This window comes from Oncorhynchus tshawytscha, linkage group LG18, assembly GCF_018296145.1.
Source record: "Oncorhynchus tshawytscha isolate Ot180627B linkage group LG18, Otsh_v2.0, whole genome shotgun sequence".
NCBI classification, from domain to species: Eukaryota; Metazoa; Chordata; class Actinopteri; order Salmoniformes; family Salmonidae; genus Oncorhynchus; species Oncorhynchus tshawytscha.
In genome coordinates this window covers 6,858,446-6,983,534 of record NC_056446.1, presented here as the reverse complement: position 1 = coordinate 6,983,534, position 125,089 = coordinate 6,858,446, and the positions used below count along the sequence as shown (strand labels likewise).

General features: G+C 41.8%; 3 protein-coding genes across 12 annotated transcripts; all 3 read left to right on the top strand.

Moving 5' to 3' along the window:
- The first annotated feature begins 36,503 nt into the window (after window positions 1-36,503).
- Window positions 36,504-56,547, top strand: lpar3 (lysophosphatidic acid receptor 3). Of its 2 annotated transcripts, none has more exons than XM_024377696.2 (3): window positions 36,504-36,930; window positions 37,786-38,543; window positions 55,109-56,547. In XM_024377696.2, the coding sequence occupies exons 2-3, from the start codon at window positions 37,802-37,804 to the stop codon at window positions 55,447-55,449; spliced, it is 1,083 nt and encodes a 360-aa protein (XP_024233464.1). In that variant the 5' UTR covers window positions 36,504-36,930; window positions 37,786-37,801; the 3' UTR covers window positions 55,450-56,547. The 2 variants fall into 2 exon arrangements, with proteins under 2 accessions (XP_024233464.1, XP_024233463.1); XM_024377695.2 differs by having other exon boundaries at window positions 36,506-36,930; window positions 37,789-38,543.
- A 3,785-nt stretch (window positions 56,548-60,332) lies between these two features.
- LOC112217310 (atrial natriuretic peptide receptor 2-like) lies at window positions 60,333-84,413 on the top strand. 2 transcript variants are annotated; one of them, XM_042300606.1, is made up of 23 exons: window positions 60,340-60,550; window positions 61,329-61,419; window positions 61,814-61,946; window positions 62,415-62,538; window positions 63,985-64,089; window positions 64,359-64,461; window positions 64,965-65,110; window positions 65,280-65,352; window positions 67,184-67,328; window positions 67,687-67,773; window positions 69,317-69,460; window positions 69,695-69,816; window positions 75,622-75,766; window positions 76,209-76,257; window positions 76,357-76,464; window positions 76,596-76,715; window positions 79,102-79,195; window positions 80,500-80,587; window positions 80,847-80,986; window positions 81,160-81,312; window positions 82,039-82,137; window positions 82,707-82,798; window positions 83,661-84,413. In XM_042300606.1, the coding sequence occupies exons 1-23, from the start codon at window positions 60,512-60,514 to the stop codon at window positions 83,769-83,771; spliced, it is 2,511 nt and encodes an 836-aa protein (XP_042156540.1). In that variant the 5' UTR covers window positions 60,340-60,511; the 3' UTR covers window positions 83,772-84,413. The 2 variants fall into 2 exon arrangements, with proteins under 2 accessions (XP_042156541.1, XP_042156540.1); XM_042300607.1 differs by lacking the exon at window positions 83,661-84,413 and having other exon boundaries at window positions 60,333-60,550; window positions 82,247-82,792.
- A 919-nt stretch (window positions 84,414-85,332) lies between these two features.
- LOC112217417 (afadin- and alpha-actinin-binding protein-like) lies at window positions 85,333-114,814 on the top strand. 8 transcript variants are annotated; one of them, XM_042300602.1, is made up of 15 exons: window positions 91,659-91,792; window positions 99,460-100,616; window positions 100,722-101,284; window positions 101,624-101,796; window positions 101,957-102,160; window positions 102,381-102,491; window positions 102,609-102,744; window positions 102,865-102,940; window positions 106,247-106,427; window positions 109,164-109,308; window positions 109,810-109,940; window positions 112,760-112,933; window positions 113,048-113,165; window positions 113,396-113,546; window positions 113,837-114,814. In XM_042300602.1, the coding sequence occupies exons 3-15, from the start codon at window positions 101,179-101,181 to the stop codon at window positions 113,970-113,972; spliced, it is 1,842 nt and encodes a 613-aa protein (XP_042156536.1). In that variant the 5' UTR covers window positions 91,659-91,792; window positions 99,460-100,616; window positions 100,722-101,178; the 3' UTR covers window positions 113,973-114,814. The 8 variants fall into 8 exon arrangements, with proteins under 8 accessions (XP_024233462.1, XP_042156536.1, XP_024233457.1 ...); XM_024377689.1 differs by lacking the exon at window positions 91,659-91,792 and adding an exon at window positions 95,374-96,005; XM_042300605.1 differs by lacking the exon at window positions 91,659-91,792 and having other exon boundaries at window positions 99,115-99,660; window positions 100,233-100,616.
- The last annotated feature ends 10,275 nt before the right edge of the window (window positions 114,815-125,089 follow it).

Here is a 125,089-nt window from a genome sequence, read left to right as displayed (position 1 = left end):
AACTGCATTCAAGGATAATGAAAAGGCATGCAGTATTTAGTCTTCTTAATAGAAGCATTATTACAATAACAGTGTAGTGTCATGGCTGTAATCAAAAGTGCTAGTGAATGGTAGCGATTAGTCACGGGATTTCCCCCCCCAAAAAAAAAAATCTCCAAGAAATGTGCCTGCAATTCTGTTATGATATATTGTTGTGACATGAAATATCAGTTAGCAAACAATAAAATTGTATCTATTTTAAATGCTTGATCTAATATAGCATACGCCGTTGCATTCCCATTGTTTTGGTACATTTCCATTGAGTAAGGTAACTCAAAAATGCAGCTGTTTCAGCCTCTCCTTTCTGTGGTGGAGAGGCAGACAGATAAATTAGTGTAGGCATTCATTAATCTTCTCTGGTTTTGCGTGTTTGGCTCAGGGTGCTGCCACTCATAGGGACACTAGGTCGCCAGCAAAAGCCCATCTTCAGTGCTCAATTGATTTACAGTAGAAGCAAACAGAGACCAGATCTTGTCGTTTCCAAGGGGAGCAAATTAATTATAGTGGGTAGAACAAGCAAGGAGGTGGGCAGAGCCAAGCATGAGCTAGTGAGATTCTATTTATTTGCACATTTCCGTGGTGCCAAGACAACAACCTCTCCCTCAATGTGTTCAAGAGTTGATTGTGGACTACAGGAAAAGGCGGACCGAACACTCCCCCATTCTCATCGACGGGGTTGTAGTGGAGCTGGTTGAGCGCTTCAAGTTCCTTGGTGTTCACATCACCAACAAACTAACATGGTCCAAACACACCAAGACAGTCGTGACGAGGGCACGACAAAACCGATTCCCCCTCAGGAGACTGAAAAGATTTGGCATGGGTCCTCAGATCCTCAAAAGGTTCAACAGCTGCACCATCGAAAGAGCATCAATGCCTGGTATGGCAACTGCTCGCCCACCGACCGCAAACGAACTAGAGAGGGTTGTGTGTCCGGCCCAGTACATCACTGGGGCCAAGGTTCCTGCCATCCAGGACCTCTATACCAGGTGGTGTCAGAGGAAGGCCCTAAAAATTGTCAAACTCCAGCCACCCTTGCAGGCAAGCGGTACCGGAGCGCCAAGTCTAGGTCCAAGAGGCCTCTAAAACAGCTTCTACCCCTAAGCCATAGGACTCCTGCACATCCAATCAAATGGCTACCCAAACTATTTGCATTAACCCCCCACCCCGCACATTGGCTCTGTACCGGTCCCTCTGTTATATAGTCTCGGTGGTATTTTACTGCTGCTCTTAACTCTTGAAACTAGGGGGCACTATTTTCATTTTTGGAAAAATAACATTCCCAAAGTAAACGGGCTATTTTTCAGGACAAGATGCTAGAATATGCATACAATTGACAGCTTAGGATAGAAAACACTCAAGTTTCCAAAACTGTAAAAATATTGTCAGAACTGATATTGCAGGCGAAAGCCTGAGAAAAATCCAATCAGGAAGTGACTCATGTTTTGAAAGCTCTGCATTCCGATGCGTCCCTATTGAGCAGTGAATGGGCTATCAAACAGATTCCTTTTTCTACGTATTCCCCAAGGTGTCTACAGCATTTTGATGTAGTTTCACACCTTTATGTTGAAGAATGAGCGTAAACGACTACATTGCGTACGTGTCCGGCTGAGGGCTCTCAGAGTAATTCTTGCGTAATAGACAGAGGTAGCTATTTTCCCTCCCGGTCTTACTGAAAATGCAGCTGTCCCGGTTGATATATTATGGAATAGATATTTGAAAAACACCTTGAGGGTTGATTATAAACAACGTTTGCCATGTTTCTGTCGATATTATGGAGCTAATTTGGAATATTTTTCGGAGTTGTCGTGACCAATTTCCGGTCCAATTCTCAACCAAACGTGAAGAACTAATGGAGTTATTTCGGCTACAAAAATCATATATTTGCTATCTAACTGGGAGTCTCGTGAGAGAAAACATCCGAAGCTCATCAAAGGTAAACGATTTAATTTGATTGCTTTTCTGATTTTCGTGACCAGGTTGCCTGCTGCTAGCTAGGCATAATGCTATGCTAGGCTATCGATAAACTTACACATGCAGGTCTTGCTTTGGCTGTAAAGCATAATTTCAAAATTTGAGATGACAGGGTGATTAACAAAAGGCTAAGCTGTGTTTCAATATATTTCACTTGTGATTTCATGAATATGAATATTTTCGAGTAATATTTTTGGTGCGTTGCGTTATGCTAATTAGTGTCAGTTGATGACAATTCTCCCGGATCCAGGAGAGGGATTTCCAAGAGGAACTCCTTGTTACTTTTATTTCTTATTCATATTTTTTAAACTGCATTGTTTGTTAGGGGCTTGAAAGTAAGTATTTCACTGTAAGGTGAAACCTGTTGTGTATGGCGCATGTGACTAATACAATTCTGAAGTGCATGTGTACAATAATTACATTTGCCCCTTGCACACCTTCTAAACTGTAAAGGCTTCTAGGAGTAGTGGGTGGAGGAGTCAGGCGCAGAGAACAGGGTAGTTCAAAACGTGGATCTTTATTCCAAGAACAGAGTAACGGTCACGCCACACACAAGGGTGCATAAATACCCAGTCCAACAAACAGGACGAAACTGTCCGGAAAAACGGAATCCACAATAATCCACACACCATGAACAGAAAAACAAGCCCGCACAAAAGCCAGCGGGCCTACCGGGTTTAAAAAGCCCAAAACAAAACCCAAACAAGAAACAGGTGAAACTAATCAGACAAAACTAACTGAAACAGAAAAGGGGATAGGTGTCAGCTAGTAGGTAGGCGACGATGACCGCCGAGCGCCGCCCAAACAGGAAGAGGCACCATCTTCGGCGGGATTCGTGACATAAACAACGTAATTTTTGGAAACTTTGGCAAATACAGACCACACTGTTTTGTTACAGATTCTAGTTTTGGAAACAAAACTGTATGGCGATCAAATGTTTCATCGATGAGAAAATGAGCAGAGATCCATCTTCACTGCTGACAACTGGGCTTCCTCTCATCACCATATTTGGTAGTGAGTGGAAACACTAACTGGATGCTTCACATTTATACATCCGGTAAAATATCTGGCTCATTGTTCTATCTATGGTAGAAGTGGCCTCCCAAGAAGGCTCATTGTCATTGGCTACGGATAAGTCAACCTCTTATGCCAGGTAACTTTGATTGGACTGATGGGATAACTTCATAACTAGGTTTACCACGCACAGTTACCACGTCTTCAAGCTAGGTAGCTTAACTAGATGAAACGTTTCGACGAATTAGACTATCCACTAGCAAATCATTTTCTAACTTAATGTTATGAAGGACATGTAGAGAGAACGTCTCGGTGCTCATTAGCCACCTAAACTTTAAATATCCATCCATTAAAATGAAGCATGCTGGAAAAGACTATTCAAGTCAAGTGGTTGGTGGTGGATCATGTTTTTAAGTAGGCTAGCTATAATATACTATCCACCTCATTTTTGAATGTTGCTATAGGCACAGCCAAACAACGGAAGTGATGGATTCGACGCCCTCTTTATTTCCCTACTGCAGTACACCGGTGGCAAACTTGCCAGGGTAAATTATTTGAAAGAGTCAATTTAGAGAGTATAAAATTCAAGTAAACAAGTGTAAGTGTAATTTTATATTTCTTTAATTCAGGTTCGCTAATGTTAAGTAGCTAGACATACGTTAGTTGTGTTGTGGCAGAGTTAAGGACCATCCACCAAGCCTATAACAATAGATATAATGATAAACTATAGGCTACTTAACTACAAAATGTTTAGAGCATCCACACTAGAGGAAAGTTTATCATTCTGCAGTCCTGCACCAGTCAATCTACTGATCACCGCATCCCACTGCACGCTGCTTATTAAAAACCCTTTCCTGCCCACAAATTACCAAATCAACCACTTGTGGAATGTTAATGTTTCAGAATGAATAAACATGTTTTTTACCTGTTGAAAATGTGGTATTTCTATGCCAAACGGTTTTGTTATATTTCAGTCTTCGTGATGTATACTGAACAAAAATATAAACGCAACATGCAACAATTTCAAAGATTTGAAGTAAATTCATTAGGCCCTAGTATATGGATTTCACATGACTGGAAATACACATGCATTTGTTAGTCACAGACACCTTAAGGTAGGGCATGGATCAGAAAACCAGTAAGTATCTAGTGTGACCACCATCATGCAGTGCGACACATCACCTTCACATAGTTTATCAGGCTGCTGAATAAGTTCGAAGCATATGCATATTAGCCCATAATTCATAAACTCAATGTTAGGCTTATTACTGCAGTGAATGTATCAAGTCAATTTACACAGTGAAAGGAAAAAATAGTTTAATCAGACAAAGAAATCATAGGTAGCCTACACTGAGTGTGCTCCCTCCCAGTCCCCCGGTACCAGCTTGAACAGCTACCCTATTGATTCTGTTTTTTTAGGGACAAGAAATGTATCCTACCAAGGCTACAACAACACAATTTAATGAAGACTGCCATTATTGTTTTCAAGTGAGTACAAATGTATCGGCAAACAGAAACATGCTAATGCAGGGTTTTCTAGTGGTGCGCAAATGAATTGTAATAATGCATGAGAGTAGAAGAAGTTGTATCCATAGTTTCCGTGTTTCAAAGTGTTCGAAAATGAGGTGCATAGGATACCTGTCTTATTGTTGACGTTTGATGGTTGACTGTAATACCCATGGAACCACATGTAGAAGAAGGGTTAGTTATATTTGATGTAAGCGAGAGAATAATCTTATAAAAATTGCATATTGTTAACGGGCCCCTTTTTAAAAGACGGGTAGACCCATGCAGGCAGTATCGCAATATTTCAGACCGATTACTAGCTAGCTTGTTTACTCTACAAGTATGCTTGACTTCCATGCAATAAGAGCTAAAGATATGGGAAGTACAGTAGCCATAAACTGATAACCCAAATGTTATGACGTTTGTGTGTGTGTGGCTCAAAACTGTACTGGTACTGGTTTTGTTGCATGTCATCAGCTTTGTTGAGTTTGCCGCACCAATATTTTCATGTTAAAATCGCAACTGTTACTGAATATGCCAAAAGGCCAAACCAAGTTTTGAAACTTATGCTGATATATAGCCTGCGCTAGCTCTATTTCCCCATTGGCCGGTATAGGCCCTTTACATTCTTCTTTTTCTCCTTCTCACCGAGGTCAATGGTGCATGAAGTTCCCTATAGAGTTATCCTCAGGGCCCAATTGTATCTAAAGTTATCTATCTGGATTTCACTTAGCCTATTGGATAGGATTAAATGCATAGAAATAGAATGGACAAATCATTAATTTAATCCTATCCGATAGCTGAAATAGATCACTTCTGAAAAACTGGGCCCAAGGTACATTTTACGGATCAAATCGCTTAGTTGAAGATCATAACTCTTCCGTAACTCATTAACAGCTAACTGACAGGTTCATTTTCTTGTCATCTTCTCAGATCCGCAGGAAATAAAACAATATAGAGGTAAAATGGGGTGTAGCACTTTCATATTTTGAAATTCCAGGTAATTTTTGAAGATTTCTCACAACAAGCATATCTCTGTGAAATGTCAACAGAGCACTGAGCATATACCAACCTTTTTATTTTCAGCCTTTTACATTTTACTCGTGTCAACATAATTATATTGATGCGAGCTGTGAAAACAACTTTGAAGAAGACTACCAAAAAAGGTAAAATCCTCAAGTTATTATGAGAAACCTGCACTGCTATGTCAACAGAGCTCTGTGCTTATTATTGGATGTATTAGGTTACGAAATCCGACTTTTTGATGTAATGTAGGGATGCAAATGTCTGTAAATTTTCCTGCCGACTAACCGACTCTCATTAACCGCTCACCAACTGTAAATGTTTTCCAAACAGTACAATGATGTGCATAGGAGAGAATGTCATAATTACTCATAGATCGATAGAGCTAGAGACATATTTTATGACTAACAATTTATATACAGTTGAAGTCGGAAGTTTACATACGCCTTAGCCAAATACATTTAACTCTGACATTTAATCCCCACTTTATTTTAAGAATGTGAAATGTCAGAATAATCGTAGAGTGACTTATTTCAGCTTTCATTTCTTTCATCACATTCCCAGTGGGTCAGAGGTTTACATACACCCAGTTAGTATTTGGTAGCATTGCCTTTAAATTGTTTAACTTGGGTCAAATGTTTTGGGTAGCCTTCCACAAGCTTCCGACAACAAGTTGGGTAAATTTTGGCCCTTTCCTCCTGACAGAGCTGGTTTAACTGAGTCTGGTTTGTAGGCCTCCTTGCTCGCAGATGCTTTTTCAGTGCACTTTTCGCACCAAAGCATGTTCATCTCTAGGAGACAGAGTGTGTCTCCTTCCTGAGCTGTATGATGGCTGCGCGGTCCCATGGTGTTTATACTTGCGTACTATTGTTTGTACAGATGAACGTGGTACCTTCACGTGGTACCTTTCAATTTTCTTTCTGAGGTCTTGGCGGATTTCTTTGGATTTTCCCATGATGTCAAGGAAAGAGGCACTGAGTTTGAAGGTAGGCCTTGAAATACATCCACAGGTACACCACCAATTCACTCAAATTATGTCAATTAGCCTATCAGAAGCTTCTAAAGCCATGACATAATTTTCTGAAATTTTCCAAGCTGTTTCAAGGCACAGTCAACTCGGTGTATGTATACTTCTGACCCACTGGAATTGTGATACAGTGAATAATAAGTGAAATAATCTGTCTGTAAACAGTTGTTGGATAAATTACTTTTCATGCACAAAGTAGATGACCTAACCAACTTGCCAAAACTATAGTTGGTCAACAAGAAATTTGTGGAGTGGTTGAAAAACGAGTTTTAATGATTCCAACCTAAGTGCATGTACATTTCCGACTTCAACTGCATGTACATATTCTCATTCACCCCTTTAGATTTGTGTGTATTAGGTTGTTGTTGGGTAATTGTTATAGTTCGATTTTACTGCACTGTCAGGACTAGAATCACAAGCATTTCACATCACTCGCATTAACATCTGCTAACCATGTGTATGTGAGCAATAAAATTTGATGAATGACAGGACACAAGATTGTTGGACGAAAACGAGCAAGGGACACAAAGGTTAATATCAAAATTACAACAGTAATGACACAACCAACTCATTCTTCTCTCTACAGATTCTTAAATACAATACAAAAGACACATCATAAATAATCCCCTGTCATGGGCTACTATTGACAAGAATGATCTGTCAAAGAGATGATGAAGGGGTTTTCGGTTGTGCTTAGAGACAGTAAATATATTGTTGCGTTTGAGAATGGGGAGAAATTGCACCTTTTCAATTGATCTCCCATACACAACAATACATACTGCTCTCCTTAGAGTTTTCACACCTTCAAAAGCAGCTCCCAATTTCCCTTCCTAAATGTGAATCTCAAATTGGTCTTATGTAGCAACACTTGAAAGTGTTTTTTTTAAATATTGGATAAAAGTAGAATCTCAGAGCTACAAAATGGTATATCATACAATGGATTTTTTAGGAACAATGGGAAAGTAATTCTGCTTTGAAAGTTGATTAACTCACTTTTGAAAAAATGGCCTTTGAATTATTTGGTACCTACAGGAGAGCTCTCCTTTGTCTACACCCATTCAGCATTGTTCACACCCTCTTAAGCCAGCTCCATCCATCTCTTTAAGGATTCACCTATGAGGTCATGTGCTAAACAGTGAGTAGTGTAGTAAAGATTAAGACCAAAAGTGGTTAATGGAGTAACCTACAATAAGGAAAAATTCCAGGTAAACGAAATGTCCAGATAAAAATATTTATAAATATTAGATGACGCTTACCCAGACATACTTGTCTAAATTGATGGGTCATGTGAAAGAAATGCTATAAAACACAAAAAAGTACCAAATGTCATACTTGAGTAAAAGTAAAGATACCTTAATAGAAAATGCCTTAAGTAAAGTCACCCAGTAAACTACTACTTGAGTATAAGTCAAAGTATTTGGTTTTAAAAATACGTAAGTATCAAAAGTAAATGGAATTGCTAAAATGTACTTAAGTATCAAAATATAAATCATTTCAAATACCTTTTTTTATCGATGGATTTACAAATGAAGCATTTGTGTTTAGTGAGTCGGCCAGATCAGATGCAGTAGGGATGAGAGGAGATGTTCTGATAAGTGTGTGAATTTTACAATTTTCCTGTCAAAATATAACGAGTAGTTTTGGGTGTCATTAACAAGAACATTATTTTCACAGCTTGCTAGGTCTCTACAGAAGGTGTAAACGGTACAGCCAAATGGTTACTTGCATAGTAGCAATATCAGAAATAGTGTCCAAATAAATACAATAATATACAGTATGTACAAAAACAACATCAGGAACGATAGTGATAGACGAGGTAGTTAAATGCATTAGAGGTCGACCGATTATGATTTTTCAACGCCGATACCAATTTATTGGAGAACCAAATGTCACGACTTCTGCCGAAGTCGTTGCCTCTCCTTGTTCGGGCGGTGCTCGGCGTTCGACGTCACCGGTCTTCTAGCCATCATTGATCCTTTTTTCATTTTCCATTGGTTTTGTCTTGTCTTCCCACACACCTGTTTTCAATCCCATTCATTACCTGTTGTGTATTTAACCCTCTGTTTCCCCTCATGTCTTTGTCAGAGATTGTTTTATTGTCAGTGTAGTGTGATTGTTGTATAGGTGCGCGTCGGGTCCTCGTACCCATGTTTGTGTGTTTATGTACATTTAGTGTTATGGAGCATACTCCGTGGACTTTATTAAAAGACTCCATTTTACACTGCATTTGACTCTCCTGAGCCTGACTTCCCTGCCACCTATTACACCTACAGTGCCTTGCGAAAGTATTCGGCCACCTTGAACTTTGCGACCTTTTGCCACATTTCAGGCTTCAAACATAAAGATATAAAACTGTATTTTTTGTGAAGAATCAACAACAAGTGGGACACAATCATGAAGTGGAACGACATTTATTGGATATTTCAAACTTTTTTAACAAATCAAAAACTGAAAAATTGGGCGTGCAAGATTATTCAGCCCCCTTAAGTTAATACTTTGTAGCGCCACCTTTTGCTGCGATTACAGCTGAAAGTCGCTTGGGGTATGTCTCTATCAGTTTTGCACATCGAGAGACTGACATTTTTTTCCCATTCCTCCTTGCAAAACAGCTCGAGCTCAGTGAGGTTGGATGGAGAGCATTTGTGAACAGCAGTTTTCAGTTCTTTGCACAGATTCTTGATTGGATTCAGGTCTGGACTTTGACTTGGCCATTCTAACACCTGGATATGTTTATTTTTGAACCATTCCATTGTAGATTTTACTTCATGTTTTGGATCATTGTCTTGTTGGAAGACAAATCTCCGTCCCAGTCTTAGGTCTTTTGCAGACTCCATCAGGTTTTCTTCCAGAATGGTCCTGTATTTGGCTCCATCCATCTTCCCATCAATTTTAACCATCTTCCCTGTCCCTGCTGAAGAAAAGCAGGCCCAAACCATGATGCTGCCACCACCATGTTTGACAGTGGGGATGGTGTGTTCAGGGTGATGAGCTGTGTTGCTTTTACGCCAAACATAACGTTTTGCATTGTTGCCAAAAAGTTCAATTTTGGTTTCATCTGACCAGAGCACCTTCTTCCACATGTTTGGTGTGTCTCCCAGGTGGCTTGTGGCAAACTTTAAACAACACTTTTTATGGATATCTTTAAGAAATGTCTTTCTTCTTGCCACTCTTCCATAAAGGCCAGATTTGTGCAATATACGACTGATTGTTGTCCTATGGACAGAGTCTCTCACCTCAGCTGTAGATCTCTGCAGTTCATCCAGAGTGATCATGGGCCTCTTGGCTGCATCTCTGATCAGTCTTCTCCTTGTATGAGCTGAAAGTTTTGAGGGACGGCCAGGTCTTGGTAGATTTGCAGTGGTCTGATACTCCTTCCATTTCAATATCATCGCTTGCACAGTGGTCCTTGGGATGTTTAAAGCTTGGGAAATCTTTTTGTATCCAAATCCGGCTTTAAACTTCTTCACAACAGTATCTCGGACCTGCCTGGTGTGTTCCTTGTTCTTCATGATGCTCTCTGCGCTTTTAACGGACCTCTGAGACTATCACAGTGCAGGTGCATTTATACGGAGACTTGATTACACACAGGTAGATTGTATTTATCATCATTAGTCATTTAGGTCAACATTGGATCATTCAGAGATCCTCACTGAACTTCTGGAGAGAGTTTGCTGCACTGAAAGTAAAGGGGCTGAATAATTTTGCACGCCCAATTTTTCAGTTTTTGATTTGTTAAAAAAGTTTGAAATATCCAATAAATGTCGTTCCACTTCATGATTGTGTCCCACTTGTTGTTGATTCTTCACAAAAAAATACAGTTTTATATCTTTATGTTTGAAGCCTGAAATGTGACAAAAGGTCGCAAAGTTCAAGGGGGCCGAATACTTTCGCAAGGCACTGTATGCATGACAGAATCTCTGACCAATATATGAAGTCAGCAGGAGAGGACACTATGCCCATGGAACTGGAGGAACGCGTTCAGGAACAAGCGAGGGAGCTTGACGTTATCAGCTCCATCATGGATCACATTGTCATGAAAATGGATCGCTGGGAGAGACAGGGAATTTCTCCAGCGCCACCACCACCACAACCGGAATCTCCCGTGAACGTTTTTTTCCTCTCCGGAATCGAGGATCCATTTATCCCTACCTACGGGATACAACGGAGATACTGCCGGCTGCCAGGGTTTCCTCCTTAAACTGAACTTGTATCTAGCCACGGCCTCCCCAGTACCATCTGACCGTGAGAAGAGTTACGCCCTCATCTCATGCCTCACCGGGAAAGCCCTGGAATGGGCCAGCGCTGTGTAGTAGGGAGGATGCGGCGCTGGACCATTTTGAGGAGTTCACCCGCCAATTCCGGATAGTATTCGATCACCCACCTGAAGGCAAAGCAGCGGGTGAGCTTCTCTATCATCTGAGGCAGGAGATGAGGAGTGCACAGGATTTTGCTTTGGAATTTAGGACCTTGGCTGCCGGCGCTGGATGGAGCGACAGGGCCCTGATCGACCATTACCGTTGTAGTCTACGCGAGGATGTCTGTCGGGAGCTGGCCTGTAGAGACACCACCCTCACCTTCGACCAGCTGGTGGACATGTCCATCAAGCTGGACAACATGCTGGCTACTCGTGGACGTCTAGATCGGGGTCTGGTTGTTCCATCCTCCCGCACCCTCTCTCCCGAACCTATGGAATTGGGAGGGATGGTGCGCAGGGAGACCGGAGGGAGTTCCTGCTCGAGCACCATTCAAGGCCGCAGAGAGCACACTGCTGGTCGGTGCCGGGTTGGTTCCTCTGAGAATAGAGAGGGCAGGCAGGGCATTCTGGCATCACCCCAGGTGAGTAGGCACCATTCTCATCCAGAGCCCTCTGCTGCACTAATGTTTGTCTCTGTCTCTTTTCCTGATTTTTCACTGCATTCCCAGTATAAATAAGGCGCTAGTAGATTCGGGTGCGGCTGGGAATTTCATTAATAAAAGTCTAGCTCATAGTTTAGGGATCCCTATTGTTCCTGTGGATATGCCTTTCCCTATTCATGCCTTAGATAGTCGACCATTAGGGTCAGGGTTTATCAGGGAGGTAACCGCACCTTTGTGTATGATAATGCAGGAGGGTCACAAGGAGAAGATTAGACTTTTCCTTATTGATTCTCCTGCATTTTCTGTGGTGCTAGGCCTATCCTGGTTAGTTTGTCATAACCCCACTGTTTCTTGGCCACAGTGGGCTCTCACGGGGTGGTTGCGAGAATGCTCAGGTAGGTGTTTAGGGGTTTCCGTTGGTGCTACTACGGTGGAAAGTCCAGACCAGGTCTCCACCGTGCGCATTCCCCCCGAATATGCCGATTTGGCTCTCACCTTCTGTAAAAAGAAGGCGACTCAATTACCACCCCATCAACGGGGGGATTGTGCGATAGATCTCCTGGTAGACGCTGCATAACCCAAGAGTCACGTGTATCCCCTGTCGCAAGCGGAGACGGAGGCTATGGAGACATAGGTCTCTGAATCCCTGCATCAGAGGTTCATTCAGCCATCCATTTCACCCCTCTCTTCGAGTTTCTTTTTTGTGAAAGAAAAGGATGGCGGTTTACGCCCGTGCGTTGATTATCGAGGTCTTTATAAAATCACAGTGAAATATAGTTACCCGCTACCTCTGATCAATACGATTATTGAGTTAATGCACGGGGCACGTTTTTTCACAAAATTGGATCTCAGGAGTGCGTGCAATCTGGTGCGTATTAAGAAGGGTGATGAGTGGAAGACGGCATTTAGCACCACCTCAGGTCATTATGAGTACCTGGTCATGCCATATGGGTTGATGAATGCTCCATCAGTTTTCCAATCATTTGTTGATGAGATCTTCAGGGACCTGCACGGGCAGGGTGTAGTGGTGTATATCGATGATATATCGATGCTACACGCGCCGAGCATGTGTCCCTGGTGCGCAGGGTGCTTGGTCGCCTGTTGGAGCATGATCTATATGTCAAGTCTGAGAAATGCTTGTTTTTCCAACAATCCATCTCCTTCCTAGGGCATCGGATTTCCACTTCAGGAGTGGAGATGGAGAGCAACCGCATTACAGCCGTGCGTAATTGGCCGACTCCAACCACGGTAAAGGAGTTGTAGCGTTTTTTGGGGTTTTCCAATTACTACCGGAGGTTTATCTGGGGTTTTGGTCAGGTGGCAGCTCCCATTACCTCACTGCTAAAGGGGGGCCCGGTGCGCTTGCAGTGGTCGGCTGAGGCGAACAGGGCTTTTGAGCACCTGAAGACTCTGTTTACCTCGGTGCCTGTGCTGGCTCATCCGGATCCCTCTTTGCCATTCATAGTGGAGGTGGACGCATCCGAAGCTGGGATAGGAGCAGTGCTCTCTCAGCGTTCGGGTACGCCACTGAAGCTTCGCCTCTGTGCTTTCTTTTCAAAGAAGCTCAGCCCGGCGGAGCGAAACTATGATGTGGGGAACCGAGAGCTGTTAGCTGTCGTAGAAGCTTTGAAGGTGTGGAGGCATTAGCTTGAGGGGGCTAAACACCCTTTTCTCATCTGGACTGACCACCGCAATCTGGAGTATATCCGGCAGGCGAAGAGATTGAATCCTCGCCAGGCAAGGTGGGCCATGTTTTTCACTCGTTTTGTGTTTACTCTTTCTTACAGACCAGGCTCCCAGAACGTTAAGGCAGATGCATTGTCTCAGCTGTATGACACAGAGGAGCGGTCCATGGATCCCACTCCCATACTCCCAGCTTCGTGTTTGGTGGCGCCAGTAGTGTGGGAGCTGGACGCGGACATTGAGCGGGCGTCACGTGAAGAGCCTTCTCCCCCTGAGTGTCCAGCTGGTCGTCTGTACGTTCCGTCTGCTGTCCGCGACCGATTGATATATTGGGCTCACACGTCACCCTCCTCTGGTCATCCTGGGATAGGTCGGACGATGCGCTGTCTTGACGGGAGATACTGCTGGCCCACTTTAGCTAAGGACGTGAGGATTTATGTTTCTTCCTGCTCGGTGTGCGCCCAGTGCAAGGCTCCTAGACACCTGCCCAGAGGTAAGCTACAACCTCTACCCGTTCCTCAACGGCCGTGGTCGCACCTGTCGGTGGATTTTTTGACTGATCTTCCACCTTCACAGGGTTACACCACGATCCTGGTCGTTGTGGATCGGTTTTCTAAGTCCTGTCGTCTCCTCCCTTTGCCCGGTCTCCCTACGGCCTTACAAACTGCAGAGGCCCTGTTTACACACGTTTTCCGGCACTATGGGGTGCCTGAGGATATAGTGTCTGATCGGGGTCCCCAGTTCACATCAAGGGTCTGGAAGGCGTTCATGGAGCGTCTGGGGATCTCGGTTAGTCTTACCTCAGGTTTTCACCCCGAGAGTAATGGGCAGGTGGAGAGAGTTATCCAGGATGTGGGTAGGTTTCTGCGCTCTAATTGCCAGGATCGGCCGGGGGAGTGGGCGAAGTTCGTGCCCTGGGCAGAGATGGCTCAGAACTCGCTACGTCACTCCTCCACTAACCTTACCCTAATACACATTGAAAGGGAGTATCAGCTTGGCATCAGTCTTGGCATCAGAGCCAGACCGAGGCCCCTGCGGTGGACAATTGGTTTCGGCACGCTGAGGAGACCTGGGAGGCAGCCCACGTCCACCTTCAGCGCGCCGTAAGGCGCCAGAAAATTGGCGCAGACCGTCGCCGCAGTGAGGCCCCAGTGTTCGCACCAGGGGACAGGGTCTGGCTCTCGACCCGAAACCTGCCCCTTCGCCTGCTCTGCCGGAAGCTGGGTCCGCGTTTTGTGGGGCCGTTTAAAGTCCTGAGGAGAGTGAACGAGGTATGTTATAGGTTACAACTACCCACTCATTACCGTATTAACCCCTCGTTCCATGTGTCTCTCCTCAGGCCGATGGTGGCTGGCCCGCTCCAGGAGGCTGAAGTGCGTAATGTTCCTCCGCCTCCTCTAGACATCGAGGGGGTTCCGGCGTACTCTGTTCAATCCATTTTGGATTCGAGACGTCGGGCGAGGGGCATTCAGTACCTCGTGGACTGGGAGGGGTACGGGCCGGAGGAGAGATGCTGGGTTCCAGTGGAAGACGTGTTAGATCCTTCCCAGATATTTTAACTTAATATAATACATCAATAAAAATCAATTTAGCCTCAAATAAATAATGAAACATAGTTTAAATAATGCCAAAACAAAGTTTTGGAGAAGTAAAAGGGCAATATGTGCCATGTAAAAAAGCTAATGTATGAGTTCCTTGCTCAGAACATGAGAACATATGAAAGTTGGTGGTTCCTTTTAACATGATACTTCAATATTCCAAGGTAAGAGGTTTTAGGTTGTAGTTAATATAGTATTTATAGGACTATTTCTCTATACCATTTGTATTTCATATACCTTTTGACTATTGGATGTTCTTATAGGCACTTTAGTATTGCCAGTGTAAAAGTATAGCTTCTGTCCCTCTCCTCGCCTCTACCTGGGCTTGAAACAGGAACACATCGACAACAGCCACCCGAGAAGCATCGTTACCAATCGCTCCACAAAAGCTGCTGCCCTTGCAGAGCAAGGGGAATTACTACTCCAAGTCTCAGAGCGAGTGATGTTTGAAATGCTATTAGCGCGCACCCCGCTAACTAGCTAGCCATTTCAGATCGGTTACACCAGCCATTAGGATGATAGGCATGAAGTCATAAACAGCGCTGCGCTGCTGGTAAAACACACAAAAGTGCTGTTTGAATGAATGCTTACGAGCCTGCTGCTGCCTACCATCGCTCAGTCAGACTGCTCTATCAAATATCAAATCATAGACTTAATTATAACATAATAACACACAGAAATACGAGCCTTTGGTCATTGAAATGGTCGAATCCGGAAACTATAATTTCAAAAACAAAACCTTTATTATTATTTCAGTGAAATAAGGAACCGTTCGGTATTTTATCTAACGGGTGGCAGTCTAAATATTCCTGTTACATTGTAAAACCTTCAATGTTATGTCATAATTACGAAAAATTCTGGCAAATTAGTTCACAATGAGCCAGGCTGCCCAAACTGTTGCATATGCCAGTATCGGACTGTCTCTCCACTACAACGCCGGATTCCTGCCGTAATCCCTGGACCATTACTGCTGATCTTCACAGCTAGCTAGCACCCACCGAGTTACCCAGTACCAAAGCTATCCCTGAGGCCCACCTCCTGGCCTACTCATTTGTTCACCAGGACTCCACCTAAACATGGCTAGAACCCACTACTCCACCGGATCCTTGCCGTAAACTCTGGACCTTGGCACCAGATCACCACTACTACCGAGTGGATATAGTGGCTAATGCCCCTGCCCCGAAGCTAGCACCAGTTAGCCGTGAGCCAGGTGCAGCTCCCGGCACTATTGTTTTCACTATATATTTTACCTCTTGGGGATATTATTCGAAAACATAATGTTAACTTTCACTGCTATGCGGATGACACACAGCTGTACATTTCAATGAAACATGGTGAAGCCCCAAAATTGCCCTTGCTAGAAGCATGTGTTTCAGACATAAGGAAGTGGATGGCTGCAAACATCCTACTTTTAAACTCGGACAAAAAACAGAGATGCTTGTTCTAGGTCCCAAGAAACAAAGAGATCTTCTGTTGAATCTGACAATTAATCTTAATGGTTGTACAGTCGTCTCAAATAAAACTGTGAAGGACCTCGGCATTACTCTGGACCCTGATCTCTCTTTTGAAGAACATATCAAGACCATTTCAAGGACAGCTTTTTTTCCATCTACGTAACATTGCAAAAATCAGAAACTTTCTGTCCAAAAATGATGCAGAAAAATTAATCCATGCTTTTGTCACTTCTAGGTTAGACTACTGCAATGCTCTACTTTCCGGCTACCCGGATAAAGCACTAAATAAACTTCAGTTGGTGCTAAATACGGCTGCTAGAATCCTTACTAGAACCAAAAAATTGGATCATATTACTCCAGTGCTAGCCTCTCTACACTGGCTTCCTGTCAAACCTACAAAGCATTACATGGGCTTGCTCCTACCTATCTCTCTGATTTGGTCCTGCCGTACATACCTACACGTACGCTACGGTCACAAGACGCAGGCCTCCTAATTGTCCTTAGAATTTCTAAGCAAACAGCTGGAGGCAGGGCTTTCTCCTATAGAGCTCCATTTTTATGGAACGGTCTGCCTACCCATGTCAGAGACGCAAACTCGGTCTCAACCTTTAAGTCCTTACTGAAGACTTATCTCTTCAGTGGGTCATATGATTGAGTGTAGTCTGGCCCAGGAGTGGGAAGGTGAACGGAAAGGCTATTGAACAACGAACCGCCCTTGCTGTCTCTGCCTGGCCGGTTCCCCTCTTTCCACTGGGATTCTCTGCCTCTAACCCTATTACAGGGGCTGAGTCACCGGCTTACTGGGGCTCTCTCATGCCGTCCCTGGAAGGGGTGCGTCACCTGAGTGGGTTGATTCACTGATGTGGTCAACCTGTCTGGGTTGGCGCCCCCCTTTGGGTTGTGCCATGGCGGAGATCTTTGTGGGCTATACTCGGCTCTGTCTCAGGATGGTAAGTTGGTGGTTGAAGATATCCCTCTAGTGGTGTGGGGGCTGTGCTTTGGCAAAGTGGGTGGGGTTATATCCTTCCTGTTTGGCCCTGTCCGGGGGTGTCCTCGGATGGGTCCACAGTGTCTCCTGACCCCTCCTGTCTCAGCCTCCAGTATTTATGCTGCAGTAGTTTATGTGTCGGGGGGCTAGGGTCAGTTTGTTATATCTGGAGTACTTCTCCTGTCCTATTCGGTGTCCTGTGTGAATCTAAGTGTGCGTTCTCTAATTCTCTCCTTCTCTCTCTTGGAGGACCTGAGCCCTAGGACCATGCCCCAGGACTACTTGACATGATGACTCCTTGCTGTCCCCAGTCCATCTGACCATGCTGCTGCTCCAGTTTCAACTGTTCTGCCTTATTATTATACGACCATGCTGGTCATTTATGAACATTTGAACATCTTGGCCATGTTCTGTTATAATCTCCACCCGGCACAGCCAGAAGAGGACTGGCCACCCCACATAGCCTGGTTCCCCTCTAGGTTTCTTCCTAGGTTTTGGCCTTTCTAGGGAGTTTTTCCTAGCCACCGTGCTTCTACACCTGCATTGCTTGCTGTTTGTGGTTTTAGGCTGGGTTTCTGTACAGCACTTTGAGATATCAGCTGATGTACGAAGGGCTATATAAATACATTTGATTTGATTTGATTTTGGCTAGCAAACTAAATCACTACAACTACAATACCTCTTTCGCCATCTGGCTTGGATCCCTAGTTGACACGGTGCCCCACCGCACCACCACGACTGGTCTGCCGACGAATACTCAATCCGCTATGCCTTCAACCGGCCTCCGTCGGACGTCGGAGCAGACGCTTCTACTAGCCCAGGGCTACTAACTTTAAATGCTGTGTCGCCCGCGTGCTAGCGTAGTAGCGACTACCCCGCATCTTCCCTGTTCCATCTATTGCTGCCCCCTGGACCCTATGATCAGTTGACTACATAGCTGATGCCTGTTGGATTGTCTATTAATCACGGTACTCCATTTTGTTTATTTTTTGTTTATCTGTCGGCCCCAGACGCGAACTCAGACTCTGTGTAGTTAACCGACCTTCCCTGCCCATTCAGCCCCATTTTACCTGTTGTTGTTGTTTTAGCTGATTAGCTGTTGTTGTCTTAGCTAGCTCTCCCAATCAACACCTGTGATTAATTTATGCCTCACTGTATGTCTCTCTCAAATGTCAATATGCCTTGTATAAATGTTATTTAGGTTAGTTATTGTTTTACTTTACAATGGAGCCCCTCTGATGCCTCCTTTGTCCCACCTCCCACAAATCCGGTGACCTCCCCCATTATAACCAGCATGTCCAGAGATACAATCTCTCCTATCATCTGTGACGACCCTCCCACTCTGTCTGCCGAATTCTCTCTTTGTTGTTTCCTTATTAGGATGTCGGTGGGCGGAGTTGGGAGGGTCGTCAGCTACATGGGAAACACCTGGGCCCGGTGTCTCCCAGGATAAATACACCACTTCCCCATTCATGGATGAGACTCTCTCCATGCAGACACCTTTATGGATTTTGTTGTGTTTCTTGGTGGTTTTTGAGTTGTTTGCTTTAGCATCTTTTCAACACCCTGCATTATCACATTCATGCATGCAAAACACTCACTTACACTACTGATTACTGATTACACACACCATTGTATATTTTCCTTAGTTGCTTTAGTTAATAAATATATCTTTTGTTACGCCTTATCTCCACGTTGTCTCCCTTTTGTTACGGGCTTTGAGCCGGTTCGTGACACATCACTCAGTGCCTGGCCTTACCTCCGCTGTACCCACACCCCACCATACCCCTGTCTGCACATTATGCCCTGAATCTATTCTACCACGCCCAGAAATCTGCTCCTTTTATTCTTTGTCCCCAATGCTCTAGGTGACCAGTTTTGATAGCCTTTAGCCATACCCTCATCCTACTCCTCCTCTGTTCCTTGGGTGATGTGGAGGTAAACCCAGGCCCTACGTGTCCCCAGCTACCCTCATTTGTTGACTTCTGTGATCTAAAAAGCCGTGGTTTCATGCATGTTAACATCAGAAGCCTCCTCCCTAACTTTGTTTTACTCACTGCTTTAGCACACTCCGCCAACCCTGATGTCCTTGCCGTGTCTGAATCCTGGCTTAGGAAGGCCACCAAAAATTCTGAGATTTCCATACCTAACTACAACATTTTCCATCAAGATGGAACTACCAAAGGGGGAGGAGTTGCACTCTACCGCAGAGATAGCCTGCAAAGTTCTGTCATACTTTCCAGGTCTATACCCAAACAGTTCAAACGTCTTATTTTAAAAATGAATCTCTCCAGAAATAAGCCTCTCACTGTTGCCACATGCTATCGACCCCCCCCCCCTCCGCTCCCAGCTGTGCCCTGGACACCATTTGTGATTTGATCGCCCCCATCTAGCTTCAAAGGTCGTTCTGTTAGGTGACCTAAACTGGGATATGCTTAACACCCCAGCAGTCCTACAATATAAGCTAGATGCCCTCAATCTCACACAAATCATCAAGGATCCTACCAGGTACAACCCTAAATCTGTAAACATGGGCACCCTCATAGACATTATCCTGACCAACTTGCCCTCCAAATACACCTCCGTTGTTTTCAATCAGGATCTCAGCGATCACTGCCTCATTGCCTGTATCCGCTATGGGTCCGCGGTCAAACGACCACCCCTCATCACTATCAAATGCTCCCTAAAACACTTCTGCGAGCAGGCCTTTCTAATCGAACTGGCCCGGGTATCCTGGAAGGATACTGACCTCATCCCGTCAGTCGAGGATGCCTGGTCATTCTTTAAAAGTAATTTCCTCACCATCTTAGATAAGCATGCCTCGTTCAAAAAATGCAGAACTAAGAACAGATATAGCCCTTGGTTCACTCCAGACCTGACTGCCCTTGACCAGCACAAAAACATCTTGTGGCGGACATCTTGTGCAATAGCATCGAATAGTCCCCACGAAATAAACTGTTCAGGGAAGTCAGGAACCAATACTTTAAAAAAGCTATCTTTTTCAAGCAGAAATTTGCATCCTGTAGCTCGATCTCCAAAAAGTTTTGTAAAAAAGTTTTGTAAAGTCCATGGAGAACAAGAGCACCTCCTTCCAGCTGCCCACTGCACTGAGGCTAGGTAACACGGTCACCACGATAAATCCATGATAATCGAACATTTCAATAAGATTTCTCAACGGCTGGCCATGCCTTCCTCCTGGCTACTCCAACCCCGGCCAACAGCTCCGCTCCCCCCGCAGCTACTCGCCCAAGCCTCCCCAGCTTCTCCTTCACCCAAATCCAGATAGCAGATGTTCTGAAAAAGCTGCAAAACCTTGACCCGTACAAATCAGCCATTGTTGCAACCCCTATTACCAGCCTGTTCAACCTCTCTTTCATATCGTCCGAGATCCCTAAAGATTGAAAAGCTGCCGCGGTCATCCCCCTCTTCAAAGGGGGTTACACCCTAGATCCAAACTGTTACAGACGTATATCCATCCTGCCCTGCCTATCTAAAGTCTTCAAAGCAAAGGTAATAAACAGATCACTGACCATTTCGAATCCCACCGTACCTTCTCCACTGTGCAATCCGGTTACCGAGCCGGTCACGGGTGCACCTCAGCCACGCTCAAGGTACTGAAGGATATCATAACCGCCATCGATAAAAGACAGTACTGTGCAGCCATCTTCATCGACCTGGCCAAGGCTTTCGAATTTGTCAATCACCGTATTCTTATCGGCAGTCTCAATAGCCTTGCTTTTTCTAATGACTGCCTCGCCTGGTTCACCAACTACTTTGCAGACAGAGTTCAGTGTGTCAAATTGGAGGGCATGTTGTCCGGACCTCTGGCAGTCTCTATGGGGGTACCACAGGGTTCAATTTTCGGTTCTGACCTTGAATATGTGGACAACTATAAATACCTAGGTGTCTGGTTAGACTGTAAACTCTCCTTTCAGACTCATATTAAACATCTCCAATCCAAAATCAAATCTAAAATCGTCTTTCGTTTTCGCAACAAAGCCTCCTTCACTCACGCCACCAAACATACCCTCGTTAAACTGATCAATACTCTACTCAGCAAACTGTATGCAGTCTATCACAGTGCCATCCATTTTTTACCAAATCACCTTTTACCACCCACCACTGCGACCTGTATGCTCTAGTCAGCTGGCCCTCGCTACATATTCGTTGCCAGACCCACCGGATCCAGGTCATCTATAAGTCTAAGCTAGGTAAAGCTCCGCCTTATCTCAGTTCACTGTTCACGATAACAACACCCACCCATAGCACACGTTCCAGCACACGTTCCAGCAGGTATATCTCACTGATCATCCCCAAAGCCAACACCTCATTTGGCCGCCTTTCCTTCCAGTTCTCTGCTGCCAGTGACTGGAACGAATTGCAAAAATCGCTGAAGTTGGAAACTTATTTCCCTCACCAACTTTAAACATCAGGTATCTGAGCAGCTAACCGATCGCTGCAGCTGTACATAGTCCATCTATAAATAGCTCACCCAATCTACATACCTCATCCCCATATTGTTTGTATTTACTTTTCTGCTCTTTTGCACACCAGTATCTCTACTTGCACATCATCATCTGCTCATTTATCACTCCAGTGTTAATCTGCTAAATTTTAATTATTCGCTCCTATGGCCTATTTATTGCCTACCTCCTCATGCCTTTTGCACCCACTGTATATAGACTTTCTTCTTTTTCTACTGTCATTGACTTGTTTATTGTGTAATTGGCTTGTTTATTGTTTATTCCACGTGTAACCCTGTGATGTTGTCTGTGTCACAATGCTTTGCTTTATCTTGGCTAGGTCGCATTTGGAAATGGGAACTTGTTCTCAGCTAGCCTACCTGGTTACATGAAGGTGAAATAAAAATACAAATAAAATAAAAATGGCCAGGTTGTCCTGAGGCATGGGCCTAGGGCTCACGTCCTCCAAGAGAGAGAAAGAAAGACAGGGAGAGGGAGAGGGAGAGAGAAAGTGAAAGAATTAGAGAGAGCATACTTAAATTCACACAGGACACTGGATACGATAGGAGAAATACTCCAGATATAACAGACTGACCCTAGCCCCCCGACACATAAACTACTGCAGCAGAAATACTGGAAGCTGAGACAGGAGGGGTCAGGAGATACTGTGGCCCCGTCCTACGATACCTCGGACAGGGCCAAACAGGCAGCATATAACCCCACCCACTTTGCCAAAGCACAACCCCATACCACTAGAAGGATATCTTCAACCACCAACTTACCATAGGACCTACTAAAGAGATGAGTCTTCAATAAAGACTTAAAGGCGACCGAGTTGGCATGTCTAACATGGATAGGCAGACCATTCCATAAAAATGGAGCTCTATAGGAGAAAGCCCTGCCACCAGCTGTTTGCTTAGAAATTCTAGGGACAGTAAGGAGGCCTGCGTCTTGTGACCGTAGCGTGGACCAAATCGGAAAGATAGGTAGGAGCAAGCCCATGTAATGCTTTGTAGGTTAGCAGTAAAATCTTGAAATCAGCTCTTGCCTCAACAGGAAGCCAGTGTAGAGAGGCTAGCACTGGAGTAATATGATCAAATGTTTTGGTTCTAGTCAGGATTTTAGCAGCTGTGTTTAGCACTAACTGAAGTTTATTTAGTGCTATATCCAGGTAGAAAGTACAGTCGTGGCCAAAAGTTTTGAGAATGACACAAATATTAATTTTCACAAAGTCTGCTGCCTCAGTTTGTATGATGATGTATGATTTGCATATACTCCAGAATGTTATGAAGAGTGATCAGATGAATTGCAATTAATTGCAAAGTCCCTCTTTGCCATGCAAATGAACTGAATCCCCCAAAAACATTTGCACTGCATTTCTGCAGAACGCTTCAGGGCGCCCAAGAAAGTCCAGCAAGCGCCAGGACCGTCTCCTAAAGTTGATTCAGCTGCGGGATTGGGGCACCAACAGTACAGAGCTTGCTCAGGAATGGCAGCAGGCAGGTGTGAGTGTATCTGGATGCATAGCGAGGCGAAGACTTTTGGAGGATGGACTGGTGTCAAGAAGGGCAGCATAGAAGCCACTTCTCTCCAGCGAAAACATCAGGGACAGACTGTTATTATGGTACAGGGTTTGGACTGATGAGGACTGGGGTATAGTCATTTTCTCTGATGAATCCCCTTTCTGATTGTTTGGGCCATCTGGAAAAAAGCTTGTCTGGAGAAGACAAGGTGAGCGCTATCATCAGTCCTGTGTCATGCCAACAGTAAAGCATCCTGAGACCAATCATGTGTGGGGTTGCTTCTCAGCCAAAGAAGTGGGCTCACTCACAATTTTGCCTAAGAACACAGCCATGAATGAAGAATAGTACCAACACATCCTACGAGGGCAACTTTTCCCAACCATCCAGGAACAGTTGGGTGACAAACAATGCCTTTTCCAGCATGATGGAGCACCTTGCCATAAGGCAAAAGTGATAACTAAGTGGCCCAGGGAACAAAACATTGATATTTTGGGTCCATGGCCAGGAAACTCCCTAGACCTTAATCCCATTGAGAACTTGTGGTCAATCCTTAACCTGTTTGGGATAGGGGGCAGCATTTTCACGTTCAGATGAAAAGCGTGCCCAGAGTAAACCGCCTGCTACTCAGGCCCAGAAGCTAATATATGCATATTAGCTAGGATATGGATATAATTAGTATATTTGGATAGAAAACACTCTGAAGTTTCTAAAACCGTTTGAATGATGTCTGTGAGTATAACAGAACTCATATGGCAGACAAAAACCTGAGAAAATTCCAACCAGGAAGTGGGAAATCTGAGGTTTGTAGTTTTTCAAGTCATTGCTTATGGGGTCATATTGCACTTCCTAAGGCTTCCACTAGATGTCAACATTCTTTAGAACCTTGTTGCAGGCTTCTACTATGAAGGGGGAGCGAATAAGAGCTGTTTGACTAAGGATCTGGCAGAATGCCATGAGCTAAGTCTCGCACGTGGCCGTGAGCGCGAGCTGTGTTCCTTTTCATTTCTAAAGACAAAGGAATTGTCCGGTTGAAACATTATTGAAGATTTATGATAAAAACAACCTAAAGATTGATTCTATACATCATTTGACATGTTTCTACGAACTGTAATATAACTTTTTTGACTTTTCGTCTGGACTTTCGTCTGGACTTGACCGCACCTTGTGACTTTCAATTGGTGCACTAAACGCGCTAACAAAAAGGAGTTATTTGGACATAAAGATTAACTTTATCGAACAAAAATAACATTTATTGTGGAACTGGGATTCCTGGAAGTGCATTCTGATCAAGATCATCAAAGGTAAGTGAATATTTATAACGCTATGTCTGACTTTTACTGACACCACAACATGGCGAGTATCTGTATGGCTTGTTATTGTGGTTTAGCGCTGTACTCAGATTATTGCATGGTGTGCTTTTCCCGTAAAGCTTTCTTGAAATCTGACACAGCGGTTGCATTAAGGAGAAGTATATCTTTAATTATATGCATAACACTGGTATCTTATATCAAAGTTTATGATGACTATTTTGGTTCTCTGCAAATTCGCCGGTTGTTTTCATGGCACATTACTGAACAACGCGTCAATGTAAACTGAGATTTTTGGATATAAATATGAACTTTATCGAATAAAACCAACATGTATTGTGTAACATGAAGTCCTACAAGTGCCATCTGATGAAGATCATCAAAGGTTAGTGATTAATTCTATCTCTATTTCTGCTTTTTGTGACTCCTCTCTTTGGCTGGAAAATGGCTGCATGTTTTTCTGTGACGAGGCGCTGACCTAACATAATCGAATGGTGTGCTATTGCTTGAAAACCTTTTCGAAATCGGAGATGATGGCTAGATTAACAAGAAGTTAAGCTTTAATTTGGGTATTGCACTTGTGAATGTATGAAAGTTAAATATTTCAAAAAATATTTTTAGAATTTCACGCTCTGCCATTTCAGCGGATGTTGTCGACGGCGGGTGGACAAACAAAAACCCACAAATTCTGACAAACTCCAAGCATTGATTATGCATGAATGGGCTGCCATCAGTCAGGATGTGGCTCAGAAGTTTTTATTTTTTATTTTATTTTTTTATTTGACCTTTATTTAACCAGGTAGGCAAGTTGAGAACAAGTTCTCATTTACAATTGCGACCTGGCCAAGATAAAGCAAAGCAGTTCGACAGATACAACGACACAGAGTTACACATGGAGTAAAACAAACATACAGTCAATAATACAGTATAAACAAGTCTATATACAATGTGAGCAAATGAGGTGAGAAGGGAGGTAAAGGCAAAAAAGGCCATGGTGGCAAAGTAAATACAATATAGCAAGTAAAACACTGGAATGGTAGTTTTGCAATGGAAGAATGTGCAAAGTAGAAATAAAAATAATGGGGTGCAAAGGAGCAAAATAAATAAATAAATTAAAATTAAATACAGTTGGGAAAGAGGAAGTTAATTGACAGCATGCCAGGGGGGATTGCAGAGGTCTTGCAAAAGAAGGGTCAACACTGCAAATAATCAACTTCATGTAATTGCCAATAAAAGCCTTTGACACATATGAAATGCTTGTAATTATACTTCAGTATTCCATAGTAACATCTGACAGAAATATCTACAGACACTGAAGCAGCAAACTTTGTGAAAATTAATATTTGGGTCCAGAATAATGTCGAGGTCCTTCACAGTTTTATTTGAGATGACTAATTGTCAGATTCAACAGAGGATCTTTTGTTTCTTGGGACCTAGAACAAGCGTCTCTGTTTTGTCTCAGTTTAAATGTAGAATATTTCTTGCCATCCACCACCTTATGCCTGAAAAAGGCTTCCAAGGAGGGCAATTTTGGGGCTTCACCATGTATCATCGAAATGTACAGCTGTGTCATCAGCATAGCAGTGAAAGTTAACATTATGTTTCCGAATTACATCATAAAGATGTAAAATATATAGTGTAAATAATAGTGGTCCTAAAATGGAGCCTTGAGGAACACCGAAATGTACAGTTGATTTGTCAGAGGACAAACCATCAATAGAGACAAACTGATATCTTTCTAACAGATAAGATCTTAACCAGGCCAGAACTTGTTTGTGTAGACCAATTTGGGTTTCCAACCTCTCCAAAAGAATGTCGTTATCGATGGTATCAAAAGCAGCACAAAGGTCTAGGAGCATGAGGACTGCTTCAAGGTTTGGCTTTTTCACGAGAGGCTTTATTTACTGCCACTTTTAGTGAGTTTGGTACACATCCGGTGGATAGAGAGCCGTTTATTATGTTCAACATAGGAGGGCCAAGCACAGGAAGCAGCTCTTTCAGTAGTTTAGTTGGAATAGGGTCCAGTATGCAGCTTGTAGGTTTAGAAGCCATGATTATTTTCATCAATGTGTCAAGAGATATAGTACTGAAACACTTGAGTATCTCCCTTGATCCTAGGTCCTGGCAGAGTTGTGCAGACTCAGGACAACTGAGCTTTGGAGGAATACGCAGATTTAAAGAGGAGTCCGTCATTTCTTTCTAATGATCATGATCTTTTACTCAGTTTCATGAATTTATCACTGCTGAAGTGAAAGCCATCCTCTCTTGGGGAATGCTGCTTTTCAGTTAGCTTTGCGACAGTATCAAAAACAAATTATTTTCCTAAATTAAGTTGGAAAAATAGGATGATCGAGCAGCAGTGAGGGATCTTCGATACTGCACACAACTGTCTTTTCAAGCTAGTCGGAAAACTTCCAGTTTAGTGTGGCACCATTTCCGTTCCAATTTTCTGGAAACTTGCTTCAGAGTTCTGGTATTTTCTGTATACCAGGGAGCTAGTTTCTTATGACAAATGTTTTTCGTTTTTAGGGGTGCGACTGCATCTAGGGTATTGTGCGAGGTTAAATTGAGTTCCTCAGTTAGGTGGTTAACTGATTTTTGTACCCTGACGTCCTTGGGTAGGCGGAGAGAGTCTGGAAGGGCATCTAGGAATCTTTGTGTTGTCTGAGAATTTATAGCACGACTTTTGATGATCCTTGGTTGGGGTTTGAGCAGATTATTTGTTGTGATTGCAAATGTAATAAAATGGTGGAGGATTATGAGGAAAAACATTAAGATCCACAACATTTTATTTCAAGGAACAAAACTAGGTCCAGTGTATGACTGTGGCAGTGAGTAGGTCCGGAGACATGTTAGACAAGACCCACTGAGTCAATGATGGCTCCGAAAGCCTTTTGGAGTGGGTCTATGGACTTTTCCAGGTGAATATTAAAGTCACCAAAAATTTGAATATTATCTGCCATGACTACAAGGTCTGATAGGAATTCAGGGAAGTCAGTGAGGAATGTTGTATATGGCCCAGGAGGCCTGTAAACAGTAGATATAAAAGTGATTGAGTAGGCTGCATAGATTTCATGACTAGAATCTCAAAAAACAAAATCTAGTTTTTTTAATGTAAATTGAATGTCATAAATGTTATGTGACACAGTCTCAATGAGGATAGCAGAGCTGACTACACTCACTGTGCTCGTGGCAGACTATCTCATTGTGGAGCTAGAGGAGTTAGAGCCCTGTCTATGTTCTTAGATAAGATGAGAGCACCCCTCCAGCTAGGATGGAGTCCGTCACTCCTCAACAGACCAGACTTGGTCCTGTTTGTGGGTGAGTCCCAGAACGAGGGCCAATTATCTACAAATTCTATCTTTTGGGAGGGGCAGAAAACAGTTTTCAACCAGCGATTGAGTTGTGAGACTGCTGTAGAGCTCATCACTCCCCCTAACTGGGAGGGAGCCAGAGACAATTACTCGATGCTGAAACATCTTTCTAGCTTATTTACACGCTGAAGCTATGTTGTGGTTGGTGACCTCTGACTGTTTCATCCTAACAAAATGGAAAGAACGTTGTGATGATTCTGTCTCTTAATTTCTCTTGTTGTTAAAGTTTGGTCATGTGCAAAAAATACAATGTATACTACCGTTCAAAGGTTTTAGAACACTCATTCAAGGATTTTTCTAAATGTTTTACTATTTTCTACATGGTAGAATAAGAGTGAAGACATCGAAACTATGAAATAACACATATGGAATCATGTAGTAACCAAGAAAGGGTTGAACAATTCAAAATATATTTTATATTTGAGATACTTCAAATAGCCCCCCTTGACTTTGATGACAGCTTTGCACACTGTTGGCATTCTCTCAACCAGCTTCATGAGGTAGTCACATATAATGCATTTCAATTAACAGGTGTGCTTCTAAAGGTCATTTGTGCTATTTCTTTCCTTAATATGGCTAGGTGTTCCGCTAGGTGTTCCGACAACATCCGGTGAAATTGCAGGGCGCGCAATTGAAATAAATATTTGTAATATTAAACATTCATGAACATACAAGTGTCTTATATCATTTAAAAGCTTACCTTCTTGTTATTCCAACTGCACTGTCACTGTCAAACGCTCCCTGAAACACTTCAGCGAGCAGGCCTTTCTAATCGACCTTGCCCGGGTATCCTGGAAGGATATTCATCTCATCCCGTCAGTAGAGGATGCCTGGTTATTTAAAAAAAAAAGCCTTCCTCACCATCTTAAATAAGCATGCCCCATTCAAGAAATGTAGATCCAGGAACAGGTATAGCCCTTGGTTCTCTCCAGACCTGACTGCCCTTAACCAACACAAAAACATTCTATGGCGTTCTACATTAGCACCGAACAGCCCACGTGATATGCAACTTTTCAGGGAAGTTAGAAGCCAATATACACAGGCAGTTACAAAAGCCAAGGCTAGCTTTTTCAAGCAGAAATTTGCATCCTGCAACACAAACTCAAAAAAATTTTGGGACACCGTAAAGTCCATGGAGAATAAGAACACCTCCTCCCAGCTGCCCACTGCACTGAGGATTGGAAACTCTGCCACCACCGATAAATCCACTATAATTGAGAATTTCAATAAGCATTTTTCTACGGCTGGCCATGCTTTCCACCTGGCTACCACTACCCCGGTCAACAGCACTGTACCCTCCACAGCAACTCGCCCAAGCGTTCCCCATTTCTCCTTCTCCCAAATACAGTCAGGTGATGTATTGAAAGAGCTGCAAAATCTGGACCCCTACAAATCAGTCGGGCTAGACAATCTGGACCCTTTCTTTCTAAAACGATCTGCCAAAATTGTTGCAAGTCCTATTACTAGCCTGTTCAACCCCTCTTTCGTGTCGTCTGCGATTCCCAAAGATTGGAAAGCAGCTGCGGTCATCCCCCTCTTCAAAGGGGGGTACACTCTTGACCCAAACTGCTACAGAACTATATCTATTCTACCCTGCCTTTCTAAGGTGTTCAAAATCCAAGTCAACAAACAGATTACCAACCATTTCGAATCCCACCGCACCTTCTCCGCTATGCAATCTGGTTTCAGAGCTGGTCATGGGTGCACCTCAGCCACGCTCAAGGTCCTAAATGATATCTTAACTGCCATCGATAACAAACAATACTGTGCAACCGTATTCATTGACCTGGCCAAGGCTTTTGACTCTGTCCATCACCACATCCTCATCGGTAGACTCGATAGCCTTGGTTTCTCAAATGATTGCCTTGCCTGGTTCACCAACTAATTATCTCATAAGAGTTCAGTGTGTCAAATCGGAGGGCCTGTTTTCCGGGCCTCTGGCAGTCTCTATGGGGATGCCACAGGGTTCAATTCTTGGGCCGACTCTCTTCTCTGTATACATCAATGATGTCGCTCTTGCTGCTGGTGAGTCTCTGATCCACCTCTACGCAGATGACACCATTCTGTATACTTCTGGCCCTTCTTTGGACACTGTGTTAACTTAACTCCAGATGAGCTTCAATGCCATACAACTCTCCTTCCGTGGCCTCCAACTGCTCTTAAATACAAGTAAAACCAAATGCATCGCTGCCTGCACCTGCCCACACGTCCAGCATCACTACTCTGGACGGTTCTGTCTTAGAATATGTGGACAACTACAAATACCTAGGTGTCTGGTTAGACTGTAAACTCTCCTTCCAGACTCACATCAAACATCTCCAATCCAAAGTTAAATCTAGAATGGCTTCCTATTCCGTAACAAAGCATCCTTCACTCATGCTGCCAAACATACCCTTGTAAAACTGACCATCCAACGATCCTCGACTTCGGCGACGTCATTTACAAAATAGCCTCCAATACCCTACTCAATAAATTGTATTATTGACTGCATGTTTGTTTTACTCCATGTGTAACTCTGTTGTATGAGTCGAACTGCTTTGCTTTATCTTGGCCAGGTCGCAATTGTAAATGAGAACTTGTTCTCAACTTGCCTATCTGGTTAAATAAAGGTGAAATAAAATAAAAAATAAATACAAATTGTCAGATTTCAAAAAGGATTTACAGTGAAAGCATACCATGCGATTATCTGAGGTCAGCTCCCCTCATCAACATGTTTTGAACCAGCTCAGGCTTCACAAAATCACAAATAGCGATTAAATAAATCACTTACCTTTTGAAGATCTTCCTCTGTTTGCAATCCCAAGGGTCCCAGCTACAACATGAATGGTCATTTTGTTCAATGAAATCCTTCTTTATATCCTAAAAAGTCTGTTTAGTTGGCGCCATTGATTTCAGTAATCCACTCGTTCAACATGCAGACAAAGGAGTCCAAAAAGCTACTGGTAGACGTTGTCCAAACAAGTCAAACCACATTTCTATTTAATCCTCAGGGTAAACTATAATATTTCACATGGAAAGTACTATGTTCAATAGGAAAGGAAAATTTGTAAGCATGCGCCTTCTCCCTTGCGCGCCAAAAGACTGATTTGATTCAGGTGGTCCTATTACAAAAACTCTAAATACTTGTTTGTTTTTCAAAAAAGAAGTCTGAAACCTTGAATAAAGGCTGTTGACATCTAGTGGAAGCCATAGGAATTGCAATTTCGGTGACAGACATATATAGAAGCAATAGATTTCCATAATAAGCCTGGGAGCTGAAGAAAAAACAATTCTGGTCAGATTTTCTGTGGATTGATAAATGCTTCACAAAGTTTAAGTAACAGACGCATCTCAACATCAACTGTTCAGAGGAGAATGTGTGAATCAGGCCTTCGTGGTCGAATTGCTGCAAAGAAACCACTACTAAAGGACACCAATAAGAAGAAGAGACTTGCTTGGGCCAAGAAACACAAGCAATGGACATTTGATCTGTGGACATTTGTCTTTTGGTCTGATGAGTCCAAATTTGAGATTTTTGGTTCCAACCACCATGTCTTTGTGACACGGTGTGGATGAACGGATAATCTCTGCATGTGTATTTCCCACTGTAAAGCATGGTGTTATGGTGTGGGCTGCTTTTCTGGTGCCGCCGTCTGTGATTTATTTAGAATTCAAGGCACACTTAACCAGCATGGCTACCGCAGCATTCTGCAGCGATACGCAATCCCATCTGGTTTGCGCTTAGTGGGACTATAATTGTTTTTCAACAGGACAATGACCCAAAACACACCTCCAGGCTATGTAAGGGCTATTTTACCAAGAAGGAGAGTGCTGCATCAGATCACCTGGCCTTCACAATCCCCCGACTTCAACTAAATTGAGATGGTTTGGGATGAGTTGGCTCGCAGACTGAGGGAAAAGCAGCCAACAAGTGCTCAGCATATGTGGGAACTCTTTCAAGGCTGTTGGAGAAGCATACCAGGTGAAGCTTGTTGAAAGAATGCCAAGAGTGTGCAAAGCTGTCATTAAGGCAAAGGGTGGCTTTTTGAAGAGTCTCAAATATAAAATATATTTTGATTGGTTTAAAACCTGTTGGGGCAAGTTCCCCTCAGGGAACTCCACCCCCCCGTTCAGCTGAAAAGGTGGCGCAGGGAATTCAAAAATATTCTTTAGAAATATTTAACTTTCACACATTAACAAGTCCAATACCTCAAATCAAAGATAGACACCTTGTTCATCTACCCATCATGTCAGATTTTTTAAATGTTTTACAGCGAAAACACAACATATATTTGTTAGACCACCACCAAACCAAAGAAAGAACGCAGCCATTTTTTCCAGCCAAAGATAAAATCACAAAAGCAGGATAAGAAATAAAATGAATCACTAACCTCTTGAAAATCTTCATCAGATGACAGTCATATGACATGTTACACAGTACATTTATGTTTTGTTTGATAATATGCATTTTATATCCACAAATCTTGGTTTACATTGACGCCGTGTTCAGAAATTCCTCCAAAATATCCGGAGGAATTATAGAAAGCTACGCCAGATAACAGAAATACTCATCATAAACTTTGACTAAAGATACATGTTCTACATATAATTAAAGATACACTGGTTCTTAATGCAACCGATGTGTCAGATTTTTTAAAAACGTTACGGGAAAAGCCTAACAATAATTGCAATAATCTGAGACGGCGCTCAGACGTAACCGCCATGTTGGAGTCAACAGAAATACAAAATTACAACATAAATATTCCCTTACCTTTGATGATCTTTCATCAGAATGTAGTGCAAGGAGTCCTAGTTCCACAATAAATCGTTGTTTTGTTCCATAATGTCCAATACTAGTGTCAAAGTAGCTGCATTTACTATCACTTTTAGCTCACGTGCCCAAAAACTGACTGCTGGTCCAAGATAACTCGCACGAAAACTTCCAAAAGATATATTCCAGGTCGAATAAACTGGTCAAACTAAGTAGAGAATCAATCTTCAGGATGTTATTATCATATATATCCAATAAAGTTCCAACCGGATCATACGTTTTCATCTGGGGCCGATTGGAACAGCAGTAGCACCCACAGAGAAATGCGCCACAGCAAAATGGCATTCTGTTGCGACACTGACTATTTTCCCTCCCATTAGGTCAAAGTTCACAGCAAATGCTCCATTACACTTTCTACTGAATGAGGACATCAAGTGGAAGGCGTAGGAAGTGCTTCCAGATCTATATCTTGTTGGGAAAGGAGGGGGCGATGACGTCAAAGTTGCCCCAACTTTCAGAATTTCACTCCTTGTTTGAAAGATTGCCTGCCCTATGAGTTCTGTTATACTCACAGGCATAATTCAAACAGTTTTAGAAACTTCAGAGTGTTTTCTATCCAATAGTAATAATAATATGCATATATTAGCAATCTAGGACAGAGTTCGATGCAGTTCACTATGGGCACGCAATTCATCCAAAGTGAAAATACTGCCCCCTATCCTCAACAAGTTTTAACACCTTTTTTGGTTACTAGATGATTCCATATGTGTTATTTCATAGTATTGATGTCGTCATTTTTATTCTACAATGTAGAAAATAGTAAAAATAAAGAAAAATCCTTGAATGAGTAGGTGTTCTAAAACTTTTGACCTGTAGTGTACCTAAGTCTTAAAATAGTGAGATAGCTACCATTGTTAACTAAATGTTTTATATGTTTTAAATACATTTTGTAACGTTTATTGACCGAGTTGGAAAATGTATTGACATTGCCTTCATTAGTCAATATGGGGGAAAAGATAGCTATAGCTTTACCACCCTGTTTTATTGTATGTTTTACTCACTCAAATAGTTATTTCTATTATTTCTAATTACTTCTATATGCATCTGTGTTAAATCTGGTCAAGAAAAGTCTAACTGAAAAATGTCAATAGTAAGATTCTTCGGCGATGTGCTAGCTATTGTCACGACTTCTGCCGAAGTCGTTGCCTCTCCTTGTTCGGGCGGTGCTCGGCGTTCGACGTCACCGGTCTTCTAGCCATCATTGATCCATTTTTCATTTTCCATTGGTTTTGTCTTGTCTTCCCACACACCTGTTTTCAATCCCATTCATTACCTGTTGTGTATTTAACCCTCTGTTTCCCCTCATGTCTTTGTCAGAGATTGTTTATTGTCAGCGTAGTGTTTTTGTTGTATAGGTGCGCGACGGGTCTTCGTACCCATATTTGTTTGTTATTTTTCCTGTTTAGTGTTATGGAGCATGTTACTATGACATTATTAAAAGACTCCATTTTACACTCCGATTGACTCTCCTGCGCCTGACTTCCCTGCCACCTATACACATATGCCTGACAGCTATATCTGGAAAATGTAAATAAAATGTTCATATCTCCATTAAAATGCTGTGTCATGTTGTTTTTGATAAGTGAGGCATGTTTATAAATACTTTAAGTGTTTTATGAATGGGAAAATAGAAATCACATTACATTGACTGCATAGAATTAAAACATTGACCTTTAATGTTGGTGTTATAGATAATAGTTGCAAACTGTAGAGTTAATTGCCATGAAGTGCTTAGCTATTAATGCTTTTTGAATGGGAAAATTGATTACTTTACTTTGACTGCATAGAATTTATGCATATACATTTCATGTGTACATTGTAGACCAGTATGACCAACTTATTTATGATGTAGAGGAGGGCTGTTAAAACCTCTCTCGCCAACAGACAGTGAAATTGCAGGGCACAAAATTCAAAACAACAGAAATCTCATCATTAAAATTCCTCAAACATACAAGTATTATACACCATTTTAAAGACAAACTTCTCGTTAATCCAGCCACAGTGTCAGATTTCAAAAAGGCTTTATGGCGAAAGCACACCTTGCGATTATGTTTGGTCAGCGCCAAGTCACAGAAAAACATACAGCCATTTTCCAAATAAGGAGAGGTGTCACAACTCAGAAATAGCATTATTTACTTACCTTTGATGATCTTCATCGGAATGCACACCCAGGAATCCCAGTTCCACAATAAATGTTTGTTTTGTTCGATAAAGTCCATCATTTATGTCCAAATACCTCCTTTTTGTTCACGCGTTTAGCCCAGTAATCCAAATGCACAATGTGCGAGCAATTAGTTCAGATGAAAAGTCAAAAAGGTCTATTACAGTTTGTACAAACATGTCAAACGATGTATAGAATCAATCTTTAGGATGTTTTTATCATAAATCATAAATCTTCAATAATGTTTCAACCGGACAATTCCTTTGTCTTTAGAAATGAAAAGGAACGCAGCTCGCTCTCGCTGCTTCACAGTAGAAGCCTGAAACAAGGTTCTAAAGACTGTTGAGTGGAAGCCTTAGGAAGTGCAATATGACCCCATAGACACTGTATATTGGATAGGCAAAGACTTGAAAACCTACAAACCTCAGATTTCCCACTTCATGGTTGGATTTTGTTCTCAGGTTTTTGCTTGCCATATGAGTTCTGTTATACTCACAGATATCATTCAAACTGTTTTAGAAACTTCAGACTGTTTTCTATCCAAATCTTCTGATTACATGCATATTCTAGCTTTTGGGCCTGAGTAGCAGGCAGTTTACTCTGGGCACCTTATTCATCCTAGCTACTCAATACTGCCCCCCCAGTCCCAAATAAGTTATTAATGAGCTATAACATGATCCCCTGTGGGGATCTTCATGCACCATTGACCTTAGTGAGAAGGAGGTAAGGTACAGGCCTATACTGGCCAATGGGGGAAATGGGGCTGTTACTTGCCGGCTATATACAGTATCAGCATAATTTTCAAAACATGGTTTGGCCTTTTGGCATATTCACTAACACTGGTATGGCAGAAGCACACTTTTGAGAACAGCCATAATGATTGACACCATGCTGTCATTGAAATAATGCATTTATTAAGATACCTAAATATGAGCTATTTTAATGCATGACGTGAATGTTCTATAGATATACTATGGATATATCTCATTAACTTTTAATAATGCGTTTGGGACATGTTATAACACGTTCATGAAATGCTTGTGAATGTGTAAATAATGCATTATGGATATGTAGTCAAAGTAAATCATTACCGTTTTGGTATTAAGTATTTTATATCTGCTATACATTCACTCAAAATGGGATCTTATGTTGCCAGAGTATCTCAAAGTTATTGGTCAGATGACTAAGTCTGACAAAGTGTGTGATTCATATGGGGATTTTTATGACAGAATAAGATGAGTCCGACTATTATGACGAATGCGATGTAATGTTGGCAATGAGCCTTGTCATCACACAATCTGCTTTGACAAGATGTTGTAGGAACAAGCTGGAACACAACCGTCTTTGGCACTTCAGGAAAGCTCATCAGGGAGTATATGTCAAGAGTCAGTAAAAAGAGAAGAATCAAATTAATCATTTTCCTTAGGTGGTCTGTAGTGAAATATACAAAATACACAATGTTGAAGTGAAATACCAACCTTCAATTACCTTTAGCTTATTTCCTTATTCTTATGACTGTTGTTTTAGTGGTTGTGTTGCCTCATGAGTGGCTGGTTAGTATTTGGCAGTGGCATTTGCCCTGAGGTGGGGGTGGTGTTTATACGTAACACACTATTACTGATGTGTAATCTATTCAGTGTTTTTCCTGCTGGAATGTAGATATCCTCTGGATGGTTTTGAGGTTGTGTGAATACACTAACTAAACCAACCACCAACAGGTATTCTAGCTATGGATTTTTTATTAGTCTTTTTTAACATATACTTTTTTACCCAGACCTTCACCATTGAATATCATTTTCTAACATACAAGTGGAATGGTAGGCATGTAGGAGAATTGTTTTAGCTCATGGCCCCATGTGGTGAACCACGCACATACAAAATAATTATTTTTACTGCAGCCAGTGGAGTCGAGATATGAGAAGCTATGCTGTGTCACACACCCTCTACGTCAGACTACTCTTGCCTCAAACTTTTCTCCCTCATTCCCTTCACTCACGGCTGTCACCTTCTCCTGTAAAGTTGCCCCGGTAGAATGAAGGAGGACATTCTTGAAATGAGTAGTAGAACGAATGAGAAATTCCGTTTACACAAAGGATTCGATAGAAAATATTTGCACAGGTAGACTTCCACTGGTAAGTCAGTTTTCTTAAATGTTATGTTTAGCGTACATTTGCATATCATTTCCGGCATGATCTATAAGACTTACTGTCTTTCAACCGCAAATAATACGACTTTTTTTGCATTTGGAAATTCCTTATCGTAACCAGAGAGGTCTACATTTTAAGTGTTGAAAGACGAAGCATTTATGGCTACACTATTTTTTATTATTTTTATAAATAACTAGACATTCCATAGGAACGTTGAATTACATGGCAAAACATTTCTCTTGATTGTACTTTGGTATTTTATTCTGAAGCTTTCTGTTATAGTAAAATTGGTTGTTTCACAAATTGCATGATACATAGTCATTAGAAAATCATGGGAATAAAGTATGTTCCTGTAAGTTGTTATATGGAAGAGATTGTATCCATGATATCTGTAAAAGTCATCCCTAATTGGTTTTGGCAGAGTCCATAGCCTATACTGTTGGAAAATATCTTCATAGTTGAAGCTCAGAATGTCTTTATCCTTATCTCACTATACCTCTGTAATGAGAAAATGTGTGATTAACCAGTGATTTATGCAGCTGTTTCCAGTAAAATGGGTGTTTGACATGTTGATTGCCCTTTAAAGTTGGGTAATTTAATCGTTCTCAGTTCAGGAGTTATTTGGCCTTGGGAAAATTGGCACGGTACAAATAATGGGTTTATTTGAATTTTTGGTCTGGAGTTCTCATTACCGTCCTTGCACTAAATTAGCCCATATAGTTATACTGTGTAGACCTACCATGAATTCCAAAAGGTTGATATTTGTTAGAATGTTAAAGAGAAACCAATAAATAATGCTTATTTTTTTCTCTCTTTATATCTCTTGTCAACTCTCGTCAGCAGCCTTTCACTCAAGATGGCCAGCCAGAACAAATGCTACCATGATGAGCCAATGAGCTTCTTCTACAACAACAGCAACCAGACCAAAGACGACTGGAACTCCACACAGCTCATTCTGGTACAAGTTGTAGGCTCCCTCTTCTGCTGCTTTATCCTGGTGTCCAACGCCATGGTCATTGCCGCCATCATCACCAACAAGAGGTTCCACTACCCGTTCTACTATCTCCTTGCCAACCTGGCCGCTTCAGACTTCCTCGCTGGAATAGCCTACGTATACCTCATGTTCAACACCGGGACGGTGTCCAGGAAACTAACCGTGAGGGGCTATTTCATTCGTCAAGGGCTTCTGGACACCAGTCTCTCAGCCTCTCTGGCGAACTTGCTAGTGATCGCCTTGGAGCGCTACATCTCTGTGATGAACTGGAAGGTCCACAGTAACTTGACCAAGCGGCGGGTGACCATGCTCATTGTGCTGGTGTGGGCCATCTCTATCTTCATGGGCACCGTGCCCAGCCTGGGGTGGAACTGCATCTGCAACCTTCAGGACTGCTCCCAGCTGGCGCCCATCTTCAGCCGGAGCTACCTGATTTTCTGGTCCGTGTCCAACCTGGTTTTGTTCCTGGTCATGGTGTCCATCTACCTGCGGATTTACACCTACGTCAAGAGGAAAACGGCGGTGCTCAGCCCGCACACCAGCGGCTCCATCAACCGCAAGAGGACACCCATCAAGCTCATCAAGACAGTCATGACTGTGTTAGGTAGGCTTGAGGCCATCGGATTCCTCTCACATTGTGTCAATGTGGGAACTTCAAATGTGTTTCTGAGTAGTACTGAGCCCTTTATGAAGGACTACATTTTTTTAAAAGTCCTTGATTGGACCCATCAGAATTTCACTGTTGGGAAATGTAGTCCTTCCTAATGTCTGAGTAGCACTAGTACTCTGTGCTTGAGGTAGCAGAACATTTGATAATTTCATTGGTTCTTAAAGGACTTTCCTCAAACGCAGTTAGACACACTCATAAGCTTGTCTCAAAGGTTATTTAGCTGGTTGAGTGGGGAGAAAGGTAGGGAAAGCATTGTTGCTGACAACAGTGGATTGTAATCTACATTTCCAAGATAGTGGGGAAAATCCTGATTAAACTCAATTGAGGTTTGAGCAAAATGTTATGGTCAAGGCCTTTAAAAAAACACTTCAATATATCCCACATTGTGAGATAATTTGGCTGATATTGACATCAACTTTTAAGTAATCTTTTTTTGACCTGGGTGTTGGTTTAAAAAGAGGACGGTTGTACCATGAACCTCAAAGTTTGCTGTGCAGTTGTGCGTCTTCAACTTGGGCTGCAGTTACTTAGCACTTTATTCAGCACAGAAGCATATTATTTGCTCTGATCTGTCTCTGCTTAATAACATGGTTCTACACTTAGGATCACTCATCTGTGCACGTGTCTAAATCACTAACAAAGAAAAGTCATTTCAACTAACATCATTAGAGCATGTGTCGATACTGTTAGGGTCGAAAGAAAGGCAGAGCTGCTCTCTAATCAGCTTTCTCTAGTCAAATCTTACCTTAACATTATAATTATTCAAAATACTGATGACGGATCAACTCCTAGAGTGATATTACCACCTATGTGGCTGCAAATATTGAGTCGGCTTATTCTAATGCTTACCCACATAATGAAATATTACCGTAGCCTATTAGCGAAATATAACTCAATTGATTGAACATAATGTATTTCAGTATGATTTAAATATATAGGTATATGTAGTCTATACTGTATTTATATTTTAATGCAGTCATCTCAGTTTTAATTTCAGGCGTATTTTTATCCTTTGCTTGTTTGTAACAATTGCAAAGACATTCACAACTTTGTTTTTGTAGTTATCGGTGGTCACAGACAGATGGACAAACATCTTGATTCTAAGTTTAGTTTAGTTTATTCGGATCCCCAATAGCTTTTGCCGAAGCAGCATATATTCTTCCAGGGGTCCACACAAAAACATAAAACACGACAAGTAACAAAACACCAATACACTGATAGACAAGACTAGTCACACAAATGTAAAATACAATGATATACAACGATATACATATATAGCGGAGATCTTCTCTATAAAGTGACGCGGGAGGGCAAAAAGCATCTAACGATGCACTTAGCTCCTACGAAGGTTCCAACAATGAACTTAGCCTTAAGATGCTCTTGGGAATCAGGGCCCAGGTCTCCCCTGTAAAAAATATATTCTGAACTGAATGACCTCAAATTCCTGCATAAATGAAGGTAAAAAAAATGCAGATCAGTCTACAAGGGCTTGTTTTCAACATGTGTGTGAATAGCAAACATACCATAAATGTGCGGTCCTAAACAAACACATTTGCACATGAGCATGCACATCCCAGATAAGATAATGCGGGCCTCTGCTGGTAGGTGTGTCGGAACAGGATATGTTGCACTTAAGACAATAGTTGAGCACACCCACCCTCTCCTTAGCATGGCTCCTCAGTACAGGTCAGACGAGTTTGATTGTTATCAACTCGGCCAGTAGGTGCTGCTAAATTTTCTAAACATCAACTTTTTGTATCTTCCAGATAGCATATTTACAGCTCTATGTTGTGCTAGGAGTGTTTTCTTATATGATGTCCTCCTGCCAGATTAATCGCCCCCCAGATAGGCGTGGAGGAAGCTGACTCGCTCTCTGTACAGAGTGTCTTCAAGACTGCTCTATGTAATTATCTCTCGCACAAGGACACACACAGTCACACACTGGTTAGGCTGCCAGGCATCTCAGCCGAAACCGCCCAAGACTGCACGGTCTGCGGCTTTCTCAGAAGAACCCCCAAAAAGAACCTATACTTTCAGGGGGTTTTCAGGCAGCGTGCAATTGCTTTCAGATGTAATTGTCCCCATTAAACTAGCTGTTGTGCTCTTATGTCTTCAAGTTTCAAGTCAAGCCTACCGTTACGTTATTCTGAGGTGAAAGACTCGAGACGCTAGGGAGGGTGTCTCATTGTATTATTTTGAGCCTTCTGGAATTTTCCCACATTATAGGCATGGGTCATTTGACATTGTGTGTTACCCAATCACTTTTGTCATGATACAATTGTCTCTATCCTAGAGCAATTTGGAGGAATTGATGCAATTCTCCACATTCCATCTGTGAGTTGTTGTTCGATAACATTGTGATGCAGAAAGTCAACTCAAGATTGAAAAATAAAAACTATATTGTCAGTATCTCAGTTGGGAATACAGTAGGCAGCAAACTGGTAGAAAAAACGTAACAAGCTTCTAAATATGCCTGTGAAAGCTAAAAATGTTCATGTGAAAGCATTATCCTATTCGACAAAGATAAGAACATGGGAGAAGTATGAGAGAAAGTGAGGAAAGGAATGGGAGTTTAAGAAACAAGTACTCAAGCATATTACTGGGGCTGTACGAGGAAGAAAACAGCTCTTGTTAGCTCATGTTTCAGGTGAATAGAAATCTGTTCTTTTGTGTTGACTAACACTGAATTAGTGACTGGATAAACCTGTCCAGACTTTTTCTGGGGCCTCATTTATAACCGCTGCATACATTTCACACTAAATATTGTGTGCGCACGTACAAAAATATTGATGTCTATAAACTTAAATAATAAATAAGCATGTTTCCTGTAATCAATCAGATCCATGGTGAAAACTCCACCTGAAAAACGCCCATCATTCACCTTTTATGGTGACAATAATGCCCTTATTTGCTGTATACTTTGGAAGTATTGGAATTAGGCCAAGGCAGTTTCTAAAGGAAATAGCAATTGTGAACTTGATAAAAATGTCTGGAGGTGTTGGCAGAATGTTTAAAACTTTTACAGGGACATATGCTATTGTAACGGTCTGAGTGTAGTGGGTGAGGAGTCAGGCGCAGGAAGCAGAGAGTTCAGGGGAGTGCTATTTTAATGCACTGACACAAACGCTGAACATAAGCCAACCCTCACAAAAACACAGGGCGTACTGAACAAACAAAATGCCCCAAACAGGGGGACTTAAACCGTCCAGGGAAAACCCACAAAATGGGAAAACACAAAACCCCAATAGACGTGCACATAAGTACACCAAACAGACGATCACAATAATTAATCCCGCACAAGGAACCCTGCGGGCCGGCTGACTAATAAAGCCTACTACCTAACTCAAAACAGGTGCACACAATCAACACATAAGGAGGGGGAGGAAATAATCAGTAGCAGCTAGTAGGCCGGCGATGACGACCGCCGAGCGCCACCCGAACGGGAAGGGGAGTGTCCTTCGGTCGGAGTCGTGACAGTACCCCCCTTGACGCGTGGCTCCCGCAGCGCGCCGACACCGGCCTCGAGGTCGACCCGGAGGACGAGGCGCAGGGCGATCCGGATGGAGGCGATGGAAATCCCTCAACATCGACAGATCCAAAATGTCCCTGGTGGGTACCCAGCACCTCTCCTCCGGACCGTACCCCTCCCAGTCCACGAGGTACTGCAGGCCCCTCACCCGGCGTCTCGAGTCCAGAATGGCCCGTATCGTATACGCTGGGGACCCCTCGATGTCCAGAGGGGGAGGAGGGACCTCCAGCACCTCACCGTCCTGTAGGGGACCAGCTACCACCGGCCTGAGGAGAGACACATGAAACGAGGGGTTAATACGATAATAGGAAGGGAGTTGTAATCGATAACACACCTCGTTTATTCTCCTCAGGACTTTTAACGGCCATACACACTGCGGCCCAAGCTTCCGGCAGGGCACGCGGAGGGGCAGGTTTCGGGTCGAGAGCCAGACCCTGTCCCCTGGTACAAACACAGGGGGCCTCACTGCGGTGGCGGTCAGCACTCCTTTTCTGCCATCCACTAGCCTGTTGAAGGGATTCCTGGACGGCCCTCCAGGTTTCTTTGGAGCGCTGCACCCATTCCTCCACTGCAGGAGCCTCGGTCTGGCTCGGATGCCATGGTGCCAGGACCGGCTGGTATCCCAACACACACTGAAAGGGGGACACATTAGTAGAGGAGTGGCGCAATGAGTTCTGGGCCATTTCCGCCCAGGGGATGTATCTCGCCCACTCCCCTGGCCGGTCCTGGCAGTACGACCGCAGAAACCTACCCACCTCCTGGTTTACTCTCTCCACCTGCCCATTACTTTCAGGGTGATAACCGGAGGTCAGGCTGACCGAGACCCCCAGACGCTCCATGAACGCCCTCCATACTCGTGACGTGAACTGGGGACCCCGATCAGAAACGATGTCCTCCGGCACCCCGTAGGAAGGTCGGTCAGGAAATCTACGGATAGATGTGACCATGGCCGTTGTGGAACGGGGAGGGGTTGTAACTTCCCTCTAGGAAGGTGCCTAGGAGCCTTACTCTGGGCGCATACCGAACAGGAGGAGACATAAACCTTAACGTCCTTAGCCAAGGTAGGCCACCAATACCTTCCCCGAAGGCTCCCTACTGTCCTCCTCACCCCAGGGTGACCCGAGGAGGGTAGGACGTGAGCCCACCGAATCAGTTGGTCCCGAACACCAAGCGGCACGTACCTCCGCCCCGCCGGACACTGAGGAGGCGCTGGTTCAGCCCGTAACGCCCGCTCGATGTCCGAGTCCACCTCCCATACCACCGGTGCCATCAGCTTTGAGGCCGGAAGGATGGGAGTAGGTTCGGTGGACCTATCCTCCGTGTCGTAAAAGCGGGACAGTGCGTCCGCCTTCACGTTCTGGGAGCCCGGTCTATATGATAAAGTGAACCGGAATCGAGTAAAAACATGGCCCACCTTGCCTGCCGCGGGTTCAGTCTCCTAGCTGCCCGAATATACTCCAGATTCTGGTGGTCGGTCCAGATGAGAAAGGGGTGCTTAGCCCCCTCAAGCCAGTGTCTCCACACCTTCAGAGCCCTGACCACCGCTAACAACTCCCGGTCCCCCACATCATAGTTACGCTCCGCTGGGCTGAGCTTACTGGAGAAGAAAGCACAGGGGCGGAGTTTTGGTGGCGTACCCGAGCGCTGTGATAGCACGGCACCCACCCCAGCCTCGGACGCGTCCACCTCCACTATGAATGCTAGAGAGGGGTCCGGATGCGCCAACACGGGTGCATCCGTGAACAGCGCCTTCAACCTGTTGAAAGCTCTGTCCGCCTCCGCTGACCACTGCAACCGCACCGGGCCCCCCTTTAGCAGTGAGGTAATTGGAGCCGCTACCTGGCCAAAACCCCGGATAAACCTCCGGTAGTAGTTGGAAAAACCCCAAAACCGCTGCACCTCTTTTACCGTGGTTGGAGTCGGCCAATTACGCACGGCCTTACTGCGGTCACCCTCCATCTCCACCCCCGAGGTGGAAATGCGATAACCCAGAAAGGAGACGGCTCGTTTGGAGAACACACACTTCTCAGCCTTGACGTATAGGTCATGCTCCAGCAGTCTACCAAGCACCTTGCGTACCAGAGACACATGCGCGGCGTGAGTGGCTGAGTAGATCAGAATGTCATCGATATAAACAACCACTCCCTGCCCGTGCAGGTCCCTGAGAATATCGTCTACAAAGGATTGAAAGATGGCTGGAGCATTTTTTAACCCATACGGCATGACGCGGTACTCATAGTGGCCCGATGTGGTACTAAATGCGGTTTTCCACTCGTCTCCCTTCCGAATACGCACCAGGCTATACGCGCTCCTGAGATCCAATTTTGTGAAGAACTGCGCTCCCTGAAAGGATTCCACTGCCGTAGCAATGAGAGGTAGTGGGTAGCTGAACCCCACTGTGATGGCATTTAGACCTCTATAATCAATACAAGGACGCAAACCTCCCTCCTTTTTCTTCACAAAAAAGAAACTCGAGGAGACGGGTGAAATGGAGGACCGAATGTACCCCTGTCGCAGCGTTTACCTGGAGATCTATCGTACAATCCCTTCCCGGTCGATGTGGTGGTAATTTAGTCGCCTTCTTTTTACTAAAAGCGATTGCCAAATCGGCATACTCGGGGGGAATGCACACTGTGGGACCCTGGTCTGGACTTTCCACTGAGGTGGCACCGACGGAAACTCCCAGACACCTTCCAGAACACTCCTCTGACCACCCCTGGAGAACCCCGTCTCCACAAAATTTTAGGATTGTGCCGGGCCAGACAGGGAATCCCCAACACCACTGGAAACGCAGGCGAATCAATAATATAGAGACTGATACGCTCCCTATGATTCCCCTGCGTTACCATGTCCAGTGGGATTGTGGTCTCCCTGACCCTAATGGCCGGCTATCTAGGGAGTGCACGGGAAAGGGAGAATCTATCGGCACAAGCGGAACACCTAATTTAATAGCAAGTCCGCGATCCATAAAGTTCCCAGCTGCGCCTGAATCGACTAGCGCCCTATGCTGGGAAGAGGGGAAAAAGTTAAGGAAAAAAATCAAGACAAACATGTGACCAACAGGGGGTTCTGGGTGAGTTTGGTGCTGACTCACCTGGGGTGATCGAGAAATGTTCCGCCTGCCATCTCGACTCCCAGACGGACCCCCCCAGCACCGATCGGCCGTGTGTCCTCTCCGACCACAGTTGGTGCAGAGGGAGCCTCCTCCTCCGGTACCCCTCGGCAAAGCCCCTCCCAACTCCATCGGAACAGGAGTGGAGGTGCTGGGTGGTGGAACACACAGGACCCTCTCCGAACGCCCGCGGGCCGCCAGCAGATTGTCCAGTCGGATGGACATGTCAATTAGCTCATCCAAGGAAAGAGCGGTGTCCCGACACGCTAGCTCCCTGCGGACGTCCTCCCGGAGACTACACCTGTAGTGGTCGATAAGGGCCCTGTCGTTCCACCCGGATCCTGCTGCCAAGGTACGGAACTCCAACGCGTAATCCTGGGCGCTCCTTTTCTCCTGCCGGAGATGGAATAGTCGTTCTCCCGCCGCTCGGCCATCTGGAGGATGGTCAAACACGGCGCGGAAACGGCGAGAAAACTCGGGGTAGTGCTCCTTCGCTGAGTCTGGGCCATTCCAAACTGCATTTGCCCACTCCAGAGCACGACCCGTGAGGCAGGAAATGAGGACATTCACCCTCTCCGCTCCCGAGGGAGTAGGTCTGACGGTGGCCAGGTACAGTTCTAGCTGGAGTAAGAACCCCTGGCACCCTGCTGCCGTTCCATCATAGACCCTTGGGAGCGTAAGACGGAGGGTGCTGGAGTCGGGAGATGGGGAGTCCTGAGGAGGAGGGGCCGAAGGTGGAGAGAGGAAACCGCTTCTCTCCCATCGGTCCATTCTCTCCATCACCAGCTCCATCGCCGTTCCAATCCGATGGAGAACGGTGGTGTGATGTAGAACCTTCTCTTCCATCGATGGGAGGGGAGTGGCTGTTGCTCCTGCTGACTCCATTCCAGGGTGCGGGATTCTGTAACGGTCTGAGTGTAGTGGGTGAGGAGTCAGGCGCAGGAAGCAGAGAGTTCAGGGGAGTGCTATTTTAATGCACTGACACAAACGCTGAACATAAGCCAACCCTCACAAAAACACAGGGCGTACTGAACAAACAAAATGCCCCAAACAGGGGGACTTAAACCGTCCAGGGAAAACCCACAAAATGGGAAAACACAAAACCCCAATAGACGTGCACATAAGTACACCAAACAGACGATCACAATAATTAATCCCGCACAAGGAACCCTGCGGGCCGGCTGACTAATAAAGCCTACTACCTAACTCAAAACAGGTGCACACAATCAACACATAAGGAGGGGGAGGAAATAATCAGTAGCAGCTAGTAGGCCGGCGATGACGACCGCCGAGCGCCACCCAAACGGGAAGGGGAGTGTCCTTCGGTCGGAGTCGTGACAGCTATGTCTGACAGTTTCTGAAAGAAAGAAACTATTGCAAATTGTTGTGGACCTGAAAACAGATGGTTTGAATTGTGAATTCTGAAATATTGTATTGTTAGTATGTCTACTGTATAAAAAAAATATTTAAAAAAACAGTAGGCCTACTTGCAGTGGTAGCCTACACACTTCAAAGCAAAAGATCAACTGTCTGTTCATCTGTAAAATGTATACTGTATATTATAAACCACACTCCCATTCGGATAGAGAGGCTATTATTTCAAGCATTTTAGTCAGTAGGCACAATTCAATGAGAGATGCACAAGGCAATTTGTTGTAGGCTAAAGCTTCTTCAGGAATATGAACCCATCAATGTCAGAAAGGGTGGTGACGAATTTATTCTGCAATGGTTGTAAAAAAATATGTATTATGTAGGCCTATTATGTTTATAAATTAAATATTGTTTACTTGAGACATTTGAAATGACAGTAGGCTATTCAGAAGTACAGTAGTCTAAAAAAAACTAAATGGAAAAGGTCTGTTCGCATAGAGAAAAATACTTGAAATTGTTCAAATATTTACAACTGTAAAGTGGGTCCAATGAAATGAGAGATGGGACATTGTAGGCCTAAGGCTACTTTGAAAATATGAAGCCATCACAGTCAGTAAGGGTGATGAATGTATTCTGTAATGGAAATTAAATAGGAAATATATGCCTATTTCTAACTATTTCAAAGACGCAAAGATGCAAAAAACAATATTTTCTCTTCTCACTAACGGCAAATGATTGCATCTTGTTAGTATATTTACCTTTTGTTATGAATAAGTGTGTCATCATATCCCTAATTTGCACAAAAAACTAGGCTACTTGCCTGCTTGTATTGCAATACTTCAACCACTAGAAACTGTTTATGCATGGTCTGAACTTTTGCAGGAACTAAAGTTTGCAGGTAGCTAAACAAATTCTCACATAGAGTTTGGTTATAAATGCCAACTTTTGCCTGAAATCTGATGCATGCATGTTTTGGAGTATATTTTGTACTCAACGTTTATAAATGAGGCCCCAGGGACGGGTGGGTGTGTCGAAAAGAGTGGGTGTACGAAAGCAAATCCGCAAACTGGGCATACTATTTGTTGCCACTCAAGGCTGTTTTGCATGGCTGATTGGACTTGGACGACGAGTCGATAAGCCAGCGACTAGCACACCAGTGTTGTATTGACGTGCCTGCCGACCTTTATTTATTGTTATTTAACTAGGCAAGTCAGTTAAGAACAAATTCTTATTTTACAATGACGGCCTACCCCGGCCAAACCCTCCCCTAACCAGGACAACGCTGGGCCAATTGTGCACTGCCCTATGGGACTCCCAATCATGGCCGGTTGTGATACAGCCTGGGATTGAACCAGGATCTGTAGTGATGCCGCTAGCACTGAGATGCAGTGCCTTAGACCGCTACGCCAGGTGCTTCCTACTGGGCAGATGTACCACAGTTGTGTCGCCGGCAGTAGCTAACTTGACAACAACAACATAAAATCACCCACATGATTTTATTTCAAGTAGGATAGCAGCCTATACAATAAATAACTTATATTGATAACCATCTAGATATCAATTCATACATACAGTACCTTCAGAAAGTATTCACAACCCTTTACGTTTTCCACATTTTGTTGTTACAAAGTGGGATTAAATCGTCATTTTTGTCAACGATCTACACAAAATACTCTGTAATGTTAAAGTGGTAAAACATTTTGGGGAAAAATGTGCTAATATATCTTGATTAGATAAGTATTCAATCCCCTGAGTCAATGCATGTTAGAATCACCTTTGGCAGTAATTACAGCTGAGTCTTTCTGGTTAACTCTGTAAGAGCTTTCCACACCTGGATTGTGCAACATTTGCCCATTATTCTTTTCAAAATTCTGCAGGTTCTGTCTAATTGGATCTTGATCATTGCTAGAGAACAATTTAGGTTTTGCCATTTGTCTTCAAGACAATTTTAAGTAAAAAATAACAGTGGGTTAACTGCCTTGTTCAGGGGCAGAACGAAAGATTCTTACCTTGTCAGCTCGGGGATTCGATGCAGCAACCTTTCGGTTAATTGCCATACCTTTCGGTTAATTGCCATAAACAATTTAATCAATTTTAGAAAAAGACTAATGTAACAAAATGTGGAAAAATTCAAGTGGTCTGAATAATTTCAAATGTACTATATATATACAGTTGAGGCCGGAAGTTTACTTACACCTTAGTCAAATACATTTAAACTCAGTTTTTCACAGTTCCTGATATTTAATCCTAGTAAGAATTCCCTGTTTTAGGTCAGTTAGGATCACCACTTTATTTTAAGAATGTGAAATGTCAGAATAATAGTAGAGAGAATGATTTATTTCCGCTTTTATTTCTGTCATCACATTCCCAGTGGGTCAGAGGTTTACATACAATCAGTTAGTATTTGGTAGCATTGCCTTTAAATTCTTTAACTTGGGTGAAATATTTAGGGTAGCCTTCCACAACCTTTCCACAATAAGTTGGGATAATGTTGGCCCATTCCTCCTGACAGAGCTGGTGTAACTGAGTCAGGTTGTAGGCCTCCTTGCTCACACATGATTTTTCAGTTCTGACAATACATTTTATATAGGATTGAGGTCAGGGCTTTATGATGGCCACTCCAATACCTTGACTTTGTTCTCCTTCAGCCAGTTTGCAACACCTTTGGAAGTATGCTTGTGGTCATTGTCCATTTGGAAGACCCTTTTGCCACCAAACTTTAACTTCCTGACTGATGTCTTGAGATGTTGTTTCAATATATCCACATAAATTTCCTACCTCGTGATGCCATCTATTTTGTGAAGTGCACCAGTCCCTCCTGCAGCAAAGCAGCCCCACAACATGATGCTGCCACCCCCGTGCTTCACGGTAGGGTAGGGATGGTGTTCTTCGGCTCGCAAGCCTTCGGCCATAATGTCAAGCAAAGGGGCACTGAGTTTGAAGGTAGGCCTTGAAATACATCCAGAAGTACACCTCCAATTGACTCAAATTTTGTCAATTAGCCTATCAGAAGCTTCTAAAGCCATGACAGAATTTTCTGGAATTTTCCAAGCTGTTTAAAGGCACAGTCAACTTAGTATACTGTATGTAAACTTCTGACCCACTGGAATAGTGATACATTGATAAGTGATAGTGATAAGTGAAATAATCTGTCTGTAAACAATTGTTGGAAAAATTAATTGTGTCATGTTCAAAGTAGATGTCCTAACTGACTTGCCAAAACCATAGTTTGTTAACAAGAAATTGGTGGCGTGGTTGAAAAACGAGTTTTAATGACAACAACCTAAGTGTATGTAAACTTCCGACTTCAACTGTATTATACACAGTACCAGTCAAATGTTTGGACACGTACTAATTCCAGGGTTTTTCTTCTTTTTTTTTACTATGTTCTACATTGTATAATAATAGTGAAGACATCAAAACTATGAAATAACATACGTGGAATCATGTTGTCTCCAAAAAAGTGTTTAACAGATACAAATATATTTAATATTTGAGATTCTTATATTTGAGCCACCATTTGCCATGATATGACAGATTTGCACACTCTTGGCATTCTCTCAACCAGCTTCATGAGGAATGCTTTTCCAACAGTCTTAAAAGAGTTCCCACATATGCTGAGCACTTGTTGGCTAATTTTCTTTCACTCTGCGGTCCAACTCATCCCAAACCATCTCAATTGGGTTGAGGTCAGGTGATTGTAGAGGCCAGGTCATCTGATGCAGCACCCCATCACTCTCCTTCTTGTTAAAATAGCCCTTACACAGCCTGGAGGTGTGTTTTGGGTCATTGTCCTGTTGAAAAACAAATTATAGTCCCATTAAGCGCAAACCAGATGGGATGGCATATCGCTGCAGAATGCTGTGGTAGCCGTTCTGGTTAAGTGTGCCATGAATTCTAAATAAATCACTGACAGTGTCACCAGCAAAGCACCCCCACACCACCTCCTCCATGCTTCACGGTGTGAGCCACACATGCAGAGATCATCTGTTCACCTACTGTGCATTTTACAATGACACGGCGGTTGGATCCAAAAATCTCAACTTTGGACAGATTTCCACCGATCTAATGTCCATTGCTTGTATTTCTTGGCCCAAGCAAGTATCTTATTTTTATTGGTGTCCTTTAGTAGTGGTTTCTTTGCAGCAATTCGAACATGAAGGCTTGATTCACACAGTCTCCTCTGAAAAGTTGATGTTGAGATGTATCTGTTAGTTGAAGTACTCTTTGAAGCATTTATTTGGGCTGCAATTTCTGAGGCTGGTAACTCTAATGAATTTATCCTCTGCAGCAGAGGTAACTCTGGGTCTTTCTTTCCTGTGGCGGTCCTCATGAGAGCCAGTTTCATCATAGCGCTTGATGGTTTTTGCGACTACACTTGAAAAAACGTTTGAATTTATTGACATTTTCCGGATATACTGACCTTCATGTCAGTATATAATGATTAACTCTGATGGACTGTCATTTGCTTATTTGAGTTGTTCTTGCCGTAATATGGACTTGATCTTTTACCAAATTGGGCTGTCTTCTGTATACCATCCCTACCTTGTCACAACACAACTGATTGTCTCAAACACATTAAGAAGGAAAGAAATTCCACAAATTAACTTTTAACAAGGCACACTTGTTAATTGAAATGCATTCCATGTGACTACCTCATGAAGCTGGTTGAGAGAATGCAAAGAGTGTGCAAAGCTGTCAAGGCAAAGGGTGGCTATTTTGACAAATCTCATATATAAAATATGAACGGCATATGAATAGGAAAGGTGTGTATAGCAGTAGTTATATAGGATTAGCCTTGACTACCATACATATGAAGTGTGTAAAAACTGACCTTTTGAAATAAAGTAAATTCATCTCGAAGAGATACAGTGCCTTCATGAAGTATTCATACCACTTAACTTATTCCATATTTGTTGGGTTACAGCTTGAATTCAAAATGTTTTTTTATTTTTATTCTCACCGATGACAAAGTGAAAGCATTTTTTTGTATTTTTGTTTTTGCAAATGTATTGAATATGAAATACAGAAATTTCTAATTTACATTAGTATTCACACCCCTGAGTCAATACTTTCTATATGCACCATATGTGCTCTTCTTTGCGAGGCATTGCAAAACTTCCATGGTCTTTGTGGTTGAATCTGTGTTTGAAATTCACTGCTCAACTGAGGAACCTTACAGAGTTGTATGTGTGACGAGGTAGTCATTAAAAAATCATGTTAAACGCTATTATTGCACATAGTCCATGTAACGTATTATGTGACATGTTAAGCACATTTTTACTCCTGAATGTATTTAGGCATGTCATAACAAAGGAGTTGAATACTTATTGACTCCACATTTTTTTTAATTAATTTGTAAAAATAAAAAAAATTAAAACATAATTCCCTTTGACATTATGGGATATTGTGTGTATGCAAGTGACAACAAATCTAAATGTAAGCAATTTTAAATTCAGGCTGTAACACAAAAACAACAAAAAGTCAAGAGGTGTGAATACTTGTTGAAGGCACTATATATCTCCAATATCACTGACATCTATTATTTAGGAAATGGTGCAAGGAGAATGCAGGGAGATTTGGCATCACCTTTGACCTTGTTAAACATGTTGGCTGGAGTTTTACTGTTATTTCATTTTGACCATTTTAATTGAAAACAATCACAGTGAGGTACATAATTGTTACCCAGAAATTATTTGAAGTGTTTTCTACACTGTTATGGTTACAGTCATCTCTCATGACAGATATAAACAGCTAGCCAGGTGGCATACACGATATGTGATATTTGACTAAAGATTTTGAGGAGCATTAGGTTAGATGAGGGATACAGGTAGCTGTAAAATCATCTAAAAAATTCACACCGAGATTGGGACCTGATTGTGCTTGATGGTAGCTATTTAGGCACACGTGCATAAACTCAATCCCTATGCTTTGATTCATCATCCTTGTGTTTCTGTGGAAAGGAAGAAGGCTAACATTCATGATAGCCATTTCACTGTAATATGTGGGACCATTTATGGATTTAGACTGAAGCAAACAGAACTGCAGAACTCATTCTGCTTCCCTTGATGTATAACCTGCCATATATTTCAGAGGTTAATGAATGCAGCTCAACTGAATGCTCACATGTGCTAGAAACATGCCCGCATCCCAACCCAGATGTTTTTTTGTTTTTTGAATATTTCATATGAAACACCCATGGAACCCCACCATTTATTTCTGCCTGCTCCTTGTATTTTAGTTGGTGACCTTGTATTTTTGAGAGAGAAGGTGTGGTTCATATTCCCTCCCTCTCTTCTCTCTTGTGGAGAACACAATTGTTGTTTTTGTTCTACTGAGCTGAAGCAGGGGTATTGGCAGAACGGACAAGCTGCTACATGTCCTAGAAAAGCTCCCTGAAATCCCTTAATCTTGCCGCAACACGCTCTGCTGTCGGTGACTAGCCTAGATACTGGTTGGGATTTCACGTCGAATGAAAATTGAGACAAACATTGAGTGTAGTGTCTGAGACACAAAGATTGAAAATTATCATTTATTCTTTGGTCCGTCGGTTTTCCTCTAACTTATACCTGCTTTCCTCAGACGGTATTCATTGGCAAGTCATCATAACTTAGGAAGCTCTTGCTTTTGTCTCCAGTGCAGTGACAGAAGCGATGTCTCAATTATCTCTCCTTCTTCCCAAAGTGTGCACTTGATCACTTCGCTTCAGTGATTTGAATAGAAAATGACTGGTATAAGAAATATGGTAGAATCATCCACTAGCCCATGCCTCCACCACTCTAATACTTTTTGATTTGTGAGAAGTAGTGAATGAGTGCACACCTCAGGAGAACGGAGATATTATTGGGACACACCTAGACACTGAGGTGGTGTAGCATCCTATCCCTCATTGCCTATTTTCTAACTTGAATCAAGCATTAATTATCTCTTTCAATCTATGCACCCAAGTTCAACAGCCGTCTTCAGTACGATAAGCTGTTGCTCAAGTCCACTGAATGACACTGAATGAGAATGAGTTTTCAGTCACCTGACCTGTTGAAATAAAGTAAACAGATCTTCAAAAGAGATATCGCTAATACATCTAGGGCTCTATTTTCACCTGGAGTTAATCGCCAAAGCTTTATTAAAATAGAATTATCGCAGCAGCAAAACAGTGAGTGGACAGCTATGTAGGCTATTACATAATTTTAGCCAGCTGCTGTAATTATTTTGGATATGCATAAACAAACTCTCCATGTAGGCTATATGCCCATCATGGAACGAGAGATTAGATAATCTGGTGACACTTGAATTTAGAAAAATATAAGTTATTTTCCTGTAACAATTGCTAGTTTTCCATTTCGTTTGATAAAAAAACAAGCCCTTAGTAGGTTACCCTTACCCTACTCAAACAAAAGCTTGTTCAACCGCAATGCTTTTGGTTTCTTTCTTATCCTGGCCATGCATTAGCCAAGTAGCCTATCCATAAAAGGTTTCTAAATGGTCTACTCATGAGGCTTTCATGCTTTTGCATTATTCACAATTCATATAGGCCTACCTGCAGGGCATACTCCATTCTGCCTGGATCTATCCCCAGTGCCTCTTGTCTGGTTACCAAAGGTGCGCTCCTCCAAACACAGCTATTCACATTTTCAGTCCTATAACACCATATCAACGGTAGGTCTCTAGGCGATAGCTTGCTTCTTGAGAACATACAATACAATTTAGCGCAGTGCTTAAAGGCCAATACTCTTTGAATCCAATTACAACAATGCTGACTGTCAACACTCAAAACATATTGAGCAAACACTGGATGTTTTTTTTCTACTGTTGCTATCACTGTAGCCTATGCTATTTAATACTTAATACTTGAATCTTACCCTTATTTCCTAAACTGTATTATCAATCCACAATGGACTAGGATGAGAATATTCCATACCCCCAGCCGAATTGGAGTTGATGACAACAAAAAGACTAACACATGCAATATTAAGCCATGGAATGCCTTGATTGGCCAGTGACTGTCCAAGCCCTGGTCACACCTACAACTTGTTTATGCATCCAAACTCATCCCTTTCATGCCACCACCAGCTTTTGCGCTCATAATAACTGCTGTGAAAATAGCACTAATATTTCTGACCCACCCAGGGACCTGTAGCGCTACCGCCAGCGCTTAGATTTACCATTACATTAGGTTTGATAAAATATAGCCCCTAATCTGTAATAACATTGGATATGTCTCTAATATTTCTAATAATCTCATCTCTAATGATGATAAAGATATCAACAACTTTTGACCTTAATAAACATGTTGGCTGGAGATTTACTGTTATCTATTGCCAGGGAAGGAGAGTTGTGTAATAAGTTCAGTGACTGGCAAATAGTATATATTATATTTCTAATAATCTCTAATCTATTGATCTAATCTCTAATGCTTTTGGATATATCTCAAATATTTTGAAATAATATAATATATTTTATCATCTTTAATATTGTCTTTCATTACAGGGGCGTTTGTGATCTGCTGGACGCCGGGCCTGGTGGTGCTGCTGCTAGACGGCCTCCATTGCCAGCAGTGCGAGGTGATGCTCTTTAAGCGCTGGCTCCTCCTGCTGGCAGTACTCAACTCGGTCATGAACCCTGTCATCTACTCTTACAAGGATGACGAGATGTGGACCACCTTCAAGAACCTGCTTCGCTGCGTGGGCAATGGCACCCGGCGCCAGCGCTCGTCCAGGGCCAACGCCCGGCCCCTCAGCTCAGCCCAGGAGACGGGCACCACGCCGCAGACCTCTGAGGAGAAGGAGACCACCAAGGACTCGGACGCCCAGGAGATGCTCAAGGCCTGAACCAAGACCTGAGGCAAGCAAGGCCGTTGTGGGAGTGTCACTACAAGTGGATGTAAAGAGACATATAAAGACACAGATGGGTCTTCTATGGTCCAATGTTGTCTTCAGTGTAGCTGACTGGTTTAAGGGCAGCTCAAACTGGGTCTGGACCTTAGTGGAGGATTCCTAGAGGAGTGAAGGGCCATCCCTACTCTGCCCAATATGGGATATTAGCCTGCAAACTAAGGGGGCAACAACAGTATATCCAAATGGCTGAAGAAAGATGTTGTGATATGAAGTAGACAGTGGTATAACGGTACATTTCCTGTTTTTACCTCAATAGTTTTTTTATGATCTTGAAAAGAGTAACTGATGCCTTTTCCACCATATAACCTTTAAGTCTCATGGATTTTTTTCATCAGGGTATTAATCTTGCCCTTATTTCCTTTTGAAAACAGAGTACTGTACTTGACGAAATAGCATTGTTCTTGGTTTTCAATTCTCATTGTTCCTATTTTTGATACACACAGGGAATCATAATCTACTGTATTTGGCTGCTAACATCCCTGAATGTTGTGTTAATGAATTGACAAATTCCTTTCTAATGGAAGGAAAATGTGTGTCTCTCAACTAGAATAGATAGCACTAGTCCCAATTTTCTCCCTTCCCCTTGCTCTTGTCCCTTACCTTAAAATGTTTGCAGATCTGAAGTGTCAGTGTAGTGGTGGAGCGTCCACCATTTTGTGTGCCTACAATCTGCTAACATCGAAGGATTCGGGCCAATGGGTTAATGAGGGACGATTATTTGGAAACATGTCAAACTTTTCTAATGTCAAACTGCCCTAGATACACAGTACATGGCTATTGGCACAACTGTCATTTTAAAGGAAGACAATTAAATCCACCTTGCTTTGACAATTAGTGGTCCATGCAGTACCCCAAAAGGAAGTCATTTCTTTTGCCAGATGCATCATCAGTATAGCTGTCACTCCCTTTAACACTACTACATGTACAGTGCATTGACTTTTTTCAAATTTTGTTGATACAAAGTGGAGTTAATTTCATAGTCTTTATTTTTCAATGATCTACACAAAAATAAAATATTAATGGAAAATTAAACACGAGTTCAGTGCTTTCAGAATGTATTCACACCCCTTGACTTTTACACCTTTTGTTTTGTTTTGTTTGTTTTGTTACAAACTGGAATTATAATGGATTTTATTGTAATTTTTTTGTCAATATACACAAAATACTCTAATGTCAAAGTGGAAGAAAAATTCTAACATTTGTAAAAAAGTTAATGAAAAATAAAACACTAATATATCTTCATTAGATAAGTATTCAACCCCCTAAGCCAATACATGTTAGAATCACCGTTGGCTGCGATTACAGCTGTGAGTTTTTCTGGGTAAATCTCACACCTGGATTGTGCAACAAAACTAGGTTTTCCTCTAGGATTTTGCTTGTGCTTATCTCCACTCCCTAGTCCGATTACAAGCATACCCATAACATGATGCAGCCACCACTATGCTTGAACATATGGGGAGTGGTGCTCAGTAATGTGTTCTATTGGATTGGCCCGAAAACATAACACTTTGTATTCGGAAAGAAAATGCATTGCTTCACCGTGTTTTGCAGTATTGCTTTAGTGCAGGGGTATTCATCTCTTACCCTACGGGGTCTGCTGTTTTTCTGTTCTACCTGATAATTAATTGCACCTACCTGGTGTCCCAGGTCTAAATCAATCCCTGATTAGAGAGCAATAATGAAATATTCAGTGCAACTGGCATCGAGGTCCAGAGATGAGTGTTATGGGTTTAGTGCCAGGATGCATGTTTTGGACAATTTTTTTATTCTGTACAGGACTCCTTCTTTTCACTCTTAGTTGTGGAGTAACTACAATGTTGTTGATCCAACCTCAGTTTTCTCCTATCACAGCCATTAGACTCTGTAAATGTTTAAAATTCACAATTGGCCTCATGGTGAAATCCCGGGGTGGTTATCTTCCTCTCTGGCAACTGCGTGAAGGACGTCTGTATCTTTGTAGTAACTGGGTGTACTGATACACCATCCAAAGTATAATTAATTACTTCATCATGCTCAAAGAGATATTCAATGTCTGCTTTTTTCATTGTTACCCATCTACCAATAGGTGCTCTTCTTTGTGAGGCATTGGAAAACCTCCCTGGTCTTTGTGGTTTAATCTGTTTTTGATATTCACTGCTCGACTGAGAGACCTTACAGATTATTGTATGTATGGGGTACAGAGATGAGGTCGTCATTTAACTTATTATGTGACTTGTTAAGTAAATGTTTACTCCTTAACTTATTTAGGCTTGCCATAACAAAGGGGTTGAATACTTATTGAATCAAAACATTTCAGCTTTTCATTTTTAATACATTCGTCAAAATTTCAAAAAACATAATTCCACTATGACATTATGGGGTATTGTGTGTAGGCCAGTATAAAAAAAATCTACATTTAATCCATTTCAAATTCAGGCTGTAACACAATAAAAGGTGTAAAAAGTCAAGAGGTGTGAATACATATGAAGGCACTGTATATCAACACACAGTCAATGTCCAAGCTGAGAAGAAAAAGAAAAGCCTGCAGCGCTGTCAACATCAAAAAATGTGGAATTTTTGCACATCCTTTCATGCAACTCGTAATGGCGATCGCCGCCTCATGTTGACAAAACAGCTGCTTGCTCACCTGAGAGCAAGGCCCAGGCTTGTAAACATTGCGACACACTGGATTCCTGCAGTAGATATGCCTGCAGGGAACTGACAAGGATATGACTGGAGCACCCCTTCCTTCCACAGGAGACCAATGATTAATCATTTACTGGGTCATTGAAACTCTTTACCTGCTGTACACTATTTATGTGGTTAAATCACTCTTTGTGTAAAAGGAAAAGCTTCATTAAAACACATTTTCCTCTAACTTTGTTTGATTCAGTCGGACGTGTTGGAATGTCGTATATGTAAACAGGATGATGAAAGCATTGTGATAACTCTGTAGTCCAATGATATAAACGCAAAAAAAAACAGGAGACCTCTTGGTTACAGAGTCGGGGGGGGGGTTGTTGAGCGGTGCTATAAACAGGAAAGGTATGCGTGCTGTGGCCTCAACAGGGTAGTGTTCTTTAGGACACACCGTAGCAAAACAATGAACATTTCTTATAGGACAAGTACAGATAGTTCCTCCCCGTTTCACTGCGCCTAGATCTTTTTCTTCTGTTTGGTTCCTCATAAACATTATCTAGGTTTTTCTCCAGACCCACATGGCTAGGTCAAAAAGTCCCTTTTACTCAGTGTTTCTCAAACTTTGATGTATCAGTGACCAGCATGCAATTTGAATAAAAATAGTGATGTCAGCTTACTCACAGTGGACCTTGGTTGTGTTCATTAAGGAGAAAACATTTTGAAATGGATTGAAATGGGGGAAGTGCTATCTAACTGAACGTGTCCAATAAGAACACAAAAATTTGTGCTCTTATTTGACACTATCAGGTAGCACCTTCCTGTTTCACTCTATTTCAAAAAATGTCTACCTACTGAACACCAGATAGAGTAGCATGGGTGGAGAAACACTGCCCTAGATTGCTTGTGCTCAAGTAGAGGTGCTTCAGGGTGATTTACTCTGTTTTGCTGGACTAATGGATGACCCTTGGTTGCAATGGGTTCAATTAAGTAATTGGTTAAAGTGCTACAGAAAATCGTTGGACAGTTAGAAAGGAGGTACATTTGACCTTTATAAAATAAACTGCTTTCAACAGTTTACTATTTCAGACAAATTTTAGTTCCTTAACTCTGATTTGCTTGACTGACTGAGAACTGCTGGGAACCTATCACCGTTTATTGGTTGAAACTCAACGTAAGCTATTTCACAGTCTGTTGTCAAATTAAATCTGTTAGTGACATTTCATGTTGTGTAAGGTACATTATCATTAAGCAAATTAAGTCTTAATTTTAGTCAAGGTATGATATATTTGGGCTTCAAATAGGACATCTCAGACTGCCTCTTTCAAAAGAGTGTACAACTTTGACTTACTCAAAAACGTACCCTGAATTAATCAGAAAGCTAGCCCACCCTAAACCTAATGTTACTGTGCTCACTGTTCTGCTTTTATATTCTCTCAGACATGGACTGTAAACGTCATCCAGTGGTCTCATTTCTACTGCTTTACTGTTGTTCTCTTGTAATGCAAATTAAAGCTGCAATATTTAACTTTTTGGGCAACCCCCAGTGTACATTTTAACAGAAGCTCTTATCCAAAACGACTTACAATAGGTAGTGCATACGTTTTCATACTTTTTCTATACTGGTACCCTGTGGGAATTGAACCCGCCGTGCTCTACCAACTGAGCCACACGGGACCATAGAAATCTGCGTTATAGCTCTTTCATTCTCATTGAACACAAGTCTGAGAGGTGGTAGATCCCTGGGTTGTTAATCTCATTGTGAGTGTTGTATACTGTAAGTGCATGCAATGGGCCAGTTTCTACCTTTTTGCTATTACTTCTCGGAAATGGTCCATTGTCCATGTACAGTAGATACTTACACTTGGTATGATATTCCAGGAAACAGTTGTGTGTGAAAGGTACACAGCAAATTCACTTGTGTACATTTAACTCAGACACTGTTAAATGTAACACCACTACATACTCGTTTCCCAGACTACATACACAACAATAACAATTAATTTGTTTTTTTTAAACTCAATGGAGGCTTAAAAAAGAGAGGGGCAACTTCATGCCCAAATACTTGGTTCTGTTGGTTGTTTCCTGTTGGTGTTGGTGAAGGTTAGGTGAAGGTGAGCCACAGCTCCAGAGAGCCAATCCCCAATCTCTGATTGGAGAGACTATTTTTACTAATTGAACAATTAAGGGGGCTTCAGTACCTCCGTTGAGAGTAGAGGGCAATCTGGGCACACACACACACACATGCTCCCACACTCTCTCCCACACACACACACACACACACACACACACACTCATACACACTCACTCGCTCACACACATAGTTGGTCGGTCAGTTAGTCAGTCATTCTGGAGCTTGCCATTCACAGAAACAGACCTCATGGCTTTATGGATAGCCCTATACCTATCCCTCTTCTTGGTAAGTGCACAACACAAACTGTGGATGTTGTCTGTAGAGTGTACATTGTATGTGCAGGTAACCAAGCTGTTGTGATGGTGCCTGTGACTAGGTGGCAGTGCCACCATATCTATGACCAGAGGAGTGTTGGAGGTACTTTTGGTGTGATTGAATTTATCTCAACGTAGCTGTTCCATAGTCTGAGCATCTTAGTGCATACAGACGTCCACACCATGGCGAATGTCATTTGGATTTTGTTCACAAAAATAATATGCTCATTATTGTTGAGGGAACACCCTTGCTTTTGTTGTCGTGTCAGAAACACTTGTGGCTGCAGACATGACCTGCGTCATTTCACCAGGCAAATGTAGATTGCACTCTGGCTAGAAGTGTCTGTCTGCAAACAGGGCTGCTCAGCATATGTCTGAGTCTGGTTAAGATTTGTAAGGTACATTTTCTACAATATCCTTAGTCAGTACATTTGTCACCTGCTCTGATGTTCTCTATCTGTGGTGACTGCTTGTTATATGGGGTAATTACATCAGAGGGTGATTTTCTCAGTGAGTGCTGCCTCACTTACCTAAATAGCATTTTATTATGAATTCACTGCTTTTCTTTGAATTTTGATTTTGCCAACAGATTACCAAACAGGCTAGTGTTGAGTCTGAGCGCACATGTGAGGTCACATTAAATCCGATGGTGGGCCAAAAATGTTACTTTTTATTTTATTGTTTTATTTATTTACTTTATATACTATACTTTGTTTAAGCTTTTTGATGGATTAATCTGTTGCACGTAGGTTGTCGATTGCTGGCATGATCTGGATAACACCGAGTATGACTGTTGGCCATTAGATAGCCCTAATGATTACAACATGATCAACTGTGGAGGTAAGTCCAACCCCATTCATTGTGTGGAATTGACTTAAAGGAGGGAAGGCGGGCTGTTGTTGTAGTGCTAATAATTTGATGGTCAGAAAGTGCAGAAATATTGCTTGATGATTTCTGGTGTCAGTGGATTCCTTATCTGGGAGAATACACACAAAAAAGTCATTCCTCAACAGTGTCTCTCTCTGTCTGTCTGTCTGTCTGTCTGTCTGTCTGTCTGTCTGTCTGTCTGTCTGTCTGTCTGTCTGTCTGTCTGTCTGTCTGTCTGTCTGTCTGTCTGTCTGTCTGTCTGTCTGTCTGTCTGTCTGTCTGTCTGTCTGTCTGTCTGTGTGTGTGTGTGTGTGTGTGTGTGTGTGTGTGTGTGTGTGTGTGTGTGTGTGTGTGTGTGTGTGTCCAGGGCTGGAGATGTCATGGGTGCTGCGGCCACCGGAGAAAGTGACGGACGGGGAGGAGTTCAATGTCACCTACACCATCACGGCATCAGACGACTTCTACGAGTATGCAGTCAAAAACAAAATATTCCAGTTCAGGTAAGCCAATGTCTGTAATTCACTCCCTGCCAAACCTATCTGCCTATCCGTCCGTACATTTGATGACCACAACATGAGGAAGATTAAAAATGTACTGGGAATGGGAATGCCGAGAAAGATACTCAAACATTTACTTTATAGATTGAACCTTACAGTGTACACAGTAGATCTACTGTGCATCCAATCTAGTAGATTGCCATCTACTGTGTACACTGAAAAGTCCAATCTATAATGCAAATGTTTGAGGCATATCTTCGCAATCTAGTGTAAAGATATAAATTACATTACATTATTGTAAAAAGTTGTTGAGGTAACCAAGTATATCCTATAGGGCCTTTTAAATATATTACCCGTGAATCTCCTGTGTTTTACTTTAGCCTCATATCTTGATGCCTTTAGATAATGTACATAATTGCTGTTTAAACAGACTGTAAATATCTATCTGTCTATCTACCCACCACTCTCCAGCAACGCCTCCGAAGCCAAAAGGTTCTGTGACAAGCACGACTGTCCCGCAAATTGGAACAGCGCCAACGAGATCAACTGTTGCATTTACCATGCCAACATTCACTCCTGCCCTCTGGCTCTCATGGTCAGTACTGTCACCCTAAAAATCTGGGTTGTGTTCATTGGGCACTAAACGTAAGAAAACGGACTGAAACAGGGAGAGACTAAATGGACTTGTCTAATAAGAAATGTTTATTTTTGTTTTCAATTTCAGAACATTTTAAAATGTTTTCTGTTTCATGGCTTAATGAACATGATCCTGGGCTTCCCTTTCTGTATTGGGTCGCTGCCCGTCTGATGAAAGTACACTGAGGGGGAAGACAGATGCAGGCTAGGCTACTTGATAGATCTAAGAGGATTAGATAAGTGTGAGCAATAGTAATATTGTGCCTCCACTTTGCCTTCTGATTGAATGGTATGTATCATATTATAACACCTATCCAGGGGCATAGCTCTCAACATGTGTATGTATGAAGTTGTCGGGAAATAGACAGAAGATACATTTCTGGTCTAACCAAATGGACAATAATGCTATTCTATTATTTTATGCAATACGTTTAGGTCTACTCAAGTGGCCAGGGTAGGGGCTATAGGGGTTGACTTTAAGGAACTTTTTGGGCTAGAGGCATACAAAAAAGATAATGGCAGCAACAGTAGCATTTGGAGTCCCTTCGAATTGCTTTTGTGTGTGAGGATAAGCTGCCCTATTTTACATTGGCAGCTGAGAGCCTTACAGATACACTGAGGCCTGAGGCCAGCCCATTATCTTGCTGCTGACATTAAAACATTTGATTTGTGTGCAAAGGACCTAAAGGCATCAAGTATGTCTCATCAGAGGCCTGAATGTATTGTTAGCAGGGATGGTAAAAGAATTACAAAATACATTGAAGATCAATGCATCTAAATAAACTACAAAATACTTGTATTTTGAAATGTATTTCATTAAAATACATGTATTTTGCATTTTAAAATAAAGAAATACATTTGCAAATAGCCGGCCCGTACAGCAACAACATTCTCAGTAACAGTTACAGAAACCTTTTACTTGCTTTGACTGTGACATGACTGTAAGTCACTCTGGATAAGCATGTCTGCTAAATGTACAGTATGTGTGAAAATAAATATACCATTTACCATGTACCGTGTACATTTACATTTAGTTAATTTAACAGACACTCTTTCACACAATCGTGTCATAAGACTTCTGATACCAATGTAGTGTGAAAGAGAGCCACAAAATCGTGATCCAAAATAAAAATGGTATACACAAGTATTTTGAAAATACAAATTACAGCTCTCAAAAGTACCTTGTTACAAAATCCATTGGAGTGTAGTTCAGCCCAGAGTAAAACAAATTTCAAAATTGTCAGAAGTTGTCAAAAAACTGTCCATCTCTGCTTGTTAGCACTCATTCTCTCTCCCCCACCCACCAATCACTGTTTGTTGAGTACAATGGTATAACATTGCGGAAGATTGAAGGATTTAGATTGGTTTTGATTATGATGCTAACCCAATCATGTCGCCCCCACAGAGGCACGGCGGTATTTGTGGCCCGTGGATCCCTGATGACGGGAAGATTGTGACACACACCGTGTCCAAAGCAGGAAAGATGAGCAAGAAGTTCTGGACATCAAAGGTACCTACCACTGCAAAGTAAATGTAAGGGCTGTTCACACAACTGAGCCGAACCGAGCTGAACCAAACCAAGCTGTACTGCTCTGGCCTGGTTAAGCATCCACCATTGTTTTTGGAATTGGGTGGAAAAGGACAATGTGAAAAGAAATATCCAAGCCAGTATGGGCACGATACTGTGTTAAGGGTACTAGTAAACAATAGTGCTCATGTTGTCTTTATGTGCTTTGGTAGCTATCTGACAATTGACTTTTTAATCACGGTCCCATCCAGGTGGTTCTGATTCATGTAGGAGTGACCTCAGTCATTGCACATATCAAAATTGGACATATGCATGCAGCTCTGGAGTCCAAGGTGCTGGTTGTCAGTGCTCAAGGTCAGTGTGCTGCTAACACCAGTAGTGTATCAATTTGTTATTATGCAAAACTGCTATTGCTACTCAAGGCTCACCCCTGTGGTGAGCACCAAACTTTGTTCTTTATTTGTTGCGGAAAAATACAGACATTAGGATGTTGTTGCTGCACAGAAGTGTTAAACTCTAGCCTGGGTCGTAGTGGTAATCTTTTCTTCTTGGTGCTTAGATTGACACGCTAATGTTATTGATGAGCCAGCTGGTTTCCCAGGTTCCCAGTAGTTATTTCAAGGCACTTTTGTGCTATAATAGTTACATGGGATTTTGTGTGTGAGTGTGCATCTGTGTGTGCGTGTGTGTGTGTGTGTGTGTGTGTGTGTGTGTGTGTGTGTGTGTGTGTGTGTGTGTGTGTGTGTGTGTGTGTGTGTGTGTGTGTGTGTGTGTGTGTGTGTGTGTGTGTGTGTGTGTGTGTGCGTCTGTGCGTCTGTGTGCGTCTGTGCGTCTGTGTGCGTCTGTGTGTATCTCAGTGTGTGGGGATGACGTCTGCGAGCTGGAGGAGAACTGTCTCACGTGCCCGGCAGACTGTGGTGCCTGCCCCATGTCCATCACGATCAAGGTGGCCATCGGACTGCCCGTCACACTCTTCTTCGGTGGCTTCATCTTAACCATGGTGGTGAGGCACCAAACAAAACATATACACCAAACAATACTACTTTTTTTATATTCTCTTGCATCCAGACCAGGCACAAAACAAACTCACTTCAGAGTTTGGTCATGACCAGGCAAATCATTCTCATCCAATGCAGATGTTTTTGATAGATGTCTTTTCTCTTTCTCTATAGTGGTTCCAGTACCAGAAACAGAAGATGTTTTGGGACGAAAGCTGGATTATCAACTATAAAAATATAATGTTTGGTAAGATGAGATGTCATCTGAGATGAATTTATAAAAGAGAAAATAAGTGAAAAAAGCAAACAGGTGAACTCTTTTGCTTGCTTGCTTATGCAATGCAGTTCAATACATACAGTGGCAAGAAAAAGTATGTGAACACTTTGGAATTATCTGGACTTCTGCAGAAATTGGTCATAAAATGTAATCTGATCTAGGTCACAACAATAGACAAACACAATCTGCTTAAACTAATAACACACAAACAATTCTATGTTTTAATGTCTTTATTGAACACAACATGTAAACATTCACAGAGCAGGGTGGAAAAGTACGTGAACCCTTGGATTTAATAACTAGTTGACCCTCCTTTGGCAGCAATAATCTCAACCAAACATTTTCTGTAGTTGCGGATCAGACCTGTACAACGGTCAGGAGGAATTTTGGACCATTCTTCTTTACAAAACTGTTTCAGTTCAGCAATATTCTTGGGATGTCTGGTATGGACTGCTTTATTGAGGTCATGCCACAGCATCTCTATCGGGTTGAGGTCAGGACTCTGACTGGGCCACTCCAGAAGGCGTATTTTCTTCTGTTGAAGCAGTGTTTTGGGCCGTTGTCCTGTTGCATCACCCAACTCCTGTTGAGCTTCAATTGTCGGACAGATAGCCTTACATTCTCCTGCAAAATGTATTGATAAACTTGGGAATTCATTTTTCATTTTTGCGCCTTTTTTCCCCCCACACATAGTGTTGTATGTTTCTTCCAAACAACTCAACTTTAGTTTCATCTGTCCACAGAATATTTTGCCAGTAAAGCTATGGAACATCCAGGTGCTCTTTTGTGAACTTGAGACGTGCAGAAATGTTTGTTTTTTGGACAGCAGTGGCTTCTTTTGCTGTGTCCTCCCATGAACACCAATCTTGCTTAGTGTTTTACGTGTCGTAGACTCGCCAACAGAGATGTTAACACGTTCCAGAGATTTCTGTAAGTCTTTAGCTGACACTCTAGGATTCTTCTTAACCTCATGAAGTATTCTGCACTGTGCTCTTGCAGTCATCTTTGCATGACGGCCACTCCTAGGGAGAGTAGCAACAGTGCTGAACTTTCTCAATTTATAGACAATTTGTCTTACCATGGACTGGTGAACATCAAGGCTTTTAGAGATACTTTTGTAACCCTTTCCAGCTTTATGCAAGTCAACAATTCTTAATCTTGGGTCTTCTGAGATCTCTTTTGTTCGAGGCATGGTTCACATCAGGCAATGCTTCTTGTGAATTACAAACTCTAATTTTGTGAGTGTTTTTTATAAGGCAGGGCAGCTCTAACCAACATCTCCAATCTCGTCTCAATGTCTGTACTCCAGGTTAGCTGACTCCTGACTCCAATTAGCTTTTGGAGAAGTCATTAGCCTAGGGGTACATACTTTTCCAACCTACACTGTGAATGTTTAAATTATGTTTTCAATATAGACAAGAAAAATACAATTATTTGTGTGTTATTAAGTTTAAGCACACTGTGTTTGTCTGTTGTTGTGACTTAGATGAAGATCAGATCTATTTTATGACCAATTTATGCAGAAATCCAGATAATTCCAAAGAGTTCACATACTTTTTCTTGCCACTGATTTTATTGTCCAGGGATGGTAATTTGTAGCATTCACAATTGTAATTTGCAGGATTCTTTTTTTGTTTCTTTAACATATCTCGCACAATATAGCAAATTAATTCATGTAAAAGAGCATGTCACGCATCCAAACATGTTTTCTTCAATGCTGCACACAAATTGCCAACCGGGGAATGGAGTCTTTTACATACATTTCTATACCTAATAGTTTCCTTTTTTTTGGCATACGCAGGTAAAGTGTGTTACATGGGCTTCTGCAGTACGACCAGTCTCCAGCCGGTGAAGAGTAACTCCAGTGTGAGCCGAACTACAGACGTGACTGTCTGCACTGTGGTCAACACCACCTTCAAACAGAGCTTCATCCAACCTGCCATTTAGTAAGACGTCTTACTTAAACACTGTAATGCATAACACATGTCTAAGGCATGGTATTTATTACACAGTTGAAGGGGGAAAGTACTGCGGCCTGGGAATGCTGTAAAGTGGAGCATGCAGAGATATTCACGGCTATTGATAATAATGTATTTGATTCAGAACTAGTGCACTGCAATGCACTTAAACGGAGTACATGCACTTATCCAATGTGCACCTATCAGTCGTCAACTATATTCTCAGACAATTATTGTATGAGGAACATGTTTATTTTAACACCTGTTGCTTTGCATCTGTCAACATGTAGTAAGTTTGCTGTTTTTCTTGATAACTAAAAAAAAGTCATTATTTTCTATTGGTTAGTGATGGAAGGACTGTAGCAGTGAAACACATCCAGAATAAACACTTCACCCTCTCCAAAACTATCAGGAGGGAGGTGAAAGAAGTGAGGTGAGTACAACGTGTGTACTCCTAAAACCCCATACACAGACACAATTACCTAGAGTATATATTTTGATTGATCTCATGCAACATTTTCATCACTTACTGAAGATCTGATAAAAGTCACATAGTAGTATCCCATCAGGCAAAAGCATGTTGAATTAACATCAAACCTGGCACCAACCCAGACAGGAAGACCACGTCAGCGACTCAACCCACTCAAGTGACGCACCCCTCCTAGGGACGGCATGGAAGAGCACCGGAAAGCCAGTGACTCAGCCCATGTAATAGGGTTAGAGGCAGAGAATCCCAGTGGAGAGAGGGGAACCGGCCATGCAGAGACAGCAAAGGCAGTTCGTTGCTCCAGAGCCTTTCCGTTCACCTTCACACTCCCGGGCCAGACTACACACAGAGATGAGTCTTCAGTAAAGACTTAAAGGTTGAGACTGAGTCTGCGTCTGTCACATGGGTAGGCAGACCATTCCATAAAAATGAGGCTCTATAGGAGAAAGCCCTGCCTTCAGCTGTTTGCTTAGAAATTCTAGGGACAATTAGGAGGCCTGCGTCTTGTGACCGTAGCGTACGTGTAGGTATGTATTGCAGGAGTAGAGACCAGAGAAGGCTCGGCCTCTGACTCCGACTTGCTGCTTAATGAGGAGAACCGGTTGAAAGTTTCTATCGGCTGAATGAGTGACACCGGTTGAGCATTCCTACAGCATTTCCCTCCAGAAGCCATGAGAAAGTTGTCTGGCTGCGGGGACCGTGCGAGGGGATTTATACTTCTAACGTTACCATCTGTACTTACTGGTGGCACAGACGCTGTTTCATCCTTTTCTAAACTGAAATTACCCTTGCCTAACGATTGCGTCTGAAGCTGGGCTAGCAGCACAGCTATCCTTGCCGTAAGGCGATCATTCTCCTGTATATTATGAGTACAGCAACTGCAATTAGAAGGCATCATGTTAATGTTACTACTTAGCTTCGGCTGTTGGAAGTCCTGACGAACCATGTCCACATAACGTCTGGAGTGAAAAAGTTGAATGAAAAAAAGTTGAGTGAGGGAAAAACAAAAAATATAAACAGTAATTAAAAAGTACAAAACGTGAAGTTGTCAGGTAGCAAAGTAAGTTTGGCAACAAAACGCACAGCAGCACGTAAACACATAATCCTATGTAGACCTTTCCTGCAGTCAATGACCAAAAGCGCCCTCTTTGGCTCCATTTGTGGATGGTTATTAATATTTTTCACAAGGAATAAAGACTGACGAAAATCCGGTGTTTCCATGTCAACCCCGTTTCTATGTCAACATTCTCTTAACATCACAATTCAATGTTGAACATACAGTTTTTGTCTAATTTCAACCTAGATTTCAACAACATATCAACGGCAGGGTGATTTCAAGGTTTGGTTTATTTCAAATAAATTCACCTTCGTTGACAACTCAACGTCAACTTAAAATTGGATGTTGATTTGTTGTTGACGTCCGGTCTGATTGCATGTGACACATTTGCACCACTAGTTAATTTCTAGATATGGCATTGCTTTTCCTTAGGGAACTGGATCACCCAAATCTCTCCAAGTTTATTGGTGGTTCCATTGAGGTCCCCTACGTCAGTATCATCACTGAGTACTGCCCCAAAGGAAGCCTGGCTGATGTCCTCCTGAATGAGGATGTGCCAATCAACTGGGGGTTCAGGTGAATGTCAAGACATCAGCTTTTTCTACCATCTGTCTGAAGAGAGAATACTGCACTATGTAGGGCTGTTTCCTGGACATTAACCTAGTCCTGCACTAAAAGCATTTCCATTAAACATGCTTCTTAGTCTAGAACTAGGCTCAATATGTGTCGTGACCGTGATGTAATAGAACCATTTTTTTTGTGTGTTCTTCATTTATGTTCTTTGTGTTCTTAATTTATGCTGGCACACAGGTTGTCCTTTGCTACTGACATAGCCCGTGGAATGGCTTATCTCCACCAACACAAGATGTTTCATGGCAGACTTCACTCAAGGAATTGCGTCATTGACGACCGCTGGGTTTGCAAAATCTCAGGTGATACAATTAAGACTTCCCTCTGTAGGAGTGTGTAGGCAGGCACCATATCTCAACATGCATATCTCAACATATCTCAACACATCTTCTACTGTTGTGTCCTTGAGCAAGGCACTTAAACCCTAACCTGCTCCAGAGGAACTCCTCTGCAGCTGACTATGTTGTTTCAAGACTCTCGTGTGAGTATATACAATTGAAGTCGGAAGTTTACATACACTTAGGTTGGAGTCAACTCGTTTTTCAACCACTCCACAAATTTCTTGTTGACAAACTATAGTTTTGGCAAGTCGGTTAGGACATCTACTTTGTGCATGACAAATCAAATCAAATCAAATCAAATTTTATTTGTCACATAGACATGGTTAGCAGATGTTAATGCGAGTGTAGCGAAATGCTTGTGCTTCTAGTTCCGACAATGCAGTAATAACCAACAAGTAATCTAACTAACAATTCCAAAACTACTGTTTTATACACAGTGTAAGGGGATAAAGAATATGTACATAAGGATATATGAATGAGTGATGGTACAGAGCAGCATAGGCAAGATACAGTAGCTGATATCGAGTACAGTATATACATATGAGATGAGTATGTAAACAAAGTGGCATAGTTAAAGTGGCTAGTGATACATGTATTACATGAGGATGCAGTCGATGATATAGAGTACAGTATATACGTATGCATATGAGATGAATAATGTAGGGTAAGTAACATTATATAAGGTAGCATTGTTTATATATTTACATCATTTCCCATCAATTCCCATTATTAAAGTGGCTGGAGTTGAGTCAGTGTCATTGTCAGTGTGTTGGCAGCAGCCACTCAATGTTAGTGGTGGCTGTTTAACAGTCTGATGGCCTTGAGATAGAAGCTGTTTTTCAGTCTCTCGGTCCCAGCTTTGATGCACCTGTACTGACCTCGCCTTCTGGATGATAGCGGGGTGAACAGGCAGTGGCTCGGGTGGTTGATGTCCTTGATGATCTTTATGGCCTTCCTGTAACATCGGGTGGTGTAGGTGTCCTGGAGGGCAGGTAGTTTGCCCCCGGTGATGCGTTGTGCAGACCTCACTACCCTCTGGAGAGCCTTACGGTTGAGGGCGGAGCAGTTGCCATACCAGGCGGTGATACAGCCCGCCAGGATGCTCTCGATTGTGCATCTGTAGAAGTTTGTGAGTGCTTTTGGTGACAAGCCGAATTTCTTCAGCCTCCTGAGGTTGAAGAGGCGCTGCTGCGCCTTCGTCACGATGCTGTCTGTGTGAGTGGACCAATTCAGTTGTCTGTGATGTGTATGCCGAGGAACTTAAAACTTGCTACCCTCTCCACTACTGTTCCATTGATGTGGATAGGGGGGTGTTCCCTCTGCTGTTTCCTGAAGTCCACAATCATCTCCTTAGTTTTGTTGACGTTGAGTGTGAGGTTATTTTCCTGACACCACACTCCGAGGGCCCTCACCTCCATTTATGTTCTTTGTGTTCTTAATTTATGCTGGCACACAGGTTGTCCTTTGCTACTGACATAGCCGTGGAATGGCTTATCTCCACCAACACAAGATGTTTCATGGCAGACTTCACTCAAGAAATTGCGTCATTGACGACCGCTGGGTTTGCAAAATCTCAGGTGATACAATTAAGACTTCCCTCTGTAGGAGTGTGTAGGCAGGCACCATATCTCAACATGCATATCTCAACATATCTCAACACATCTTCTACTGTTGTGTCCTTGAGCAAGGCACTTAAACCCTAACCTGCTCCAGAGGAACTTCTCTGCAGCTGACTATGTTGTTTCAAGACTCTCGTGTGAGTATATACAATTGAAGTCGGAAGTTTACATACACTTAGGCCCTCACCTCCTCCCTGTAGGCCGTCTCGTCGTTGTTGGTAATCAAGCCTACCACTGTTGTGTCGTCCGCAAACTTGATGATTGAGTTGGAGGCGTGCGTGGCCACGCAGTCATGGGTGAACAGGGAGTACAGGAGAGGGCTCAGAACGCACCCTTGTGGGGCCCCAGTGTTGAGGATCAGCGGGGAGGAGATGTTGTTGCCTACCCTCACCACCTGGGGGCGGCCCGTCAGGAAGTCCAGTACCCAGTTGCACAGGGCGGGGTCGAGACCCAGGGTCTCGAGCTTGATGACGAGCTTGGAGGGTACTATGGTGTTGAATGCCGAGCTGTAGTCGATGAACAGCATTCTCACATTTGATATTCCTCTTGTCCAGATGGGTTAGGGCAGTGTGCAGTGTGGTTGAGATTGCATCGTCTGTGGACCTATTTGGGCGGTAAGCAAATTGGAGTGGGTCTAGGGTGTCAGGTAGGGTGGAGGTGATATGGTCCTTGACTAGTCTCTCAAAGCACTTCATGATGACGGATGTGAGTGCTACGAGGCGGTAGTCGTTTAGCTCAGTTACCTTAGCTTTCTTGGGAACAGGAACAATGGTGGCCCTCTTGAAGCATGTGGGAACAGCAGACTGGTATAGGGATTGATTGAATATGTCCGTAAACACACCGGCCAGCTGGTCTGCGCATGCTCTGAGGGCGCGGCTGGTGATGCTGTCTGGGCCTGCAGCCTTGCGAGGGTTAACACGTTTAAATGTCTTACTCACCTCGGCTGCAGTGAAGGAGAGACCGCATGTTTTCATTGCAGGCCGTGTCAGTGGCAATGTATTGTCCTCAAAGCGGGCAAAAAAGTTATTTAGTCTGCCTGGGAGCAAGACATCCTGGTCCGTGACTGGGCTGGATTTCTTCCTGTAGTCCGTGATTGACTGTAGACCCTGCCACATGCCTCTTGTGTCTGAGCCGTTGAATTGAGATTCTACTTTGTCTCTGTACTGACGCTTAGCTTGTTTGATAGCCTTGCGGAGGGAATAGCTGCACTGTTTGTATTCAGTCATGTTACCAGACACCTTGCCCTGATTAAAAGCAGTGGTTCGCGCTTTCAGTTTCACACGAATTCTGCCATCAATCCACGGTTTCTGGTTAGGGAATGTTTTAATCGTTGCTATGGGAACGTCATCTTCAACGCACGTTCTAATGAACTCGCACACCGAATCAGCGTATTCGTCAATATTGTTATCTGACGCAATACGAAACATGTCCCAGTCCATGTGATGGAAGCAGTCTTGGAGTGTGGAGTCAACTTGGTCGGACCAGCGTTGGACAGACCTCAGCGTGGGAGCCTCTTGTTTTAGTTTCTGTCTGTAGGCAGGGATCAACAAAATGGAGTCGTGGTCAGCTTTTCCGAAAGGGGGGCGGGGCAGGGCCTTATATGCGTCGCGGAAGTTAGAGTAACAATGATCCAAGGTCTTTCCACCCCTGGTTGCGCAATCGATATGCCGATAAAATTTAGGGAGTCTTGTTTTCAGATTAGCCTTGTTAAAATCCCCAGCTACAATGAATGCAGCCTCCGGATAAATCGTTTCCAGTTTGCAGAGAGTTAAATAAAGTTCGTTCAGAGCCATCGATGTGTCTGCTGGGGGGGATATATACGGCTGTGATTATAATCAAAGAGAATTCTCTTGGTAGATAATGCGGTCTACATTTGATTGTGAGGAATTCTAAATCAGGTGAACAGAAGGATTTGAGTTCCTGTATGTTTCTTTCATCACACCATGTCACGTTAGTCATAAGGCATACGCCCCCGCCCCTCTTCTTACCAGAAAGATGTTTGTTTCTGTCGGCGCGATGCGTGGAGAAACCCGCTGGCTGTACCGCCTCGGATAGCGTCTCTCCAGTGAGCCATGTTTCCGTGAAGCAAAGAACGTTACAGTCTCTGATGTCCCTCTGGAATGTTACCCTTGCTCAGATTTCATCAACCTTGTTGTCAAGAGACTGGACATTGGCAAGAAGAATGCTAGGGAGTGGTGCACGGTGTGCCCGTCTCCGGAGTCTGACCAGAAGACCGCCTCGTTTCCCTCTTTTTCGGAGTCGTTTTTTTGGGTCGCTGCATGTAATCCACTCCGTTGTCCTGTTTGTAAGGCAGAACACAGGATCCGCGTCGCGAAAAACATATTCTTGGTCGTACTGATGGTGAGTTGACGCTGATCTTATATTCAGTAGTTCTTCTCGACTGTATGTAATGAAACCTAAGATGACCTGGGGTACTAATGTAAGAAATAACACGTAAAAAAACAAAAAACTGCATAGTTTCCTAGGAACGCGAAGCGAGGCGGCCATCTCTGTCGGCGCCGGAAGTCAAGTAATTTTCCCAACAATTGTTTACAGACAGATTACTTCACTTATTATCCACTGTATAACAATTCCAGTGGGTAAGAAGTTTACATACACTAAGTTGACTGTGCCTTTAAACAGCTTGGAAAATGACAGAAAATAGGCTAATTGACAGCATTTGAGTCAAGTGGAGGTGTACCTGTGGATGTATTTCAAGGCCTGCCTTCAAACTCAGTGCCTGGAAAAATCCAAAGAAATCAGCCAAGACCTCAGAATAAAATTGTAGTCTGGTTTATCCTTGGGAGCAATTTCCAAATGCCTGAAGATACCATGTTCATCTGTACAAACAAAAGTACGCAAGTATAAACACCTTGAGACCACACAGGCATCATACCACTCAGGAAGGAGACGCATTCTGTCTCCTAGAGATGAACGCACTTTGGTGCGAAAAGTGAAAATCAATCCCAGAACAACAGCAAAGGACCTTGTGAAGATGCTGGAGGAAACAGGTAAAGAAGTATTTATATCAACAGTAAAACAAGTCCTATATCGACATAACCTGAAAGGCCACTCAGCAGGGAAGAAGCCACTTCTCCAAAACCGCCATAAAAAAGCCAGACTACGGTTTGCAACTGCACATGGGGACAAAGATCATACTTTTTGGAGAAATGTCTGGTCTCTGGTCTGATGAAACAAAAATAGAACTGTTTGGCCATAATGACCATCGTTATGTTTTGAGGAAAATGGGGGAGGCTTGCAAGCCAAAGAACAACATCCCAACTGTGAAACACGGGGGTGGCAGCACCATGTTGTGGGGCTGCTTTGTTGCAGGAGGGACTGGTGCACTTCACAAAATAGATGGCATCATGAGAGAGCAAAATTATGTGGATATATTGAAGCAACATCTCAAGACATCAGTGAGGAAGTTAAAGCTTGGTCTCAAATGGGTCTTCCAAATGGACAATGACCACAAGCATACTTCCAAAGTTGTGACAAAATGGCTTAAGGACAACAAAGTCAAGGTATTAGAGTGGCCATCACAAAGCCCTGATCTCAGTCCTATAGAAAATGTGTTGGCAGAACTGAAAAAGCATGTGCGAGCAAGGAGGCCTACAAACCTGACTCAGTTACACCAGCCCTGTCAGTAGGAATTGGGCAAAATTCACCCAAGTTATTGTGAGAAGCTTGAGAAAGGCTACCCGAAATGTTTGACCCAAGTTAAACTATTTAAAGGCAATGCTACCAAATACTAATTGAGTGTATGTAAACTTCTGACCCACTGGGAATGTGATGAAAGAAAGAAATGCTGAAATAAATCATTTTCTCTACTATTATTCTGACATTTCACATTCTTAAAATAAAGTGGTGATCCTAACTGACCTAATGAATGACAATGAATTATTACTTGGATTAATTGTCAGGAATTGTGAAAAACTGAGTTCAAATTTATTTGGCTAAAGTGTATATAAACTTCAGAGATTTGGAACAACATAAGAAAGAAAAGGCAACATTTATTTCACAAAGGACAATTAAAATGTTATTGTATTGTAGCTTATTATGTTTGGTTTACATTAGTGAGTACACAGGACCAGTAAAAAAGCAAAAGAAAACATTTGAAAATGTAATTTATCCTGTGTTGTTCCAGACTATGGCCTGACAGCCTACAGAAAGGATGACTTTGAGGTAGTCACTAATGGGTTCCACTGTGAGGATACCTACCGTATATACTATGCCCCTGAGGTCCTCCTGGGAAGCAGCTCTAATGTCACTCCGGCTGCTGACATTTACAGGTACTGTAGCCCAACTGCGACAGCTATTATAGAGTTGCACCATGGGGATAACCATGTTTGGGACTAATTCCATTTCAATTCAGTCAGTTGAAAAGTAATGAGGGAAATTCACATTTGACTTCGTGAATTTACAGTTGAAATGGAATTAAGCCCGACCCTGGTGATAACAATTGTATTTACTGTATGTAATATTATTATGCTGGTATGGTAATGACTTAAATACTAGACCATGGACATGTTGTTTAAATCAGCACAACAGTACCTGCCAGTTTTTCATGCAAAGTGATTTACTATATGTCAGTAGTTTTATGCTATGCTAAATTGAGTCTCAGACATGTAGGCTATAAAAGAGCATGCATGAAAAATCTGGGATATGGTGATACCATCTGTATGATCTGGTGTTATTAGATGTGTTCAATGGTTTCTGTCTTCTCCTCCCCAGCTACTCTATCATCTTAGTTGAGATTGCCACTCGCTCTGACCTCCTTTCAGTAAGTATGATACAAAGATAATACTAATGATAATGACCTTTGACCAGGCACGCTTAGGTTTTTGTTTAACATTTTTTTCTATGAACACCTCTCCGACAGGACCAAACAGAGGGCGTGAAGTTGGATATCATGTGGCGTCCTTCCCTGCCTGAACTGAAAGCTGGGAAAGCGGATACTGATTGTCCTGACCGGGGAGATTACTGTGAGGTCTGTGACCTTGTATTTCTTTGTTCATGTTTATGTATGTCACCATTCAAGTTTAATCCTTTAGTTGTACTGTAAGTGTGCCAAAGATGCAAATTTTGTATTTTTGTATCTCTACTCTAATACTTCAACAGCTGATCAAGAAGTGCTGGTCTCAAAATGTCACATTGAGACCGACTTTTGAGCAGGTGAAGAAGATGCTGGATAAAATGAACCCACACAAAGTCAGCCCTGTGGACATGATGATGAATCTGGTAATGCTATGATATAACATTTGGCCACTTAAAGGATGAGTAAGTTATTTCAGTAGCTAACAAATTCATTACTTACCAACAGCTGCAAATCTCAACAAAACTACATATTGTTTTGAAGTTCACTTTCCTTACTTTTTCTTAATACACAATCCTTAATCTAGCAAACAAGTTTTGTGGGTCAGAGTGCAGTATTTATTTAGTTTCATAGCACAAACACTTGCTAGCAAGTTTCTCACACTGGCTTTAGCCGGGGCCTCCCTGGAGATGCATCCAGGTACAGCCCCGAAGCAGCTTGCGCTCCCTTTCCTATCCTCCTTTCTGAGTGAGATTCCTTTCCTAACTTACTTTCCTTTTCATTTCCTGGCCATGGTTAATCCCTACCACATACTGTACATGTGAACTCCTTTTCTTTCTAGATTGCCCTTTTCTCCTTCACTATAATGAGGGATCCTGTTTTCTGCAAACAATGCTTGAAGTACCCGGTCCGCCTTGAAATTCGTGGATTCAATGAGGGGGGCAGTCATTCTCCCCTGGTTCTCCCCTGGTTTAGCGTAACAGCTAAAATGGCTTTGAAAAATACGATTTCAGCTAATCGGGAGAAGTAGGCCTATCTAAGAAAATAACTACATTAGGCATTCACTAATTATAAATCATTTTAAAGTGATAATGCCCTCGAAGCCGGTGTTTGGAGGATATATTGGCATGGGCAATGTTAGGCCTGAGACGAAGTCGAGGTCAAACCATGCCAATATATCCTCCAAACACCGGTTTCGAGGGCATTATCACTTTTTTTACAATGGGTTACCAACATATTCAACTAATGATTGACATATTTTCATTAAAAACGTTCTTTTGATTAATTTATTCATATTATTTCATCCTTCCACCAGATATAGTCCAGACACAATTCTAGTGTTGCTACCCAAGCCGGCTGGTGTTGTTCAGTATCTATGGACCCAGTCGTTCATTCTAAATGTTCCATTTTCATACTGGCTAGCAATGTTCTTATCCCTTGCTTGCTAGCTGGCCAACTATGGCTAAAAAGTACAGCCAGAATAACAGAAAAGTAGCTTCATTTGCATTTGTTTAACTGTTTTCTAGTGACATTTAATTGGATACATACATAACAATAAGCTAATGAGGCGCGATTTCACCTGGCATAGAAAATGTGCTCACTCGTCAGGACACTTGTTCAGAGGAGTTAGCCAACACCACAGCTAACACAATCACTTCAAATTGATGCTGGAAAGACTGCAAACTACAGTTGCTGCACTTCATTTCGTTTGACCTTTTTTCAAATTACGTTTCTTTGTATATATCCATAAAAATGATGCCAGCTGATTCATGATTTAGACTTACTGAGAAACGCTGCCTATCTGTCTGTTTCGTCCCGACTCGTTCATTGCAATGGGGGCGGCAGGGTAGCCTAGTGGTTAGAGCGTTGGACTAGTAACTGAAAGGTTGCAAGTTTGAATCCCCAAGCTGACAAAGTACAAATCTGTTGTTCTGCCCCTGAACAGGCAGTTAACCCACTGTTCCTAGGCCATCATTGAAAGTAAGAATTTCTTCTTACCTGACTTGCCTAGTAAAATCAAGGTAAAAAAAATGGGACAGCTGGAGATCAAATTTGATTATTGAAACAATGTTGCAAATGTTGGAGAGACAGACAGCAAGGTTTATACAAATCTCCACTGTTGAAAACTAAATGTTAGTCTAAAAGAAACTAATGCTTTTTATAGTGGAGATCAAGTCTATAACTGGCCTAGCTGGGATGATGAGAGTGGATTGCGCAGTCAGATGGAACAAAGTAAACGGGCATTTTGACGTCATAGATTTAGCCGGTAGCAACTTGTGGAATAGACACTGTCTGGAATGCGCTTTTCACCAGCATTCAGGATTGGACCCCCCCCCGTTTTATTAACATATAACAGAAACGCTGGTACATTTGTGGACATATTTATGGCTCTAGTCAATCTGCATTGCTGAAGCGTTACTGATTGTGTGATAGAAATGTAAAGGTCATTTCCGATTGAGCCAACTTATGCAGCATTTACCGTGAATGCAGTCTCCGTTAACGTTGAAACATTTCCTTTAAATTTCTATCACGCTGTAATGCTGACCTTCCTCCATACAGATTGAATAGAGCCCTTACTGAACCTTTAAATCAAAATGTTATATATTTGGAGAAAGAAAATCAGCAGACTGATTATTATGTTTATCACAATACATGTCATGAATATCACAAATCTGTAATATAAAATAATTTGGACTTTAGATCAAAATGGAGATCTGTTGTGTATGGATCTCTGGAACTGCTTTCATAATTAGCAACATACAGTATATTTTCTTATACGTACGTATAACATGATGTCTGTTACAATTCTAGATGGAAAAGTACAGTAAGCATTTAGAGGCCATTGTAGCGGAGAGAACACAGGATCTTCTCCAAGAGAAACAAAAGACAGACTGTTTGCTATACAGTAAGTACATGAAACCACAAATGGTCCACGATATGGCTTCTTACACTATATATACAAAAGTATGTGGACACCCCTTCAAATTAGTGTATTCTGCTATTTTAGACACACCTGTTGCTAAAGGGTGTATAGAATTGAGCATACAGCCATGCAATCTCCATAGACAAACAGTAGAATGGCCTTACTGAAGAGCTCAGAGATTTTCAACGTGGCACTGTCATAGGATGCCACCTTTCCAACAAGTCAGTTGGTCAAATTTCTGCCCTGGTCAACTTTAAGTGCTGGTATTTTGAAGTAGAAACTTCTAGGACAAACAACAGCTCAGACTCAAAGTGGTAGGCCACACAATCTCACAGAACGTGACCGCTTTAGTGCTAAAGTGCGTATCGCGTAAAAATCGTCGGTTGCAACACTCACCACCGAGTACCAAACTGCCTCTGGATGCAACTACAGCACCACACACAAGCTTAAGATCACCATGTGCAATGCCAAGCATCAGCTGGAATGGTGTAAAGTTCACCGCCATTGGACTCTAGAGCAGAGGAAACCCGTTCTCTGAAGTGATGAATCACGCTTCACCATCTGGCAGTCTGACAAACGAATCTGGGTTTGGCGGATGGCAGGAGAACGCTACCTGCCCCAATGCATAGTGCCAACTGTAAAGTCTGGTGGATGAGGAATATTGGTCTGGGTCTGTTTTCAAGGTTTGGGCTAGTATGGCAATACAGAAATGGTTTGTCGAGATCGGTGTGGAAGAAATGGTCTGCTCTGCACAGTCCTGACTTCAACCCATCGAACACCTTTGGGATGAATTGGAACACCGACTGCGAGACATACCTAATCGCCCAACATCAGTGCCTGACCTCACTAATGCTCGGGGCTGAATGGAAGATAATCCCCACAGCAATGTTCCAACATCTAGTGGAAAGCCTTCCCAGAAGAGTGGAGTCTTTTATAACGCAGAAGCGAACCAACTCCAAATTAATGCCCATGATTTTGTAATGAGATGTTTGACGAGCAGGCGTCCATATACTTTTGATCATTTCGTGTATTATGTGTGGTGTTGCCTCCACTGTCATCTAGTGGTAAAGAAGTAGAATGTACCACAATGACAACATAAATGCTCCCAAAATACATTTGGATGTTGCTATATACTGTTTTTAACGTTTTGAAGAGAAAGAGTTGTTTGAATACAAAGTCATTGGTTACACCAATGACCAGCATATCTACATTCAACAAAATTCCTGAATGAAACAGTTTGAAAGGCAGGAAAATGTTTTGAATCTTAAGTTACTTCTTGTCACCAGGTATGTTACCAAAGCCGGTGGCCGATGACCTTCGTCAGGGTCGCACAGCAGAGGCTCAGAGCTACTCCAATGCCACAGTCTACTTCAGGCAGGTGTCATTTGTAGGGCCAATAGTTTTTCCTAATCAGGTCACGTGATCTGGAAAAACTCTTGGCTCTAGTCATAAGAGAGTGCAGTATTGTGGTATATCCACATTAGTTTATGTATTGTGTCCTATGGAGGTGTTGAATTCGGTTTTTATTTATACATTAAGATAGTTCTATCCAGATTCCCTCCCAGCTGCCACTGTCTACCTTTTCAAGTTAAAGATTTAGAGATGAGTAACATTTCTTTCTCTTTGTTGGCAGTGACATTGTGGGTTTCACAGAGCTCTCTGGCTCAAGCACTCCTCACCAGGTGGTGGACTTTCTAAATCAGCTCTACACCACATTTGATGACATCATTGATAATTATGATGTCTACAAGGTGGAGACTATAGGAGACGCTTGTAAGTACGATGGCAAAGAATCTGTCACTGCTTCCATCCATCTGTTTGTGACTGCCTGTCTGTCTCCATCAATCTGTTCATCCTTCTGTCTGTTAGTTCGTCTGTCCACCCATCCATGTGAGTGTGTTTGGGCATTGTTATCAAGATTGATCTAAATGTGTCTGCCCCTCCAGACATGGTGGTCTCTGGTGTTCCCAATGAGAATGGCATAAACCATGCGGGGGAGATCGCCAGTATGGCTCTGGGTCTGGTCAATGTTTGCCATGCCTTTAAAATCCCACACAAACCCACCACGCAGTTGAGGATACGAGCTGGCATACACTCAGGTAAACAAGTCCAACTGGGCTATGTTCATTAGGGCACACGGTTGTGCCTACTGAATATAAACCTTGTGATGTCTCACTGTTTGAGTGGAATAATTGTAATAATTGGTAATAATGGTCAAAATAACTAACTCAATTGCATCTGGTCTGCCCTTGTTGAAATGTTAGGCAGTTTTGCTAACGGAATGTACATTTATTTTGTGCTATGTATTCAATCTGAAATTAAAAAATGTGTGTTTTCCCATGTTTTAATCCTACTTTTATTTGTGAGAGGTATTTTCATGTTGAATGCACCGAGCTGTCTGTTTGAACTACTGGCACAAAGCTTGGACACCCATGCATACCCCACGAGAGGTCTCTTCACAGTCCCCAAGTCCAGAACAGACTATGGGAGGCGCACAGTACTACATAGAGCCATAACTACATGGAACTCTATTCCACATCAAGTAACTCATGCAAGCAGTAAAATAATATTTGGAAAAAAACAGATAAAAATACACCTTAAGCAACACAAACATAGACACATGAATATAAACACACGATAACATACGCACTATACACACACGTGCACATGAATTTTGTGTTATAGATATGTGGTAGTAGAGTAGGGGCCTGAGGGCACACGGTTAATCTGATGTGAAATCTGTTATGAATGTATTGTAATGTTTTTTGCCTTGGCAGCGGCTAATGGGGATCCATAATAAATCAAATACAAATACATCCCCACAGGACCCGTAGTTGCTGGTGTCGTGGGAACCAAAATGCCACGGTATTGCTTATTCGGTGATACAGTGAACACAGCATCGCGGATGGAATCAACAAGCGAAGGTACTCAAAGATCAAATACAACCCTTGAGTATATAAATTTAAACTCTGTGAGAGTGCAGTTTGTAGGCCAAAGTAACAGTGAAATATTCTGATTCTTTATCTGATTCAGGGTCTTTAACAGGCCAACTGACTCTACAGACCACTCAGCCTGGCTAAGGTTGAGCATATTGTTCATGGGCTGGGTGGCAGCTGAGATTGCCATTGGTGGGGCACCGATTTAGCCCCTCTGCCTTTATGCCAAGCTGGATTTTCTCTGTCTGTGCTCTTCAGCACCCTGCAGAGGGGTTACATCACGAGAGAGAGCCGTTCTCCTCACTGAGCTCTTATAATCCTCGGAACCAAGCAAAAAAAGACAATGAGGGTAGAAAACAGGGACCCTCATGCGGCGGTGATTTTAAAACGTGAAACAGTGGCTTTTAGGCTACTACATGAAAATATATGCACAACATTACTTTTGTAGTACTGAATTACTTGTTGTACAATGTTACTTTTCTAACACTGTATTTGCCTTTTGTAGATTGTCATTTATAATCCAGCTAGTATAAAACAAAGTGTGATTCTGTCCATAGCTCTGAAGATCCAGGTCAGTGGAGCCACTGCTGACCTGCTAAACACACTGGGAGGTTACACCCTGATCTGCCGAGGATCACTAAACGTCAAGGTAAGATAATCAGCCATTTCCCACTCATTAGTATCGATAAGGACACAGTTGCCAAGGGTTAATGAGGAGAAAATCTAGCCTGGTCCCAGATCTGTTTGTGCTGTCTTGTCAACTCCTGGTCATTGTCTTTGCCAAAAAAATATGTTTTTGACAACTCCTATGGTCGTTGTTTGGGAAAGACAGTGGCCATATGCAAGACGGCCTATGAAATACAAACTGCATCCAACAATAGTGTTGTCATATCACCTTCTCACACTACTAGTTTGACCTAATTTAAGACTGCTCCTAATTAGCAAATTTACAATATAGTATTATCTGTCTGTTCTGTGAACTGCTATTGTCGGTTAAAAAAAAGTGGTGTGCTAAGAGTGTGCTATGTTAAGGACCTTTTTTGACTTGGCCATGGTGGTTGCTGTAGAAATATTGCCAAAAACAAAAATGTATTATATTCACCCCCTCCGTCTCATGGGCTGGTATTCATGCAGTCATGAAGACCTTTGATTTGAAGGGAGGGAGGGAGTTATTAGAGGGTAGACAGAGGGGGGGAGTGGATCCCATGGGATGGGGCCCAACCTTCATACTCATTGAAAAACTGCATTTCTCCATTAGGGAGCGGCCTCAGCTGCTTTGTGCTTGTCCCTTACCAACCCTAATGGCCCTCATTTAGTATTTACAAGGACACACACATGCTCCCCAAATACAGCCCCTTTCTCAGGAGAGAGAAAAAGCAAAACAATATTCATTGGTCTTGGTAGGCTGTCAGACATGTCAGACATACAGTATGCTGCTTTTGGATGGTGTATGACCTACAAGTTTAGCCTCCATTTCTTTGTATCAACGATACTGCTCTTTGTTTGTAAAGGGAAAAGGTGAAATGACGACTTGGTGGCTGGAAGCAAAGAAAGAAGAATCCTCTGACCCACTCCTCAGATCCACCGAGTTCAGAGGAGTCCCTGTGCCAGTTAGCAACTAGCCAACTACTAGCCTTCATAGTCTCTGTCTGCATAATATATGGACCACAGTTTGTGTTTAACAGCTGTATTGTGCAATTGATATCAAATATATTTCTATACTGCCCGAGAGTCTTGGAGCTGTATTGTGACTTTGTACAGTGATTTTATGTTCTGGCAGTTATTGTATTTATTCATATCCATATGGTGGATATATACTTGATATGTGCACTCATATTATATATTGTAATGGAGATGGATGGGGGAGAAGGAATAAGCACAAAATTAGATTAGCCAGTGTGCAATTCAAACCAAAAGTCACATGATTTTTTCTTGCGTCTCTAACATTGCCGCCAACAAGTCTAATGACCACCAGAATCACACCCTAAATGCCATAGGATATCTGGAAAATAATCCATTGCAGAGAGGTAGTCTAATTGTCCACATAGTCCAATATGATGAATTGAAATGCACAGTGTTGTAGCATATAATATATTCTGATATTATCTTTACCTGATTTGATTCCATGTGAAAAATACTGTAAGCATGTTATTGTTCTGTATTGCTATGTAGCGCCTTTTGTTGGTAGGGAGGTTGTGTTTTCTGCTGCATTTCCCACACACCTCATTGCTACCAAAATAAGAATTAAACTGTGATCCTTCTGAGTTTCTTCACTTCTTTATAACATGTTTCTCATCTGGTGCAACACAAATAATACATAATTTGGCATTATAAACTGGGTAGTTTGAGCCCTGAATGCTGATTGGCTGATAGCTGTGGTACATCGGATCGTATACCACAGGTATGACAAAACGTTTATTTTTACTGCTCTAATTATGTTGGTAACCAGTTTATAATAGCAATAAGGCACCTCGGGGGTTGGGGTATATGGCCAATATGCCAGGGCTAAGGGCTGTATCTAAGAACAACCCTTAGCCGTGGTATATTAGCCATATACCACAACCCCTCATGACTTATTGCTTAAATAAACCATTCAAAATATATGGCAAAAGTATGTGTTATTTACAATGTTACTACAATTGAAACTTGACCCATTACATTTAAGGTTTCTCTCCTGATGGCAGCTACATGTCTGCTTGACCCAGAACAAAAAAAAAACAGACATTGCCTGTGTGATGAACTGTTGCGACATTGCAGATACAATAGTGGTGATGCACCACTATGCACCCTCACTCTCAGTGAAAAGCATTGCACTAATCTAGCTTCAACAGCCTGCCATTCACATGCAGTGATATTTCTTGGATTAGTAAATTCATGGAAAATGTGTTTCTACACCAGCCCTGTTCCTGGAGAGCTACTGTCCTATAGGTTTTCACTCCAAAAACCTACAGGAAAGTAGCTCTCCAGGAACAGGGTTGTGATATTGTTCAGTGATTGTACACAAGGATTGGGTGAAAGAGCAAAGGCAGGCCACGTCATTGTAACCTTTTGAAATCATGCTTCAAACGTCTTCAAACATGCGATTGCTTGCTAAAAGTGTGGTTTGGGAATTTGTCGAAAATATTATAGGTTTGCAACCAATCGAGTAAGGAGGTGTTGGTTGCCTGACAACGCAGTAGCCAATCCCCGAGGTGTTTGGTTAGTCAGCTCCGGAGTCTACAGGCCAAGCAAGCTCGTCAGGCGGGTTATGCGTTTTTTTCCGAGGGTACCTTCATGATGACATAACACGTAGGTTAAGTTTTATTACACGTCACCTGTAGAATGTTCTATGTAGTAGACATTCGCATATCCCTTGGTCTAGATATTGGCGTTATGTTAGTAGCTAGCATGTTAACTCTACTGTACCTGGTTTGACCGTTCAAACAAGTCATCGTTAGCGAGCTAGCTACTGAAGCGTTAAAATCTGTCCTGCAAACGATATTAACTGCGCTGTTAGACGAGCTATATATGAGTGCTCCACCTTGTTGTCTTGCTAGCTACCCCTTGCCCATTGTTCTACAACGGGCTGGTGAAAACAAGCATCTGTGTTTGGTTAAGACGCGTCCATATGTTTAGCACAGTTTTTAATATATCTATGTTTTTTTTAAATGTTTAGCACAGGTGTCTTGTGGTGAGGAGTTTTGTTAAGAGCCGCGACGCTCTGTCTAAATATACACGCATCGGTTTTGGAAGACCTTTCATACTGGCGAAATTTTATTTTCCTAAAACAAAATGTTAAATTAATACACAACTTTATAGAGTTAAGGTTCCCACATGTCCATATTTCGGCGTTTCTTTAGGAGAACAGACGGAAGAAAGTGAACTACTTGTGTTAATGAACGCCAGTGTGTAAAAGACACAAACGTGTTGTCACTGAAAAATTCTGCCGGCTGCAACTGTTAAAACATGTATAGTAAGTGTGTATTTAGCTTTTTATTTTTTATTTTGATGTGATAGGAAAGTAAAGGGAATTGTTTCTAGGACCGTACGGCAATTGAGACTCGATTCACGTTTAGATCGAGTATTTGGCTTCCAGGGCCAATTCGCTCTTTGAACAGAACATGTAAGGTCCATGGACTAAGGAGTAACTTTAGGCTCCTTTAGTCCAATAATGTGCTAAATTATCCCTAACCAGTCTATCAATAACAAGTCCTCGGGGAACTCGAGCCTTCCACCATTCACCAACTGGTCCCACTTTTTTTTAGTCTGGCTCTCTGTTTCAAACTCGATGATGTAGTGTGAGACCTTATCATGAACTTAATCTGGTATTGGAAGTGGATTTCTAATCACACATTCAACCTGGCACACCACATCATTTCAACGTGGACATATGTGTAATATTGATATCAACCTTTATTCACACTCATAAAGACTGCATAACGTTTGTTAAATTCCCAGTGTGTTATCACTATACTTTAAACAATCTAAAAGCACAATCAAATTCCAATGGAAAAACAATGTCAGATTGTTGATTTAGTTGCCATCTAAATGTGTTATCACTGCACTTTCATTTAAAAAAAAAGATACAACAAAGTTCAAATGGGAATACAATGTCAGATGTGTTGTATTTATACAACAATTTAATGTTTTACCTCTGTACTTAATCTAGGCCTAATAGCTAGGGATGCACAATATATAGGTGAACATATCAGAATCCGACGATATTAGCTAAAAATGCCAGCGCCGTTATCTGCCTGGTGTCTAGTTTAAAGCCGATGTAAAAAACCGATGTCAAAGCTGACGTGCATGCCTCTATAACATAGGTACACGAAGTAATGACGCCACGTAAATTGCGCTACATGTTCAACACAGCATTCCTAACCCAGCCCACAATGTCTGCTGTGTGGATCGAGCAGTCATTTGAAAGAGTAAGAACATTTCAGCAAGACAACTCAAAGGCGAAATCCATTAACTCCAAGACAATGGAATTCATTGCCCTTGACAATCAACCATTCTCTGTCGTGGGTGATGTTGGCCTTAGCGACTGGTCGAGCACCGGTACACACTATCGTTACCAAGTGCGCTATTGTTGAGATGTTGCCCTACCGTAGTTACACAGTAATAGCGCCACTGCTTTTAGCTTCACTGATCTGATTGGTTACTAATAATATAATTTAAAATCCCTCAAATTATGTCCTATATGTGTTTAGACACGGTGACCATTTACGGTGTCATGCACAAAGTAGGTGTCCTAACCGACTTGCCGTTTGGGTCTTTGGAATGCCATTTGGGTCTTTGCTTGTCAACACTATTTGACATGTCAAATAACACTGTTCTTTTATAGAATGTTGTATGTTCTGAATAGAGGTCGACCGAATATGATTTTTCAACGCCGATACCGATTTATTGGAGGGCAAAAATGTCCGATACCGATTAATCGGACAATTTTTAAAATTTATTTAAAATGTATTTGTCATAATGACAATTACAACAATACTGAATGAACAATTTTAACTTAATATAATACATCAATAAAATCAATTTAGCCACAAATAAATAATGAAACATGTTCAATTTGGTTTAAATAATGCAAAAACAAAGTGTTGGAGAAAAAAGTAAAAGTGCAATATGTGCCATGTAAGAAAGCTAACGTTTAAGTTCCTTGCTTAGAACATGAGAACATATGAAAGCTGGTGGTTCCTTTTAACATGACTCTTCAATACCCAGGTAAGAAGTTTTAGGTTGTAGTTATTATAGAAATTATAGGACTATTTCTCTCTCTACCATTTGTATTTCATATACCTTTGACCATTGGATGTTCTTATTAGAGGTCGACCGATTAATCGGAATGGCCGATTAATTAGGGCCGATTTCAAGTTTTCATGACAATCGGAAATCGGTATTTTTGGGTGCCGATTTGCGGATTTTTTACAGTTGTTATTTATTTTTTAATACATTTATTTAACTAGGCAAGTCAGTTAAAGGCACAGTCAACTTAATGTATGTAAACTTCTGACCTACTGGAATTGTGATACAGTGAATTATAAGTGAAGTAATCTGTCTGTAAACAATTGTTGGGAAAATTACTTGTGTCATGCACAAACTAGATGTCCTAACCGACTTGCCAAAACTATAGTTTGTCAACAAGATATTTGTGGAGTGATTGAAAAACGAGTTTTAATGATTCCAACCTAAGTGTATGTAAACTTCCGACTTCAACTGTATCAAAGCTAAGCAGGCTTGTTTAAAACCTTGGATAGGAGACCAAATTGACAGCCATAAATAGATAATGTCTTCGGTAGGAGATGCTGCCCAGCCTATTTATTTGTTTCTGAAAGTGGATATAAAGTTTAAGATCTGACATTGTTTCAAAGGTATGAATTCAGCATATTGTATACAAGGTTTGTCTGTGTAAAATTGGTTACCTTGATGAAATAATCCGGTGGTTCAAATTTCACCCTCAACAACCGTTTATGTGGATGACTCTGCCAAATCCAATGTATTTTCCACGTCGATTCCACATCACAATGCAGGGACAAATTACTTTAAAACAACTAGAGGTCGAACCATTATGATTTTTCAACTCCAATACCGATTATTGGAGGATCAAAAAGGCCGATACCGATTAATCGGACGATTTTTATTTTATTTATTTGTAATAATGACAATTACAACAATACTGAATGAACACTTATTTTAACTTAATATAATATATCTATAAAATCATTTTAAACCTCAAATAAATAATGAAACATGTTCAATTTGGTTTAAATAATGCCAAAACAAAGTTTTGGAGAAGTAAAAGGGCAATATGTGCCATGTAAAAAAGCTAACGTTTGAGTTCCTTGCTCAGAACATGAGAACATATGAAAGTTGGTGGTTCCTTTTAACATGATACTTCAATATTCCAAGGTAAGAGGTTTTAGGTTGTAGTTAATATAGTATTTATAGGACTGTTTCTCTATACCATTTGTATTTCATATACCTTTGACTATTGGATGTTCTTATAGGCACTTTATTGCCAGTGTAACAGTATAGCTTCGGTCCCTCTCCTCGCCCCTACCTGGGCTCGAACCAGGAACACATCGACAACAGCCACCCTCGAAGCAGCGTTACCCATGCAGAGCAAGGGCAACAACCACTCCAAGTCTCAGAGCGAGTGACGTTTGAAACGCTATTGGCGCACACCCAGCTAACTAGCTAGCCATTTCACATCGGTTACACCAGCCATCAGGCTGATAGGCTTGAAGCCATAAACAGCGCTGTGCTTGCGAAGAGCTGCTGGCAAAACACACGAAAGTGCTGTTTGAATGAATGCTTACGAGCCTGCTGCTGCCTACCATCGCTCAGTCAGACGGCTCTATCAAATCATAGACTTAATTATAACATAATAACACACAGAAATACGAGCCTTTGGTCATTAATTTGGTCGAATCCGGAAACTATCATTTCAAAAACAAAACTTTTATTATTTCAGTGAAATACGGAAGTCTAAATATTCTTGTTACATTGCACAACCTTCAATGTTATATCATAATTATGTAAAATTCTGGCAAATTAATTCGCAATGAGCCAGGCTGCCCAAACTGTTGCATATACCCTGACTCTGTGTGCAATGAACGCAAGAGAAGTGACACAATTTCATCTGGTTAATATTGCCTGCTAACCTGGATTTATTTTAGCTAAATATGCAGGTTTAAAAATATATACTTCTGTGTATTGATTTTAAGAAAGGCATTGGTGTTTAAGGTTAGGTACAGTCGTCCAACGATTGTGCTTTTTTCACAAATGCTCTTTTGTTAAATCATCACCCAGCGTTGCATCAATGATATGCAACGCAGGACACGCTAGATAAACGAGTAATATCATCAACCATGTGTAGTTATAACTAGTGATTATGATTGATTGTTTTTTATAAGATAAGTTTAATGCTAGCTAGCAACTTACCTTGGCTTCTACTGCATTCGCGAAACAGGCAGGCTCCTCGTGGAGTGCAATGAGAGGCAGGTGGTTAGTGCGTTGGACTAGTTAACTAAGGTTGCAAGATTGGATCCCCCGAGCTGACAAGGCAGTTAACCCATCGTTCCTAGGCCATCATTGAAAATAAGAATGTGTTCTTAACTGACTTGCCCAGTTAAATAAAGGTCTAAAATAAAAATGTAAAACATTTTTTTTTTTTACATCTGCAAAATCGGCGCCCAAAAATACCTATTACCGATTGTTATGAAAACTTGAAATCGGCCCTAATTAATCGGCCATTCCGATTAATCGGCCGACCTCTAGAAACAACATTAATTCAACCAGTTTGTGCCCAGTGGGATAACTCAATCAGATGGAAGGAATTCAGCTGTGCAGTTATACCTAAACCACTGGGCAAAAACCTGATTGAATCAACTGTGTTTCCACGTAATTTCAAACCCCAGAATATGTAACGGCGTTGAATCAACGTGAAAAATTAATTTGATTTGCAAGAAGTCATCAACATAAGGGCATTTAGACTTTTTTCACCCAACTTTTAACCTAGGCCTAAATCCAATGACATTGAATCCACGTTAGTTGACAACTCAACCAATTGTAAATCAAAACTAGACATTGAACGGACGTCTGTGCCCAGTGGGCAGGATTTATCAAGTTAATTAACAGTCAGTTTATTAAGTGTCTGACTAGCCTTAATAAGCTTGGTAGGTTCACCATCTGTCCAGTAGATTCAATTAGATTAAGTGTCACCAGAAGGTCCTGAATGGTTTGGGTGGTAAAAGCAATATAAATTATTGAAACAATCCCAACATGCATAAATTGTTTTCCCACTTCCTAAAATTGTATTTTTTGTTTTGTTATTGTGATTTTGTTTACTTCAATTTAATTTTGTTGACCCATTTCAAATTTAACAAAGCCTACATTTTATAGCCCTAGGCTAACCCTACAATTATTAATTTCCTCAGTGCTTGTCTGGTCAACTGTTTTTGAAAGGGTAGCCTACAAGCCATTGGTTGTTTTAATTGCACAAGGGACTGTCTGTTTCTTTAGATAAAATACCATATTATGTCTCTTGGATTAGGCTGGTGATAAGAGTATGAGGAGATAGTATGTAGCTATTCCATTTGTTAATAGCTTAACTTCATTGGTACAATTGTTTATTGCCGAGTTTCTTTGCTCTGACTTGGTGGTTCCTTCTTTCCTCAACCACATTTGTAGTTGTACAAATCATATGCTATAACATGCTAATATAGAATACTAATATGTAGGTTTATTTGATGTGCAAAAACCATCAGTGCCTTAAACTGCAATTCAACCTTTGGATTCTTACAATGACGATATGAATCCCGGCCTGTGTTGCTGTAGAACTGGTGCCTGCTGAGATAAAGGATTTGGCTTTGTCCCTTCCTAATAAGCTCTCCACACTCCCCTGTTCTTTAGGCTATTGCATGTTTCCATCCCTCCTTGTAGACGTCCTTCGTCCCTAGTAATCCCGCGTCCACTTGTTGAATGTGCACTGCTAATCTATTATCTGCCCCTCTATTTCAGGAGCTGTCTGCGTAGGCCATTCCGTGAGCTGCATGTATCCTGGGAGGTAGTGGATGATCCAGACACATTCGGTGTGTTCTGAAGCACCGCTGCCCTGAGGGAGTCTGGAGGACTGCAGCGATGCCAGAATCTTCACTTGGTGAGTATTACATTGACCTTATGTACCGCTTGTGGTTTTCATTGAAATTGTGATGCACTTTCAGCTTTGTTTATTTTGATTATGATTCTCCATTTGTCACTTCACTAGTAGTATAGAGCTAGCCTACTTAGTTAAAGATGCAGTGATGAGTAGCTAGGCTGCTACTGTCTCATTTTTCTGGTGCTCTACATAAAGTAAAGCCTCATGTGTAAAGGAGAAGATTAAATTGACAGAAATAGCAGATTAATGCTATTTTAAGGTTGTGTGCGCATAGTAACCTCAATTCCAAAATTCACTCGTAAAAGGAATGCCTCATTGCCTTTCTGTTATCGCGAAGATATTATACTATCTATGCATACTATTTTGCTTCCCAATAGTCCACCACAGTAGACGCGTCCATAATACCCAGAAAAACACCAAAATGGTTCTAGTGTTTATTTTTTTGCATTACATTTTTACATTGCAATAAAACATAGATCTTTTTTTATTGTGTGTTTGGTGCAGGCTTACCTTGGCGCCACGTTTTGTAATTTGTGTAATTCTCTCTCGAACAATGTGAGTTTTATTAAATATATTCACCTCAATTTACTCCAAAAAATGTGCAATGCTAATTATTGATAAGTTACCTTGTCCGAGAGAGATTTTTGTGGTTATCAAAATGTCGCGCCAGGGTAACCCTACATGAAGTAGTTCTAAAATCCCAGATGGAAAAATGTAATAGTGAAAAAACTATTGAAACATTTTCTGGGTTTTATGACTCATACTGTTGTACTCAATGTCGTTTTCTGTTCCCAGAATTTTGTATTTATTTCATGCTAATGATTCAAAATTAGACTGACAATAAGGTTGGAATTCAAGTGTTTCTAATAGCCCTGGATTTTCACTCAGTTTTTATACTGTAGCCTATTGGGTGTTTCAACCATGTTGAAGGAGAATTTTACTATTTAGGGCTTTAATCTGTATTTTTTTATGTATATTAAAGAAGGGTCCTGAATCTTACCCCGTCAGCAATTGACTTCCTCAAACTCATTCTGGAGTTCAGGGCATCCAAAACATGAACAAAGGCTTCAAAAACACCCGAATACGTAATTTTACAAACGGCAAAGCTCTCACCAACATTTCTGACTATGAATACGAGGATGAAATCGAATTTGCAGGTGAACCTTATTTCTTTGAACCGGAATACACAGACGAGGAGCTTCAACAGATGGAGGATGACCGAGAAAGGAGAGAGACAGAGCAGGCAGAGGCTCAGGCTTATAATCATCAAGCATCCGAGGCCCGACTCAGGACATCTGGGGACTGGTGCTGTACCTGAGGGCAATGCCAAGTGTTGCCCACTGAGAACTAGTGTCTTTGCTGCCCAGATTGGGACCTGCTTATGCCACCCTTGGAAAATCTATGTGTCTGGCGACGAGAGAACGTTGACCCGTGAGCCCACCCTACTCTGTGTAACCAGTGACAATAACTTTCCAGCCCTCATTAACCCGGCATTTGTAGAAACTTTTTCCATGTGCGAAAAATAAGCTGGAAGAAGAGACCTCAGCCAGGGGGACTAAATGTCCACCTGTCAATAAAGTAAGTACCGGTAGTTTTTAAGTGATAAATAGACTTCCCAGCATTACAGTATTCATAGGCTGCGTCAAATGTCATCCCTCACCCAAATGCTCATCAGCAGGCCTACCTAGTGTTATTCTGCTTTCGCACAGATATTTATATTTATTAATTTTCTAGGCAATATAGACTTGTGGTCTTGGAATGGGGATTGAAAGGCAAATGACTTGGCGTTGGCCAGAGACGAGTGTTAATCAGTTGCATCATCAAAATCATCTGCAACAAGTACCCTTCACCCACCGGTGTCTACGTTGGATTCAAGGAGGCAGGTGAAGCCTTCAGAATCCTTTGCACAATCTTCAACTGATGGCTCATATCCTTTCCCCTTCTATGCTAGTGTATTTGGAAAGTATTCAGACCCCTTGACTTTTTCCACATTTCTTGCTACATTACAGCCTTATTCTACAATTGATTAAATCATTGTTTTCCCTCATCAATCTACAAACAATACCCCATAATGACAAAGTGAAAACAGGTTTTTAGACCTTTTTGAAAATAAAAAACAGATACCTATTTACATAAGTAAATTGAGCTCAGGTGCATCCTGGTTCCATTGAACATCCTTGAGATGTTTTTTCAACTTTATTGTATTCCACCTGTGGTAAATTCATCTCCCTCGATCCTGACTTGTCTCCCAATCCCTGCCGATGGAAAAACATCCCCAAAGCATGATGCTGCCACCACCATGCTTCACCGTAGGGATGGTGTCAGGTTTCCTCCAGACGTGACGCTTGGCATTCAGGCCAAAGTGTTCAATCTTGGTTTCATCAGACCAGAGAATCTTGTTTCTCATGGTCTGAGAGTCCTTTAGGTGCCATTTGGCAAACTCCAAGCGGGCTGTCATGTGCCTTTTTTTTTACTGAGGAGTGGCTTCCGTCTGGCCACATAAAGGCCTGATTGGTGCAGTGCTGCAGAGATGGTTGTCCTTCTGGAAGTTTCTCCCATCTCCACAGAGAAACTCTGGAGCTCTGTCAGAGTGATCATCGGGTTCTTGGTCACCTCCCTGACGAAGGCCCTTCTCCCCTGATTGCTCAGTTTGGCCGGGCGACCAGCTTTAGGAGGTTCCAAACTTCTTCCATTTAAGAATGATGGAGGCCACTGTGTTCTTGGGGACCTTCAATGCTTCCCCAGGTCAGTGTCTTGACACAATCCTGTCTTGGAGCTCTACAGACCATTTCGTCAGCCTCATGGCTTGGTTTTTGCTCTGACATGCACTGTCAACTGTGGAACCTTATCAGTGATGGAAAAAGTACCCAATTGTCATACTTGAGTAAAATTAAAGATACCTTTTTAATAGAGAATGACTCAAGTAAAAGTCACCCAGTAAAGTAATACTTGAGTAAAAGTCAAAGTATTTGATTTGATTTTAATTATACTCAAGTATCAAAAGTACAAATACAAATCATTTCACATTTCTTTTATTATGCAATCCAGACGGAACGTTTTTCTTGTTTTTTAAATTTACAGATAGCCAGGGGCAACACTCAGACATAATTTACAAACAAATCATTTGTGTGAGTCCGTCAGCTCTGAGGCAGTAGGGATGAACAGGGCTGCTCTCTTGATAAGTGTGTGAATTGAAATATAAATCTTAAGGTAGAGATGCCACAAAAATCTACTTAAAAGTACTTTAAAGTATTTTTACTTAAGCACTTTACACCACTGGACCTTATATAGACAGGTGTGCCTTTCCAATCAATATAATTTACCAGAGCCTGACTCCAATCAAGTTGTAGAAACATCTCAAGGATGATTATGGAAACAGGATGCACCTGAGCTCAATTTCACGTCTCAAAGCAAATGGTCTGAATACTTATGTAAATAAGGTAATTTACGTTTTTTATTTTTAGTATATTTGCAAAAATATCTTTAAACCTGTTTTCGCTTTGTCATTATGGTGTGTGTGGATGGAGGGAAAAAAATAATTAATCAATTTTAGAGCAAGGCTGTAACGTAACAAAATGTGGAAAAAGTCAAGGGGTCTGAATGCTTTCCAAATGCACTGTAAATAAGAGCAGACTCAGTGTTTCACCTTTCATCAGTGATGTTACTTTATTAGGTAGGTAGCTAGCATATCTCTTACCTCAATTTCAATTTCTGCTGCTCCTAGACAGGCCCGGCAACGTCTTTCAACGGTTGGTATTGTTGGATTCGGGGTTAAACTTGGAACATTGTTATATTCAGAAGTATAGGAACATTAGTTACAAAAGAGACATGAGGGGTGCCATAATGAAGCTTGGGAGGGGCTGAGTGCAGGGAAAACAATCGCATGTGACAGTACTGATAAGGGGAGAAACCGTTAAAGTCTCATATCACTTAGTTCCCTGCTTAGCAAGAATAATGCAATGTTTAGAGATGAGGAGGAGACTCCACTTAAAGTGGTGTATGAATACCACCACGGGGAAGCCATGTCTGTGTCTAAATTACAGCTGTATCGACCCTTTGGGGATAGTTAAACTTGGTTAAGCTTCTCTAGTGTCCGTGAGTAATTTACTCTGAAAATTATAACCTAACAGTTGGCGTTGTCGGCAGGATTCACCACGATTTATAGTCAAACCAAAGAGTCCATATCAGTGGAGCAGAGCTGGCAAAAAACAAGGTAGGCAAGTTCCTATACCTGTTTCCACTCATCTTGGGGAGATGAGAATCATAGGATGAACAAGAATCACAGGATAGTTCCTGTAGAGGGTAACATTTCATAAATAAAGTCCCAAGCAGAAAGCCTGTGGAGTGTAAAATCTCATAGAGAGAGGGGAAGTCCTGAATAGGGTAACCTGTGAAGGGTAAAAACCTAGTGTAACGGTATATTGGCCAGACCGTAAGAAGGGAGTCGCAGTGGCCGTGACAGCGCTGGGTGTGAGTGTGTGTGTGAAAGAGAGGTTCATTTTATGCCCTGTTGGGGTAGTGAACCATGGCAGATTATGTGGAAATAGGAAGACAAGTGTGAATAATTTTGTTGTGAAGTGCTCAATATTAGTGAATACGGGGAAAAGCCATTAAGTCATCTGTGTTCTCCAGTAATACATTTCCAGACGCTATGGTATCGGTTGTAATACAAGGTATTAAGTGCCGTGACCTATCAATTGTTGTCCGGGGAAGTGTGTAGCGCGAATAATAGTTGTGTATTTTAGACGGGAGTGAAGAAATCCAAAACACACTTAACACCGTTGGGAGAGGTTAGGGAATAATAACTATTGATATGGTAACAAACGGCCCCGATTCTCCCTGTCATATGGAGCTAAATGATTTTAATAAAGCCATGGAGGTGCTGAAAGAAGAACACAAGCATTCTAACAATTCGGCTCGAATATGGGAAAATTTAGCAAACTGGATAAAATTGGACAACATGTCCCTGAGGAATTCAAATCAAATAAAGAATTCAGGGAAGCAATTATGACTTTGCACAAAGACATACAACCAGAATCAAAAGCTCAATATACCAGCGTTTTGATGTTAGCATACTATCAACAAAAAATGCATCACGATAAACCCGGAATGAGTACCAGTACACTGCCAGAGAAAGACTGGGTATGGGAGTGCATTGATAGAATTTGCACTTCTGCTTTGATGGCAGGCTTGAACCCTGTGAGAAAAACGGTAATTGCGGGGTTAGTGGATTTAATTCAAAAGGATGTTTTGAGAGTGGAATATAACTCTGCTCACTTTGCAGACGTGGGAGGGGTTAATAGGGCCTTAGAGAAAATCACTAACGATAGTTTCAATGGCCAAGGTAAGACACAGAAACGTAGCGGAAAAACTTCAAAGTGTAAGGAGATAGCTCCCTGTTTTATATGTGGGACTGTCGGACATTGGAAGAATGAGTGTAAGGTGATACTGGAACCTGCTGCATTCGAAGGAAATACAAGCGTTTGCATCTTTTTCAAAAGAGCAACAACAAATCGTCTTGAGATTAGAAGGAGAGGAATTGTCCCATATTGGTGTATAGCCTGAGTTCGATCGATAGTGGTTCATAGAGATTACAGTTTCTATGTGAAGGAAGACGTGTGAGATCACGTTTTACCTAACTTTTTAGTAGAGGCCAGAGATCAAATATTGCGGATTCCTTACGATGAGAAATTCGCTAAATTTGCCACAGGAAAACATATTTTGGGTTGAAGAATCTAGGTGAAATGCCAGGGGAATGGATTTTAAAGGTAACAAATGTAAATTATATGGCCAAACACTCCTTGTAAACTCAGAAAGCCTTGGGGGGGGTTTGATGTCATGAGACATTTTATGTGGTTTTATTTTTAAATAAATGTATGCTTTGTTGTCTTATTCTGAAATAGATTTCTAGAATATATGAAAGGGTGGTAACAAGGAATTAGCAAAGGAGGTACTAAACCTACAATTAACTTCATATTTATTTTTTTGTTAGTTCATGAACATTGTGGTGGATTGAAACAAACATTTAATGATAGGAGTAAGGACAGTGGATTTACAATTATCAGGTATAGTTAATACTTTTGGATTGCTGATTAAAATGTAGCATAGTGAATGCTAACGAAATGCACAATCTTTTTTCCAAAAGAGGGGGTTTCATTATTTTTCGTTGGAAGGTCCCCAGAGACTGTGGGCGGGCAGTTAGTGATATTGGGCAGTTTTAAGTATACTGTGGGGTTCATTTTGGATAGGGTCTTTTCAATTAAGTTTTAAATTGGGTATGTTGTTGGATGGGAATGTTTTGAAAGATATTTAAATGGGTTCTGAAGGACAGGGAAAGAAAAGGGAGAGGAAATATTTTAATGGTGTCAAATGCCTGATCATCTCCACTAAATGATCAGAACAAGGGGGATTCCATTGTAAAATGAATGAGAAACACCAGTCTCTATTCAAATTGTGCCATTACTTTATGAGATCATTGTTATTTCTGTAAGGAGTTATAAAGAGTTGTAATTCTAAGTTGATTAGTTATTTGAATTTGTTTACTTTTGATTTAACATGATGTTTTTGAGTCACATGTTCGGATGGGAAAATGACCAGTTCCCTGAGGTCCTGGTCTTTGGGTAAAGATGCATATAGAAGGGAAAATATAGGTTAATAAGGGATGACCGTTACTTCAAATGGATTGTGATATGTGTATTGCTGATTTCATTTTGTGCTTTTGTTCCAATACAAATTTCACCAGATTGGGATACTGGAGTGTGGGATTCTTCGAGGGGTTAGGGTGCTAACTTCCTGATCTGGTAACTTTTCCGAGAGGTCGTCAGTAGAATAAGGGAGTTATCATGGAAGGTGACGTCAGATCGTGTCTTAATGGATGGTAGGAATCATTTGACCACAAACAGTGTGTGTATGTGAACCTCAAAACCCTCCCTAACCGGCTGAAGAAAGAAGACAAAGGAGAGGCAAGACAGGCAAGAGTTACTTGTGTCACTGAGGAAGATGAGCTGTAAACGATATCTGAAAAAGACACGCTAGAATGATAAGTGCCGGAAAAGGGGGGTCTACACACTGCGAACAATTTAGACTATGGATGCATTGAGATACTGATCTTTCATTACCAGGCCAACGTGACAGGAAAACAGGGACGAAGGGGGTATCTAATGATTGATTTGTCACGTGCGCTGAATACAAAGGTTACAGTGAAATGCTTACTTACAGGCTCTAACGAATAGTGCAAAAAAGGTATTATGTGAACAATAGGTAGGTGAAGAAATAAAACAACAGTAAAAAGACGGCTATATACAGTAGCGAGACTATAAAAGTAGCAAGGCTACATACAGACACCGGTTAGTCAGGCTGATTGAGGTAGTACGTACATGTAGATATGGTTAAAGTGACTATGCATATATGATGAACAGAGAGTAGCAGTAGCGTAAAATTGAAGGAGATTATAGGCATGGGCCATGTTAGTAGTAGCAGGGGTTACTTTAGTAGCATTGTTGGGATATCAGTTTATGAGGACTAATGTCACATGGCTTGGTAACTGGGAGACCGATGGGAGTACAGGGGAGGCTGTTATTCAAATGTCACAAATTAGTGATCGTGCCATAAGAGGAGAGTCTATGTTGTCAGGAAATGACCCATGTGTTGCATGTGTATATCCTTAGGTGAAAGCAGAGATAACCAAGGGCACGGCTGAATTCTGGAGATTGAGTGTACATCAAGATACACCAGGCGGGGGTGTTGGTACAGCATTGGTTTGGTCCACACACAGTACTCCTTACAGCACCTGCAGCGGTAAAGATTGTCATGTCTCTCCTTGGTGGGTGCATTGTTCTCACGAGAAGTGAGGTCCAGCTGCATAATGGGTGAGCTTGAAGACACCATGGCAGAGGAAATGGAGCGAAAGAGTGGGAGCGAGACTAGATTCCCCTGTAAGACATGCAGATGGGTTGGGTCTGGGAGCTACTTTAAGCATCATAGTTTGGGTTGGGTTAGCTGCTTTATTGGTTAATGCATCATATGAAAGAGGATAGATGTTGGTGTAATTGTACTCTAAACAACATGTTTAAGGCATTGATGTGAAAGCATATACAGTACTGAGTTACCTTAATAAGAGGATGTAGGATTGTTGCAATGGAGGAGAATTGGGAACAAAGTGAAAATGACATGGCTTGGGAACACCTCTCGGAACCTGGGGCCGGAAAGGGGAAGACTGGGCGAAAGCATGAGGAGGCTTTTTAGGGATATCATTTTTGTGGAATCCAGCAGAAAAGTATCCTGGAGACATAGAGTCAGGTGAAGAGGGAGTGGGAATTGTCATGGTCTCAGTCTTTGGTTTTCATGCATATATAATAATGCATATCTTATCACATTGTTAATACTGTTATGTTTTGTGTGTTTTTGTTGCATTCCAAGTCTTGTGCTATCACTCTCGTAGGAAACAGAAGGAGAGAGTGGAGAAACAAAAATCAGCTCCAACTGACATGGAACAAGACAGCGGATTCAGCTGAAATGTCATTTTGTTGTGTGATTAGAGATGGAAATAAGATTGTGTATGGTGTGATCATAGACCAGGCCATAACTCTCCGAGTTTGTAAACCTCCCGGTGGTGAATGTTTTTTATTATCATTGTTCGTTCATTTATAATCAGGTTTTATTTATTTTTTATTTATTCATTTTCGTTATCATTTTTTGTTCATTTATAAGTAATTTCTTGCTTTTTCTTGCTTCCCCCACAACAGGGGAAGCCATGTCTGTGTCTGATTTACAGCTGTATCGACCCTTTGGGAAGAATTAAACTTGCTAAGCTTCACTAGTGTCCGTGAGTTATTTCCTCTGAAAATTAGAACCTAACAGTATAGTTGTTTTCTTCAAATATATATTTATATTTTTACCAATGATTTTTCTTGTTGGTTGTGGTTTTCAGAGGTCGTCACCTGAGAAATGCTCACTACAAAACCGTAGATCCAGTCTTTAGATGGGAGTGTTTATGCATCTTTGCAGGACAACTAACCAAACCCTCAGTAAATCTGGGTCCAAAGGAAGTCCGTGAGAAGATATCGGACTGTGTTTTGTCTTTGCGTTGTCACATGTTGGGATTTCACATCTGCAAACCATTTTCAACAATATTCAGCTATTAACCTAACAAAAACTACTTCTGTCCCGTTTTCATCGCCTGGCTGATCTCATGACTGACTATCAACGTAGCTAGCTAGGTACCTAGTACTGTATCTGTGCCAGTAGCGTGCCCCCTATTTACACACTCGCAGTAGTGAGAGGAATTGGATTGAAGAAGTACATGCATGGTAGCGAATATGCTTGAGCTGTAAATTATTGCTTGAGTTCAACTAAATGGATTATAATGTTCGGTATGACACAATTTCATGTGTACAACATCTAAAGACTATACTGGAGCAATAGAGCATTTGTTCATGTTTTTGGATGCCCCGGAACTCCAGAATGAGGCTGAGGATGTCAATTGCTGGTGGGGTAAGTTTTTCAAAACCAAGTGAAATCCCCCCCCAAATTTCTGCACCCTTCTATAACATGCCATTTACATCAAAAATACAGATTAGGGTCCTAAATAGTGAAATTCTCCATTCACTCCAACATAATGTATCTTAACCGTTTTGTGGTTGGATGGCTTGACCTCCTTCAATCATTTTCATTGGACATTTCATTTCAACACTAAAGCAAGATTGCTGCGCTTCTTTGAATCACATACATGAGGATTCTATTCTCTTTGTCCACTTTGAAAGACAGTTTGCAATTAATTGATTTTGACCTAACTAGTAATTGCAATCCTTTTGTTCTATTATTCCTGCACAGAAATCAAGGACACTTCCTGCAGCTCTTCAAGATACAGAATCTCTTCTCTGAGGCAGTACAGCCAATCATCAGTGCTCCCTCTGCCAATGACCAGAAACCCCTACACCATGCCTACAATAAGTGCCTTCTGTACAGAGGACAATGTGTCAGAATGTATCTCATACATCAATCAGGTAAGAGACCTCAAATGTTTTAATTCATAAAAGATGTCACAATGATGTCATTGCAACCTTTGTTGCCTGCTGGGTTCATGCTTGCTTTCATGTTTTTTTTGATGCCAGTAACTACCCGCTAAGCTGCATGTCTGATCCCATCCCTGATTTGCCTCTGCAGGAGGTATCCTCTCTGGGCTTTCCATTGCTTTGCACAGAGTCTAACAACGGTCCTGAACTGAATCTGGTGGCCGTGCTGAATAACGTGTACAACCTGCTCCAGCTGCACCGCCGGTGCCTGCAGACAGTGGAGGAGATTGAAGTGGAGCAGGTCAAGTCCAACAGCAACATGGACTATCTGCAGCTCAGCAACACTAGACTGAAGGTTTGGCCTTGACTTACTCACTCGCTAACCTTCTTAGTTTATTATCCTTTATTTATTCTCTTAGTCCTGTCTGCACATCAATTGCTGTTCAAACGTGATTTATCCTTACGCAAACACATAACACATTATAAAGCATGGACATGTAGTTTTATTAGGAATTCTAGCTTTGTAATTAAAACCACAGTTTTTTATATATTTGTTTTTATATGAATCCTTATAGGATCAACTTGAACTCTCCAAGAGGGAAAACACTGGACTTCTTGAGAGAGAACGTCAGCTACAGCTGAAAGTGAAGAGCTTACATAACTGCCTGAAAAATGAAAAAGAAGAGGTACGCTTCGTTGATTTATATGGAAACTTGAGATAAGATTAGAATATCTAGTACCAGTCTATTTATTCCTAGAAAGGATTATCATGTAATAGCCTACTTGTATTGTTTTTGTGCCAGGTACAGAAACTTCAAAGCATCATAGCAAGCCGTGCCACTCAGTACAATCATGACATGAAGAGGAAAGAAAGGGAGTTCGGCAAACTAAAAGAGCGCCTGAATCAGCTTCTGATCGACAAAAAGGATAAGAAACAAAGTAATCATTCAAGTTATGCTTCATCCTCTGATCGCCCATTTTTATTTAATACGTTAATATTTTCTTTTCACAGTTGATACTGTGATGGAAGTTGACCTATGTGTAATTTCTCTATTCTAGCGTTTGAAGTATTGAACTACGTGGGAAGATCGGATGGGAAGAGAAGCCTTTGGAAAACTGGGAAGACTGAGGCCAGGTAACTATGTATACTGAACCAAAATATAAATTATGTAATAATTTCAAATCAGTCAATTTAAATAAATTAATTAGACCCTAATCTATGAATTTTACATGACTGGGCAAGGGCGCAGCCATGTGTGCGCCTGGGAGGGTATAGGCCCACCCACTTGGGAGCCAGGCCCAGCCAATCAAAACAAGTTTTTTTCCAACAAAATGGCTTTATTACAGACAGAAATGCACGTCAGTTTCATCAGTTGTCCGCGTGACTGGTTTCAGACGATCCTGCAGGTGAAGAAGCCGGATGTGGAGGTCCTGGGTTGGCATGGTTACACGTGGTCTGCGGTTGTGAGCAAGGTTGGACGTACTGCCTAGTTCTCTAAAACAATGTTGGAGGCGGCTTATAGTAGAGAAATTAACATAACATTCTCTGGCAACAACTCTGGGGACATTCCTGCAGTCAGCATGCCAATTGCATACTCCCTCAAAACCTGAGACATTTGTGACATTGTGTTATGTGCCAAAATGGCCCATTTTAGAGTGGCATTTTATTGTCCCCAGCATAAGGTGCACCTGTGTAATGATCATGCTGTTTAATCGTCTTCTTGATATGCCACACCTGTCAGGTGGATGGATTATCTTGGCAAAGGAGAAATGCTCACTAATAGGGATATAAATACATTTGTGCAGAAAATATGAGAGAAATATGCTTTTTGTACATATGGAACATTTCTGTGATCTTTTATTTCAGCTCATGAAACATGGGACAAATACTTTACATGTTGTGTTTTTTTTGTCTCATACTGGCACTCATGACATTACCAATTACTTCCATCTACAGTGAGCTCCAAAAGTATTGGGACAGGGACAGTGTTTGTTGTTTTTGCAAAATCACACATGCCATTATTTACCATTTATTTCTATTGGGCACAAGCTTGAAGTAGTCATTGCGTGCTATGAATATGGGACCAAATACTTAACTTTTTACTACTTTAAAACACATAAGTGAATTTGTCACGATACTTTTGGTCCCCTAAAATGGATGGGACTATGCACAAAAAGTGCTGTAATTTCTAAACGGTTCACCCGATTTGGATGAAAATAACCTCAAATTAAAGCTGATAGTCTGCACTTTAACCTCAGTCATTGTAACATTTCAAATCCAAAGTGCTGGAGTACAGTGCCAAAATAACAAAAAATGTGTCGCTGTCCCAATACTTTAGAAACTATTGCTTGGTTTGTGATTCTTAGCTTATCTTGTTTAGCATTTTAAGCATAGGATCTGGGATAGTGTATAGAAACCTTCAATATGCTTCAAGATGTAAATCTTATTGAAACTGCCATACACACATATATACAGTGCCTTGCGAAAGTATTCGGCCCCCTTGAACTTTGCGACCTTTTGCCACATTTCAGGTTTCAAACATAAAGATATAATCAGGGATTGAGGAGTTGAAGTCGGAAGTCGGAAGTTTAAATACACCTCAGCCAAATACATTTAAACTCAGTTTTTTACAATCCTAGTAAAAATGCCCCGTTTTAGGTCAGTTACGATCACCACTTTATTTCAAGAATGTAAAATGTCAGAATAATAGTAGAGAGAATAATTTATTTCAGCTTTTATTTCTTTCATCACATTCCCAGTGGGTCAGAAGTTTACATACACTCAATTAGTATTTGGTAGCATTGCCTTTAAATTGTTTAACTTAGGTCAAACATTTCTAAGTTGGGTGGATTTTGGCACATTCCTCCTGACAGACCTGGTGTAACTGAATCAGGTTTGTAGGTCTCCTTGCTCGCACACACTTTTTCAATTCAGCTCACAATTTTTAAAAAGGATTTAGGTCAGGACTTAGTGTATTGTAGTGGCCACTCCAATACCTTGACTTTATTTTCCTCAAGCAATTTTGCCACAACTTTGGAAGTATGCTTGGGGTCATTGTCCATTTGGAAGACCCATTTGCGACCAAGCTTTAACTTCCTGACTGATGTCTTGAGATGTTGCTTCAATATATCCACATAGTTTTCCTGCCTCATAATGTCATCTATTTTGTGAAGTGTACCAGTCCTTCCTGCAGCAAAGCAACCGCACAACATGATGCTGCCATCCCCATGCTTCACGGTTGGGATGGTAATCTTCGGCTTGCAAGCCTCCCCCTTTTTCCTCCAAACATAACGATGGTCATTATGGCCAAACAGTTCAATTTTTGTTTCATCAGACCAGAGGACATTTATCCAAAAAGTACGATCTTTCTCCCCATGTGCAGTTGCAAAACGTAGTCTGGTTTTTTTATGGCGGTTTTGGAGCAGTGGCTTCTTCCTTGCTGAGCGGCCTTTCAGGTTATGTCGATATAGGACTCGTTTTACTGTGGATGAAGATACTTTTGTACCTGTGTCCTCCAGCATCTTCACAAGGTCCTTTGCTGTTGCTTTGGAATGGATTTGTACTTTTTGCACCAAAGTACGTTCATCTCTAGGAGACAGAACGCGTCTCCTTCCTGAGCGGTATGATGGCTGCGTGGTCCCATGGTGTTTATACTTGCAGACTATTGTTTGAACAGATGAACATGGTCCCTTCAGGTGTTTGGAAATTGCTCCCAAGGATGAACCAGACTTTTTTCTGAGATCTTGGCTGATTTCTTTTGATTTTCTCATGACGTCAAACTAAGAGGAACTGAGTTTGAAGGTAGGCCTTGAAATACATCCACAAGTACAGCTCCAATTGACTCAAGTGATGTCAGTTAGCCTATCAGAAGCTTCTAAAGCCATGACGTCATTTTCTGGAATTTTCCAAGCTGTTTAAAGGCACAGTCAACTTAATGTATGTAATCTTCTGACCCACTGGAATTGTAAAACAGTGTATTATAAGTGAAATAATCTGTCTGTAAACAATTGTTGGAAAAATTACTTGTGTCATGCACAAAGTAGATGTCCTAACCGACTTGCCAAAACTATTGTTTGTTAACAAGAAATTTGTGGTGGTTGAAAAACGAGTTTTAATGACTCCAACCTAAGTGTATGTAAACTTCCGACTTCAACTGTATGTATATATTTTTTTTTATTTTTTAACCTTTATTTAACTAGGCAAGTCAGTTAAGAGCAAATTCTTATTTGCAATGACGTCCTACACCGGCCAAACCCAGACGACTCTGGGCCAATTGTGCGCCTCCCTATGGGACTCCCAATCACGGCTGGTTGTGATATTGCTTGGATTCGAACCAGGGTGTCTGGTTGTGATGCCTTAGACCCCTGCGCCACTTGGAAGCCCCCATCATCACATGCACTGAGAAAAGACTAAACACAGGTGAATTTCTTTATTTTTCAGACATGAGGGAGAGATGTATAAGACTCTACTGAACGACTACGACAGTCGCCACAAGGACCTATTGATGGAGAACGCAGAGTTAAAGAAAGTATTACAGCAGATGAAAAGGGATATGGTCACCATTTTGAGACCCAGGAAACCTAGCCAAAGTGGCGAGAAACATGATGACAGTCTAGAACAGGTTTGTCTAGTAGTATTGTCTTTTGTCATGGGTACCCAATATGCTGTACCGGATGGTGTATTTGGTATCTACAGTCCCCTCCATATGTGTGTGGACAGTGAGGTTAACATTTTTAAATGGTCTCTAAGCTAACATTTTTCATTTGGCTCTATACTCCCGCATTTTGGATTTGAAATCAAATGTTTCATTTGAGGCAACAGTACAGAATGTCACCTATTTATTTGAGGGCATTTTCACACATCTGATTTACCATTTCGAAATGAAGCACATTAGGTATCTAGTCCCCCTATGTGAAGTCATAACTATTTGGGCAAATTCACAATGACTCAACAAACTCGTTGGATGCATTTGCAGTTTGTTTTTGTTATGCTTTGGGTTAAGTCAAATTGTAGAAACCTCTCAAGGATGACCAATGGAAACAGGATGCAACTAGGGTCACACATTTTGGGGAATATTCAGGGGTGGAAACTTTCCATGGGAATTAACGGGAATATATGGGAATTAACAAGGATATATGCACATTTATATTAATACCATTTAAATGTAGATTTTTTTGATTTTTTTTGCATTGGATATATGTATCATAAGTAGACATAATTGCAAATTATTAAATCCTTCCAATAGAAAAAAATAAATAATAATTGTTACAAATTGAAATTTAATTAAATAAGTTGACTCTTTGCATGGGATGATTTCACTGAACAACAAAAGAAAGGGAATATTGAATGATCCCCAATGATCCATCATATCTCCCAAAAACGTTTTCATCATACGTCTGTAAAATTATAGTCTAGAAACTAAAGCTTTGGTTGTCTTCCTCTCAGGCCTCCATGTCTTCTCCCTGGACCTCCTCAATGTCCACCTCTTGAACATCATACTGAGGCCTCGTCTTCACTGTCACTTTCCAACCTAGCTCGTTGATGGCTCGTTGTCAGGCTCAAATTTGCCCAGATGGCCACCAATTTTTCAACCCTTGTATTGGTCAGCCTGTTGCGTGGTTTTGTGTGTGTTCCCAAACAAGGACCAGTTGCGCTCTGAGGCGGCTGATGTTGGTGGGATTTGGAGGATGATTGAGGCAACAGGAAAAAGAGCCTCAGATCCACAAAGTCCCTTCCACCAGGTGGCTGATGAGATATGTTGGCACGACTGCCATATTGCATTTCCATCCCAAAGTCCTCACCAGACTGCAAAGAACCTTGGTCTCATCCAGGCGGCGAGACACAGTAGTGATGACACCATTGATCTCTGCACCAGACAGGATGCTCCTGCCAGCATACTTGGGGTCCAACATATACGCTGCGGCGTGTATGGGCAGAAGTCTTCATGCTTTTTGATGTATTTTAGAACTGCAGTTTCCTCTGCTTTTTTATTTAATTTAACTAGTCAAGTCAGATAAGAACACATTTTTATTTTCAATGATGGCCTAGGAACAGTGGGTTAACCCGCCCTCCCCCCATGGGTGTTGCTGGGCAGCTTCAATGTGCTGCACTTGTTCTTCTCACTTTGCTTGGTGAGGTAGATTGCTGCTCTAACTTGATGACCCTTCACAAACCTAACCATTTCCTTGACTCTCTTGTAGAGTGTATCCACTGTTTTCAGTGCCATGATGTCCTTGAGGAGCAGATTCAATGCATGAGCAGCACAGCCAATGGGTGTGATGTAAGGGTAGGACTCCTCCACTTTAGACCAATCAGCCTTCATGTTCGCCGCATTGTCGGTCACCAGTGCAAATACCTTCTGCAATGTAGAGACCGGTGTGTCTGTTGTCCCTTGTGTCTGTGCTCTTGTAGAATACTGGTTGAGGGATGGAGATGTAGTTAATTCATCTTTGACCCTCGAACAGTTTACCACCCATCAGAGATGGTTTGATTTGCTTGACCTTCACTTGAAATCTGTTGAACTCTGCATCCAGCATATGAGTAGATAAAGCATGTCTGGTTGGAGTGGTGTGTGCTGGGGGAAGAACATTCAAAAATCTCTTCCAATACACATTGCCTGTGAGCATCAGAGGTGAACCAGGTGAACAGCTCAAGCAAGACATTCATCAGCCATTCTCTGAATACGTTCCTCCATTGAGTCAAAAAAACTTCTCATTCCAGGAGGACCATGAGCTGTTGCTATTGATAAGGTGTCTGATTCATAATTTTCACCTCTGACCAAAGTCCCTCTACTTCTATTCTAGATTGCTTGTTGTGAGCGTTGAGGGAACTTTATGCACTTGGCCAGATGATTCTGCTTCTTTGTTGCATTCTTCACATGTGATTCGGCACAGTATTTGTATACAGCTTTTCCTTCTACATTAGCTGCATAGTCCTGTAAAAATTTGAAGAAAAAAACAAATACAATTCCATGTACAGATAAATAGTTAAGCAGTTAGATTAAACAACTCCTTAGTAAGAGAAATGTTTTAAATGAAACATGTATGGAAACATCTGAATTAACACTCCTCTGTTAATAGGCTCAAGCAAGCTAAAACCCACATGGTAGCGAAACTAACTAGCAGAAATTGTTAACAAGTTAGAAATGATTTAAACACACTTTGCTGTAGGTTACTATTTACCAGTTAACAAAAAATCATGTATGTCGTATAAAATAGTTCACAACTGAAATTACTCCGGCATAGTTTTAAAACCATCTGCACACAAAAATAGCACACTATATAAAGGTGACTGCTTAATTAAATAAATTAACCAATTAATAGTCTATGCCTGTTGTCACGACATTTCTCTGCAACAGACCAGCTCAGAAGAGGATGAGGTGTGTGATTCAAGTAGAGAGAGCCTGGAGCTGTCCTGTGAGCATGCAAGGGAACAGCTCACCAATAGCATTCGCCAGCAGTGGAGGAGACTAAAGAGCCACGTGGAGAGACTGGACAGCCAAGGTATTCTTTGTCACATACTACTTGCATCATCTCTAGAGGGCAGCCACTTGTGAGGTTTTGTTAGCCTTGTTTGCTTACCACCGGAGAAAGAGGTCACTCAGGATGCTCAGTTTTATTGTCTGTGGTATTATAGTTTTGTTATAAATAACATGAACGACTACCAGACTTTGAGTTGATTAAATGTCCACTTAAAGCTCAACTGAACAGTGATACAAATTGCTTGTTATATAAGTAATGTCAGTTGATGGGTGGTCACTTTACTCTGTTATCAGCCAAATCAAATGAAAAGAGTCCAATAAAAGTGGTAACCACTGTCTGTGAAACATGAACCAACAGACACCTCTAGTGGTTCTTTGAGGAGAAGCTGTTTTTTAATTGTATATTTTTCAAACCCAGACCTTCATTTTTTAAAATCCATTAGTTAAACCTATTATTACCGTAATCATAAACAATAAACCATCTCAGAATCACTGGTAATGTTGTGACGTGATTCCTGTCCAGCATCCTTGGTAGGGGAGAGAGCCAACATGAACGCCATCCCCAAAGAGGTCCATGAAGAGGAGATGGACAGGCTGAAACTGGAGATCCAGCAGTATAAAGACTTCATCCACACGCAGCAGCAGCTCCTGCAGGTATACACTTAACTCTCTTCTCTATGATGCTGCTTGAGTTCAATACTTATTCAGCCTTGTTTGTTTTGAATTAATCTGGCTATTACACCTACAGTGTCTTATCTACCTAATTCTAGCAGACCTGTAAATCTGTCTACCTATTGCCTCAATAGATTGATCTATCAGCATAGACATTAAAGTAAATGGAAAATACTTATTAACAACTCTAGATCTTGGGACTATAAGGTTCTATTTGACATTTTTGTCAAAAATGAGTTCACATATAATTGATCTTTTAGATGTGTTCATATGTCTGTGAAGTTAGATTTTAGAAAGAGTGCATTTTAAGTGGGAAAAAATGACAAACTACAAAATTATGAGGTTCTGTCTGCAATCCAATCACAAGCCTGAACAAATTCAAACGGACCAATCAGAACATGTCTTTGCTATCTCCTTCTATTATGGTCTTGTCTAGTCAGTAATAATGGCACGGAAAGCAAAAAAAAAAACTTGTCAGAAATCTTAAAGTAAATGATGTTGTCTGGTGACAGTAATTCGTTTGATCATAAATGTTTATTGTATTTGATGTCTTCTGACTATCATTTACGTATTTAAATAGTTTGTTTTCTTAACTGAACATGTGTAATTCAGAAGTGTCAGATAGAACCTTATGGCTAAACTCAAATGGACATTTCAGAGGCGTAAGGTTCTACTGCGATTGCGCCCAACTAAAAATGTTTTTTTTTTCACCTTTGTTTAACCAGTTGAGAACAAGTTCTCATTTACAACTGCGACCTGGCCAAGATAAAGCAAAGCAGTGCGACAAAAACAACACAGAGTTACACATTGGATAAACAAACGTACAGTCAATAACACAATAGAAAAAATCTATATACAGTGTGTGCAAATGTAATAAGATTAGGGAGGTAAGGCAATAAATAGGCCATAGTGGCGAAATAATTACAATTAGCATTAACACTGGAGTGATAGATGTACAGATGATGATGTCTAACTTCCGGTAAAATTGCAGAGCGCGAAATTCAAACTACAGAATTATACAAATTAAATGTTCATAAAATCACAAGTGTAATACATAAAAATAAAACTTAACTTCTTGTTCATTTAGCCGCTGTGTCAGATTTCAAAAGGCTTTATGGCGAAAGCACACCATGCGATTATCTGAGGACAGCGCCCCTTCATACAAAACCATGAAAAACCTATTTCAACCAGGCAGGTGCGACACGAAAGTCCGAAACAGCAATATAATAAATGCCTTACCTTTGATGATCTTCTTCTGTTGGCACTCCAAAAGGTCCCAATTACATCATAAATGGTCCTTTTGTTCGATAATGTCCTTCTTTATATCCATAAAAACTCAGTTTAGCTGGCGCGCTTCAGTCAATGATCCACCCAGTTTCCCTCCATCAAAATGCATCCAAAATGAATCCCAAATGTTACTAATAAACTTTTCCAATCAAGTCAAACAAAGTTTATAATCAAACCCTAATACTTAAATAAACAATCAAATTTAAGACTGAGAATCGTTATTTTATTTACCGGAGGAAAATACCAAAGAACGCGCTCTCATTCACACGCTTGGAAACACTACAGCCAAGATGGGAGCCACCTAGAAAAACTACAATTTCTGGCTCATTTTTCCAAAAAACAGCCTGAAACTCTTTCTAAAGACTGTTCTAGTGGAACCATAGGAACTGCAATCTGGGAGGACTTCACCTTATAATAAAAGTGACAGCCATTGAAAATAGTGGTAGGCTGAATTTGAATCTGTTATACTCACAGACAGTTTTAGAAACTTTAGAGTGTTATCCAATTATATACATATCCTAGCTTCTGGGCCTGAGTAACTAGCAGTTTACTTTGGGCATACTTTTGATCCGGACGTGAAAATACTGCCCCCTACCCAACAAGGGTTAAGTAGAGATACTGTGGTGCAAAAGAGCAAAAATAAATAACAATATGGGGATGAGGTAGTTGGGTGGGCTATTTACAGATGGGCTGTGTACAGGTGCAATGATCGGTAAGCTGCTCTGACAGCTAATGCTTCAAGTTAGTGAGGGAGATATAAGTCTCTAGCTTCAGTGATTTTTGTAGTTTGTTCCAGTCATTGGCAGCAGAGAACTGGAAGGAAAGGCGGCCAAAGCAGGAGTTGGCTTTGGGGATGACCAGTGAAATGTACCTGCTGGTGAACGTGCTATGGGTGGGTGCTGCTATTGTGACCAGTGAGCTAAGATAAGGCGGGGCTTTACCTAGCAAAGACTTATAGATGACCTGGAGCCAGTGGGTTTGGTGACAAATATGAAGCGAGGGCCAGCCAACAAGAGCATACAGTGCATACGCAGTGGTGGGGTGTATATGGGGCTTTAGTGACACAACGGATGGCACTGTGATAGACTACATCCAATTTTCTGAGTAGCGTGTTGGAGGCTGTTTTGTAAATGCCATCGCCGAAGTCAAGGATGGGTAGGATAGTCAGTTTTACGAGGGTATGTTTAGCAGCGTAAGTGAAGGAAGCGTGTTGCGAAATAGGAAGCTGATTCTAGATTTAATTTTGGATTGGAGATGCTTAATGTGAGTCTCAGGATTTTTATACTCTGCAACTTTAGGACCTTTATGGGTTATGAAAGAAGAATCCACTACAAAACAGATCTGGGATGTGAAAACATTGATGCTTTAATATCTCAGAACTTTGCTTTGCACCGATAGAACATTATAGTCCCAAGGTCACGAACTGCTACCTCACTTGTCAGTAATAATCAGTTGTCTGTAATTCTCCCTCCTAATCCTCAGTCTCCACTACTCTGTGTGTTCTGTTCTCACAGCAGCAGCTGAACTCCCCATGTGACGATGAGACAGCCTCGCTGCTCAACGACTGTTACATGCAGGAGGAGAAGGAGCGCCTCAAGGAGGATTGGAAGTCCTTCGAAGAAAAAAGGAAGAACTTTGAGGCGGAAAGGAAGAACTTCACAGAGGCAGCCATAAGACTGAGCCACGAGGTACAGAGTGTACAAGAGGGCAGATAACTTGGAAATTTGATTACCTGCAATTTCATGAATTATTTTATTTCAAAGTGAATTATTCAGGCTAATATTCAAACATTTGTCCTGCAGAGAAAAGCATTTGAGGAGGACCGCGCCACATGGCTCAAACATCAGTTTTTAAACTTGACTCCATTTGGAGACCAAATGAAACCACAGATGTCAAAGTCTCAAAGTGCCTTATCAGGATGTAAGTAATTAGCTCCTCCTGAATACCATCAGCACCAAGCTGGAGGACATGGCTCTTCCTTCATATCAGTCAAATCAAATAGAAAGCATTTGTCTCTGAACATTTCATAAAGCGACCTGCACCGAAATTCCCAAAAGAGAAAGTCTACTGTAGGGCACATTGGTGGAATTGGTGAAAACTGTTTTGTCTGGTTGTTGACACATCATGACTCATTTAATATCTTTTTCCAGGTGCTGAGTCAGAGGTTAGGCCCATGTCGACTCCAGCAAAGTTAAATAAATCACTATCCCACACGGCTTTCTCCACATCCAGAGCCTCTCCAGCGAAGACGCCATCCACGGCAGATCTGTATCGCACACACTGCCTTATCCCAGAAAAAAGGTACCCTACACATGATTTAGATATTCATAACAGGTACACGTTACAGTGCAGCACTCAACACAATTGCAAAACGAAAACAAACTAATTGCAAAAGGAAACTAACAAAGCAGAGCTTAAATCAATTGAAGCAACCGTCTCATACATATGTAGATAGATGTCCTCTGTATGCACTGACTGTTTGTTGCTCTGGTTTAGAGGAACTGCTAGCTAAATAACTATAATGTCAAGAATTCAAGACTTTGCTCTCAATGGGGATGAAGACGTAATGCTGTATAAAATGTTCTTTCCAGCCCAAGCACAATCCACCCAAAGCAAGACTCCAGCATCCTTCGCAATGGTGACGTTCCTGCCCAGCTCCGACACGTGAATGGAGGAGCAAATTGCAGAGCATACACATTCACGGGAGATAGAAATGGCTCCATTTAAACACAGGGATAGACACCTTGGCCTTTTCCCATGACAATCCATGCTCTTAAACCATTCAATATCAAGTGTAGTATCAAAGGTAGTCAGACACACTTAAATGGAAACGCAAAACACAAAATATATTTAGTTCTTGTTTGTAGAACTTTATAAAATAAAAATCTATAATTTAACTAGACAAAAAGGACCCGGACAGACGAGGCCCCTGTCTGTGTTTTGATAGAGCCATAATATTTTGGCTGCTGAGTGGCTCATTGTAAATGGCAGGGACAAATTAGTGTGGTTTTTAATGTAATATTGGTGTTTGTAGAAGTCGTTTTGTATATATTTAATGTAAAATGTCTTTGTTGTATTACCTTTTTGTTAAGGTCATGTAGTTTTATAAAGTTTAATGTTTATCCGTAGGCACTCTGTAAGACAGCGTAATGTATTTATCATGGTCAACATTGTTTCCCCCTTAAATATTTGATAGCATCTTAGAATGTACTTTTATTTCAATGCTGCTGATACACCAAAGGCAATAAGATATATTAGTTCTGTCAATTTCATAAATACATTTAAATTGTGTCTTTACCCTTGAAGTGATTGTGGTGATGATGACAAAACAATATTGCTCAAGGCTATTGTGTTTATTGTTGTTGATGTAGCGCACGGAACAGTCACAGCGAGGCGGATGCACTTTATAACTGCATATATCACTTTGAAAGTGTTTTCTGCATTGATTTCTTATTTTACAATTCACCATGAAAAGTGATTGCCATTAGATTGCTGTTGTTAGAGGGCTATAATGTATCAGAGACCATCTTTGAATGCACAGTTGGATTTATTACAATTTGAATGGTCAAGATCTCAGTGATGTGAAATTATGTATTTTCAGTTAGAAAGGTTACATAGTATCTGCTCCACCAGAACTCTAAGCACACTGCTCAGAGCAGCAACAGGCCACATGGACTTCTGCCTTCTCCCTCAGGTTCCACACTCTAATCATAGATGCTGCTCAGACCTTCAGAGCGGTTCAGGTTGGAATCTGTAATATGAAAGAAAGTAAGAAATCAGTATTTTTTTAATACATCACATACAGTATGGTGTCTTCAGTGAAACAGTTGTCCATTCTAGATTCACTGACTGCCAGGCAGTGGAATTGTGTAGGTGGTCCTCACTGGGAGGCAGACAGTGCAGGACATGCTTAACAGTAGCATTTGGACTTCTTGCCATCAACAATCACCTGCTTCTCCAGCTTCAGACTCAGGATTCATGTGACATTCTGGGATAGAGAGGTACAGTAATAATGTTAACTAAATGAACTGACATTTGTTAAAGTGATGCAACATCGGCAGTTCTCGGAAGGAGGGCACCCAAGAATGGGAAAAGCTGATTGGGCTCTGGAGGCCACTAGGTGTTCCGTACTCCTGTCTGACTTCCCCATCAGCCTTTCCACAGATTCAACAGGTCTGTCCCTTCATCCAGTCCACAACTTGAAACTGAGTGCCAAAATCATGCAATTTAAAACTTCTCTAGCTTATGTTTTAGTACCCTTTAAAAGCACTAACCTTTTGGTGACATTTGGTTGGGGGGCACTTCACCTAGTTTTAAAGTGAATTTTCTGCAATTCTATTTTGCCGTGGGACGGAGATGTTTTAGTTTCACATTTGAATCCTAGGTTTCTTCCTTGGTTCCTTCCTTTCTATGGAGTTTTTCCTAGCCACCGTGCTTCTACAACTGCATGCAAATCAAATGTATATATATAGCCCTTCTTACATCAGCTGATATCTCAAAGTGCTGTACAGAAACCCAGCCTAAAACCCCAAACAGCAAGCAATGCATGTGTAGAAGCACGGTGGCTAAGAAAAACTCCCTAGAAAGGCCAAAACCTAGGAATACACCTAGAGAGGAACCAGGCTATGAGGGGTGGCCAATCCTCCTCTGGCTGTGCCGGGTGGAGATTTTAACAACATGGGCAAGATGTGCATATGTTCATAAATGACCAGCATGGTCAAATAATAATAATCACAGTAGTTGTCGAGGGTGCAACAGGTCAGCACCTCAGGAGTAAATGTCAGTTGACTTTTCATAGCCGATCATTGAGAGTATCTCAACCACTCCTGCTGTCTCTAGAGTTGAAAACAGCAGGTTTACGACAGGTAGCACATCCGGTGAACAGGTCAGGGTTCCATAGCCGCAGGCATAACAGTTGAAACTGAAGCAGCAGCACGGCCAGGTGGACTGGGAACAGCTAGGAGTCATCATGCCAGGTAATCCTGAGGCATGGTCCTAGGGCTCAGGTCCACAGAGAGAGAGAAAGAGAATTAGAGAGAGCATACTTAAATTCACGCAGGACACCGGATAAGTACTCCAGATATAACAGACTGACCCTAGCCCCCCGACACATAAACTACTGCAGCATAAATACTGGCGGCTGAGACAGGAGGGGTCAGGTGGCCCCATCCAATGATACAACCGGACCGGGCCAAACAGGCAGGATATAACCCCACTCACTTTGCCAAAGCACAGCCCCCACACCACTAGAGGGATATCTTCAACAACCAACTTACCATCCTGAGACATGGCCGAGTATAGCCCACAAAGATCTCCGCCACAGCACAACCCAAGGGGGAGCGCCAACCCAGACAGGAAGACCACATCAGTGACTCAAACCACTCAAGTGACGCACCCCTCCTAAGGATGGCACGGAAGAGCACCAGCAAGCCAGTGACTTAGCCCCTGTAATAGGGTTAGAGGCAGAGAATCCCAGTGGAAAGAGGGGAACCGGCCATGCAGAGACAGCAAGGGCGGTTCGTTGCCCCAGTGCCTTTCCGTTCACCTTCACACTCCTGGACCAGACTACACTCAATCATAGGTCCTACTGAAGAGATGAGTCTTCAATAAAGACTTAAACGGTGAGACCGAGTCTGCGTCTCACATGAGTAGGCAGACCATTCCATAAAAATGGAGCTCTATAGGAGAAAGCCCTGCCTCCAGCTGTTTGCTTAGAAATTCTAGGGACAATTAGGTGGCCTGCGTCTTGTGACCATATTGTACGTGTAGGTATGTATGGCTGGACCAAATCGGAAAGATAGGTAGGTTAGCAGTAAAACCTTGAAATCAGCCCTTGCCTTAACAGGAAGCCAGTGTAGGGAGGCTAGCACTGGAGTAATATGATATTTTTTTTGGTTCTAGTCAAGATTCTAGCATTCTATTTAGCACTAACTGAAGTTTGAGTGCTTTATCTGGGTAGCCGGAAAGTAGAGCATTGCAGTAGTCTAACCAAGAAGTATCAAAAGCATTGATTAATATTTGTGCATTATTTTTGGACAGAAAGTTTCTGATTTCTGCAATGTTACGTAGATGGAAAAAAGCTGTCCTTGAAACAGTCTTGATATGTTCGTCAAAAGAGAGATCAGGGTCCAGAGTAACGCCGAGGTCCTTCACAGTTTTATTTGAGATGACAATACAACCCATCAAGATTAATTGTCAGATTCAACAGAATATCTCTTTGTTTCTTGGGACCTAGAACAAGCATCTCTGTATTGTCCGAGTTTAAAAGTAGAAAGTTTGCAGCCATCCACTTCCTTATGTCTGAAACACAGGCTTCCAGCGAGGGCAATTTTGGGGCTTCACCATGTTTCATTGAAATGTACAGCTGTGTGTCATCCACATAACAGTGAAAGTTAACATTATGTTTTCAAATGACATCCCCAAGAGGTAAAATAAAAAGTGAAAAAATAGTGGTCCTAAAACTGAACCTTGAGGAACACCGACATTTCCAGTTGTTTATCAAACCATCCACAGAGACAAACTGATATCTTTCCTACAGATAAGATCTAAACCAGGCCAGAACTTGTCTGCGTAGACCAATTTGGGTTTCCAATCTCTCCAAAAGAATGTGGTGATCGATGGTATCAAAAGCAGCACCTAGGTCTAGGAGCACGAGGACAGATGCAGCCTCGGTGTGTAGCCATTAAAAGGTAATTTACCACCTTCACAAGTGCAGTCTCAGTGCTATGATGGGGTCTAAAACCAGACTGAAGCATTTCATATACATTGTTTGTCTTCAGGAAGGCAGTGAGTTGCTGCGCAACATCTTTTTCTAACATTTTTGAGAGGAATGGGTGATTCGATATAGGCTGATAGTTAAAAAAAAAAATTTTCTGGGTGTCACGCCCTTATCGTAGATTGCTTTGTATGTTTCTATTTTTTGTTTGATCAGGGTCTGATGTGGGTGGGCATTCTATGTTTGTATGTCTAGGTTTTGTATTTCTATGTATTTGCCGGGTATGGTTCTCAATCAGGGACAGCTGTCTTTCGTTGTCTCTGATCGAGAACCATACTTAGGTAGCCTGTTTTCCCACTGTTAGTTGTGGGTGGTTATTTTCTGTTTAGTGTTGGTTGCACCTTGCAGAACTGTTTCGGCCATTATTTTTTGTTATTTTGTATTCAGTGTTCAGTCAGTTAAGCTATTAAAGATTAACACGTACCCCTCTGCACTTTGGTCCAATGACTCTTCTTCTTCCGACGAAAGCTGTGACACTGGACAAAGGTTTGGCTTTTCAAAGAGGCTTTACTACTGCCACTTTTAGTGAGTTTGGTACACCTCCCTCCGGTGGATAGAGAGCCGTTTATTGTGTTCGACATAGGAGGGCCAAGCACAGGAAGCAGCTCTTTTAGTAGTTTAGTTGGAGTAGGGTCCAATATGCAGCTTGAAGGTTTAGAGGCCATGATTATTTTCATCATTGTGTCAAGAGATATAGTACTCAAACTTTTGAGTGTCTCCCTTGATCCTAGGTTCTGGCAGTTCGTCAGTTAAGTTGGAAAAATAGGATGATCGAGCAGCAGTGATGGCTCTTTGATACTGCACGGTACTGTCATTCCAAGCTAGACGGAAGACTTCCAGTTTGGTGTGGTGCCATTTCCGTTCCAATTTTCTGGAAGCTTGCTTCAGAGCTCAGGTTTTTTCTGTATACCAGGGAGTGTCACGCCTTGGTCTTAGTATTTTGTGTTTTCTTTAATTATTTGTTCAGGCCAGGGTGTGACATGGGTTTATTGTGTTGTCGTATTGGTTTTTTTGTAGGCATTGGGACTGTGGCTGATTAGGGGTGTGTCTAGCATAGGCTTGGCTGCCTGAGGCGGTTCTCAATCAGAGTCAGGTGATTCTCGTTGTCTCTGATTGGGAACCATATCTAGGTAGCCTGGGTTTTACTGTGTGTTTTGTGGGTGATTGTTCCTGTCTCTGTGTAGTGTTCACCAGATAGGCTGTATTAAGGTTTTCACGTTTCGTTTGTTGTTTTTGTATTTATTTAGTTATTTCATGTATCGCTATTTTTTTCATTAAAGAACATGAGTAACCACCACGCTGCATTTTGGTCCGACTCTCCTTCAACAGACGAACGCCGTTACAGGGAGCTAGTTTCTTATGACAAATGTTTTTAATTTTTAGGGGTGAGACTTCTTCTAGGGTATTGCGCAGTTAGGTGGTTAATTGATTTTTGTCCTCTGACATCCTTGGGTAGGCAGAGGGAGTCTGGAAGGGCATCAAGGAATCTTTGGGTTGTCTGAGAATTTATAGCCTGACTTTTGATGATCCTTGGTTGGGGTCTGAGCAGATTATTTGTTGTGATTGCAAACGTAATAAAATGGTGGTCCGATAGTCCAGGATTATGAGGAAAAACATTAAGATCCACAACATTTATTCCATGAGACAAAACTAGGTCCAGAGTATGACTGTGGCAGTGAGTAGGTCCGGAGACATGTTGGACAAAACCCACTGAGTGGTTTTGATGGCTCCGAAAGCCTTTTGGAGTGGGTCTGTGGGCTTTTCCATGTGAATATTAGTCACCAAAAATTAGAATATTGTCTGCTATGACTACAAGGTCCGATAGGAACTCAGTGAGGAACGCTGTATATGGCCCAGGGGGCCTGTAAACAGTAGCTATAAAAAGTGATTGAGTAGGCTGCATAGATTTCATGACTAGAAGCTCAAAATATGAAAACATTTAGGTTTTTTTGTAAATTGAAATTTGTTATCGTAAATGTTAGCAACACCTCCGCCTTTGCGGGATGCACGGCGATATGGTCACTAGTGTAACCAGGAGTTGAGGCCTCATTTAACACAGTAAATTCATCAGGCTTTAGCCATGTTTCAGTCAGGCCAATCACATCAAGATTATGATCAGTGATTAGTTAATTGACTATAACTGCCTTGGAAGTGAGGGATCTAACATTAAGTAGCCCTATTTTGAGATGTGAGGTATCACAATCTCTTTCAATAATGGCAGGAATGGAGGAGGTCTTTATTCTAGTGAGAATGCTAAAGTGGACACAGCCATGTTTAGGGGAGTTAAAGCCCTGTCTATGTTCGTAGATAAGATGAGAGCACCCCTCCAGCTAGGATGGAGTCCATCACTCCTCAACAGGCCAGGCTTGGTCCAATTATCTACAAATTCTATCTTTTGGGAGGGGTAGAAAACAGTTTTAAACCAGAGATTGAGTTGTGAGACTCTGCTGTGGAGCTCATCACTCCCCCAAATTGGGAGGGGGCCAGAGACAATTACTCGATGCCGACATCTTTCATCTTTCAACACTGAAGCTATGTTGCGCTTGGTGACCTCTGACTGTTTCATCCTAACATTGTTGGTGCCAACGTGGATAACAATATCTCTCTACACTCACCAGTTTTAGCTTTAGCCAGCACCATCTTCAGATTAGCCTTAACATCAGTAGCCCTGCCCCCTGGTAAACAGTGTATGATCGCTGGATGATTCATTTCAAGTCTAATACTGCAGGTAATGGAGTCACCACTGACTGGAGTTTTCAATTTGTCAGAGCTAATTTATTTTTTATTTTACCTATATTTAACTTGGCATGTCAGTTAAGAACAAATTCTTATTTTCAATGACGGCCTAGGAACAGTGGGTTAACTGCCTGTTCAGGGGCAGAATGACAGATTTGTACCTTGTCAGCTTGTCAACCTTCCAGTTACTAGTCCAACGCTCTAACCACTAGGCTACCCTGCCGCCCCTAAAGTGAAGTCATGTTAGTCACATTACACCTAATTCATTCCCAGACACTTTCGCTCAGATGTGCAGAAGGTCTGGTGGACCAACACATTAAACTTGGCCTTCATTAGTTAAGGTTAGGTTTAACATGACTATTTAAGAAGATACATTGTGTAAATGGGCAGGGTTTAGCAATAATTATGACTTTTTGACTGTGTTAAGTAGTGATGACAAATACTTTACTCGGTAAGGTCACTCCTATAGAATTCTGTTGTCACTCCCACTAAGGCCAACTTTGAATGGTTGATATCCCAGGCTTATATGTGCCATGTGTGGAGATGATGTTCCACCAAGAAACACTTATCTTGATGAATGCCCCCAACCTAGAGAAATTGAGTGTCTCTTTCTTCTGGAACCAAGTTACATGTTCCTCAGTACACAAACATGCACACAACAAAAACCAGCCATACCGCACGGTGCTCGGCCCAGTCACGTCTTTAACACAATGTAACAGGTTGTAATCAACCCTGGTCTCCATCATGGGGACAGACGAGGAATTGCTGGTGCGGAAGTCTCAGGTTGGACAACTCCAAATAATCTTGGTTCTGACACACACACACAAATGCACACTTTGCAGATCCATCAATCCATTTCTTATTGTTTTATTTAAGTAAATTTTACCCCCTTTGTCTCCCCAATTTTGTGATTACGATCTTGTTTCATTGCTGCAACTCCCTAACAGTTAAAATCAGACCACTTCTGTCATGTATAACACATACATAAATGCATTGTATCATATGACGCTGTACTTACTATAAATTCAGACACCTTTGGTCATTCATAACACATACATAAAGGTTTAATGATGTAAACAGATGTATTGTCAAAAAAGAATAGAACACGTCTGTGGATGCTACTCTTGGATTTTACATTTTGAACATTGAGATATTAAATAAATGATAGAGAAGAAGTAGAGCAACGGTTGAGATAGGGGAGACAGATGGACATCTGTGGACTACGGGAAGGAACGGTTGAGGTCAGGAGGTGAGGTCAGTTCCCCTTAATCGAGTAATCCGGGTTTAGTATCTGGTTACCTTCTTCCTGTTGAGCATAAGATGTAAGTATTGGAGAGAAGGGGGAGTGTCTTAAGTGGGATATAAATATCTGGATGGGACAAATGTTGGGTTGTCTGAATACAGCTGTACAGAACCTTTGGGAAGGACTAAACTTGGTTAAAGCTTCTCTGATGAGAAAGTTAGAGGCTCAAAGATCCCCTATGACATGCTAATCTCTCACCATTACCAAAATCAGTCATGTATACAGCCATGCCTTCATTGCCTGGTCTTCTCCTGGGCTGCTGCAATGATGATGAATGGGCCATGTCGGCGGATAATGGGGCCAGACAGCTTAGCATTAGCTATAGCTTGGGTTTCATGGTGTTGCTGTGAATGGGGAAGTGGACTTCATTTAATAGCACACACGTTTTCCAATAACAGCAGCATTCTGCAAGGGCTGACCAATACTTTATCAAAGCCTTCGAGCGGTATCGAGCTCGCCTGCTATCAAGCTCTCCGAAAATCTATAAACCGGAGGGCAAAGCTGATTTTAAAGGGGCATTCCATTGAAGGTACACGTTTTAATATGTTGTTCTTTTCCACATGAGAGTCAGCAGCATGTCAATGTAACCGATGTGAAATGGCTAGCTAGTTAGCGGTGGTGCGCGCTAATAGCATTTCAATTGGTGACGTCACTCGCTCTGAGACCTTGAAGTAGTGGTTCCCCTTGCTCTGCAAGGGCCGTGGCTTTTGAGGAGCAATGAGTAACGATGCTTTGTGAGTGGCTGTTGTCTGGGTGCAGAGGGTCCCTGGTTCGAGCCCGGCGAGGGGACGGACTAAAGTTAAACTGTTACATCAACATCACCTTCCTTAGCAGCTATAGTGGAACATTTAGATGTTTACCAATTGACACAGGCACAGTTATTTTAAATTGCTCAATGTCCTCTCAACTGCCCAGTCTGAGAACAACCAGCAGGCTAGAACCTTCCACTAGTCTCAAACCCTTAAGCTTTTGCAGATGTATGAAAGAAAGAAAAAGCAATAACATAGTAGAAGCAAGGATAATAGAATGGAGTAGATGCAATAAACCTATCCCATTCCTACAGCCTGCTTCTACCTATCCAGTTCCTACCACATCTACAGTGATGTAATTCTGTTTAATTATACACTATTCATGATGCCCATTTAATGGGAACCGATGAACTTTAAATGCATTTGAAGTTTATTGGTGTGAACTGGGATGAGTATTTGATTCGATCAAATTCATTAGTACAGTGCTCTGTTTTTCTCATACACACGCACGCACGCACACACACGCACTTACACACAGTAGTGACCCAATCTAACTGTGAGCCTTTCTTTCTACCCACACAGATCAATGTACTCCAGTCTAAGAGAAGATCGGAAATCCTCAAATCGGTAAATATCGTTTTCTATGAAAATAACCATATGAACTTAACTGTTATTCCCATGTCTTTTGCCTCGTGTACGACGTCTCTGATTGGTACGTTCCTGTCCGTAGATGCTGTCCTTCATGTACGCCCACCTGACCTTCTTCCACCAGGGTTACGACCTCTTCAGTGAACTACAACCTCTCATGAAACAGCTGGGAGGACAGGTAGGCCTTTACCCCATTTACTTCCATTAAACTGTAACTGTATCTCCACCTGGCCCATCCGAATGCATAGTGGTTCTTAAACCTCTCCTCGGGGATCCCCAGATATTTTACAATTCAACAGTTAAGGGCTTGATGATGATAAGTTGCCAAGTTGAATCAGGTGTGCTAGCTCTGGGGGGGTTCCCCGAGGAGAGGTTTGAAAACCACTGTCCCCTCAGCGCTAACATACCTGATTCAACTTGGCAGCTTATCATCAGGCTCTTACTCTCTATATAAAAAGGTAAAGCCATGCCAGTCAACGCTTTTTTTCTCCCTGCCAAGGGGTTGAACTAGGGTGAAAATGAAATTCTTCGCCCCACAAACCAAACTGTTGTCCATTATTTTCAATGGGTGCATATGTACACAAATGTGCCCTAGTTTAGTTCAGTGGCACTAGGTTGGGACAAACAACACTGGGCCTGTGGCCAGTAATGATGCACTTTCATTGTGTGTTCCATGGTCACTGGTAGGGCTGGGAATTGCCGGTGATCTCCTGATGCGATACTATCATGATCCTTAGATGCCGATACGATAGTTATTGCGATTCTCACCATTTTATATGTATTGCAATTCGCTATTGCGCACTGTCTGCTGCGGAGAGAAGAGAAAACAAGTTTTGATCAGTCAGAGAAATAAAAGTACTGAAGAGATGTTGGCTCACTATTTAAAAAGAAGATATAGGATAAAACAAACTGGAGTTTCGGCTCAGGTACAGCCGACTAGCGCTAGCTAACGCTACCTACAGTAGCAAATGTTAGTAATTGTTTGTTTTTTTCCACCATCACTGGTCAGATACACCAGCAGCTTCCTCTGGGCCAGGGGGAGTTTAAAATAGGGCTGGGCGATATGGCCAAAGTATCATATCACGTTTTTTATTTTTTATTGCCGGTTTGACAGCATTTTATGTTTTGTGAGTAGTGCGTGACCCTAGGGTGGCAACGTAAACTTTCTAAGTGATTTCAATGGGTCTTTCTCCATTCTTATTGTTTTACTGTTCAATTCAACTTCAATCAAAAATAATTTCCTGCATTCATTTGTGACAATTTCCACACTGCCACAAGATATCTATTTATTTAACTAGGCAAGTCAGTTAAGAACAAATTCTTATTTACAATGAAGGCCTACCCCTGCCAAACCCTAACAACACTGGGTCAATTATGCGTTGCCCTATGGTAATCCCAATTACAGCCGGTTGTGATACAGCCTGGAATCAAACCAGGGTCTGTAGTGATGCCTCTAGCACTGAGATGCAGTGCCTTAGAGCGCTGCGCCACTCGGAAGCACAAACATAGCAAGGCCGTCATTGTAAAAAATAATTTATTCTTAACTGACTTGCCTAGTCAAATAAAGGTTAAATAAAAAAATGTAAATATCAGGAGAGGTTAGCATTTTTGGGGGTTATGATATTTATGCTTC

Excerpts from the sequence above, each read along its gene's own strand:
- LOC112217310 (XM_042300606.1), top strand. The coding sequence starts at position 60,512 with ATGGCTTTATGGATAGCCCTATACCTATCCCTCTTCTTG. Across the intron at positions 67,774-69,316 it reads AGGGAGGTGAAAGAAGTGAG|GGAACTGGATCACCCAAATC; the intron begins GTGAGTACAACG and ends GCTTTTCCTTAG. Across the intron at positions 75,767-76,208 it reads CCGGCTGCTGACATTTACAG|CTACTCTATCATCTTAGTTG; the intron begins GTACTGTAGCCC and ends TCTCCTCCCCAG.
- LOC112217417 (XM_042300602.1), top strand. The coding sequence starts at position 101,179 with ATGTGTACAACATCTAAAGACTATACTGGAGCAATAGAGCATTTGTTC. Across the intron at positions 102,745-102,864 it reads CAAAAAGGATAAGAAACAAA|CGTTTGAAGTATTGAACTAC; the intron begins GTAATCATTCAA and ends TCTCTATTCTAG. Across the intron at positions 109,309-109,809 it reads GGAGAGACTGGACAGCCAAG|CATCCTTGGTAGGGGAGAGA; the intron begins GTATTCTTTGTC and ends ATTCCTGTCCAG.
- lpar3 (XM_024377696.2), top strand. The coding sequence starts at position 37,802 with ATGGCCAGCCAGAACAAATGCTACCATGATGAGCCAATGAGCTTCTTC. Across the intron at positions 38,544-55,108 it reads GACAGTCATGACTGTGTTAG|GGGCGTTTGTGATCTGCTGG; the intron begins GTAGGCTTGAGG and ends CTTTCATTACAG.